Source organism: Dreissena polymorpha, chromosome 15 (assembly GCF_020536995.1).
Source record: "Dreissena polymorpha isolate Duluth1 chromosome 15, UMN_Dpol_1.0, whole genome shotgun sequence".
Lineage (NCBI taxonomy): Eukaryota > Metazoa > Mollusca > Bivalvia > Myida > Dreissenidae > Dreissena > Dreissena polymorpha.
The window spans coordinates 7,312,639-7,425,021 of record NC_068369.1 but is presented as its reverse complement, the minus strand read 5'-3'; the positions used below and the strand labels follow the sequence as shown (position 1 = coordinate 7,425,021).

General features: G+C 36.6%; 3 protein-coding genes across 11 annotated transcripts; 1 reads left to right on the top strand and 2 right to left on the bottom strand.

Annotated features, from left to right (window-relative positions):
* Positions 1-8,589: 8,589 nt before the first annotated feature.
* LOC127859571 (transmembrane protein 245-like) lies at positions 8,590-57,921 on the bottom strand. Of its 6 annotated transcripts, none has more exons than XM_052397068.1 (19): positions 57,395-57,921; positions 52,600-52,729; positions 50,594-50,695; positions 48,112-48,261; positions 46,419-46,709; positions 44,614-44,765; positions 43,003-43,107; positions 39,128-39,204; positions 37,486-37,576; positions 32,371-32,472; positions 30,460-30,537; positions 29,115-29,129; positions 24,289-24,444; positions 20,054-20,176; positions 14,482-14,615; positions 14,023-14,123; positions 12,050-12,224; positions 10,015-10,173; positions 8,590-8,998 (listed from the first exon to the last, which is right to left on the bottom strand). In XM_052397068.1, the coding sequence occupies exons 1-19, from the start codon at positions 57,902-57,904 to the stop codon at positions 8,980-8,982; spliced, it is 2,670 nt and encodes an 889-aa protein (XP_052253028.1). In that variant the 5' UTR covers positions 57,905-57,921; the 3' UTR covers positions 8,590-8,979. The 6 variants fall into 6 exon arrangements, with proteins under 6 accessions (XP_052253028.1, XP_052253030.1, XP_052253029.1 ...); XM_052397070.1 differs by having other exon boundaries at positions 30,460-30,486; XM_052397069.1 differs by lacking the exon at positions 29,115-29,129.
* A 3,496-nt stretch (positions 57,922-61,417) lies between these two features.
* LOC127859573 (acyl-CoA dehydrogenase family member 11-like) lies at positions 61,418-86,678 on the top strand. 4 transcript variants are annotated; one of them, XM_052397077.1, is made up of 16 exons: positions 61,418-61,456; positions 66,955-67,218; positions 67,701-67,933; positions 68,223-68,322; positions 69,899-70,022; positions 70,631-70,773; positions 72,755-72,904; positions 74,650-74,744; positions 76,377-76,476; positions 77,554-77,694; positions 81,019-81,111; positions 82,160-82,318; positions 83,182-83,202; positions 83,317-83,410; positions 85,441-85,507; positions 85,901-86,678. In XM_052397077.1, the coding sequence occupies exons 2-16, from the start codon at positions 66,958-66,960 to the stop codon at positions 86,022-86,024; spliced, it is 1,905 nt and encodes a 634-aa protein (XP_052253037.1). In that variant the 5' UTR covers positions 61,418-61,456; positions 66,955-66,957; the 3' UTR covers positions 86,025-86,678. The 4 variants fall into 4 exon arrangements, with proteins under 4 accessions (XP_052253037.1, XP_052253035.1, XP_052253036.1 ...); XM_052397075.1 differs by having other exon boundaries at positions 61,418-61,499; XM_052397076.1 differs by lacking the exon at positions 83,182-83,202 and adding an exon at positions 83,125-83,145 and having other exon boundaries at positions 61,418-61,499.
* An 11,616-nt stretch (positions 86,679-98,294) lies between these two features.
* Positions 98,295-108,490, bottom strand: LOC127860941 (sodium-dependent phosphate transport protein 2A-like). Its single transcript, XM_052399259.1, has 10 exons — positions 108,284-108,490; positions 107,957-108,194; positions 107,170-107,313; positions 106,701-106,832; positions 105,285-105,476; positions 104,696-104,814; positions 103,793-103,861; positions 103,380-103,497; positions 101,463-101,591; positions 98,295-101,139 (listed from the first exon to the last, which is right to left on the bottom strand). Exons 1-10 carry the CDS (start codon positions 108,362-108,364, stop codon positions 100,244-100,246), a joined length of 2,118 nt encoding a protein of 705 aa, XP_052255219.1. The 5' UTR covers positions 108,365-108,490; the 3' UTR covers positions 98,295-100,243.
* Positions 108,491-112,383: the final 3,893 nt, after the last annotated feature.

Sequence of the window (112,383 nt, the reverse complement as noted above, 5' to 3'; positions counted from 1 at the left end):
GTGTTATAAGAATTTATTTAAAATGACATTTGAAACATTTAAATCGACCTCAAAAAAACTAATTCAACGTGTTTCAAGTAATAGTTATTAAAAAGAAGAAGTGAAAAAGCACTTTAACATTACCTTGGCCATTTACCAATAGTCCACAAATACTAGACCCGCAAATGTAGACAAGTAAGCAAACATATATCATGATCGGCTTAATTTTAAATTGTGCACGATAAAAAAGACACATGAAACTCTGATATTCATCAGAACTAAAAGCAAACGATTCTGAGATCGTTGTGACCACAATGCAAAGTCATGATTTGGTCAATCATAAATGCAATAAATCTTGGAGCACTGTTACAGATTGTTGGTATTGAAATAAAACAACGGGTATTTGCCGGTATGACACTTGACAGTGTTTACTATTTTATTCAAAGATACGACCACTTCATGTAAATAAAGTAATTGACGAGATGTTGACAAAGTAATATCTATAAAGATAAACGAACATTATAAGTTTTATCACTGCCGATAAAATAGTTATTTTATAGATTTATAAATATTTGCAATCTTGCAGGTACTTCAGTTAATGTCATTTTGTAAGACGTGGAAATGTAGCAGTAATTTAATGTTCCGTACCTGGTGTTGCACAAACGTACAGTGAATCTTTTTTTTAATTTAAGACATTTTATTGTATTATTATTATTTCTACTGAGTTTAAATATTAAATATAAGTTTGCAGCTTACTGCAATTACGAACTCGATCAGTAAATTTAAAGCAACGTCACCATAATGACGTCTTTTTCTCACTCTTTCATATCAGTTGTATTGTTACCATCTATAGTTGCGCTGTGGGTTGCCGCTACGAAATATCAAAATGTAGCCATTTTATTATTATTAAAGGAAAACTGTAATACAGATAAGTTTAAGTGTAATATTTATTTAAACAAAACCGCTTCTTGTTACAATATTTTCTACAATTTCAGTAACCATTTCGCAAGGTTTGAAACCAATTAGGAATATTATTAACTAAAAGCTTGTTTGGCAATTGGTAACCCTTACAATGGAACCAACAGCAGTAAACAACACATGATGTCATTTGAAGCAACCGAAATTGTAACCGAAGCATCCGAACTCGTTTCTTGTTTGATTTATTTTTTTATATTTTTTTTAGCAGCCACATAAACAACCAAGCTATGTAATATGGATCTTTTACACCCATTATTGCTGCTTCTTCCTGTATTTGTGCGATGATGATCTGAAATATTTACTTTATGATGCTGTACTCTTAAATCTTTTTCTAAAAAGAAGGGATGTAGTTGATACTTGTTCGTAATTTTATTTCATCGTTCCTCAAAAAGTTTTAAACTCTGTTGTTCTGGTCTCTTTCCCATCATTGAGTAATCAAATGGTAATTAAATTGAATGCGTTGTAATTCCCTTTTAGTATTGTTTAATTTGAGTTGCAACGCCATGAGGTTAAATTTTATTTACAATTACCTGAATATCATGAATATTGCTTATATGTGTTTATGTTGTTTTTATAATGTGTTGTTTTGTACTGTTTAGGCAATTAGTCACTTGCCTTAAATAAAGGACCAACTAATTGTATATAATGAGAATGCAATACTGCTCCAGCAGCTGGAGTTTCACTTCTTTATATTTTATATTATAATGAATAATAAGTATGTCCTTAAATTTCACAATTTTCTTTCGAATTTCAGAATAATCATTTTGATACGATGCTTATTATTTTCAACAGACAAACGAGCTAATTATCGTTGGTAAAGTTTATAATAAACAACGCAATAAGCAAGCGTAGTTGTAACGTGGTCTATTCATATGACGTCATGTTTTAGTTCCTTCTCATCAATACTATATCGTTGTATAAAGTTATACATAAATATGAGCCTCGCTTTGGGAAAACGAACCTTAATGCATGTGCGGATTGTTCCATCCCAGAAAAGCCTTTGAAGTCCGCACAGGCTAATCAGGGACGACACTATCCATCTAAACTAGATTTTCGAACGAATAATTCCATACCAGCGGACATTGCCATCCCTTATTATTCTGTGCAGACTGCACAGGCTAATCCTAAACAATACTTTACGTTTATGCATTAAGCCCACTTTTCCCAGAACGAGGTTGATATATTTTTCTGCAAACTACAGCGTCATACCAGCTTGGTTTCAAACGTCCTCAAAGTATTATTCAGCCTGTGACAGCTTGCATTCAATTAATGTGTACTTAAATAAAATAAATAATGACCACTTGTGATTGCGATAGTCACCTGAAATGTTTGCCCGCCCAATATGCTTATCACCACTCAGTTATTAAACAATAAATCGATCAAGGACGAGAGCAGTTCACACAAGTCCGTGCGGCGAATCTCTTAACCCTTTCCCACTCAGAGGCAAAGTGAAAATGGCTATGTGCAAACAGAATAAAAAGAACAGCCTGCGAGTAACTCGCAGTCTGTTCATGTTTATCCGGTTTGCTGCTCATCAGTAACTAAGGGTTGGATGAAACCTTTAAAACTGAAATCTAGTAAGAAAGGTTTTTTATTAAATGTAACGTTCTTATGGACTACAAATGCTTGACAATAAATATCTAAGTGGTAAAGGATTTATATACGAAGGTCTTGAGCACGATATTGGTGTGTGGGGATTTGGACGGCTGCACAGTGATTCTGTTTCAAATAGTCACCACCTTGAAGACTTAGAATTGAGCCTCACGCGGAAAAAAGGGGGTTAAATGCATGTGCGTAGTGTCGTCCCAGATAAGCCTGTGCAGTTTGCACAGGCTAATCATGGACGACACTTTTCGCCCAAAAATTGATTTTTGCTATGAATAGACTTTCTTTAAACGGAAAATATCATAAAAACGGAAAGAGTTGTCCCCGATTAGCCTGTGCGAACTGTAATATTCCTTCCGCTAACAGGTTTAGAGATGTTAATGAAAGTTTGCTAGGTCAGCTACGTGTGACGGACGGTGAATCACGAGAATCACTTGATCTTGAGCACTTCAGAAATTAAATTGTACCAAAACAATTAATACAATTCCTCGGAGACTTGTATTCATTAAATTGCAAAATTATAATCATAATTAAACGTTGGTAGCAGCATGTGCATTTGTTAGAGCAACCTCCGCGCAAACATTTGACTGGATCCAGCATGGCTGGATCAAATCCATGCCGTCATAGCCGAACCACGTGGTACAATAATTTTCCCGTTATTTTTACTTTTTTAATTTAGGCAATTTATATTTGTATTATGATCATAATAGTATACACTTTTTTTCAAAATATAAAATAAAATGATACTTCTTTTCATTATATAATACTTAAACAAAAAATTAAAATCCTACCAGATTGGCAGGATATTCTTGTGGTGGCAGAGATTGTATGTCAGAGCAATAACGACAACTCTGCGTGGAGATTGTTGTTCGAGGTGTATGGTCGCTGACATTTTATCCAATACAAACTGTGTACCAGAAATATCAAGGAATTGTACGAATATCAACGAGTATTCAGTTTTTCATTTTTATTTCACATACCAGTTAGCCTTAAAAAGTTGACCAAATAAATCACAACTGAAAAATAAATAACAGCAAAAGAGTAAACATAACTTTGGCAATAAACATTACATTTTATCAAAACAAGGGCTGTTTGTAAAACATGCATGCCCCCCTATATGGGCTATAAGTTGTAGTAGCAGCCATTGTGTGAATACGTTTTTTTTGTCACTGTGAACAACGGTGGTGGTGGTGGTTGGTGGTGGTTTGGTGGTGGTGGTGTTGGTGTGGTTGGTGGTGGTTGGTGGTGGTTCGTGGTGGTGGTGGGGGTTGATACAATGCATAACAAAAATGCAGTTAGCCTTACATTTGGTAAAATTTTAATATATTACAAGGGAGGCAAATGCTGTTGCAAAAAGAACATGCATAAACGGTAGTTGTTTCCCTTGTTTGAACCATGCTAAATCCTTAAAATGCCTATTTCCAGTATCTGTGACCTTCACCTGTGACCTTTGACCTAGTGACCTCAAAATCAATAGGGGTCATCTGCGAGTCATGATCAATGTACCTATGAAGTTTCATGATCCTAGGCCCAAGCGTTCTTGAGTTATCATCTGACAACCACCTGGTGGACGAACCGACCGACATACTGACAGACAGACCGACATGAGCAAAGCAATATACCCCCTCTTCTACGAAGGGGGGGCATAATAAGCTGACAGTGTGGATAAACAATTCAAAACAAAGATGACCTGCGTTCTGAGAAAACCGGGCTTAATGCATGTGCGTAAAGTGTAGTCCCAGATTAGCCTGTGCAGTCCGCCTTATTTGGATTTTTGCTAAGAAGAGACTTCATTTAAACAAAAAATGTCATAAAAGTGGAAATTGTCGTCCCTGATTAGTCTGTGCGAACGCACAAGCATCAAGCCCCGTCGCGCTTAGGGAAAACAGGGCTCATGCGTGTACGTTGTCCATTATTAGCCCATACTGGATTTGTTTTGTGACCAGGCTTCCTCTAAACGAAACATTTCATAAAGGTGGACAGTGTCGTCCCTGATTCTGCACAGTTTAATCTGGGATCACACTTGATGCACATGCAGTTAACCTCGTTTTCCCTCAGCGAAACTTCAAATACGAGAGCACTTGCACACAAATACGCGCTAGCTTAAAGAACCTTGCGATAGGCATGTGCAGTTCATGGAAACAGAGAACAAGTCATTTTGTTATTGATCCTTCGTTTAAAGTCTTTCATACATTTGTATTAACATAGACACGTCGATTATTTTCGTTAACAAGTGGATATAAAGAATACGAAAACATACTACGTAATAAATTAACTATATGATACAGCACCATGTTGTATTACAGTACAGTAGTATTGATTATAAGAAGAAATAAACACTGCCAGCTACACCAAAAGATAAAACCCTGTCCTAAACTACATCAAAATTTACTAAATCTGACTGTCGTCAATATCCAACGTCCTCATATACTCATCTACCGCTTCAAACAAGCAAAAAATATGTATTAATGACACAGAACACAATAAAATGACGAACACCAATTAAATAAATACAAAGTAAAAACATGAACATTTCTAATAAAATAGCCCTTTATGTGTAATCATATTTTTCCATGGAGTTATGTATTGTCATTTAATCATAGCTTTTGTTAATTTGTGAATATTAATGTGATTCAAGGTCATATAAAAGGCAAACAGCTGTTTGTACACCTAGATATTAGATGAGTTCCGACTTGAGTCAATTTAGTATTGTTGATCAGATTGTAAAAGCTTTATAATTATCGTCATATGTATTCACATTTTTTTCTGTCTAGAATAGCAAATATATAATGAACAAAAGCGTTGTCAACGAAAACACAGCAGTCCCGTGCCAGGTTAATAATGTTGTCCCAGTAAGAACACAATCTCCATAAGTATATTGACCTTGCTGCAGTACTTTTTAGTTATCATAGAATGCAGCGTTTAGATTGCAATTATTTCCAAACATCATACTGGCGTTATGTACCAATACACTTCACATGCCATACCCTGTTTCCTATGTAATATAACCATTATCAGGGGCGTAGCTAGCATTTGTTGAGCTGTAGGCCCGGGTATGATACATAAAACGGAGGGCTCGGGGGGGTCTCCCCCTGAAAATTATTTAATCATATAACGCCTGTGGTGAAATTTAAAGCATATCTAGACAAATAATTAGATAAGAAAATATAAGACTTTGGCTTGTTTTGCTTTGATATTTTACTGTTTTATCTCAATGTCAGAGTACTAAATTTTACTGTATAATCTCTATACCAGAGAACTAAATTTTAAAACAATATGAAACAGAGAAACATTAAAAAGTGTAACACTCCACTTACTCACAAATCAAACCATGGGAATTCTTTCTAATAATACTGTCTGCATGTCTATATCGGCACCATTACGTGATTGTTCGAGATTAAGGGACCGATCCGACCCGGATTCAGTTAATGGATCTGGATATGGGGACATGTGCTCCATTTTAAATTTGCGCCGTCATAAACACCATTCGGAATGTTTCTTAAATATCCAACGATAATCGATTACAGCTTACTGTAGTGTTGAAAGGGAGACAAGTAGATCTGCATGTAGATCTATGTAAACTTGTAACAGCAAGTCATGTGAAAAGAAGCGAGCTAGAATCTATGCACATAGAAAGAGGTAGAGTTGATAATTGGAAGATTTGTCCTTTGCACGCAACCAGAATCCATTGTCTGAGGATTATGTCAATATATAATGCAGATTTCTAACACCTCAACCCCCTCAGGGTCAACATTTTAATGCGATTTTCGAAGTTGAAGCATTTATATTTTTCATGTTTAAAAATAATTGTAGGCCCGGCCTGCTGTGCCTAATAGCAGCTACGCCCCTGATTATGAATAATTTTATAATACACATGTGTAATATACTTTTTAAGAGTTTTCAATGGCCTAGTTTTCGTTTGATTGACCAATTGCATTTTGTTATTTTGCTAAAATGAGATTGCAATGTCAAATGACGTCACAAAATGTTAACAACATTCGGGATTTATCATAATGTTTCCGTAAATATTTATTTTAATTTGCTCCTTTAAAAGCATGTGATAAAAAAGATCTGACACTCGTTGTCATATCATACCATATTTTATTAAACTCGTCCAGGAAATTCGTTAATAAGCTCCTCAAAGGCTCGCTTACTAACAAAAGTCCTGAACTCGTTTAATAAAATATGGTATGATATGACAACTCGTGCCAGATTCTATATCTATAATAATGGATTTCATCAACACCATGGAGTGCATGTGTACTTCAAATGCATTGGGAAGTGGTAATTATTGAGGTTTCCAAACACAAAATACATAAAACAGCCTCAACAACTGCAATTTTATTTTATTAGAGTGAAGCAAACCCCTTCAATGTTTGCATACTGTTAACCTTATAACTAGACAGTGCATGTTTACAATTGAAAATTCAAATGTTGTATGCTTATTTCATTTTGTGATCACTCAATTTAAGAATATTTCTTAACAACAATTAAATCACCATTTTTTGAGGTAATTATCTTTATATTGTACGCTGTAAAAGACTAAGATTAAAAGCATAAATAATTTTTACAGCAGAATTAAGTATAACTAATTAAAATGCCCTGAACAATAAATAATTGTACATAATATGGGTGTAGAGAAATAACAAGAGCATCGCATAACGGGTGCAAACGCTCGGCTGCGGATGCAGTATAAATGAAAGCTTGTCAGAAATTTTTCTTTTTTTAGGGGTCACAGTGACCTTGACCTTTGACCTAGTGACCCAAAAATGGGTGTGGTGTGTAGAACTCATCAAGGTGCATCTACACATGAAGTTTCAAAGTAGAAGGTGGAAGTACTTTGATTTTAGAGCAAAATGTCAAGGTTTTAGCATTACGCGGACGGCGGACGACACGACGAGCTGGCTATGACAATACCTCGGGTTTTCTCCGAAAACAGCCAAGCTAAAAACACATTACACATGTGAACAAATTTATATAAAACATTCCGTACATCATTTGACATTATTATAATGGGGTCAAACCGTGACAAGCACATCTCTGCAGCATAAAATAATAATTTCGAACATTATATAGTGAATTTAATTAAAGAACCTTCAACAAAGCACACTGTGCTAAATTCATAAAAACATTCCATACAGAATTGTACATAATTTCATATACCAGAAAATTACCACGAGGTCAAACAGTCAAAAGTATATCCCTTGACATAAAATAATTATAAAGAACATAAAATAGTCAATTTAATTCCACTTGTTAACAGAGACAAATATAAGCAATACATGGTCAGTCACCATGTCATCAGTTTATAAAATGAGTCTTGTTCTGAAAAAATGGGGCTTAATGCATGTGCGTAGTGTCATCCCAGATTAGCCTGTAAAGTCCGCACATGCTAATCAGGGACGACACTTTCTGCTTTTATGGTATTTTTAGTTTCAAGGACGTCCCTCCTTACAGAAATTCAAGTTTAGGCGGAAAGTGTCGTCCCTGATTAGCCTGTGCGGACTGCATACGCTAATCTGGGACGACACTCTACGCACATGCATTATGCCCAGTTTTCACAGAACACGACTCAAATGTGTCATACTCTGGGAAAATGAGGCTTAAAGCATGTGAGTAGTGTTGCCTTGCAGTCCACATAACTGGGACAACATGTTCCATAAAGACAGTGACTAGAAGAGACTTCCTTAAACAAAAAAATCAAAAAGTGGAAAGTGTCGTCCCTGATTAGCCCGTGCCGCACAGGCTTACATGGCAGGGGACATAACACACATTCATAAAGCCCCGTTTTTCCAGACATGGCCTAAATCCTTTCTTCCTGAAAATATCTGCAATGAAAAGCTAAGAAAATGTGATTAAATTACCCGACTAATAAGGCATGTGTAACAGTAACAAACAAGAATTTTTTCCACCATTCTAGCATCAGATCCTAAACATTATCAGATCCATTGATTTATTCATTATTTGTCATGATAGATGTTTTAAAGTTTTATATGAACTTTGATTAACCCTTTAAGTTTACTCGCAGTCTAGTTCAGGCTTTATGCTGTTGGAAATGAAGCCTTTAAAACTTGAATTAAGTAAGAAACGGTCTTTTATTAAATGAAACTTTCTAAGGAACTACACAAGCGTCAAAATTCTTATCTAAGTGATAAATGGTAAAACTTTTATTTCAATTAAAAAAAGTCTTAAATGCACATAAATATTGCAATATCTATCAAATCTATTAACTAGGGTTTTATAAGTATCATAAACATAATCAGAGTAATGTCATACAATCATAATAAGCCCCATCTGTGCAAAAAGGTACCATGTGTTATTTAAATTTCATGGCACATGGTGTCTTTTTGCACCAATGGGGGAATATAATCTAATATTGCACATGTGAGCACGGGATAAAAATGTGAGCTGGTGACTTCAGTAGACACTATTTGACCTGAAATAGAAATGAGATGTGCTCTGTGAAAAGGGGGTTTAATGCATGTGCATAAAGTATTGTCCCAGATTAGCCTGTACAGTCTACACTGGCTAATGAGAGACGACACTTTCCACTTCAATCATATTTTTCGTTTTACAGAAACCTCATTTGTAAAAATCAAGTTTAGGTGGTAAGTGGAGGAAAGTCCTTGAATAGCCTGTCAGGACTGCACAGGCTTATCTAGGACGACACTTTACACACATGCATTAAACCCCCTTTTCACAGAACACGACCAAAATAAATAATCCTTCATAGAATAGAATTTTATGCATTTTAAACTTATATAAGTTGCCATGAGCTTTAATTATGTTTATTTCATGAAAAAAAAACACAGAAGAAATGCATTTAATAATATTAAACTTTATTAAAATAATTACATTGGTAATGAATAGAATAATACACAAATGCAAATGCATATTTGTCCAGTGTCAGCATTGCATGTATATGTCTACTGAATGTTATGAGCCTCGTCAGCATTGCATGTATTTGTCTACTGAATGTTATGAGCCTCATTCTGGGAAAACTGGGCTTAATGCACGTGCATAAAGTGTTGTCCCAGATTAGCCTGTGCAGTGCAAACAGGCTTATCAAGGACGACACTTTCCACCTTGGATTTTCGTCAAAAATAAACTTCCTTTGAATGAAAAATTCCATAAAGGCGGAAATTGCAGTCCCTTATTAGCCTGAGCGAACCACATAGCCTTAGCTGGAACAACTTTGTACCCACATGCAGTATGCCCAGTTTTCCCAAAACAAAGGCTCATATATAATTTGAAACTTACAGAAAGCCTGTTTGATAAAACATTCTTGTAAAAGACCAATAGTTTCAAGACTATGCCATATCCTTAGTGTGACTTTGACAAGTACTGGTTCTACCCAGGAAACAGACTCGAGAGCGTTTAATTAAGCCTTCGGCTTTCAATGCAATCAAGCTAAAATACATAGGTTTAAACTAAACTAAGTGTAACCTTCACCTTGCAAACGTCCCAGGAGATTCCGGTCTGATCATGGTTCCGTACACGTTGATCAGCACTATAAGGCAGCAAAGAATGATGGGCCCAAATATGGCCCCTTCCAGTCCCAGCCAGTACATCCCTCCAGCTATAGCAAGGCCCGTCATGTAAGGGTGACCCCTGCAGCAGATAACAGCAACAATTCTGGGAAAACTGGACTCAATGCATGTACGTAAGAAGTTGTCGTAGTCGGCCAAGGCTAATCAGTGCAGAATGCACAGGCTTATCTGAGATGCCACTTTACAAACATTCATAATGCCCTACTTTCCCAGAGAAGACTTTAATTATTTTGAGGCTTCATACAGGTCTTATTTTGCCATCCACAAAATTATCCAATTGCTACAAATTGACACATTTGGGTAAAACAAATCTTTTTAGCTACATAACAAAACAAACGAAAAAACACAAATGAGAAGAAATTTGCCTAAAGGAAGCAAATATTGAAACAAACAAGGAAGTTATTTAAATTGATATCCCCTGCCAATATGCTTCTGGACACAAAAGTTTATATTTGACACTCAAAAAAGCATTTTTTTCAAGATACAAAGGGCCATAACTCCGTTATTAACAGATGGTGTACAATGCCATTTGGCTTGCATCATCCTAGTATCCATATATATACTCATACCAAGTTTCAATGAAATCCGTCAAAGCACTTCCAAGATATGGCTTCGGACACACGGAAAGACAGACAGAGGGACAACGCCAAAACAATATCCCTCCCCCAATGGAAGGGAATAACAAGAGCTGTCTCCATAGGATAACATATGCCCCCAAAAAACGCTTTGATAGAAGTTATGAGCATTTTTCGAAACCTAAATGCAGATTTCAAAACCTAAACGCGGACCCTAAGTTCAAGGTCAAGGTCAAAGGGGTAAAACTTTTTGTGCGTATGAAAAAGCCTTGTCTATATACACATTCATACCAAATATGAAGGTAACATCTGAAGCGACATAGAAGTTATGAGCATTTTTGCAAAACCTAAACGTAGATTTTGAAATCTAAACGCAGACCCTAAATTCAAGGTCAAGGGGTCAAAAAATGTGTGCGTATGGAAAGGCCTTGTCCATATACACATGCAAACCAAATATGAAGGTTATATCTGAAGCGACATAGAAGTAATGAACATTTTTCGAAACCTAAACGCAAAGTGTGACGGAAGGAAAGACAGTGCAATCACTATATGCCCTCCTTCAAGGGCTTAAAAATGTGTCGCAGACACTGATGCCCCCATAGCACACGTCTGGTCACAGACAAACCCACCATTATTCACCCAATTAGGACTTAGTTTCTTTACAATCATACAAAACTTGTGGACATTAAACTGTGAAAGTTTGAGAAGTTAAAGAGGAGGTCGAAACAAAAGCTTTAGGATAACTCCATTCCAGGACTCAATATGCAATGATGACGGAATTCACACCCACAAAATACAAACCCAAACTGAATGTTCAACATAAACAAAATAAATAAGAATTGTTAACATAAAACAAAATACAAGTGTTCAACAACAGTCCTAAAACAAATGTGTAACAAGAAACTACTGGGAAATATGAATGTTCAACAAGAAACTAAACAAATTTTCATCACAAATGTTTGTGTAACTCTTTTGTACTTAACATTTTGGTTTATAATAAATAAAATATTTAAATTCAACAATAAACCAAATATAAATGTTAAACAAAAATCCTGATATGAATGTTAATAAAAAACAAATGGAACATCCCTCAGAGGAAGCCAGGCTCAATGCATGTGCTTAAAGTGTCATCTCGGATAGGCCTAAACAGGCCAATCAGGGACAACACTTTATGCTTATATGGTATTTTTCATTCAATTGGAGATTGTTCTGAGCACAAATCTAGTTTGATTTTCGTCCCTGATTAGTCTATCTGCACTAAAAAAGGGTAAATTTGAGATAACATTTTATACACAAGCATAAAGCCACGTTTTCACAAAGCGAGTCTGAATTTGTGTGTTCATCACTCCAGCAGCTACTTACCCCTTGATCTCGCTGTAAATGGCAGTGTCAACAACGTACGTCGGCAGGAAGTGTATCACCAGGAGACACATGGCCAGTGCAAACCTGTCCTGCACGAGCCAGAGTTCCAACACCGCCGGTATGGCAGCCAGGTACGCACCCACAAACGGCACTGCTCCAAACACAGCAGCCAGCGCTGACAAACAGGCAGAAGTGAAACCATGACATGAGCCAAGATATGGGAATATTGGGCTTAATGCATCTGCATGAATTGTTGTCCCAGATTAGCCTGTGCAGTCCGCATTCTGGCTAATCGGAGACAACATTTAGCACCTAAGCTGGATCTGTGGTGAGAAAGGAACTTCCTTTAAACGAAAACTCTGATGAAAGGGGAAAGTGTTGTTCCTATAAGCCTATGAAGAATGCACAGACTAATCAGGGACGCACTTCACCCACATGCAATAAGCCCTTTTTTCCCCAGAACAAGACTCCTATAGAACAGTGAGGGTACTGAGGATTTTCAGCAATATTTAGGTAAGTTGCATTAAAGTGGAATATTGACTGCTAATGCAATAGAGTATTATCTAAAATTTAGTTACAAGTATTGCTTGACATTAAGGTCTTATTTATATTAACATGCAAACAAGGGACAAAACTGTCACAAAACCAGGTTTTCAATTTGAAAAAAAGTTTGATAAAGGAAGACAATTCAAAATGTGCATTGTTACCCCCCTTGTGCCAAATTCAATCTATTTTTACTCGTGGCGACCTTGATTTCAATTTGAAAAAAAAGGTCTGATAAAGAGAGACAACTCAAAATGTGGATTGTTAATGATTGTTTCAACATCAATCTATTTTTAGTCTTGGCAATCTTGACCTTGGAGATATTGACGTAATTATTTTGCGCGACACACCGTCCAATGATGGTGAACAAATTTGCCAATTGATTTTAAAATCTCACAATGAATGACATAATTATGGTACAGACAAGCTCATTTATGTCCATTTTTGACCTTTGAACTCAAAGTGTGACCTTGACCTTGGAGATATGGACAAATTTCTTTCACGGGACACACCGTCCAATGATGGTGAACAAATGTGCCAAATGATTTTAAAATCTCACAATGAATGACATAGTTATGGCCCGGACAAGCTCATTTATGGCCATTTTTTACCTTTGAACTCAAAGTGTGACCTTGATCTTGAAATATCAACGTAATTCTTTGCGCGACACAAAATCTCACAATGAATGACAAAGTTATGGCCAGGACAAGCTTGTTCCGCCCGCCCGCCAGCCCACCAGACCGCCCGCCCACCGCAGACATTCGCCAATCTAATAACCAGTTTTTTCCTTCAGAAAACCTGGTTAAAAACTGTATTATACAAAAAATATCAAAGTCTGTGGGACATTTTTTGCAAAGAAGTAATACTTGTAGGAAAATTGTAAGATATTAAATGTACATGAACTACTTAGGAAATTTGGTGGTTAAACTATATTGAAATAAACTTTTCGAATGTATAGCATGATTTATCTAAAAACAATCTATAATCAAACATTTATATAACCAATCAATGTTGTACTAATAGTTCAGAACTTCATAAATGCAGGGTTTAATTTAAATTCTCAAATCTTAATGAATGGAAATATGAACTCCTCTGCAAAAATTAGAACCTGTTTTTCAATGAACAGAATTTGAGCTGCGCTCTGTGAAAATGGGGTTTAATGCATGTGTGTTAAGTGTCATCCCCGATAAGCTGCACAGGCTAATTAGGAACGACACTACCCGCCTTAACTGGATTTTCACTATAAAGAGACTTCTTTTAAACTAAAGATTTCATAGAAGCGGAAAGCATCATCAATGATAAGCCTGTGTGTACTGCACAGGCTAATCTGGGATGACACTTACCGCACCTGCATTCAGACCAGTTTTCCCAGAGCCTCATCATGTTACGGTGATGTATCTTGAAAACTGGAATAAACTCATCCCCATTACCTGATGGAATAAAGACGATGTTTACTCCGAACAATGAGTGAGTCAACCAGGTGTACAGACCGTAGAAGGCCCCCATCTTTAGAGATGCCATGAACACACCGCTGAAAAAAAATCCTTTAAAATTTACAGAACATATGGGGCAAACACAAAAATGCTACAGACAGAGGGACTGACAGAGGGACAAAGTGCATTCTTATAATCAATCCCCCCTTTTGGCTGAGGATAAAAAATTGTCAAAAATATAGAACAATTCAGCCAATGCTCCTGATCATAAAAAAAGCTTCCTTCTTAAATACACTCCTTGAATATAAAATAAAGCTTTCCAATGACGAAGATTGATTGTTTGCAAAATAATAAAAAACAGCAATTTTTGGTCCCATTTGACAGTTTTCTTGTATTGATTTTTTTTTTCTTCTCCATTTTGGCATAAAAAATGACAGGATAAAGTTTGGTACTAACCCCACTGCGTCCTGAACCGCCTGACCAAAGGTATTCCCCCCAGTGGTGGGACTCATTGCAGAGAACCAGGCTATAGGCTTGTATTGGTCACCACTGGATGCCAGCAGGTAGAACAAGGTGGTCAGGAATATCACCTGAAATGTAAAACAAGGTGGTCAGGAACATCACCTGAAATGTGGAACAAGGTGTTTAGAATTATCATCTGAAATGTGAAAAAAAACATGATCAGGAATATAACCTGAAATGTGAAACAAGGTGATCAGGAATATCACTTGAAATGTGAAACAAGGTGGTCAGGAATATTACCTGAAATGTGAAACAAGGTGGTCAGGAATATTACCTGAAATGTGAAACAAGGTGGTCAGGAATATCACCTGAAATGTGAAAAAACAAACATGATCAGGAATATAACATGAAATGTGAAACAAGGTGGTCAGGAATATTACCTGAAATGTGAAACAAGGTGGTCAGGAATATCACCTGAAATGTAAAACAAGGTGGTCAGGAATATCACCTGAAATGTGAAAAAGGTGGTGAGAAAAATCACCTGAAATGTGAAACAAGGGGGTCAAGAATATTACCTGAAATGTGGAACAAGGTAGTCAGAGTGATCACCTAAAATGTGAAGCAAAGTGGTCAGGAATATCACATGCGATGTATATTAAACCGGTATTAATTTAAACTTAAATTTTCAACCAGAGATATTCATTAAACAGGTATGAATATCATCTGAAATAAGAACATGTCTATGACGCATGTACAAACCCCACCCCAAATTCAAACTAGAGCTTTGTCACAGACATGACGAATACCCCCACATGCCGCATTGACACATAATAATTTGCATGTCGTATTCACAAAAAACAGCAGACACAATAATCAATTTTTAAAACGCACTAAGTGACCCCTTGACCAAGTTTTTGACCCAGAAAGGCCCATGTTCTAACTTAGCCTTAAGATCATCTTCATAAAACTTCTGACCAAGTTTGGTGAAGATCGGATGTAAACTACTCGAATTAGAGAGCGGACACCATGCTGAATGTTAAAAAACGCACTAAGTGACCCCGTGACCTAGTTTTAGACCCGGAATGGCCCATGTTCAAACTTGTCCTAGAGATCATTTAGATAAAACTTGTGACCAAGTTTGGTGAGGATTGGATGAAAACTACTTGAATTAGAGAGCGGACAACATGGTGAGGTTTAAAACGCACTAAGATACCCCGTGACCTTGTTTTTTACCCGGCATGACCCATATTCAAACTTGACTTAGACATCATCTAGATACAATTCTGACCAAGTTTGGTGAAGATTGGATGAAAACTACTTCAATTAGAGAGCAGACAACATTGTGATGCTTAAAATGCACTAAGTGACCCCGTGACCTTGTTTTTGACCCGGCATGACTCATATCCAAACTTGCCCTAGACATTATCAAGATACAACTTCTGACCAATTTTGGTGAGAATTGGATGAAAACTACTTGAATTAGAGAGCGGACAACATGGCGAGGTTTAAAACACACTAAGTGACCCCGTGACCTAGTTTTTGACCCGGCATGGCCCATGTTGGAACTTGACCTACACATCATCTAGTTACAACTTCTGACCAAGTGTGGTGAAGATCGGATTTATTTAAACTACTTGAAATAGAGAGCGGACACCATGCTCAATGTGTAAAACGTTCTAAGTGACCCTGTGACCTAGTTTTTGATCTGGCATGGCCATTGTTCGAACTTGGCCTTCAGATCATCTAGATAAAATGTCTGACCAAGTTTGGTGAAGATCGGATGAAAACTACTTGAAGAAGAGAGAGGACACCATGCTATATGTTAAAAAACGCTTTAAGTGACCCTGTGACATTGTTTTTGACCCGGCAAGGCTCATGTTCAAACTTGGCCTTAAGATCATCTAGATAAAACTTCTGACCAAGTTTGGCGAAGATCGGATGAAAACTACTTGAATTAGAGAGCGGACAACATGCTGAATGTTTAAAACGAACTAAGTGACCCCGTGACCTAGTTTTTGACCCTGCAAGGCCCATGTTCGAACTTGGCCTAGATATCATGTAGATACAACTTCTGACCAAGTTTGGTGAAGATCATATGAAGACTACGCGAATTAGAGAGCAGACACTTAATACGGACTGACAGACAGACCGACAGACCGACCGACAAAAGTTCACTCCTAGATACCCCCCTAAACTTTGTTTGTGGGGGTATAATGAATTGAGCCGAGTTTTTTGCATTTGAATAAAGTATCGTCCCAGATAAGCCTGTGAAGGCAAAACATGATGTCAAACAGGATCCACTGGGGGCTGACGAGGTCAAATCGTAGTCCGTTTCGCTACGACGTCGGGTATAGGTTTTACTACGAAAACATTGTGTAAATATACTTCTTAATTAGGCGAGTTTCATCTTTTCTGGTGTTTATGGATTAGAGAACGGAACATACAGTAATAGTATGTACTTATTTTCAATAACAAACTAATAACAAATACGCGTAATTGCAACCTTTAAGTTTATTTTAAGCTAAAATCGAAATATTTTGATTTGAAGCAATGCATAAGGTGGTTATTCTGTTAAAATAGCTAATTACGGTTACTTAAATAAAATAAAACTACATGTTTCTTTGATTCAGTGTACATTACACATTTTAAAGTGCAAAACAGGTTGCGAACATATTTTTTAATTATTCAAATGCTTTTTTTCGATGGAAATTACAAGTCACTTTATGTATAGGTTTCGCACAGAGTAGGTATTGGTTGCGCAACGAAGTACAAATATAATGTATAGGATGCTCAACGAAGTTTCTGTATCCATTTCAGGACAAATCACATGCAGTTTGCAGTTACTGCAGACTGCCATTTCCCAGTGCAAAAGATGCCGTGCTTCACTGTGCGCATGAACATCCAAACGAAAAGGTTGAACCCGGTGAAAGCCGGTAGAGTCCCGGCAGAGTCCTGGTATACCGTCACTACGCCGACACTCACCGGGACTATACCGGCATCAGACCCCGGCAGAGCTGCGGCAACGCCCCGGTTTAACCGGGGACAACCGGGACTCCACCGGGAAAATATTCAAATGTTTCATACCGGTTGTTCCCGGTACAGTCCCGGTTGTTCCCGGTGCCAAGCCGGTCATTGCCGGTCCTACCCGGTGACTCCCGGTTCATCCCGGAGGTATTAAACATTTTAATACTTTCCCGGTGGAGCCCTGGTGGAGCCCCGGTTGTCCCCGGTCGTCCACGGTTCATCCCGGTGGAGCACCGGTTCATCCCGGTAGGGCCCCGGTTCAACCCGGTAGATGCCTGATCACGCACTGGGGCTCCGCCGGCATCATAGTGAGACTGGGCCTTAACCGCATTGTAACACGAGGTAAATTTACCGGCTGTCATGTACGCAGTAAACAATAACCTGTGACAGAACCCACTGCCACACCTTTACAACAATATATTGGTTATGCAATTGCGGATTTGTGGAATTGGGGTCCTACTTTCCACACCTTACGGCTGTTACAGGTGTGGATTTTACAGGTAAAATCATGTATACGAACATGAAATTCATCTCAAAATTAGTTGACGATAACCGATTTTCAAGAAAATCGCTTTGATATATACAATGTAAAAATCAAATTCCGTATGAGATAAATAATGATCGAAGTTGGGACATGGGATTTACTTTGACATAAGCAGAGTTTTGAGATAAGCGAGTTGGGGATAACGAGAATCGAATGTTATTTGATAAAGAGTACCGTATGCTGAAAACCTATCGTCGGTCTGTATCAAAATGAACGTATAAGGGATTGTCACGAGGTAAAGATGCGTAATTTTTATTGAGACCGACGACATTAGGTTATCGACTTTCAACTGTCATCTTATATTATATGGATTTTCGAGTGTAATCGTTTCATTTGGCCTAGTCGTGAATTTAATTATATCATAATAATGTGCAATACAATGTCGACTGTGCGCTTCGAATCATGTTGTGCCGTTGTTACTACCTCTTCCTCAAAGGAAACATCCAGCCACTCCATGACTCTGTATTAACTTTTTTTTTTCATTATTTTGCCTTCGAGAGATAACCAATGCGTCTTCTGTGAGAAACGCATACACGCTAAAGCGTTGTCGTAGCAAGGCTTATACGTATACTGTCAGAGACATGATCATGCCTAATAATAATATTTAGCCTTTATTTCTGATAACTGAGTCACCCTACACATTTCTAAACACACCAGTGGCTTAACGATACATAGATCAATATGGAAATTGTAAAATTGTGTTAATTAAACACAGTTGTAAACCTTAATTGCATTTTTAAAAGTGAAACTTGACTTCGCTTTGAAAATCAGCGGTATATTTCATGTTTAACCGCATAAACCAGACACATCTTGGATTATAATTTGATGTAACAAACCTATGAAATGTCATTATGCTTAAATTCAGAGTTTTGTTATTAGAAAAGCATGATTTTACATGTTTAAAACACAATTTTCGACTAATCCGTTCTCGATGTCATATGTTTTTAAACAATGTTGTCGTAGTAAAACATATACCCGACGTCGTAGCGAAACGGACTACGCTTTGACCTCGTCAGCCCCCAGTGGGATCTATAGCATAAGCTGTTGACTTCATACGTTATTGCATACAATAATATATATATCCAACATTTTCATATAATAAAGGAATCGTTGTACAATTTTCAGATGGTGTTTCTTCATCATAGCTGAAACGCTACTATAAGGATTTTTGCTATGGAAATAGATGGTACAAAAAGGTTTTAGTGCACCTTTATAATATCTTATTACATGTCTTATACGTGCCAATTACATTGACCCTTGACCTGGTGACCAATCGATAGGCCTGCTCCTTTTTTCCTGAAGTAACCACAGTAACCATTACACCATATTGCAAAATAATAGGTCACAAAATAATACATACTTGTATAGGTCTACTTTTGTTTTATTCTATCACTTTTGCAAATTTAAGTTATTTAATATTACATGTCAGCTAAGTACACAGTGTTATGTACTCCCCTTTGTGTAGCATGTGGATTAATCTTGCATGTGAAAGGAACACATGATGTGTGCTTGGATTACATTTGATAACAAGAGCACCGCATAACAGGTGCCACGCTCGGCTACGGGTGCAGTTTTGAATAAATGAAAGCTTGTCAGATTTTTTTTTTTTAGAGGTCACAGTGACCTTGACCTTCGACCTAGTGCCCCAAAAATGGGTGGTGCGTATAGAACTCATCAAGGTGCATCTACGTATGAAGTTTCAAAGTTTTAGGTGGAAGCACTTTGATTTTAGTGCCAATTTTAAGGTTTTAGCACGATGCGAACAGCAGACGTCAAACGGCGGACGACACGACGAGCAGGCTATGACAATACCTCGGGTTTTGTCTTCTTATAATGTCCTTTGGTAATTCAGTCTTAAATAATTAAGAATAAGACATCATTATTTGTTTGAATCTTAAATTCGTGAATTGGTCTACCCAAGAAATAAATGGAAATGAATGTCCCATGAATAATAATGGTTTTACATTACATGAGCCACCGAGCCTGGTGAATACTTACAGATGAGAGGATGAAGTTCAGCAGTGCCGTACCGCCCCCAAACACAAGGGAGAGGGTGGAGGTGAACACGGTGATCACAAGGTTCATGTTGCCCTTCAGCACCGCCCACACTGACTCCAGCACCTGGCAGTGGCAAGAAATACAATAGAGCCTCACTCTGGGGAAACAGGGGCTTCAAGCATGTGCATTAAGGCATTCAGTGTCGTCTCACAGTCTTATCAGGGGGCTTCCAGCATGTGCATTAAGGCATTCAGTGTCGTCTCACAGTCTTATCAAGGGACTTCAAGCATGTGCATTAAGGCATTCAGTGTCGTCTCACAGTCTTATCAGGGCAACTCTATTGGCATACGCGGAGAGTGTTTTCCATGATTAGCCTGTGAAAACAGCACAGGCTAATCTGGGGCAATATTACACACAAGCATTAAGTCACCTATTCCAAGAGTGGGGCTCATATATTACTAGGATTGATTTTTACTCTTCATTTAGATCAAAACTCTATATAAAGGATTATTATAAAAAAATATTAGACCAATAATTTAGATTTTGAGGGCTTCATTGAATCTTCTTGCAACCAAAAATTGTGTAAGCTTTCTATGCATTCAAACTAAAATACATAAGTTTAAACCAAACGTTTTCAGTGCAATACATTTATAATATTTATGTCATTGAGCTGAAAACGTTTTTTCTATTTAAAGTTAAATTGACTGAGGCCTAACTAGCATTTTTTCTATTTTTAGTTAAAGTGACATAGGCCAAACTAGCTTTTTTTCTAATTTGAGTAAAAGTTACCTTGGCCCAACTAGCAGTTTTTCTATTTTAAGTAAAAGTTACCTTGGCCCAACTAGCAGTTTTTCTATTTTTAGTAAAAGTTACCTTGGCCCAACAAGCAGTTTTTCTATTTTTAGTAAAAGTTACCTTGGCCCAACTGGCAGTTTTTCTATTTTTAGTAAAAGTTACCTTGGCCCAACTAGCAGTTTTTTATTTTTAGTAAAAACTACCTTGGCCCAACTAGCAATTTTTCTGTTTTTAGTAAAAGTAACCATGGCCCAACTAGCATTTTTTCTATTTTTAGTAAAAGTTTCCTTGGCCCAACTGGCAGTTTTTCTATTTTTAGTAAAAGTTAACTGGGCCCAACTAGCAGTTTTTCTATGTTTAGTAAAAGTTACCTTGGCCCAACTAGCAGTTTTTCTGTTTTTAGTAAAAGTTACCTTGGCCCAACTAGCAGTTTTTCTATTTTTAGTAAAAGTTACCTTGGCCCAACTAGCAGTTTTTCTTTTTTTAGTAAAAGTTACCTTGGCCCAACAAGCAGTTTTTCTATTTTTAGTAAAAGTTACCTTGGCCAAACTAGCAGTTTTTCTAATTTAAGTAAAAGTTACCTTGGCCCAACTAGCAGTTTTTCTATTTTCAGTAAAAGTAACCTTGGCCAACTAGCAGTTTTTCTGTTTTTAGTAAAGTTATCTTGGTCCAACTAGCAGTTTTTCTATTTTAAGTAAAAGTTACCTTGGCCCAACTATCAGTTTTTCTATTTTTAATAAAAGTTACCTTGGCCCAACTAGCAGTTTTTTTGGTTTTTGTAAAAGTTACCTTGGCCCAACTAGCAGTTTTCTATTTTTAGTTAAAGTTACCTTGGCCCAACTAGCAGTTTTTCTAATTTTAGTAAAAGTTACCTTGGCCCAACTAGCAGTTTTTCTATTTTTAGTAAAAGTTACCTTGGCCCAACTAGCAGTTTTTCTATTTTTAGTAAAAGTTACCTTGGCCCAACTGGCAGTTTTTCTATTTTTAGTAAAAGTTACCTTGGCCCAACTAACAGTTTTTCTATTTTTAGTAAAGGTTACCTTGGCCCAACTGGCAGTTTTTCTATTTTTAGTAAAAGTTACCTTGGACCAACTAACAGTTTATCTATTTTTAGTAAAAGTTACCTTGCCCCAACTAGCAGTTTTTCTATGTTAAGTAAAAGTTACCTTGGCCCAACTAGCAGTTTTTCTATTTTTAGTAAAAGTTACCTTGGCCCAACTGGCAGTTTTTCTATTTTTAGTAAAAGTTACCTTGGCCCAACTAGCAGTTTTTTTTATTTTTAGTAAAAGTTACCTTGGCCCAACTAGCAGTTTTTCTGTTTTTAGTAAAAGTTATCTTGGCCCAACTAGCAATTTTTCTATTTTGAGTAAAAGTTACCTTGGCCCAACTAGCAGTTTTTCTATTTTTAGTAAAAGTTACCTTGGCCCAACTAGCAGTTTTTCTATTTTTAGTAAAAGTTACCTTGGCCCAACTAGCAATTTTTCTATTTTAAGTAAAAGTTACCTTGGCCCAACTAGCAGTTTTTCTATTTTTAGTAAAAGTTACCTTGGCCCAACTGGCAGTTTTTCTATTTTAAGTAAAAGTAACCTTGGCCCAACTAGCAGTTTTTTTTATTTTTAGTAAAAGTTACCTTGGCCCAACTAGCAGTTTTTCTGTTTTTAGTAAAAGTTACCTTGGCCCAACTAGCAATTTTTCTATTTTGAGTAAAAATATCCTTGGCCCAACTAGCAGTTTTTCCATTTTTAGTAAATGTTACCTTGGCCCAACTAGCAGTTTTTCAATTTTTAGTAAAAGTTACCTTGGCCCAACTAGCAATTTTTCTGTTTTTAGTAAAAGTTACCTTGGCCAACTAGCAGTTTTTCTATTTTTAGTAAAAGTTACCTTGGCCCAACTAGCAATTTTTCTATTTTAAGTAAAAGTTACCTTGGCCCAACTAGCAGTTTTTCTAATTTTAGTAAAAGTAACCTTGGTCAACTAGCAGTTTTTCTGTTTTTAGTAAAGTTATCTTGGCCCAACTAGCAGTTTTTCTGTTTTTTAGTAAAAGTTACCTTGGCCCAACTAGCAGTTTTTCTATTTTTAATAAAAGTTACCTTGGTCCAACTAGCAGTTTTTCTGTTTTTAGTAAAAGTTACCTTGGCCCACCTAGCAGTTTTTCTATTTTAAGTAAAAGTTACCTTGGCCCAACTGGCAGTTTTTCTATTTTAAGTAAAAGTTACCTTGGCCCAACTAGCAGTTTTTTTATTTTTAGTAAAAGTTACCTTGGCACAACTAGCAGTTTTGCTATTTTTAGTAAAAGTTACCTTGGCCCAACTAGCAGTTTTTCTGTTTTTAGTAAAAGTTACCTTGACCCAACCAGCAGTTTCTCTATTTTTAGTGAAAGTTACCTTGGCTCAACTAGCAGTTTTTCTATTTTTAGTAAAAGTTACCTTGGCCCAACTAGCAGTTTTTCTATTTTTAGTAAAAGTTACCTTGGCCCAACTAGCAGTATTTCTATTTTTAGTAAAAGTTACCTTGGCCCAACTTAAAGGGTTTTTTTTATTGTAAAAGTTACCTTGGCCCAACTGGCAATTTTTCTAATTTAAGTAAAAGTTACCTTGGCCTAACTAGCAGTTTTTCTATTTTTAGTAAAAGTTACCTTGGCCCAATAAGCAGTTTTTCTATTTTTAGTAAAACTTACCTTGGCCCAACTAGCAGTTTTTCTGTTTTTAGTAAAAGTTACCTTGGCCCAACTAGCAGTTTCTCTATTTTTAGTGAAAGTTACCTTGGCTCAACTAGCAGTTTTTCTTTTTTTAGTAAAAGTTACCTTGGCCCAACTAGCAGTTTTTCTATTTTTAGTAAAAGTTACCTTGGCCCAACTAGCAGTTTTTCTATTTTTAGTAAAAGTTACCTTGGCCCAACTAGCAGTTTTTCTATTTTTAGTAAAAGTTACCTTGGCCCAACTGGCAGTTTTTCTATTTTTAGTAAAAGTTACCTTGGCCCAACTGGCAGTTTTTCTGTTTTTAGTAAAAGTTACCTTGGCCCAACTATCAGTTTTTCTATTTTTAGTAAAAGTTACCTTGGTATAACTAGCAGTTTTTCTATTTTTAGTTAAAGTGACATTGACCTGACCAGCCTTTTTTTCAATTTTATGTTAAAGTGACATTGGAACAACAAGTGTTTTCTACTATGTTTAATTAAAGTGATCTTGACCCAACTAGAGTTTTCTTCTATATTTAGTTTGAGTGACCATGACCCAACTAGCTCCAAGTACTATCCAAAGCGTGCTTTCAATATTCAAAACTGCCAGTTTGACACTGCCTGCCATGCTGCCTTCCCGAATGCCCTCCCGCAAACCATAACCCAATTTATATACAGAATTGTTTAACAAGAAACTTAAGCTGAATCAGGCAAAACATATTTCAATATTATTTTTTTTGACATTTCATGTAAAGGCTACTCACAGATATAAAAGTTCCAATGTTTTCCTTAACGAATGTGATTATATCTCCAAAGTTGAAACCGTCCCCATGGGTAATAACATCCCAAATTGACGACAGGTTAGTTATATCAAATGAAAACTCTGGGCCTTTCCTTGCCAAGCTTGTACTGGTAGAGTTCTGAAAATAAAATAAAACCTGCAGTTAATTAAATTTCAAGTAGTGTTTATTAATTATTGGAACCTTTTCAAAACGCCTACAACTGTTTACATACAAGTTAACAAAATTAAGTTGCTTGGTGATTTGTAAAATGCATATGTCAAACATATCTTTACAAAATAAAACAAACCTTGACCTTTTTGGCCTGCAAACTAACAAATTTATGGGAAAATAATTATTAATAAATAATTTAATCTTACATGAACAACAGAAATTGTATTGTAATGTGCTCTTACAAATGCTTTGATTGTAACTTAACACAAACAAGAGATGTGTTTGTCAGAAACACAATGCCCCCTACTGTGCTGCTTTGAAGTCATATATTTGACCTTTGACCTTGAAGAATGACCTTGATCATGACCTTTCACCACTCTAAACAGTGATTTTTTTTGCCGGAAATTACAGCCGATATTCGGCTGCTTCCCAATTGCAAAAAATGACGTTTTTCCCAAAAATTTGATTAAAATTTCCCAAAATAAGACAAAATTTTCCCAATAAAGCCAATAAGATTACAATGTAATTTAGCAATAATTTCGAACGAGTGTCGATCGAGTTGCCGAGTCGTCGCCGAACAACAACTGACTTACGTATTTTTCGCGAATTTAGCCGAATACGATTTTACGTTGCTATCCACATCTCTCTGTATATTGCGGAGGATACCGACGATAGTCCATGTATCCCGATTGTAAACGCCTGTTTTTACACACGCCCAAGATGGCGGCAAGCAGACGAGAAATTTGCGATGCGCGGCGAAAATGATAAATAAAATTCAAATTAACAACGGATATCATATGGTTATTACGGAATAATTTAATGCGTGTGTCAATTAACGCAAAATATAACGTTTGAGATAAAAACAACAAATATTTATTACAAATCTTCATAGTGAATGTGCATCACGGAAATCAGTGTTGGGAAATTGGAGTTAGTCTACCGTTACTCACAAAGTTAATGCATTTAAGATGAGTATCCTTTGAAAATGGAAAGAGACAAACATGATATGCAGGGTTCCCGCTGTCGATCGCCATTGGCGCCAATTGCGACAAAATAAAAAATCTGGCGACAAAATTTCGTAAATGGCGATTTTCAAAAAATCGGCATTTTTCTGCGTTCATATTTTCTTAAAATGACAAAAGACGCTGTGTTTAACAGCCGCTTTACGGCAGTCGTAATACTATAGATTTCCATGGTGTAAGCGATACAGCTGTAATCAATGGAGCGTGGTGCTGACTGCCGACTACCGCAAAGTGGAATGTTACGGTGATAATTGCGATTATCTGGGGTATTGTTGCAAGTTATCTTAATTGGTCGGCAGTTTTATTGCTTCAGAGATAAGGCAATATTGAAATATACCGACTTTGCGCTTAAATGTGAAGTGTTTGTCACAGTGTTCGAAGCAGATTCAAGACCGTTAAATTGACAACAATGACAATCAAAAAGGTAAGTATCGATTGTTTTTAGAAAAATCGGTGTAATTATAGAAAATAGTAAAACATTTTACATCTATTGGTTCTATTTAAACGGTGACATATTGCTGTTTCACTCGTTAAAATGGCAAGTTCATAGTGTAAAACGACTTTTAGAAAGTGAACATTAGATGCTGCTTATTTTGAGACTCATTCAAAATGCAAACGTTCCCACCGCTATTGTTCACCAGCTAACAAACAAAAACCAAACAAAGACAGTTGTTTATCAGAATTTCATTTCCTTCAATATGATTTCCAACACACAATCTATGCTGTGTGAACTCTTTATATCCTCAACACTTATCAATTCATTCACTACCGGATGTACCTTAAAAAAATATGCTAAACATAGTTTAGCACATGGAAATCAATTTGACATTTGATATACACAAATGCTTATTTTATTTGACTGTTGTGTTAAGGGCTCTATGTAGTAGATCATATGCTAGCACACATTTATATTATTTATATACTTCACATTCATTGATTATTATTAGTATTATATTAATATTATATTTCCCTTTTTGTATTTTCAGAATACCACAAAGCTTCTGAAGCACCAAAACTGTGGCAACATATTCAGGCTTCTAAGAAGGTGTCAATCAACAAGAGTTACAACTGATTGAATGTGCCTTTATTTAATTAACAATGTTAAATGTGTTGTTATTATTAATACTACTGTTATTAAATCAATTCCTTTAACATACTGTAAATGCTCAGTTTTTGTTTGTATTATAATAACATGATCTTCATTGCCCAAATGTAGCCCCAGTGTGGCGACAACTTTTTTAATTTGGCGAAAGTAAGTGGCGACAACTTTTGAAAGCCCAGAGGGAACCCTGGATATGATTTATATGTTAGTGGATCTGTGTAAAATCAGATTCATATGCATATTCTGCTTTATTATGTTTGTCACGCTTTACAGTTTACTGAAATAGCATTGAAGTGCAAGATGTTGAAAGGTAAAGAAATGAAATTAATTATTTTAACTCCATATTATACATCATTAACATAGCAAGACCAGTAAAGCGTTTTTTTATAAATATGTGTTAATGTTTTCACCATATGATATTTAATTTAAAAGAATACTGAATTAAATTCTTACTGTTAAAGAGGTTATGATTAAATGGTATATTTAAGAATCTATATAGATTATTGCAAGTTCAATATGAATGTGGAAGGATATTAACTTAACATTGTCTTCATTGTAAGAACACATTAAATTAGTACTTTATAATATAAAAATGCTGTCAAACATACTTAAATAATTTTAATTCTGTTCTTATAATCATATTTATAATGTTTCCCAATTTCATGGTTTATCGCGCTATTTTTCCCAATTTCATGGTTTATCGCGCTAATTTTCCCAATCCAAAAGGCACAGGCTGTAAGAAAAAAAAGGAAAAAAAATCACTGACTAAATGTGCAGCTCCATGAAATACACATGCATGCCAAATATCAAGTTGCTATCTTCAATATTGCAAAAGTTATGGGCAATGTTAAAGTTTTCGGACAGACAGACAGACAGACTGACTGACGGGATTGACTGACGGACAGTTCAACTGCTATATGCCACCCTACCGGGTGCATAAAAATGTGAAATTCACATCATAATCTGATATCCGTTAATTTACTGCATAAAATGTAGTTTATACATTATGACAGAAATCTGCAAGGAAACGTTATTCCTTTTCCCCACCTTCTTCATTGTGCCATCGCCATTTTCCTTAACCAGAATGTGTTAAGTAAGCAGGTAATATTTCTATTTATTTCCCCATACAGACATTTAATGAAATCTTATACGGGTAAATCATAATTATTCATTGGAATATATGGGCAGAGCTCTGTGTCCGCACAGGCTAATTAGTGAGGACACTGTCTGCCTAAACTGGATTTTCTCTAAGAAGAGACTTCCTTTAAACAGAAATTACCATAAAAGGGGAAAGCGTCGTCCCTGATTAGTCTGTACAGACTGCACAGGCTAATCTGAGACGACACTGCGCACATGCATTAAACCCCCTTTTCACAGAGCACGTTCCATATATTTTGCGTTGATTTCGTGGGTTGACAGATCCACACATTTAACACAAACACAACTAAAAATGCTACTTTCAATATCCGAAATCAACCAATATACATGTCCACTGAAAAGTCATTTTTTGAAAATCCCACAATTTCATGCAGACAAATATAAACGATTTTAAAGGTTTACTAGTGTGCTGGGAAAACCAAGCCTAATACATCTGTGAAACATGTCATAGCTACGTACATTGTTGACACAGATTAAAATGTTGTCACTGCGTAAAGGCCGTCACAGCATTAAGTGTAACCATTTTTTTTACATATTGAAAATATACAAATAAAATATATTATTAAATAAACAAATGCTGAAATATAAAGCGTAAGCAGGATATAAGTGTCCACTGAAGAGCATTCAAAATGATAATCAGGGAAATGAATACACGTGTACTCGCAAGGGGCATTCAAAAAAGCTATGTATACCAGAATACAGGGGTTGTTATCCTATATACATGTACAAATAAATAATAATTAATGTGTGTCAAGAGCTGAGGAAAGATAAATGAAACCTTTAAATTATTTGTTTAAGCCATGTACGGTGTCATTTAATTTTCCTTAACAGATAGACCATGCAAAAATGTTTTGTATGCCATATGCACTCTCTCTGTTTTGTCAGAAGCTACTCGGTCCGCTATAAAGAAATTCAAGGTTGTGTGGTCTTAACCCTTTCCCACTCAGAAGCAAAGTGGAAACGGCTATGTACAAACAGCATAAGACCAGAACAGCCTGCAAGTTACTCGCAGTCTGTTCAGGTTTTATGCTGTTTACTTCTCATCAGTATCTAAGGTTAAGAGATGAAGCCTTAACAACTTGAATCTAGTAAGAAAGGCCTTAAATTAAATGTAACTTTCTATGAGACTACAAATGCGTTAAAATATGTTTCTTAGTGGTAAAGGGTTAATCAAGGTTATTTTGCCTTAATAGTGGACACTTCCGCTTCTGAGCATACTTCACAATAGCGAAGGCTGGTCTGGAGATATGCTAGCTGCATGTATAATAAGACACATTTTTGCATTTGCGGGTCTACAGATATTTGAACCCATCCCAAGCCAATACAAAAGGCAAGAATAGATACTTAAACTATACCTCTACTGGATTAGACTGCAATTGAAATTATGAAGGCAATCAGGTTAAATAAATCTCAAAGATTACAGGTCAAGTTATACTAGAATGGCAAATATGATATTAATAATCACATACATTTATGGGTAAAACAAATGAAGGTCTTTGAAAATAAAGAAAACAAATGATGACAGGCTGCATGTTTTATTAATGAACATATTTATTTATTTTTTACAAAACTCCATATACTGTGCTAACAGCATACACATGTTGATGTTTTTTTACTTAATAAAGTCATTCCAAGCTTTAAGTGTAACAGCTGAAAATATAGTCCCTAAAATATTTTTCTAAGGACAATGCGACTACATGTACACAAATTTATCTGACAATTGATTGTAAGAGTATTCACAGAGATAATTAATTCCATATACATATAGTTAAAAGTGACTCTCCAAGATAATGCACATGCTTTATCCAGATTGTATGTAGTTGATTAAAATCCACTCTCATATAATTTTGTATATTTGTTTATCTTGACTTATCAAAAAACAGAGCAATGTCTAAAAATTTCACATAACATGACACCCATAGGCATGCTTCAAGGGTCTCCAGACCTGTTTCTCATTTCCCGTTGTCACATTTAACCATTTTCCCAGTTGCCAGACCTTACAATACATACAGACCTATACCAACATACTCAAACACCCATTGTCATAAATACTTGTTTACCCAATTCCAATTGTAATCAGTATCCAATTTAATTGTCCTGTGAACATGTTTTTTTATCAAATCTACACTGTGATTTCAGAGTCACATGTTAGCGTATGAACTGATATGAGCCCAGCTCTGAATACTGGGCTAAATGCATTAACCCTTTGCATGCTGGGAAATTTGTCGTCTGCTAAAATGTCGCCTGCTGAATTTCTAAAATTAGCATTTTCTTCCATTTTTTTTCAAAGAATACTATCAGAAAAGCAAACAGTTTGGATCCTGATGAGACGCCACGTTCTGTGGCGTCTCATCTGGATCCAAACTGTTTGCAAAGGCCTTCAAAATTCGGTTCCCACACTGAAAGAGTTAACGCACAGTATTGTCCCAGATTAGCCTTTTCAGTCTGCAAAGGCTTATCAGGGAAAACACTTTCAACTTTTCTATAATTTTCCATTCAAAGATAGCCTATTATAAACAAAAATCCAGTCTAAGCAGAAAATGACGTCATGGATTTGCCTGTGCAGACTGCACAGACTTATCTGGTATGACAATTTAGGCAAATGCATTAAGCCTAGTTTTACAAGAACAGGGCTGTGATGTGTATGAAACACTCTTTAGAGGATGATGAATACTGACAGCACAGCAAAAAATACTCTACCAGAATTTCGGATCCGTTTGAATGCAGCTTTAAACAAGAATAGAACACCACACATTGGTCCGATCCATTTGAATACAGCTTTGAACAAGAATAGAACACACATGCATATCTAAATTGTATATAACAGAAAATGAAGTAACAATAAACAACTGAGGCTCACTCTGTGAAAATGGGGTTAAATGCATGTGCGTAAAGATAAGCCTCTGCAATCTGCACAAGCTAATCAGGGACGACACTTTCAGCTCAAACAGGATTTTTGCTAAAAAGAGACTTTCTTTAATTGACACGTATCATCAAGCGATAAGTTTCTTTTCTGATTAGCCTGTGCTGATTTTACCCACATGCATTACACCCCCATTTCACAGTGGCTCAAATATAGTCATGCCACAAGTGCACTCATCTTGTGCAGTCCACAAATATAATGAGTTACTCAGATGCATCTAGAAATATTAAAAACTATCAAATGAGCGGCACTCTGGGAAAACTGGGCTTAATGCATGTGCGTAAAGTGTCTTCCCAGATTGGCCTGTGCAGTTCACAAAGGCTAATCAGGGACTATACTCTCAGCCTAAGCTGGATTTTCCTTAAGCAGAGACATTAATTTAAACAAAAAATAAAATAAAAGCAGAAAGGGTCGTCCCAGAATTACCTGTGCTGAGTTTTAATGCACATGTTTTAAGCACTGTTTTCCTAGAGCAAGTCTCATATCTTTACAGTACAGGACTTAAATCAGGCATAAAATTATAAACAAGAATATCAGTGAAACTGATGCATGCTCCCCGATGATGCGCTTTGTCAATCTATGTGTTAATAACCACCTAAATAAAATCTATTATTAGCCTCGGTGACCTTAACCTTGCCCTCAAACCTCATCAAAAGGTAGAGGGGCATGCAAGGTACCTACATGCCAAATATGTAAGAGAACAGTAAAATATTGAAGGCGCTATGAGAAACTGTAACAAAATTGTGACGGAAAAATCTAATATTAGCCTCAGTGACCTTGACCTTGACCCCAGTGACCTCAAACCTCATCAAAAGGTAGAGGTCCATGAAAGGTACCTACATGCCAAATATATAAGAAATCGGAAAAATATTGAAGGTGCTATGAGAAACTGTAACAAAATTGTGACGGAAAAATCTATTATTAGCCTTGGTGACCTTGACCCCAGTGACCTCAAACCTCATCAAAAGGTAGAGGTCCATGCAAGGTACCTACATGCCAAATATGTAAGAGATCGATAAACCATTGAAGGAGCAATGAGAAACTGTAACAAAAGTGTGACGGAAGGAAGTAAATAAGTAAGTAAGTTCGGAAGTAAGGAACTTCAAACTGGCAACTATATGCTCCCCGAAAATTTTCGGGAGCAAATATTTGGTGACCAATTTTTGTGACTGATAAACATACAAGTGTTAAGCCCTTTTTTCGCAGGGACCAGCATAAATCAATCTTAAGATGCTAAGTGACCATGCCCTATGATAGGCATGGAGAATACGAGGTTACTGCCAAATAGATATATCAGGTGAAGTTTAGTAAAAGAGAAAGACAAGGCTTGCCGAGCAAGATATATTACACAGGGAAAGGGCAGTCAAAATGAAAAAGCAAAAATGAAAAAATAATCGCTTAAACACATGTTAAAGATGACTTTATTAACACTAGCACTTAATATTTGTCAATATGTTTTTTGTTGCTTTTTGTGTCTAAAATATATAACATCTTTGTAACATCATATAACATCCATTTTTTTTAGTCTGATTATATTTTACCAAAAATAGTTTATTCCAAGTAACTTTACCTATCTACAAATAGTAACTGATATAAACTTGGTTGACATGATATGAAAAAGTATATAAGGCGCCATTATTTTAGGCAGATATTAATGTATTGGTATGATTAAATAAAATACCACTCACCCTGGCCAGCCAGCTCTCGTACAGTCTGTCCCACATGTCAAGTACCTGACTCTCTATCTGAGAGTTACTGTCCGTGGAAGGACCGTTCACAAGGTCTCGAACCTGAAAATATACATGAAGATTTGCATGCTGTCCGACATCTTGGATGTCCTCAGAGCCAATTCCATAAAACTTTTATTTGGGGAATTATTGATTGAAGTAGTAGAAAATTATAATGGTAACTGTGATTGACTTAACAATTATTGAAAATTCAGAAAGTAAGATTCTTCCGCAGCATGTGGTTGGAAACAATGGATTGCATCTGTGGTATACTTTAAAATAATTCATATTTGTTGGCATGAAAATTCATGGTTTTCAAACAATGACACAAAAATCTGTACATTTCTATTTTTGAAAAAAAATAAGAGGAACTTGCCAGGGTTGTTTTCCAATGTGTTATATTCAATCAACACAAGAAATGAATCAAAATTAAATGAACTTGTTAACAGATTTTGGCATGATTTTAAATTTGTATTAAAAGCATTCAATTGAAAAATGTAAACATCAGAGCAATGTAGTTATGGCCGTACAGATATATGTACCTTGTGAGCAATTTAGTTACAGCCATAAAGATATGCATACCTTGTGAGCAATGTAGTTACCACCGTACATATATATGTAGCTTGTGAGCAATGTAGTTACTGCCGTACATATATATGTAGCTTGTGAGCAATGTAGTTACCGCCGTACAGATGTATGTACCTTGAGATTGATTTAATTACAGCCATACATATATACAGTCAAAACTGACCTAACGGCCACCTGAATTTACCGGTCACCTGCAGACAACGGTCAGTCTGGAATCCCCCCGACATAAAACACTCGTTATTACACTTGAATTTAACGGCCACCTGTCCATAACGGCAAACGGCCACTATATTCCACTCCAAAATTCATGTTTGACCTGAAATCAACGGTCACGCGTCAGTCGTCTCGAGTCGCGAAAATTAAAAGCACAGGACATCATTTGTCCGTCTATTTTGCGGTTAAAGCGTCGGAAAGCGGTAATTGTCTTTGATATCATTAAAGCGGCCAGCTGCGAGTTAACAAATCATAAGGTGTTGAGACGGTTGGTTTTCCGGAGATAATTGTGGGGGTATCTTCAAAAGAAAATATGTCAGAGTTTGTGACACGTTTAAAGTAATTATCTCTAATTAAATGACCGCTTATTAGTCCATTGTACTTACAACATTGAGTATCGATTTAAAAACAACATTTTTGGATCATTCTTTAAAAGAGTCCCGCTTTTTAGACTTGTACGGACGTGACGTCAATGGCACGTGATAAGCTTTATTTACTGAATGAACGAGATGCATGAATAAACAATTATACCAGCGTTGATAGTCATTTCTTTAGTTTAACAAAATGAAATTAAATCAATCTATAAGATATTATTCTGTATTATTAAATGTACACACGTATGTTATTTCTGTTATTATGCTTAGTTAACGGCAATGAGCCTTTGTTTTACACTGTATTCAAACGACTGGGTGGGGTAACCCGTAGCAATACTTCCAACTGACCAACCATCTTATAATTGTGATCCGAATTCAACAGTCACCTGTGGACAAAGGTCACTTTGGTCATTTCCCTTGAATGACCGCTGAATTCAGGTTTGACTGTATGTAGCTTGTGAGCAATGTAGTTACCGTCGTACAGATATATGTACCTTGAGATTGATTTAATTACAGCCGTACAGATATATGTAGCTTGTGAGCAATGTAGTTACCGCCGTACAGATATATGTACCTTGAGATTGATGTAATTACAGCCGTACATATATATGTATTTTGTGAGCAATGTAGTTACCGCTGTACAGATATATGTACCTTGAGAGCGATTTAATTACAGCCGTACAGATATATGTACGTGGTGAGCAATGTAGTTATGGCAGTACAGATATATGTATCTTGTGAGCAATGTAGTTATGGCCATACAGATATATGTATGTGGTGAGCAATGTAGTTACAGCCGTACATATATGAATACCTAGTGAGCAATGTAGTTACAGCGGTACAGATATACTGTGAAACCATTATTAATCGTCAGGCATTAATTTTCATAAATTTCGTCAGTCGACCGATCGGCGAATTTAAGATCCTAACAAACAATCATGCTATATGTTTGAACAAAAACAAACACTAAGTTGAACAATATTTAAAAACTTTACCGTAAACATTAGGCATTAAATTCCAACATCCATGCACACATTCACTGCTGTTTTGTAATCAAGCTTAATCCGGTTTTGACACAAAGGGATGTTGATTACACAAGGTACTTAACTGACATGTTACACTTCTTTAAAACGCGTGTGCAGTACAGCTGTATCGAATGGGTTGACTTCGTTTACGTAGAATGGTAATGAATTAGCGCTTATTGTTTATAACTTTATTACCCATTAGGTGCATTGTGTTTTTCAGGGGTGTTGCATATTAGCCATCACGCAGCGAATGCCGATGAAAGACAATAAACCAAATGAAAAGATGACGATGTGTGATCAACATGCGTATTTATCACAAATTAATAAAGAATATTTTAATTGCTGTTTGTTGTTTGATTGTTTGCGTTTAACCACACTTATTACTATTTTATATGTATCAATTTATTTATTTTTAAATTATTGACATTATTGATTTATATACCGGTAGTTTACTTTTTAAGAACAAACACACACATAGAGTTTATAATTTTAATGTTGATATCAGAATAAAAAAGCATTTTATTTGAAAAAAAAGACCAATTGGCTTCGTTGTTACAAACACTCGTTAACGGTTATTCGATCCCACTTGTCCGCTAATCATAACAATGAACGTGTGAATGGCATACATTAAGAGGGTCCATTACTGTCCCTTGATAACAAAAGACTAGTTAATTGGCATGTGACAAACAGGCCCCACCTCCTGCAGTGATTCTCAAGTGTGTTCCCGCATTCGTACCACAATTTTTCGCAACTGCGATTGATTGCGAATATGTATTACACACAAATCGGATATTAACTGACGCATTTTTTTTAAATTCAAAATCAGAAATCGGCGAATTTAAGTGCTGACAAAATCGTCATTTTTATAAAAATGATGAAATTTTGTGCTGTCGAAAATAAATGGTTTCACAATATGTACCTTGTGAGCAATGTAGTTATGGCCGTACAGATATATGTACCTTGTGAGCAATGTAGTTATGGCCGTACAGATATATGTACCTTGTGAGCAATGTAGTTATGGCCATACAGATATATGTACCTTGTGAGCAATGTAGTTAGGGCCGTACAGATATATGTACCTTGTGAGCAATGTAGTTATGGCCGTACAGATATATGTACCTTGTGAGCAATGTAGTTATGGCCGTACAGATATATGTACCTTGTGAGCAATGTAGTTATGGCCGTACAGATATATGTACCTTGTGAGCAATGTAGTTATGGCCGTACAGATATATGTACCTTGTGAGCAATGTAGTTACTGCCGTACAGATATATGTACCTTGTGAGCAATGTAGTTACTGCCGTACAGATATATGTACCTTGTGAGCAATGTAGTTATGGCCGTACAGATATATGTACCTTGTGAGCAATGTAGTTATGGCCGTACAGATATATGTACCTTGTGAGCAATGTAGTTATGGCCGTACAGATATATGTACCTTGTGAGCAATGTAGTTACGGCCGTACAGATAGATGTACCTTGTGAGCAATGTAGTTATGGCCGTACAGATACATGTACCTTGTGAGCAATGTAGTTATGGCCGTACAGATATATGTACCTTGTGAGCAATGTAGTTATGGCCGTACAGATATATGTACCTTGTGAGCAATGTAGTTATGGCCGTACAGATATATGTACCTTGTGAGCAATGTAGTTACAGCCGTACAGATATATGTACCTTGTGAGCAATGTAGTTACAGCCGTACAGATATATGTACCTTGTGAGCAATGTAGTTATGGCCGTACAGATATATGTACCTTGTGAGCAATGTAGTTACGGCCGTACAGATATATGTACCTTGTGAGCAATGTAGTTATGGCCGTACAGATATATGTACCTTGTGAGCAATGTAGTTATGGCCGTACAGATATATGTACCTTGTGAGCAATGTAGTTATGGCCGTACATATATATGTACCTTGTGAGCAATGTTGTCATGGCTGTACAGATATATGTACCTTGTGAGCAATGTAGTTACGGCCATAAAGATATATGTACCTTGTGAGCAATGTAGTTATGGCCATACAGATATATGTACCTTGTGAGCAATGTATTTACAGGAGTACAGATATATGTACCTTGTGAGCAATATAGTTACAGGAGTACAGATATATGTACCTTGTGAGCAATGTAGTTACGACCATACAGATATATGTACCTTGTGAGCAATTTAGTTACAGGACTACAGATATATGTACCTTGTGAGCAATATAGTTACAGGAGTACAGATATATGTACCTTGTGAGCAATGAAATTACGGCCATATAGATATATGTACCTTGTGAGCAATGAAGTTACGGCCATACAGATATATGTACCTTGTGAGCAATGTAGTTACGGCCTTAAAGATATATGTACCTTGTGAGTAATGTAGTTATGGCCTTACAGATGTATGTACCTTGTGAGCAATCGTTACAGGAGTACATATATATGTACCTTGTGAGCAATGAGTTACAGCAATAGAAATATACATACCTTATGAGCAATGTAGTTAGGGCCGTACAGATATATGTACCTGGTGAGCAATGTAGTTACGGCCGTACAGATATATGTACCTTGTGAGCAATGTAGTTACGGCCATACAGATATATGTACCTTGTGAGCAATGTAGTTAGGGCCGTACAGATATATGTACCTTGTGAGCAATGTAGTTAGGGCCGTTCAGATATATGTACCTTGTGAGCAATGCAGTTACGGCCGTACAGATACATGTACCTTGTGAGCAATGTAGTTAGAGCCGTACAGATATATGTACCTTGTGAGCAATACAGTTACGGCCGTACAGATATATTTACCTTGTGAGCAATGTAGTTATTGCCGTACAGATATGCATACCTTGTGAGCAATGTAGTTACGGCTGTACAGATTCGCATACCTTGTGAGCAATGTAGTTACGGCCGTAGAGGTATGCATTTCCCACCATGGAGTCCAGGGCTTTCTGGAGGTCCTCATTCTTTGGCAGCCAACTTGAAACACAAAGGAAGAAATCTATGAGCCTCCCTTTTGGAACAAGAAACCGTCGGAGACGGGTGATGCTCCCAAAAGTGTTTTTTTTGTCACAATATTGCACTACATATTCAGATAAAAGGAAACGTCTTGAGCAGCGCTTGACACTTACTTTTTTTACCTACTGACCCAAAGGACCACCAGCTTTCAGAAATTACTGGTCCTCCAAGATTTCAAGTGGTCCGACAATTTCTCTGTTATTTTACCTAAATTTCAACTTACTTTCTGGACTATCCACAATGTATTGTGCATTTATTAAAAGAAAACTATACTATCTACTAAACTATCTCAATATCCCTTTCATATTTTTGCTGTACTTCAAGATTCTCTTCATTAGTTTTAGGTTTTTTAGGCGTAGGTTCAACCATCCCCGGAATGAAATTCCACATCGTGAAAACTTGTAATCTTCAAAATATGCACGTTTACTCTCCCGCAATATCAAAACATTATTCAGCGCCCTCCAGTATAAATTCTTACGGTAAACAAACTATATTTTAATGGTATTAAGATCGATAAAATGCTGATTATTGCTGCTTTTTCAAAATAATAAATACCATTTTGTTTATTTCTCAATTTGAACGATTAGAATTTTATGTTAATTTGTGTATCAATCACAGCGAAATCGGGAGACATTTGCGGGAGACATTTGCGAAACGCAAATCGATTTTTGATGCGACAACAGGTATTTGTCATCCGGGCATCTAGAAAAATTGAAATTTCCAATATGTTGCTATTTTTATCCCGGTCTCAAGTCGGCCCATAAAATAATGATGAAATTATCGGTTTATTATGAACATATAAAGTTGTTTTATTGATGAAAACCGCTTTCCACCAGTATTTCACAATAAGCTGGCCAGGATTTTTAACTGGTCCGACGGATCAACCAAATTTCTAGTTTCACTGGTCCTCCCTTATTTTTTACTGACCCCAGGTCAACAGACCACCGTTAGTATCGAGCCCTGGTCTTGAGGGCACAGTAATTGGGGGGAAAATAATTTGTTTATAGAAAATTAATTTCAAAGGGCCATTACTCTGTGAAAAATCATCCGACCAGAACCCGCTGATAATATGCACATCCCCTCTTCGTAGTGAAGCTTCCCATAAAGTTTCATTGAATTCGGGTCATTAGTTCCTGAGAAATAGCCCGGACAAAAAGTGCACGGACGGACACACAAACGGACAGACAAAGTGGCGACTATATGCTCCCCCCAAAATAAATTTTGGGGTAGCATAAAAAGGGTCTTAATGCATGTGCATAAGAGTCGTCCCAGATTAGCCTGTGCAATCTGCACAGTCTTATCAGGGACAACACTTTCTGCCTTTATATTTTTCGTTTCAAGAAAGTCTCTTCTTAACAAAAATCTAGTTAAGGCAGAAAGTGTCGTCCCAGATTAGCTTGTGCAGACTGACCAGGCTAATCTGGGACGACATTTGACGCACATGCATTAAAACCCCTTTTCCCAGAACGCAACTCATATATATGTGATGTATAACTCTTACATAACCCTTACTTTGCCATTTCAGGATGCAGGGTGTTGTTGAGCAGATTACTGGTGGTCTTCACGAGGTACATGCTCTCCTGCTGTACCTGCAGAAAACACATACTTCATCAGTGACTTTCTTTGGTTCAAATTTGGCCTCATGGGGGAAAGTTGAAAACGTCTGAAAAACGGATTTTTTTATGGGGGTCCAAGGGGCCGCTGGTGGGAGCAGGGCAAAGCCTTGGTGCGACGCCATGGGTGTCTTTCGGAGCTCCAGAAATTTAGCAAATTAGATACCATTTTAAGAAAGGTAAAAGTACTTCTCATGCAACTTTGAAAGACCATCTTCTTATTTTCTCCATTATATTTATAAGCATGTATTGCTTTAAAAAAATGGCATTAAAAAAATATATTAACGATAATTATGGACCAAATCAACAGAGTTGCATCCACACATGTTAATCCATTTTGTCATAACACCACAGTTTAAACAAGAGGGCCTGAAAGCCCAAAGTCGCTCACCTGAGATAAAAAGATATTAATGGGACAAATCTTCTGACCAATTTTCATGAAGATCGGAAAATAAATGTGGCCTCTAGAGTGTTAACAAGGTTTTACTATAGCCATATAAGGAAAAATGCCCCGCCCCCTGGCAGCCATGTTTTTCAACCAACCGTCATCATTTTTGAACTCGTCCAAGATATTATGGGAAGAATCTTCTGACCAAGTTTCATGAAGTTCGGACAGTAAATTTGGCCTCTAGAGTGTTAACAAGATTTTACTATAGCCATACAAGGAAAATTGCCCCGCCCCTTGGAAGCCATGTTTTTCAAGTAAACATAATTATTTTCAAACAAATCCAAGATATCATTGAGACCAATCTTCTGACCAAATTTCATGAGACTGGACAATAAATGTGGCCTCTAGAGTGTTAACAAGGTTTTACTATAGCCATAAAAGGGAAAATGCCCTGCCCCCTGGTGGCCATGTTTTTAAAGCAACCAAATCCATTTTCGAACTTATCCAAGATATCATTGGTAAAAATCTTCTGACCAAGTTTCATGATGATTGGAAAATAAATGTGACCTCTAGAGTGTTAACAAGGTTTTACTATAGCCATATAAGGAAAAATGCCCCGCCCCCGTGGTGGCCATGTTTTTCAACCTACCGGCATCATTTTTTAACTAGTCTGAGTTTTAATTGGGATAAATCTTCTGAACGAGTTTCATGAAGATTGGACAATAAATGTGGCCTCTAGAGTGTTAGCAAGATTTTACTATAGCCATATATTGCCATATAAGGAAAAATGCCCTGCCCCTTGGCAGCCATGTTTTTAATCAAACGTAACCATTTTCGAGCTCATTCAAAATATCAATAAGACAAATCTTCGGACCAAATTTCATAAAGATTGGACAATAAATGTGGCCTCTAGAGTGTTAACAAGGTTTTACTATAGCCATATAAGGAAAAATGCCCCACCTCTGGCGGCCATGTTTTTCAACCAACCGGCATCATTTTCGAACTCGTCCAAGATATTATTGGGATGATTCTTCTGACCAAGTTTCATGAAGATTGGACAATAAATGTGGCCTCTAGAGTGTTAACAAGATTTTACTATAGCCATATATAGCCATACAAGAAAAAAATGCCCCGCCCCTTGGCTGCCATGTTTTTTCGAGCAAAGGTTACCATTTTCGAACTCATCCAAGATATCATTGGGACAAATCTGCTTAGCAAGTTTCATGAAGATCGGAAAATAAGCGTGGCCTCTACAGTGTTAACATCGTTTTACTATAGCCATATAAGGAAAAATGTCCCGCCCACTGGCGGCCATGTTTTTCAACCAACCAGCATCATTTTCAAACTCGTCCAAGATATTATTGGGATGAATCTTCTGACCAAGTTTCATGAAGATCAGAAATAAATGTGGCCTCTAGAGTGTTAACAAGATTTGACTATAGCCATATATGGAAAAATGCTCCGCTCCTTGGTAGCCATGTTTTTCAAGCAAATGTTTCCATTTTCGAACTCATCCAAGATATCATTGAGATCAATCATCTGACAAAATTTCATAAAGATTGGACAATAAATGTGCCCTCTAGAGAGTTAACAAGGCAAATGTTGACGCCGTACAACGGACCACGGACGACGGACAAAAGGCGATCACAAAAGCTCAACATGAGCACGTTGTGCTCAGGTGAGCTAAAAATAGTTCAGTAGACATGCTAAGCGTGTTTTTATAACGCCTAACACTAAATCCAGTTTTGTCAGGTTGTTCTCTATAATCAGTACAATAACTGTTTAAATAATAATTAAACTAAAAACTGTAACGATAAAGATGCAGCGTGTTTTATTTAAAATTAATTTAGAGGAAATGTCAATTTAAATTATTCGCCATATAATTTTGTTGAAAAAACAACAAAGCTTTTAACCAAATTAAACAGATGTCAATGTTCTCTGCGCTACGTTTTTATCCAAAATTCAATACACACATACTTTCCATGCATACAGCGTGACATTGTATATTGTCACATAAATTTTGCGCACTTTTTGTTGGGACAAAGAGACAACAAAAGAGGCATTACTATTTATAGTTTTATGGTAATTCAAATTCTGGCATTCAGGGGAGACTTCACGCAGTCCAACAGCTGTAAACTTTACAAACCGCAGATCTGGTTTATAAGAATACATTTCGGGCGTTTTTTATTGAGTTACTTAAAAGTGCACCTGCTATCTAAAGGCTGCCTACCCCCTACCCCTCCCCCTAAAATTTTCTCAAAGGATTTACGCGATTTGAAAAAATGGCTTCAGCAAGGATCCAAAAACTGGAATTCTGGTTGAAACAGGAAAACTTTCACCCATGAGGCTATATTCCAAATCTCAAAAAGTTTTGAAAGCCTAAAATTCCAAATTGAAGGCTTAACAAAATATATAAAAATTCAAGATCAACTTTAACATTTAGTTTATTTTCCAATCCAGCCTTATAAGTTTACCTAAGTGAACATAACATTTTTTTAATCTCCATTTTAAAGTATTTGTATCAACAAACAAGAGATGTGTTTGTCAGATACACAATGCCCCCTTCTGCGCCGCTTTGAAGCCATATATTTGAACTTTGGCCTTGAAGGATGACCTTGACATTTCACCACTCAAAATGTGCAGCTCCATGAGATACACATGCATGCCAAATATCAAGTTGCTATCTGAAGCGACATAGAAGTTATGAGCATTTTTTGAAACCTAAATGCGTAACCTAAACGCAAAGTGTGACGGAATGACAGACGGACAGACAGACGGACGGACAGTCCGATCACTATATACCCTCCTTTCAGGGCATACAAAACACCACCAATACACCAATTTCAGTCAAAATTACAAATTTTTCCCCAAATCAAAACAGCCCCAACCCATATTCCCGTGTTCAACCAGTTAGGCAGTACAATTTGCATGGATTGTTCTTGAGGTGTGCACAGGCTTATCAGAGACAACACTTTCAGATTTAACACAATGCACAGGCTAATCTGAGACAACACTTTATGCACATGCATTAAGCCCTGTTTTCCAAGAGCAAGGTTTATTTATCTAGTTGTTTTGACCTAAAAATGAATTGGAAACTTGTGTGTGTCATTAGATTTTTTATGAGGCAGGGATATGTCACACACAACCTTTGTCCATGTTAACCCTTTCAGGCAAAGAAGGAAAGAGAAAATGGCTATATGCAACCAGCATAAAACCAGAACAGCTTGCAAGTAACTCGCAGACTTTTTGCTGATTGCTGCTGATCAGTATCTTAAGGTTAGAATTGAAGTCTTTAAAAACTTGAATCTATTTAGAAAGTTCTTAAATTAGATTTCATATTCAAAGGGACTACAAAGGGGTCAAAATTAGTAAATGGTTAATTATACCTGCACAGCAAAGATGACGCCAAACAGCAAACTGCAGATGAGGAGAAGCAGAATGAACACGATACTGGTTATCTTGTCCAGGGACGACTCCAGCAGCAGGATAATCTGAAATCAGGGGAGACCACTATTGTACAATCTAAAATTAGGGAAGACAAGTCTTGTACAAATATTCTGAAATCAGGGGAGACCACTCATGTACAATCTGAAATTTGGGGAGACTACTCTTGTACATATAATCAGAAATCAGGGGAGACCACCCTTGTACAGATAATCATAAATCAGGCGGGAAAATCTTGTAGAGATAATCTGAAATCAGAGGAGACCACTCCTGTACAGATAATCTGAAATCAGGGGAGACCACTCTTGCACAGATAATCTGAAATCAGGGGAGACCAATATTGATCAGATTATCAGAAATCAGGGGAGACAACTCTTCAGTCCTTACCTGAGCACTTTGTGAAGACAGGGGCATACCAAAAGTTGGCAATTATATCGATATTTTCTAAACTAGAGGGGTTCTAGAATTTAATTTCTACATCACTCAAGAGCTAAAATAAGCACATCAAAATAACAAATTCAGTCACAATGTACCCCTTTTTGGAAATTCAGGCACAGGGATATCCTAGATTTGAAAATTCAGGCATAAGGGTGGCACTGTGCTTAATGGCTCAAAAAATGCCCCTGTATTAACTGCTAACACTACCTGATACTCATGAACTAGGTCAATATACATGCCCCACTTTTGTATTACATGCCTTATTGGGGAATTCCTTTTGTGCCTATGTTTGAATAGTAAAATGATACCATATAACATTGCTTAGTAGGAGAATCTGTCACTGTGTTTTATTGGTTTCAAATAATAACACAAAAATGGAATGAGCGAAATATTGACAGAATGCCTTAACTGTCAATTAAACGAATGAGTATGGCCGCTAATTTATCTTAACTTGCAGCTTATAACAGAGATTTGAGTCGTTTGAAAACGGCTCTTTAACTAGTGCTAAAATTTGGCATGTTTATGAAATAGAACACGATCTTTACTTGTGTTGTAGCACTTTGACCACAAGCATTAAGCCCCGTTTTCCTAGAGCAGGGCTCATATACATTCATACAAGTCAATTTGCGCGAAGAATTTTAGAGCTCGATATTGTTAAATGTCAGGTAATTTCAATTGAACAAGAACAGTTACCAGCTCAAATCTTTTATACATAAGGAATTAAACCAACAACTGCTGTGAGCAGAGCTCATTCTGGTTGTACCTAACTGAGCCTCACTTTGGGAATGGGGCTTAATGCATGTGCATACAGTGTTCAGGGCCAAAACACCAACTTTGGGGAAAGGGCCACAGCCTTTTTTCCAGGAAAAAAAGACACAATTTTCTGACTTTGGGGAATGAAAAATACTGAAGTAGATTGGAAATTTAGAGAAAAAAGAGATAAAAGCAGAAAGTGTTATCCCTTATTAGCCTGTGCAGTCGGAACAGGCTAATCATGAATGACCATGAATACAAATGCAAATGCATTAAAGGCCTATCTTGGACCACAGATGCATTAAGCCTAGTTTTCCCAAACCATGACTTCAAAGGAAACCAGGCAGTCTGTCTGTTTCTACCTTTTGGTCTCCCTTGAGGACCAGTCTGGCCACGCCCCTCAGCCACTTGGGCATGATGACATCCTTGCGATCTTGGAGCCAGTCCACCAGCCTGCAACGCATGTGCTGTACCCGCACACCTAGTGGACCCTCCGGACTCCCCAACTTGATACCTGCAAGTAGAAATAGACTGGTTATAATAAAACCATTTGAGGCTTGTTATTGCAAAACTGGACTTAATGCATGTGCGTAAAGTGTTGAACCAGATTAGAATTTTCAGTCTCCGAATTAAGGCTTTCCACATAAACTGGGTGTTCACTACAGTATGGAGATATCCTTTAAATAAAAAAACAACACAAAACCAGGAAATGTCATCTTGGTTTAGCCTGTGCAGTCTGCACAGCCGAATCTGGGATAAAACTTTACACACATTCATTAAGCCCCAGTTTCCAACATCGAGGCAATTTTTGGTTCAGAATTTAACAAGATGTGTTTGTGAAACACAATGTCCCCCTATATGATGTTTGACCTTGTAGGATGACCTTGACCTTGACCCTTCACCACTGGAAATGTGCAGCTCCTTGAGATACACACGCATTTCAAATATAAAATTGCTAGCTTCAATATTGCAGAAGTGACATTACATGCGCAATTTTGACCCATATATTTGACCTTGAAGGATGACCTTGACCTTGACCTTTCACCACTCAAAATGTGCAGCTCCAGGGCAAAAACAATATGTCCCCCACTACTATAGTGGGGGACATAAAAAGTTGAAAGTTGGGCATGCCTTAGGCCACTTCTATTTGAAAAGTCTGTGATAATTTACTGCAAATTACCAAATATGCATACCAGTTGAGAGTATTTTACAGGATTCAGACAGATTTAACACCATAATGCATTGAAATTGCATCATGTCATAGATATTTTCATAAAAACTACATTTTGTTCACAAAATATGTATGAAAAATACATATACTTGGTTCTGAGATTGTTACTTTGCATTCCTGTTGGTTTGAAAACCATCAAAAATGACTCACAGGCTGTTAAAGCTTAACCTTTTCCCACTTAGAAGCAAAGTGAAAATGGCTATGTGCAAACAGCATAAAACCAGAACAGCCTGCAAGTGACTCGCAGCCTGTTCAGGTTTTATACTGTTTGCTGCTCATCAGTATCTAAGGTTTGGAGATGTAACCTTAAAAACTTGAATCTAGTAAGAAAGGTCTTAAATTAAATATAACTTTCTAAGGGACTACAAATGGGTCAAAATATGTATTCAAGTGGTAAAGGTTTAACTGATAAAATGGGGGACTACTAGATTTGAACAGCGCTAATCTGGGATGACGCTAGTATATGCACATGCATTTAGCCCGGTTTTCCCGGCACTTGCCTTTCCCGGCACATGTGAATTGGGTTGATGGTAATGTGGTAAAAGGTTAAATAAAATTAGCCTTACTCTGGGAAAACCATGTATGCATGTGCATAAAGTGTAATCTTAAATTAGCCTGTGTAGTCCCTACAGGATAATCACGGACACAGACAACACTTTTGGCTTTATAGGAGGTGTTTTTTAATGTAAGTCCACTATGTGCCGAAAGCGTCGTCCTTGATTCGCCTGTACACTGCACAGGCTTAACTGGAGAACACTTGAAGCACATGCATTAAAGGGACTGTCAACCACAAAAGACGAAAAAAGAGAAGATCTAAAATACCGTATCTTTTTACAATTATTAGTTTATATTGATTAAAATATCACGTTTGTGGTCCCTTTTAGCCCAGATTTCCCACAACGAGGCTCCAATCGAGAAGTCAGTGAGGATACATACTAAGTTTCTTTATCATCCACAAGCCCACGGGTACTGGCAGTAAGATGCTGATGAGCCAAATATGCATCCACAGTCGAGTCAGGACTAACGCCCATAGCAACCCAATGAAGCATTGGTCACTAAGGGACCTCGCAGATTTCTTGGATTCCGTGGGTGACACGAGGTTACTGTGTTTTGGCTTTGGTCTTCGTATGACATCTACTGGTCGAAAGTCTAATGAGCTCGGTTTTGTTACATCTTGTTTAAACTTGTCTGTACCAGGCTGAATTTTGGCAAGGGGTGTATTCGCTCCTAAAAATTAGGGACTTACATATACCAACATTTAACTGCCAAAGCAAGATTTTTCAAACAATAGATAAAAAATGTGGAGTAAAATAAATCACCTTCATACATGTATACCCAGATTTAAATATCTTGAGCAAGATTTAATATCTACAAACCGTAACAAAATGTTTATTACTAAGTTACTTTCATGATAAACGTTCAAACGATGGATAAATTTAATAGCACATACAGACTGCTCTACATTTAGTGACAAATAATTAAAATTTTACCACGCTTTAATAAAATAATTCATTCCGAGTTATTGAATAGTTAACATAACATTTGGGACTGACACTATCACCAGAGACATGTATTTGTTTAATAAACTCAATCCTGGCTGATGCACCTGTTTGCACCATCAACAGTTATAGTTTTATTAGGAAAAAAAATTACATATGGCAGGCAGCCATGCGGCTGGTGTCCTCATAACAAAAATTTGTAGTAATTATCACTTTTATTTGTTTACTTGCCGTTATTGCAATTTGCAACTAAATTTACGAAACATTCTGTTACTTTTTATTTCTTTGTGGACAATTGGGAATTTTGTACTTTTTTCTTGACTGGGTGAGTTCAGTTTGCCAGTACATTATAGAGAAAAAAAATTCATGCTTTTGACTATTTTTAACATTATTGTCTTGTAAAGCAAATGACTTTCACTTGTGTTTATTTGATTATACCGCAGAAGATATATTAAAATTGGCTTCGTGAAAAAAAAACATTCAATAGCCAAAATCAGAAAAATTTTGCTAAAAGTAGATACATTTGGCTTATGGGTTACACAATTTTTAGCAAAGGACATCTATGACAAGGGACAAAATTGTCTCAAAACCAGGTTTTCATTGTGAAAAAAAAATATGATAAAGGGAGAAAACTCAAACTGAACTTTTGAAATGAACAAACAAAATTAACCCCCTTTGTAAGTTTGTTTTTTAAAAAAATCTATTTTTAGTCGTGGCGACCTTGACATTGGAGATATTGACGTGATTCTTTCATGCGACACACCGTCCCATGATGGTGAACAAATGTGCCAAATGATTTTAAAATCTCACAATGAATGACATAGTTATGGCTAGGACAAGCTCATTTATGGCCATTTTTGACCTTTGAACTCAAAGTGTGACCTTGACCTTGGAGATATCGACGTAATTATTTCGCGCGACACACCGTCCAACGATGGTGAACAAATGTGCCAAATGATTTTAAAATCTGACAATGAACGACATAGTTATGGCCCGGACAAGCTTGTTCCGCCCGCCCGCCAGCCCGCCAGCCAGCCAGCCAGCCCGCCCGCATTCGCCAATCTAATAACCAGTTTTTTCCTTCGGAAAACCTGGTTAAAAACCTGGTTAAAAATTCTTTAGTAATTTACCAGTATTCTCTCCTGGGGGTGTTTTCCTGTCTGAAGTCACTGATTCCGTTTCCCCCTCCATCCCCTCCCTGACATGTGGTTGTGGTTGAGAATGGGTCTCTCCCAGCAGCACCTTCAACGCTGACCCAAACACAGACTTCCTGTGGGATTCTGCAACGATTACGCAATTATGACTTTCATGCATGTGCATAAAGTGTTGTCCCAGATTAGCCTTTTCAGACTGAACAGGCTAATTAGGGATAACCGTTTCCGCCAGCACTTGATTTCAGAGCAGATTCAAACATAGCTTTTCTGTTTGATTCTGTAAAGATTACACAATAATTACTTCCATGACACATATGGAACTTTTAACAGATTTTGGCATGTATTAAGTTTGTCGTTAAATGCTTTAAATTGATAAATGCTTACACTGGAACTAAATAGCTTCAGTAAAAACAAGAAACCATCGGAGACGGGTGATGCTCCCCAAAGGTTTTTTTTGTCACAATATTGCACTATATATTCAGATAAAAGGAAACGTCTTGAGGGGCATAACTTTGGACTAAATAATACGATGGATGGTTTAGCAACTTAAAAATTTCAAAGGGCCATAACTCTCTAAATAAATCATCTAACCAGAACCCACAAATAACATGTGCATCTCCTCAAGGTAGTTAAGCTTCCCATAAAGCTTCATTGAATTCCAGTCAGTAGTTGGGGAGAAATAGCCGGGACAAGAATTGCACTATATGTACAGTTTATAGAAAATTTCAAAGGGCCATAACTCTGTGAAAAATCATCTGACCATAACCCGCTGATAATATGCACATCTCCTGTTGGTAGTGAAGCTTCCCATAAAGTTTCATTGAATTCCTGTAATAAGTTGCTGAGAAATAGCTCGGACAAGAATTGCACTATATGTACAATGGAAAATTTCAAAGGGCCATAACTCGTGAAAAATCATCCGACGAGAACCGGCTGATAATATGCACATCTCCTCTTGGTTGTGAAGCTTCCCATTAAGTTTCATTGAATTCCAGTCATTAGTTGCTGAAAAATAGCCCGGACAAGAAATGCACTTTATGTACAGTTAATGGAAAATTTCAAAGGGCCATAACTCTGTGAAAAATCATCAGACCAGAACTGGCTGATAATATGCACATCTCCTTTTGGTAGTGAAGCTTCCCATAAAGTTTCATTGAATTCCGGTCATTACCGGTAGTTGCTGAGAAATAGCCTGGACAAGAATTGCACTATATGTACAGTTAATGGAAAATTTCAAAGGGCCATTACTCTGTGAAAAATCATCCGACCAGAACTGGCTGATAATATGCACATCTCCTTTTGGTAGTGATGCTTCCCATTAAGTTTTATTGAATTCCAGTCATTAGTTGCTGAGAAATAGCCTGGACAACAATTGCACTATATGTACAGTTAATGGAAAATTTCAAAGGGCCATAACTCTGTGAAAAATCATCCAGCCAGAACTGGCAGATAATATGCACATCTCCTTTTGGTAGTGAAGCTTCCCATAAAGTTTCATTGAATTCCGGTCATTAGTTGCTGAGAAATAGCCCGGACAAGAATTGCACTATACGTACAGTTAATGGAAAATTTCAAAGGGCCATAACTCTGTGAAAAATCATCCGACCAGAACCGGCTGATAATATGCACATCTCCTCTTGGTAGTGAAGCTTCCCATAAAGTTTCATTGAATTCCGGTCATTAGTTGCTGAGATATAGCCCGGACAAGAATTGCACTATATGTACAGTTAATGGAAAATTTCAAAGGGCCATAAGTCTGTGAAAAATCATCCGACCAGAACCCACTGATAATACGCACATCTCCTCTTGGTAGTTAAGCTTCCCATAAAGTTTCATTGAATTCCGGTCATTAGTTGCTGAGTAATAGCCCGGACAAAATTGTGCACGGACGGACACACACACGGACAGACGAAGCGGCGACTATATGCTCCTTTTTGGGGGAGCATTAAAAAAGAATAAAATTAAAGGAAACAACAAAGCAATCCTAAACTGGACTCGAACCACTTACCCTTGTAGTAAACGTCTAGCACTTTAACCACTCTTCCATACATGCTCATAGAGTAAGAGTTGTATTTTACATAAAGTCACAAAATTTAACGATAACAACGGAACTCTCAAAATTGTTTATCGTTTCGCGATTGTAACCCATTAAAATTTTCAGGTTTTTAGATCGTCAAATGATGCATATAATGGATATTTTAGAGCATAGTAAATGTTCAGAATTACTGTTTCCTCGCAAATATCATAACTTAAACAGAGAATAATAGGTTAGTGTTGATTATAGATCAGGTTTATCATGTGAGGCTTAGAAAACAAAAAAGCACCAGCCTTGGATCTAGTAAGAAACGCCTTTAATTAAATTTAACTTTCTAATGGACTACAAATTTGTGAAAATACGTATTAAAGTGGTAAAGGGTTATACATGGCAGTTACACGCTGAACATGGTACTGAACTCACCCGGTGCCTGCTCCTGCTGCTTACGGGCCTCATTTGTCTCGGCCACCAGACCAACCACAATACCCACCCCCATCAACAGGAACAGCGGCACCCGCAATATGCCTGGCATAAAGATAACATAGGCATCAAATTATAACAGAGAATTTTTTTATTTTATGTATTAAGGAAAGGAAACAATAACACTGAATTATTATTTTTTTCAAATGATTGTTTTTATAGTCCCTCATAATAAGGAAAATAGCAATTAATCTTTAACAAGGGCTGTTTGTAAAACATGCATGCCCCCCATATGGGCTCTCTGTTCTAGTGACAGCCTTTGTGTGAATATGTTTTTTGTCACTGTGACCTTGACCTTTGACCTAGTGACCTGAAAATCAATAGGGGTAATCTGCCAGTCATGATCAATGTACCTATGAAGTTTCATGATCCTAGCCATAAGGGTTCTTGAGTTATCATCCGGAAACCATTTTACTATTTCGGATCACCGTGACCGTGACCTAGTGACCTGAAAATCAATAGGGGTCATCTGCAAGTCATGATCAATCTACCTATCAAGTTTCATGATCCTAGGAATAAGCATTCTTCAGTTATCATCCGGAAACCATTTTACTATTTCGGGTCACCGTGAACTTGACCTTTGACCTTTGACCTCAAAATCGATAGGAGTCATCTGCGAGTCATGATCAATGTACCTATGAAGTTTCATCATCCTAGGCATAAGCGTTCTTGAGTTATCATCCGGAAACCATTTTACTATTTCGGGTCACCAAGACCTTGACCTTTGACCTAGTGACCTCAAAATCAATAGGGGTCATCTGCGAGTCATGATCAATGTACCTATGAAGTTTCATGATCTTAGCCATTAGCGTTCTTGAGTCATCATCCGGAAACCATTATACTATTTCAGGTCACCGTGACCTTGACCTTTGATATAGTGACCTGAAAATCAATAGGGGTCAACTGCGAGTCATGATCAATCTACCAATCAAGTTTCATGATCCTAGGCATAAGCGTTCTTGAGTTATCATCCAGAAACCATTTTACTATTTCGGGTCACCGTGACATTGACCTTTGACCTAGTGACCTGAAAATCAATAGGGGTCATCTGCGAGTCATGATCAATGTACCTATGAAGTTTCATGATCCTAGGCCTAAGCATTCTTGAGTTATCATCCGGAAACCATTTTACTATTTCGGGTCACTGTGACCTTGACCTTTGACCTAGTGACCTGAAAATCAATAGGGGTCAACTGCGAGTCATGATCAATCTATCTATCAAGTTTCATGATCCTAGGCATAAGCGTTCTTGAGTTATCATCCGGAAACCATTTTACTATTTCGGGTCACCGTGACCTTGACCTTTGACCTAGTGAGCTGAAAATCAATAGGGGTCAACTGCGAGTCATGATCAATCTATCTATCAAGTTTCATGATCCTAGACCTAAGCGTTCTTGAGTTATCATCCGAAAACCATTTAACTATTTCGGGTCACCGTGACCTTGACCTTTGACCTAGTGACCTCAAAATCAATAGGGGTCATCTGCGAGTCATGATCAATGTACCTATGAAGTTTCATGATCCTAGCCCCTAGCGTTCTTGAGTTATCATCCGGAAACCACCTGGTGGACGGACCGACCGACAGACCGACCGACAGACCGACCGACCGACATGTGTAAAGCAATATACCCCCTCTTCTTCGAAGGGGGGGCATAATAATTAAAAATAATGGTTTTACAGTATTAAATTAGCCACCCTTTGTGAAATCCAGGCTTAGTGCATGTGCATTTAGTGTCGTCCCTGATAAGCCTGTGCAGTCCACACTGCAAGACACCGTCAAGACTTGATTGTTATTTAGAAGAAACTTCCTTTAAACGAAAAATTACATTATAGTAGAAAGTGTTGTCCCTTATTAACCAGTGCCAAATGCACAGGCTAGTCTAAGACAACACTGTACACAAATGCATTAGGCCCTGTTTTCCAAGAGCAAGACTCCAACGTTATCATACCGGCTGTGGCAGCTACATGCAAGATGATGATGATCCAGACAGGGATAGACATGTACTGCAAAGTGACCTTGGTTTCAGAACTCCAGAAAAAAACTATCGCCACCAAGTATGCAGCAAATAGCGTCCATATCTGCAAGGCAAGAACAAAATAAAAAGTCCACTTTAAGTGTCAAAGCAAGAAATGTTTTTTATGGGAAATTCGCTAAGACAAATATCTGAGTGATTGCAATCATTTAGTCACGGCTGCATTTTATAAAAATATGTTTTTTCAAGTTGAAGAAAAAAAAGTAAATACAGTAATGTGTATTAATAAAACATGTGTTTGTTTATGATTAACATATTGATTTGTGCAGAGTACTCAAACATAGCATAAGAATGATGACACATTATAAACACAATAATTTGCATATCCAACACAGAAATGGTCATCATGTTTTTTACTTTTGAAAATTTATATTTTCAAAGTTTCTGCAAAGAAAAGTTAAAACATAACGTCACTTTAAATTTTGCTTAACAATTTTGATTTATTTTCCTCTGACTTGCTATTATTTTGCAATCATTTTTGTTTGCAAGATAAAGTTTCATTACAAAATTTTTAGCAAATGGCATATAGAGCATTTTTAGACATGTGTTTTACTTTCATTCAAAAACAAGGCAGACCCTTTGAATGTTAACAAGCAAATTCCTTGAATTGATATCCCCCGCAAAATAAATTTTGCTTATGGATGGGTGCAAATCTCTTGATATAAAGGTATAATGATAAAAAAAATAATGAAGTGCAATGTAATTTTTTATATCAATTGCAGTTCTCCTTATTGATATGTTTACATCCTTGCAGTTTCATATTCAAATCTTGTAGCATATCTGAGAAATAGCCCTGAAAAGTTACACAATACAAAAACAACAAAGGACAGTAACTCTTATTAACGACAGTGTAGAGTTATGGTTATTGTGCATGGCACTTCTCCTCAGTAAAAGCAATACACCCATGAAGTTTCATGTTGAAGTCTTGTATGGTATCTGAGATATAGCCCTTAAAAAGTTACATCATACACAAAAAGGGCAATAACTCTTACATAAGAAAGTGTAGTGTTATTGTTCATTTGCATGGCACTTCTCCTTATTGATATCTATACATGCATGACGTTTCATGTTGATATCTTATATAGTTTCTGAGATAAAACCATGCAAAGTTTTGTGAAAGACAAACAGACAGACTGACAGAATAACAGACTGACGGACGGATGGATGTACAGACGGACAAAGCCAAATCTATATCCCTCCGCCTTTGGTGGGGGACAGCAAACAGACATTTTTGCGTTGATTTATTTCGGAACATTTATACACTGTCCATAGTCATGACACATTATTTCCTAAATAATGGACAGAGAGTTGTAATATACCTAAACAAATACAGATCTTTATGTAAGGAGGATTCAGCAATCTGCGTGTATTTAAGTATAAATAAATTATTTGTAGATTGTCCTACATGTTCATGACCTTACAAAACAATGACTCATGTCAAAAACAATTTTCATTATGAAACATGTTGAAATAATTGTATAGTTCATACATTAAAGAACTGCCATGCTAAGCCTTAACCTAAGTTTTATATGTTCTTTAAAAACGACAATTAAGTTACATACACTCTGCATTGTATCCAATATCATTAACAAAATATGGCCACAACTGTTTGGTGGCCAGCTGGAATTTAGTTGCAATAATTCAACTCTCAGCTTTATAACCCAAAGGGTTGCTGAGATTGGCAATACGCCGTCTTTTGTCCAAAGATGCAAAATTTGATCACCACTGAAAATGCTAAGGAACACTGATACTGCAAAAACTTATCAACGTTTACCTGTCTAAAGCACAAACGCATGCAAATGGTACCATTAAAGCAAGAAATAATTGCTTTTTATTTACTTTGCTATTCTTTGTACGCTCTATCCACCATATTGGGAAACTGTTATAAGGTTGCCGACAAAAGTGTAATTATCGATATGGTTGCACTACACCAATCTTTTGGACATCGTGATATTTGATGTAACCTAAGGCTAGTATTCCATCCGTATCCTAATCCGTATCCGCATCCGTATCCGCAAAATCATAATACTGACGCTATATTCCATTTATCCGCATACGTAGAACGTATCTTTATTTTTGCATATGGATGAAACTAAAAATTATATTGCTGATGATGATGATGACAAGTTTAATAATAATGACATTTTGGTAATATTGTTATTATTACTAGTATATTATTATTTTTATTATAATTATTATTAATAAAATAGTTGTTATAATTAGAATTATAACACAAACATGTATTATCATTTTAAGCAGTAGTATAGTTATTATTTTGCTAATTGATTTATTTTTTTTTAAATCAGTTTTTATTAATTTAATTACTTTAATCATTTGTTGTATTTTTTGCAAAGAGTAAAATATATGTGTTTTTTGATGATACTTGTCATTATACTATACTACTTACATTTTCAATACAATTATTGATCTCATTTTTATTATTTATATTTATAATTTTATTATTATTATTGTCGGTAATTATAATTATTATTATCTATGTTTTAAAAATAAGTTTATGATTAATTTTCTCATTATAGGAATATTTATATTTTCATTATCATTATAACTGTTACAGTGAATTTTACATGCACATGTTCTTCTGGCGCTAAATAGCGCCACTGCCGTTATAACGTCATGACATCATTTCCTGTTTATTTGTTTTTTGACGTCACTATATTATTGTTTGTGTTGAGAAATAAAAAGAAAATGTAGTTAATTTGTTAAAACAAACTTTGAAAAAGCCTATTCAGGCGAAATATATCAGAAAAGAGTGGAACTTGTTCTGTGTAAATGTATATTTATCCCTACTTGATACAAAACTGAGTAAAAATTATAATTGAGATAATTATTATGAAGTACAAGCGTGAATTTAAGTAGATATAAGGTACAAATCGTTCCGTCTATAAAAGAATACAAATGGTAAAGGTTTACAGTCAAAACGGCCCCAAGTCAAAACAGCCCCTAGTCAAAATGACCAAAAACTTGGTCAAAACGGCCCCAAATTTGGTCAAAACGGCCCCACTTTGGTCAAAACGGCCCCAAAGACAGTTTTTAAGTTGGTCAAAACGTCCCCACATTTGGTCAAAATTGAAAATCAGAAGAAAAAATATATATGAAATGTACTTCTGTTATTTTCTTAGTTAAGTCTGCAATTACAACTTTAAAGGATTTAGTTTATCTGAATCTTTTCCCAAGATTTTAAGATTTCAGCAGAATAGTGACATGTCATTTATTTTCTGAACAGGTGTTTCCCATGCCGAATACAAACGAGCATGTAAGGGAGAGCCGTTGCACTTCATATGCAGAGACTGTTTCACACCTGTACACCAGTCGACAGCATTACACGTAGGTTATCATTTTAATTAATTAAACTGGTTGAAATCATGTTCTTCCAATTATTATTATTATGTGGGGATTATGTGAAATTTCAAACGCTGTAGTAATTTAGTTTGCATCCGAGAAGTGATAAAATGAATGATACGCTTATTTCCCGCAATTGTTTTTTTATATATAAGATAGCTCGTTAGTGCACAGCGACGTCGATGCAGAGATGACAGATGTTTCAGATGTTTACTCTTCAGTGAACAGCGACGTCTACGCAGAGATGACAGATGTTCAATCATCAGTGAACAGCGACATAGATGTATGTTATCATTTTCATTTATTCATTTTTTTTCATTCATATAGCAATGATAAACTGAATGAAATTTAAAGACATATGTTATAATTTTAATTGATTCAATATTTAGCACTTGTAATGAAATATACTACCGACTACACTATTATTTAATTACTAATATATCAATATGTTTTATGTTTTAAGGAGGTTCCGGACACTTCTGTTCGCTTATCATTGCCCTTTGTGCAACCGTTGATCCCCCAGTATGGAGGGACCATGTTGAGGACATGGCAGTAACCTTAACGCTGATACCCGGTGGCTCACAGAAGGGGAAAGACCTCCTCAGAATTCTTATATCTTTGTAACTAACTCTTTCAAGTATGGTTTAACGAAATGTATCATGGTTTTTATTTTGTTATTTCAGATACAGGGCCGGGACGCTGTCCACGAGTGGCCTCTTGAAGAGGTGCAGTGCGTTCTACAGACCAGTGGTAACCAAGAGACCAGAGGAAGTTGAAATGAATGAGTGATGAACTTATTAATGACTGAAATCAATCAAGATACTGATTTAGATGGGCGTTTGTTTTACAGTGTTGCTAGTGTGAAACACTGAAACATTTTCGTTATTTCTTGTCAATTACTATGTTCGACAACTATTAGAATGTAATTGATAAAAATAGAACATTTTTTCACAGAAATCATACTTATATATCTCTTTTTGTTCTTCCTTGTCATTTATAATGTTTGACAACTATTAGAAACTATTTGATAATTATTATGTTTTACTATAAAAAAATACTCATATTCTTACTCATAAATTATCTTTCTTGTCGATTGTTATGTTAGAATGTACTTGATACAAATAGAATTAACTCATTTTTTCAAAGAAATCTTACTTATATATCTCATTTTTCATTCTTTCTTGACAATTGTTTTAACTATTTAATTCTTATTATGTTTAACAAAACTGCGATCGTGTTTATGAAGGGGTGCATATGCACTCCCAGAGCCGCCATAGGAAAAATTATCAAAGGCTCTGGGAGTATAAACGGGGACCCTGGCAGCGCGGCTCAAATCAAAGTCAATACTGACCCAGAAGCTGCCAAAATACTCCAGCAGATCATACAGGAACACCAGCATTCCCTTCACAACATAGAACATGCCCCACAGTGGCCCAAAATGCCACAGCAGGTAAACAGCGGGTACCGAAATGCAAATGCACAGCATCAATTTCAGTCGAGAGAACATTGCATTGCACACCAGATCTATAGCACTGTCCGCATATTTTAATGGGGTAAGAATCACACCCACAACAAATGGAGTTTCTGCTTTGTGCAAGTTTGTCAACCAGTTTCTCAAGGATTTTGTCAATGTGTTTTTAAAAGGATACAGAAAAGCACCACATAAAACAGCCCACAATAAGGGCTTTAAAAAGGCTTCCAGAATAAAGTACACTGCAATTGCGGCTGCACAAGCAAATAAAACGAAAAGGTTTGCCGCCGTGTTATAAAATGCTTGTTTTATAGCTTTTTCGTGCTCCTTTGGTAACTTATTCAGTATTGTCAGTGGAGATCTAGTTTCAATATTTGGTATCGACGCCATTTTGTGTTTATTCAGGAATTCCCTGATCTAAAAATAGAAACACCGGTACTTTCTATTTTTACAATTGGAAACTTCCCATACAATGAGCGGAAAGAAATTGAATGAACAGAAAGACAAAATAATCATGTGATAGTCGAGATGGCGACGTCCATGCCGAGGTCAACCTCGGCACGTACTAAAAGGCGGATAAAAGAGCGGGTGATATAGGGTATATAGTAAAGAGCGGATAATATAGACAAAGAAGGATTATCGGAAAGAGCGGATGATATAAACAAAGAAGGAAACAGCGGATGATATGTTAAACAAAGACGGCAATATACCATAGTACACTGAATGGTGTGACTGGCTAACAAGAATTAGTATTTAAAATATGTTTGACTATGATTCAATGAAAAAGGATGATAAGATTATTAATTTTTTGTAAAACCAAGTTTTATTGCACATCCAATTTTAATAGAAGACATTACTTTATTGATAATAAACACATCAGTAATGTTAGATTTATAAAATGAATTACTTTTATATCCACAAAAGCATCATTATATATATATTTCTGGAAAAAGTAAACAACAACTGTTGAGACTCCCTATTGTTATCATTAATGCGCACCCTTAGTGTCCTTACTGAAGCTATTTAGCGCATTATCGATTATCGATTGCTCCTAGTACACAAGAAATTGGCATGTTATTTTAAACTAATTGTTGATAAGCTGATAATAATCTTGAGAACAAGTCACCCAGATCATTAAAGCGTAGCATATTAACGGTTTTACCAATATATGAATGAGATAACGTAAATATTAAACTTAACAAATTTCAAAGGAAATATTTTCTAATGACATCTTCACTAATTGCACATGCAAGTAAAAGTACATACATGCTTTATGTATTATGTGCAGCAAATATGAATATGTAAACTTCATGAAATAAAAAAAGTATTATATATTTGTCGTTGTTTTAATTTTTGTTTGTTTCCGTTCTAATTAAGTAAAAAAACTGAAATTCACAATATGTCGATGTAATCGCAATTCATATGCTCACATATAAATGAATTAATTAATTCGATGTTTTTCTCACATTTCCACCAAAATGCATGGCTTATTGATAATTTTGTTTGATCAACCAAGTCTTTCAACTTACTAGTTAATAAGTAAGGAACAATTAATTTGTTTAGAAGCAACTGTAGATAAATGCTAATTTTACAAGCAATTGTGCCAGAAATCGGTATGTTCATTTTATAGTAATAGTTTTGTGCACATTATCCGCAGCTTCATTCCTTATTTGCATCAGATCATAATTATTTATTTAAAGTGCATTTCTATAGTGATAGTTTTGTACACATTATCCGCAGCTTACTTCTTTATTTGCATCAGATCATTTTTATTTATTTAATGGTCCTTATTTCTATATATTATCCGCAGTTTCCTTCTTTGTACATATCATCCGCAGTTTCGTTCTTTGTATATATTATCCGCAAATCCCTTCTTTGTATATATCATCCGCAGATTTATTAATTATTCATATTGTCCGCAGTTTCCTTCTTTGTATATTTCATCCGCTGTTTCCTTCTTTGTTCATATCATCCGCTCTTTCCGATAATCCTTCTTTGTCTATATTATCCGCTCTTTACAGATTTTTTTGGCGGCCGATCGCAAAATTTTGCGCAATGTATGACTCATTTTTTATTATATGTATTTATATTATGTACCATATATTTAATTACACTTGCTTCAAAATTTAATTTATTGTTTATATAATTGACGATTTCGGCCTATTTTTTTTCAAAATTTGGCTCTTACAAGAGGTGGCCTCCATGTGGCAAGAGCTGGGCAACATATTTATTTTGTTGGCAAACTACCTCATGTATATTTAGAGATAAATTGAATAGTATTTTGCTTTTTGTTTAAACTTAAGTCAATATCTAACGAAGTTATTATTTACTAAATACATATATATTTAGTAGCCTAAAATACTATTGTGCTTTATATTTTAACTTAAATAACTTCATATTTACTTTCAAATATTCCAGTACCAAAACATAACGCGAGAACAATTACAAACCAATCGTTCAATAACAATCCATATCGTCTCCTATTTCCTTCTTTGTTCATATCATCCGCTCTTTCCGATAATCCTTCTTTGTCTATATTATCCGCTTTTTACTATATACGCTATATCATCCGCTCTTTTATCCGCCTTTTAGCACGACCCGGAATCACCCGTCAACCTCCGCGCAGAGATTTGACTGGAACCAGCATGCTGGATACTTGCCTTCATAAACAACCACGTGATGCTAGTCCGTTGATTTTTTTACTTTTGTTAATTTATGTAATTATTTTTTTTTATTAACCTCAACTTATATACACTATTTTAAAAAATAATAGAAAATTATAATACTTTTCATAGTACAATACTTAAACAAAAAAACAAAAATCCTACCAAATTTGGTAGGATTTTCTTGTGATGGCAGAGATTGTATAAGGGAGCAAGGAACGACAACTCTGCGCGGAGATTGTGCCGGTACAGGTATTTTCGTCGTTTTATACCCTTTATGAGTTGAACTACCTTTTAATGCCGCTCACGTTCACATATCAGGAAAAAAAATACGGGCGTTTATTTCGTATTGATATTCCATCTAAACCTGTCAATAATACCCGCAAAGGGAGTTAGACAGTATAGATAGATAGATAAACATCGACTTTACACGCTTGTCGCTGCGAATTTTTTAGCGGGTGACCTTATTACAGATCAACTTCGAAAATTCGCAGCGAGTTAAGTCGAGATATAAAGCGAATTTGAATACGAAATAAACGCTTATCACTTTTTTGCTGATATGGCTGCAAAGTGAGCAACATTTACAAATTATGAAAAGTAATAATGGATATAAAACGGCGAAAATTACCTGTCTCGGCATGGACGTCGCCATCTTGACTATCACGTGATAACCCCCTCTGAAAGATCACGATCGGGAATAGTAGTTCTCCTTATCATCACTATCATCAAATTCTTCCTCTCATTATCATTATGTTAATCATCACCGTTTCCTACATCACCACCACCAACCGCCACCCTCATTACCATCATCATCAGAATCGCCCTCAACATCATCATTATCATCAGTAATTATCATTTTATTTTTCCTAATTATAATCTACATTATCTTCGCAATAACCATCACACTCACCATCATCCACGTCACCATCTTCACATATATCAAGATCATTATCATAAATATAATCTAAGTATTCTTCTCTATCATGGTATTCAATTTATTTATATTCCCTTCCTCATCCACATCCTCCTCCTTATCAACAACACTGACAAGAAAAATCATTATCGGTATAATCATCAATCATAGCCATCATTTTCATTTGAACTTTTTCTAATATTTGTGATTAATTATCCTCTGCATCCTGCATAATCACTGCCATACTCATCTTTTTCATCATATATTCGGTGGAAAGTAACCTCTGGCAGATGAATTAACGAAATTGCTTCCCTTTGTTTTAAAAACGTCATTGTAAACGGTAAATAGAACGATCTGCGGGTGTTGGTAAACATTATACAATTATACATTGCCAGTAATTTAACACTCTGTAAGTTAAACAATAAACAGAAAGGGTGTTAATTTTATGATGAGACAGCGTGTATAGCAAACCCTCTTGATATTTTTCGGCTTTGCATGCTTCAAATAATTTAATAAAATGGTAGTTCTGGCTACCATAACTTTAAATGTCGCTTTTTATGATTTTTGACTGGCGCGACTTTATAGGTATGTCAATACTATATAAACTGTACGCTGAAGTTTCTTTAGCTAATAAAATGGGTGTCAAAAACATTCATTGTTTGTTGTTTAGATTCAAAGAGGTCATTATGTGTAATTATATGAAAGGTTATTTACCTTAAATTATCAATTAATTAAAATGATTTAAAGATTCTTGAAATTCACGGCCGAAAAAATATCAAGAGGGACCGCTATATATGCTGTCTCATCATAAAATTAACACCCTTTCTGCAGTCTTCCCGCAATACCATCGGTCCTCGGATTTTTCCGATAATAATTTGGAAAATCCGGAAATTATTCTTAGATTGCAGGACCTCGTTTCCGGTTATAAAATTATGGCAAAATTTGGAATTCAATAAGCTATTTTTTAAAAAGTTTCAAGGCTAAAGTAACAATTTACCGAATTATTAATAAATACTCCAATGATGTAAAATGCTTTTTTATTGGTTGCATTTTTTTATATTGAAAGTATCAGATTTTTGCCACGTCAAAGCGGAAAATACACTCTACATCATCACTTTATAAGTTTGCTCGCGTTTTTTTGGATTATTTCTTAAGTTAGCAGGGCACAAAACAAAGGTCATTGTGAAATTATCGTGAAATGTCAACATCACCACATGAGTTACAATAAAGTAATGTAACATTAATTAAAAAAATTAACACAAAAAAAAGTATTTAATTGAGTTTTTAACTTGTTCACAATGTAATAAATAAAGTGAAGCTCTCAGGTGTACATTGTTTGGTTAAGAAGAATTAAGTTTAATTATTTGTCAGTGTCATTTATGAATACTGATATTAAATTGTTTCTTTCTATAATGATATTAAAATATTGTTAACAAGTATCATTTTTGTCTTTAATGATCATTTTTATTTTTTGGGCGGGCAATGATTTGTCTGGGCCAGCAAAGGCTGCATGATTATAGGACCTCCTGGCTGGCAACACATTTTTATTTTAGGAAGGACTGCTTTCTGTGTTATAAACATGAGCTGAAATCGTAAATTTATTAAGCTTCAATAATAATTAGCTTTATTGATATGTTTTGTGAACAAAATATTTCAATATATTCCATAAAAAATAGAATAATCATGGCAAAGGAAATTTAATGGCCAGTATCTTAACAAAAGCATAATCTCCAAGACAGTAGAATCAGTTCGGTGCGTTAGGACCGCAAGCTATTTTTAAAGGGGCCTTTTCACAGATTTTGGCATTTTTTAACTTATTCATTAAATGCTTTATATTGATAAATGTGAACATTGGATCGTAAAAGCTCCAGTAAAAAATCAAGAATAAAATTAAAAAAAGGAAAAGAACATTGCCCGGAGCAGATTTCGAACCAGTGACCCCTGGAGTCCTGCCAGAGTCCTGAAGTAAAAACGCTTTAGCCTACTGAGCTATTTCGCCGAGTACACATATTTGACGTATTTTATACCTTATATAAGCAATCTTCGTAGTTTCACAAAATTTAACGACAAAAACAGAACTCTCCAAATTATTCAATCGTTTCGCGTTGCAACGCTTTATAATTTTTAGGTTTTAAAATCGTCAAAAGATGCATATAATGGCTATATTAGACCATGGTAAATGTTCAGTATTACTGTTTCCTCACAAATATCATAAATAAAACAAAAATTTGCGAATCTGAAACAACTTTTTTCAATTTTGTCAATTTACCAAAGCGTGAAAAGATCCCTTTAAAACTGAACTCCAAATATAAATGCTACAAATCGGTATAAAGTACGAACATTTCAACCGACGTTGAACCATAAATCTAGATTCTAAAACTCCATAACGGTATGATATTTGCAAAAGTAAAAGTTATAACTTGCCGGCTGCCCATATCAGAAGAAAAACATAATATATATTTATAATTTTATATATCTGAAAACTACGTAACAAAGGCTTTCTAATGATAAATCATTTGTCAAAATCGGCCGAGAAATGAAAGTTTTAAAGAAAGACGTGAGTGGGTACATCAAAATGTATAACCTCGGTGCTTCGATATACGCTTATTATAAAAGATCGATAGTTACCGGTCACGTGACTCAGTTTCAACTAGATATTTGCCGATACGGTCCCGTTTCTTATGTTATCTAGACTGACTAAAGTCCTTGCTCCTACTCAAAAAAAGCACATTGAGGTAGGTTTTGTTCAAAGAGAATTTTTTTTTGTATCTCAATAAATCCCAGCATGTGCGTAATTTGCCTTTCCAGATTAGCATGTGAAGTCCACACAGGCTAATCAGGGACAGCACTTTCCGCCTTAACTTTATATTTGCTAAGGATAGAATTTCTATGAATAATTTTTTTAAGCACAAAGTGTCCTACCTTACTAGCCTATGCGGACTGCACAGGCTAATCTGGGTTGACAGTTTACTCACATGCATTAAACCCCCTTTTTAAAGAGCGCTGCCCAAATATACCAAAATGTGACTGACATGCGTAGGATACAGGAAATAAACACAAACACTGAGGTTGATATTCCTGAATGTCTTTTATAATTTATACCAAAAGAAAAACACTAATTTTTATAAATAGGCACTGCTTTCAAATGGACCTAACATTGATCTAATGAGATGTAACAAAAATAAAATAAGAGAGCAGGGCCCGATATTAAGTAATTTATCCATGTACTTTTTTTAAATGTAACATTATGTACTTTTAAGTTTTCAGTGTTTTAAAACATATTTATATAGCAATATTTTCAAGTTTTTATTTTAAAAATAATTTATAAACATAGCACTTGAACTAGAAGATACGACTCCTTATGTTATTCTTAAGTCTTTCAATATAATTAATACAAACCAATGATGTAACATGACTAACCTTGTAAAAGTAGTCATAATTACATAACAATTGGTAAAGGATCATTAACAACTTTGTTATCCACTGTGTGTATTGTGTTTTTCAGGGTTTTGACTAATTGGCAATTCGTTGTTTCAAACACTAGTTAAGGGTTATTCAGTCCCACTAATCCGCAAATCATAACAATGAACTTGTCAATAAGGGCCCATTACTATAACCTGATAACAAAAGACTATTTAATTTGCATATGACAAACAGGACTCCCAAGTGTCTTCCCTTTTCTCCCCAACGATTTGTCGAAACCACGAAAATTGGATATTGACTGACGCATTTTTTTTCAAAATCAGAAATTGGTGATTTTAGTGCTACTAAATAGTCTTTTTTTTTTAAATGACGAAATTTCATGCTGATGAAAATAAACGATTCACAGTATTTTTTTATTTTTTGTGCGACAATATTCCATGTTAATTTCCCGCCATGGTATCTTAACATTTTGTAGCGAACACGAGACTTCGGGCAGCATCAGGAGAACAACCAATGGAAGCCAATCTTGCTCGTAAATGTTCGGACATCATGGCCGGAAATTCACATAAAATATATTGTCCCACAAAAAAAACAAGTATTTTTATCTCATTAAATCAATGTTGCAAGACCACATCTAGCGTCAAAATTTTGGCTATTACTATAAGGCCCATTGATTTTTTATGTGTTAACTTTTTTTTCCAAATATTGTACGAAATATTCATTGATTTTGAGTGTTTAAGGGGCTTTTAAACTGTCGTTCTTGTAAGTTTATTAGAGAAAAAAGAAGACATGATTTACTTTTTTTTCTTGGTCTGTTGGTCTATCAGATTCTTTTTTTACTTGTCCATACATATATTTTTGTTTATACCTTAAAATTAGACTACCGGATATTGAGTCCTGTAAGATTAAGGCTTTTTGCAGGTTTTCAGAAATTCTTACCCTTACTGGTATGATCCGAGTAAATTTCTGTCAGACCCGGTCGCTTATCTTTCTTCTTGTCTGCATATAAGTTTAATATACAAATATTTTAAAGGCCCTATAAAGGTTACGATCCGTAATTATTTACTGATTTTTATATATTTTTTTCATATTTTATTTATAAAGGTTATCAAAAAACAATATATATATGCTATTGAACATTACCATATACAAATGCGCAATACAACTTGTTTTGAGCTCAAAATACAGTGTCCTCCAAGTCAATTGTGTTTACAAACAATCAGTTTATTTACATCGCTGTTTACTCCGGAAAGTGAAAGTGACTCAGGTCACCAAAAATATATCGTTGATTTTCAACGTTTTCGGGTATCACTCACAAAGTAGGTCTCTTCTAAATGGTTAAAACGTTTGTAGTGATCTAATAAGTTACTTTCTGCTGGTAAAAAGTTGTTTAAAATATAATTAAAATTGCATTTTCTTTCGGCTATTTTTAGCAAACGTCACCGCTTTGAGGCTACACATCACGTTAGTTGCAAAGTTGTAAACATTTCTTTGAATTATGAAACGAGTATATCTTCCATAATTCTTGACAACGTTGCACCTAAGCTGTGTTATAAGCATTTTTAATGCAAGAGTAACTGAAATTCTGTAAAAATTAGACCAGTTTATATGCATAATAATTGGATTTGTCACCTTTATAGGGCCTTTAAGCTGTCAATGATTCAAAAGATCGATAGCACATACATGAAATACATGCTATTTTCACACCTGCATTACACCAAACAATAGATAATAACACTAAAACTGTCATATTCCCCAGTAATGGTTAGTCCCTTATCGATTGAAATTGAGCCCCTATGCAATCAGCACATCGGATGCCACCATATTTGAATGTCAAGAAAATGCTCTAGACTGAAATAAAGGTTATAGAAAAAAAACAGAAGCCAACAACCACCCGCTTTATATTGGATTCAGCGTTATAACGGAGCGCGTTATATTGTAGTTACAGTGTACTTTACATGAAGATATTAGACAATTATTAAATGTGTATACAATTGGAATAAAATATAATGCAAGGCTAAAAAAATAATTAATATTAACATATGCAAAAATTAATTACACATTTGGATGTCACATTTTTGTCAAACTGTTTATAATTTGACAAATTGTCTGATACATAAATTTACAATAAAGTGTTTTTACTATTTGCATTAATGTTCCATTGTAAGGAGGACAAATAAAATTTGTCTATTATTTATTGTGTTTATTCTGTAACAGCCTTTTAATAACTCACAGGCTGTTCAGGTTTTATGCTGTTTGCTTGTCATCAATATCTTAGGGTTGGAAACAATGTCTTTAAAACTTGAATCTATAAAAACAGGTCTATAATTTAATTAGCTTTTCTATTGGACTGCAACTGGGTCAAAATGCGCATCTGAGTGGGAAAGGTCAACAACGTATCATAATTGAGTTCCAAATCTTCTATTCTCTGAATATTTTAGGCAATGAATACAATAAGGCTGCAGAGTGTAGCAGCAGAAAGATTTCTCTCTCCCTGCATTCAGCGATGTTCATCCGTGCAAAATCGGTCAACTAGCGGAAAACCTCAAAAAGTCAGTGAAACATGGGAGCTAATGGCTGAACAGAACTTCCCATTTGCCAGAGCAAGACTGGGAACATTTTTTCAGGATGCCCCTAAACTTGGAAACCAGTACATCGAAGACTCATTACTCAGGTCATACTTGAAACGACATGTCCCAAAACAGGTACATGTTAAAAACAGTTCATGTGCTTGCTAATGCACCTGAATTGTAAGTGAAATTAAATGTGAATAAAATACATAGTTAAAAATAAAATATTGTGGTTTCTGTTGAAATGTTTATAATTCAGAGTATGGTGTCGTCCCAGATAAGCCTGTGCAGTTGGCACAGAATAATCTGCGACAACAGTTTCTGCCCACACTGGATTTTTGTTTAAAAGAGACCTCCTTTAATGGAAAATTCCAAAAAAAACAAAAGAGTCATCTCTTGTTGGCCTGTGGGGACTGAACAGGCTAATCTGGGATGTTACTTTACACACATCCATTTTTTCCCAGAAACCGACTCAATTATAAGTTATTCATAATTGTTTTTTTGTTTGTACAAAGTTTTTTTTCCATGCAGGTTCTAGGAGAAACTGTATATAAAAGTTTTTATTTTTTAATATCATATATGTGTTATTGTTTTTTTCCTCACAATTTTACATGCAGGTTCTAGCAGAAATTGAGCCAGACTTGACAAGGTTTGGTGAGAGGGTTGCCACGGAGATGCACACCTTGGGTCTGCAGTGTGAGCAGCAGCAGCCATACCTGGTCAAGTACTCGGCTTGGGGGGAGAGGGTTGACAGGCTGATCACCGGGCCCGCCTGGCGTGAGATGCACAAGATAGCAGCACAAGAGGGACTTATTGCTATAGCCTACGAACGAAAACATGCAGAGTGGAGGTACCAGTGATCCTTGAAGATTTCTACCAGTTTGTAGTATTGTGCGTAGGCTGACACTGACAGTCTGAATTGGTAGTTGACTATTACTATGAGTTAATGTGCCAATATTAGAGAAGTCAACAGTAGGTTAATTCTCACATATGAAGACTAAAATATTATGATATAAAAAAATTACATTTCCAACTGAAAATCAAGTGTAGTTTTCATATTTGGTACTTTTTATTTTTTAATTTACAACCATTTGGGTCAGTGGTAATAATATGACAGCGTTGTTTTGTCTTGTTCCCAGTCGGCTGTATGGCCTAGTGAAGAACTACCTCAACTGTCCATCGTCTGGTTTATACTCGTGTCCACTTGCCATGACAGACGGAGCGGCAAAGATTGTGGAGGTGACATAGTTATTGAAATTATTATCCCCCACCATAGGCGGAGGGATATTGTTTTGGCGTTGTCCGTCCGTCTGTCTTTCCGTCCTTCCGTCCGTCCGTCACTTTTGTGTCCAGAGCCATATCTTGGAATTGCTTTGGCGGATTCATTGAAACTTGGTATGAGTATATATATGTATAAGAGGATGATGCATGCCAAATGCCATTGTACACCATCTGTTAATAATGGAGTTATGGTCCTTTGTATCTTGAAAAAATGCTTTTTTGTGTTCGGATCCATATCTTGGAAGAGCTTTGGCGGATTTCATTGAAACTTTGTATAAGTATATATATGGATCAGAGGATGATGCACACCAAATGGCACTGTACACCATCGGATAATAACAGAGTTGTGGCCCTTGGTATCTTGAAAAAATTCTTTTTGTGTGTGTCCAGAGCCATATCTTAGAAGTACTTTGACAGATTTCATTGAAACTTGGTATGAATATATATATGGATCAGAGGATGATGCACGCCAAATGGCACTGTACACCATTGGATAATAACAGAGTTGTAGCCCTTTGTATTGTGAAAAAATGCTTTTTGTGTGTGTCCGGAGCCATATCTTGGAAGTGCTGTGACAGATTTCATTGAAACTTGGTATGAATTTATATACAAACAATGTATATATGGATAAGAGGATGATGCACGTTGGCGTTGTCCATCCGTCCAGAAAACTTTGTGTCCAGAACTTCTGAAGTATATTGGTGGGGGATATCAATTCAATTTGCTTGTTGTTAAGTATTTTTTGTGTGACAGCATGTTGTTCTGGTAATGAATTTAAAAAGTCATTTTACAAATATTAGTGTGGGATTAAAAACTGTCAGATTCTGATGATCAAACAACAACTCAGTATTAAGTTTTTTACCGGTAAAAGCTTAACCCAATGTGGTCATCTTGAACCAAGTCTTACACTTTGGCTTTTCATTATTTCAGATTTGAGAAAACACAATGTCCTAGAATTCTCACATTTACATGAACGTGCTCAAGCTCATGTTTATTTCCAATATTATAGCAACTAAATGAACTCTATTTACAAAATTGATGTAAAAATCCAGTTTTTGAAATTTCTGATGTTGCTTTTTATTTCAGTGGAAAATATGTATATTAAATTTCAAATTTAAAAATCTTTTGTGTGTCAACATATTTTGAATGATGATTGCTAACTAATTGTATAAATATATTTGTACTTTGAATAAATCATTTTGTCCATTGTTTGTTAAAATAATTCAACACAGAATTTATTGAAATGATAAGCTTATCAACATACTAGATTTGAGCATAGCTGTGGAAACAGAGTTTAATGTATGTGCAAAAAGCGTCATCCCAGATGTGCACAGGCTAATCAGGGACAACATTGTCTGACTAGACTAGATTTTTGCTAAGCAGAGACTTCCATTTAACAAAAAATACGGAACATGTCATACCAGATTAACCTGTGGGCACTGCACAAGCTTATCTTAGATGACACTTTACACACATGCTTAAAGCCTAGTTTTCCGAAAGCGAGGCTTATTACAGCAAGTTTTTTTGTTGACAGCGTCTGTCTAGTGAGGCCCCATGGTTGAAAGAACGGGCCTTCCCCCATCTGCTGTCCCGAGACCCGGACAAGTTCTGGACATCTGGGCAGTGGATGACCGAGAAACGTGGCGGGTCAGACGTAGGTACGGGATAATAGCTCTTTGTGTAGACTCCATTAACCCTATATCACTCAGATAAGCAGTTTGATGAGTTTGTAGTCCTTTAGAAAATCAAAGTTTATTTAAGATCTTTATTACAAGATTCAAGTTTTAAAGGCTTCATTTCCAACCCTAAGAGGCTGATAAGCAGTGATCAGCATAAAACGTGAACAGAGCTACTGGCAGGCTGTTCTGGTTTTACACTGGTTGCATATAGCAATTTTCACTTTTCTTCTGAGTATTCCTGTCATAAGTTTATTGTAGAAATTTTAATACAATGTAAGGTACAACTGCCTGATGTTCTCAAAATAACACAAATAAATGACCCAAAAGCATCAGTATGAGAGAAAGCCTAAAAAACACCCTCGTTGCAATAATTTAGTGTCAGTAATTAGAAGGTGTTTAGTGACAAATTACGCTTCAATTTTGCCTCGTTCTAAGAAAATGAGGCTAAATGCATGTGGGTAAAGTGTTGTCTTAGACAAGCAGTTGCAGTCTCACAGGTTAATCTGCGATGACTCTTTTCGCACTTGCATTAAGCACCATTTTCCCAGAGCCTGGGTCATTATATCAATTTAATTCCTGTTTGCCAGCGGGTGGTACAGAGACAGTAGCGGTAGAGCAGGCAGACGGTACGTACAGGCTGTATGGGTACAAGTGGTTCTCCTCTGCCACAGATGCCGATATCACGTTCACACTTGCCAGAACTGTAGACAAGCATGGACACACTGTACCAGTAAGTAGCCCCATAAGACAGACGTGCACTGTAATGAAAATGAGCTGCACTCTGTGAAAAGGGGGTTTAATGCATGTGCGTAAAGTGTCTTCCCAGATTAGCCTGAGCAGTCCCCAATCAGGGACGACACTTTCCGCCTAAACTGGATTTTGGCTAAGAAGAGACTTTCTTTAAACAGAAAATATCATAAAAGTGGAAAGTATAGTCCCTTATTAGCCTGTGCGGACTGCATAGGCTAATTTGGGACGACACTTCACACATATGCATTGAACCCATTTTCACAGAGCACAGCCCAAATGCTTGTGCTACATTTTGTTCTTATCAAATTAATCATACCTGTATAGTGATTTATTTTTGTTTTTATAGAAATCTGTATATACTGCAAAATCATTTATATTTGTTGGCATGAATGAAATTTTGTAAAAAATAAAATAAATAAAAACTTAAATTAAAAATTAAACAAAAAATATGACAATTTCTTGGAAACTTAAATGTCAAGTGTCAGCTTAAAACACAGTGTCATTTACTGCCAATTGTCAAATAGATTGTACATTAAACGCAGAAACTGTATTTAGATAATATTTGTTAATAATGTCCTTTCGTGTCTACAGTAATAAGGTAAAAATTAAAGTTGGGAATAATAGTTTGTCAGCATCTTAAATTTGTGGAATATTCTACCCATGAAATTAACAAAAATTAATGTGCCACAAATAATAAGACTTAACAGTATATAAGGAGTTTGCAAAACTATATGGTTTTTAGAATCGATTTCAATCTGAATCCTGAAATTAATATTGTTAAGTTTTAGAATTTATCACTTTGCAACATACAAACTTACATAGGTTATAAATATAAAAATATATACACCTTAACGCAAGAAACTGAAAATAACTCTCCTTTTAATATGCCCGTTTTTTAAAAAGGGAAGTATTATAGTTTCACCCTTGTCGGGCGCCGGAGGCGTCCCAGCAGAGTCCGCTCTCTAATTCAAATAGATTTCATCCGATCTTCACCAAACTTGGTCAGAAGTTGTGTCTAGACAATATCTAGGTCAAGTTCGAATATGGTTCATGCCGGGTCAAAAACTAGGTCACGGGTTCACTTAGTGCATTTCAAAGATTAAGCATGGTGTCCGCTCTCTAATTGAAGTAGTTTTCACCCGTTCTTCACCAAATTTTGTCAGAAGTTGTGTCTAGATGATATGTAGGTCAAGTTCAAAGATGGGTCATGCTGTGTCAAAAACTAGGTCACGAGGTCACTTAGTGCATTTCAAGCATTTAGCATGGTGTCCGCTCTCTAATTGAAGCAGTTTTCATCTGATCTTCACCTTATTTGGTCAGAAGTTGTGTCTAGATGATATGTAGGTCAAGTTCCAATATGGGTCATGCCGGGTCAAAAACCTTGTCACGAGGTCACATAGTGCATTTCAAGCATTTAGCATGGTGTCCGCTCTCTAATTGAAGTAGTTTTCATCTGATCTGCACCAAATTTAGTCAGATGTTACATCTTAATGATATCTAGGTCAAGTTCAAATATGGGTCATGCCGGGTAAATAACTAGGTCTGGAGGTCACTTAGTGCATTTCAAGCATTGAGCTTGGTGTCTAGAACGGGCGTATCTTGTGACAATTCGGCACTCTTGTTATTTTAATTAGTTAAAATGTTTGTGTAAGGGTATTGTATATTACATGTAAAATTATGTACATGAACCTCATTCTGGGAAAACTGGGCTTAATGCTTGTGCATATAGTGTTATCCCAGATTAACCTATGCAGTATGCACAGGCTTAGCAGGGAAGACACTTTTCTGCTTTTATGGAATTTTAATGTTGAAAGGAAGTCTCATCTTCAGTTAAAGCAGAAAGTGTCATCCCTGATTAGCCTGTTGAGACTGCACAGGCTAATCTGGGATGACACTTAATGCAAATTCATTAAGTTACGTTGTCCCAGAACAAGGATCACATAGCCCTAGCTTGTTGACAGGGTACAAAGGGCCTGTCGCTGTTCTATCTGGAAGTGAAGACAGACTCTGGTTCCCTGAACAACATAGAAGTGATACGGCTGAAAGACAAGCTGGGCACCAGACAACTTCCCACAGCAGAACTGCTGCTAGATGGCGCTGTGGCCCACAAGGTGCGGATAGCTTTTAGTTGATCCTTTGACGGGAAATATAGATATGAGCCTTGCTCTTTCGAAAAAGGGGCTTAATGCATGGGTGTATAAAATGTAGTCCTAGATTAGCCTGTGCACTTTCCATTTAGACTAGATTTATTGCTAAAAAGAGACTTTCTTTGGGACAACATTTAATTTATTTATTATGCCCCCTTTCTTAGGAGCAAGGCTATAAGATATGTGAAATAATTTAATCACTCACTGTACTGGAAAAGGTTTTATTCCCATATTTAAGACAAGCCCATACAGATTTGCCACTGTCCGTCAGTCTGTTAGTCTCGTGTTTGTGTCATGCGTATTGTGTAACTCAAATGTGTATCCGGTGGAGTGATGAAACTTTTTAGAATATTCATCAGTATGTGCATCTGGGTATTTTAGGTAATATGTTTGACATTTGGCAGACAAATAACCATCACAAATCTATAAACCCCCTTTGCACAGAGCACGGCCCATATGTAAAACTGTAGGACTTACGTAGATTCAGTAAAACTGTTAACATTAGTGTTCTATTTATGCTATACTAATTCCCCAATTAAAAAAAGCAATGGCAAAACATTAAACACTCAAGCAAAGTTTGTGACGTGTAGGAATCTTGCTGGGAAAAATTGTTCTATAGCCAAATTTACTTTGTTATGTCTGAATGCTTATTTTTTTATATTTGATTATTTGATGGAAGATTCTGAAGAAAAACATGTAGCCAAATGGAAATTTATTGAGCAAATTTTGTTGTAGCCATTGGCTAATTTGGCGAATGGCAGAGCAAGCCCTGTATGTGTATGCTGTACTGCAGGTGTCTGATGAGGGACGTGGTGTGCCTGCCATCAGTGACATGTTGACATAATGTGTATGCTGTACTGCAGGTGTCTGAAGAGGGACGTGGTGTGCCTGCCATCAGTGACATGTTGACATAATGTGTATGCTGTACTGCAGGTGTCTGACGAGGGACGTGGTGTGCCTGCCATCAGTGACATGTTGACATAATGTGTATGCTGTACTGCAGGTGTCTGACGAGGGACGTGGTGTGCCTGCCATCAGTGACATGTTGACATAATGTGTATGCTGTACTGTAGGTGTCTGACGAGGGACGTGGTGTGCCTGCCATCAGTGACATGTTGACATAATGTGTATGCTGTAATGTAGGTGTCTGACGAGGGACGTGGGGTTCCTGCCATCAGTGACATGTTGACATAATGTGTATGCTGTACTGCAGGTGTCTGACGAGGGATGTGGTGTGCCAGCCATCAGTGACATGTTGACATAATTTGTATGCTGTACTGCAGGTGTCTGACGAGGGACGTGGTGTGCCAGCCATCAGTGACATGGTGACATAATGTGTATGCTGTGCTGTAGGTGTCTGACGAGGGATGTGGTGTGCCTGCCATCAGTGACATGTTGACATAATGTGTATGCTGTGCTGCAGGTGTCTGACGAGGGACGTGGTGTACCAGCCATCAGTGACATGTTGACATAATGTGTATGCTGTACTGCAGGTGTCTGACGAAGGACGTGGTGTGCCTGCCATCAATGACATAGCAAGCCCTGTATGTTTATGCTGTACTGCAGGTGTCTGACGAGGGATGTGGTTTGCCTGCCATCAGTGACATAGCAAGCCCTGTATGTTTATGCTGTACTGCAGGTGTCTGACGAGGGACGTGGTGTGCCTGCCATCAGTGACATGTTGACATAATGTGTATGCTGTACTGCAGGTGTCTGACGAGGGACGTGGTGTGCCTGCCATCAGTGACATGTTGAAGCTCACCCGGATGCACAACTCAATTGCTGCAGCATCGTCAATGAGAAGGTACTTTTCTTATTTAACCCTTTACCACTTAGATATGTATTTTGACGAATTTGTAGTCCCTTAGAAAGTAAAATTTAATTGAAAACCTTTCTTACTAGATACAAGTTTTAAAGGCTTCATTTCCAACCCTTAGATACTGATGAGCAGCAAACAGCATAAAACCTTAAGAGAGTGGGAGTTACTTGCAGGCTGCTCTGGTTTTATGCTGTTTGCTATGGTGTACGAACTGGTCCAAAACTATCCTAAACTGTATCAGATGGTTTATAAACCGTCCCAGACGGTTTGTAAACCGTCCCGGACGGATTGTAAACCGTCCTGGACGGTTTCCTCAATTGTATCGGACGGTTTACATACATTTGAACCCCTGGTGCGTCTGTAAACCGTACCAGGGGATTAAATTTGTGGATAACAAACCGTTCGATACAATTTTAATATAAACATTCCAATAACAAGAACCATCTATGTAAATGTCTGTAATTATAGCAATAATTATTTGCAATTATTTTTTTAACGTTACATTATCGATTCATTTGATGTTCTAATCCGCAATTATCTTCAAATGGTTATTGACCAGAAACAATTATTCAGCAAGTAAGGAGAAACAATAATTCCAATTGTCGGTACTAATCTGACATAATTAAGGATTACAACACTTTGTTGATGTACCATTTAAAAGAACATGTAATTTCAAACCAATTAAAAGGGCAAATAATGAGTAAAGAAGAAAAATCATTAATTGCTTTCTTGTCATTGCTAGAATTTCAAAACAAATAAACAAAAAAGAATGATGAAATTTAATTTCTGTTCAGTCCATTATATATTAATCACAAAATTAAAAAATCAATTATTAGGAAAAAAACACAGTATTTCTTTAACTAATTCAGACAATTTTAAATCTCCGGCTTTGCTTGCAGTATTTTTGTCAATTGCTTACCTGAAAAAGTATTATTCAGTCTATTAAACCTGCTTGGTTTAAAAGTTGCTTCCTTCTATGTATAAAAAAATGCACTGTAAAAGATCAAATTCGTTGCCTATGTCAGAAATACTTTGTTGCAAATACATTTATTTCGAGTACTTAAAATATTCATTTTTAACACTGACATGTTTGGCAGCGATGATTGATTGAAGATTTTGAAAGTCATGTTTTGTCCGAGAAAAAAAGCGTTGCTCCATATGACAACGGTATTACATTATGCTTGTAAAACTTCCAAAGTAAAGCATTATTCTAAGGAGTGTTCTGATTGGTTGATTTAAATACTATACCCTACTTCAGCAATAATACCGTATCCGACATTTTGTAAACCGTCCGAGACGTTTTAGGAAAGTTTTGGACCCTTTGTGCACATAAACTGTCCGATACGGTTAAAACTGTATCCGACAGTTTCTTATCCGTAACATACAGTTTATGAACTGTCCGATACTGTATTATTTCTAGAGTAGGGTATAGTATTTAAATTAACCAATCAGAATACTCCTTAGTATTTAAATCTCTAAACACCATTAAAGCAGAAAATGTCATCCCTGATTAGCCTCCCCAGTCTGCACAGGCTAATATTTGCTGTCACTGCACATGCATTAAGGCCTGTTTTCCCAGAACGTGGCTCATATATATATATATATGTTACATTTTAGGATGGTGAGCCTGTCTAGAGACTATGCAACACGAAGGACTGCATTTGGTCAGGTGTTAAGAAGATACCCACTGCATGTTCAGACTCTGGCCAGAATGGAGGTATGTACTGGGTCTGTGATACAGTAAGTGGCCAGAATGGAGGTATGTACTGGGTCTGTGATACAGTAAGTGGCCAGAATGGAGGTATGTACTGGGTCTGTGATACAGTTGGAGGTATGTACTGGGTCTGTGATACAGTTGGAGGTATGTACTGGGTCTGTGATACAGTTGGAGGTATGTACTGGGTCTGTGATACAGTTGGAGGTATGTACTGGGTCTGTGATACAGTTGGAGGTATGTACTGGGTCTGTGATACAGTAAGTGGCCAGAATGGAGGTATGTACTGGGTCTGTGATACAGTAAGTGGCCAGAATGGAGGTATGTACTGGGTCTGTGATACAGTAAGTGGCCAGAATGGAGGTATATACTGGGTCTGTGATACAGTAAGTGGCCAGAATGGAGGTATGTACTGGGTCTGTGATACAGTAAGTGCATCATATACATCTGGCCAGAATGGAGGTATGTACTGGGTCTGTGATACAGTAAGTGCATCATTAACTTTCAATACATTAAATGTTTTCAACATGAACGTCATTATTGGAAATTCTGCTTAATGCATGTGCGTTAAGTATTGTCCTAGATTAGCCTGTGCAGTTGGCATAGGCTTATACAGAAAGCATTGTCTACCTATATTGGATTTGTGCTTAGAAGCGACTTCCTTAAAACAAAAAACTCCATGAAAGCAGAAAGTGTCGTCCCTGATTAGCATGCGCAGTCTGCACAGGCTTATCTTGGACCATACTTGAGGCACATCCATTAATCCCATTTTGCTCATATATATAAAGCAATCAATGCATTACAATTCAACTTGTGTTCTTTGGTCAAAGCAGCTGTGAAACAAGAATTTATTTATTTTTTATTTTTTAAACAGTTATACACAATCAACAAGTTAAATATCCGCTACAAATGTGGACATACTGAGGCCACAGTGCGATTTGAACCCTTTATCTCACTTGTCCCCAAAGGGACACCATATCCACTACCCCATGGCAGTTTTTATGAAAGTAGAGGTCTACACTAAACCCACTACGCCATTGCCACCTTATAATTTTTTAATTTTTAAGATTAATATTGTAGGTTGAGGCGCGAGGTGCACTGATCCTGTGCCTGGAGAACATGCGCCTGCTGGGCCGGGAGGACTGTGGGGTGGCCAGCGAGGGCGACCTCAGTCTGCTGAGACTGCTTGTACCACTGTCCAAACTGTACAGCGGCAAGCAGGTACTCCTATCGGAGACCAATTTAGTCATGTTCTGGGAAAATGGGCTAAATGCATGTGTGTAAAGTGTCGTCCCAGATTAGCTTTTGCTGTTCACACAATCTTATGTGGGTCAACACTCTCCGCGTAAACTGGATTTTGCTTAGAAGGGGCTTTATTTTAAAAGAAAACAACATAAAAGCGGAAAGCGTTGTTGCTGATAAGCATGTTTGTACTGCTTAGACCAATCTTTGATGACAATTTACACATAATGCATCAAGCCAAGTTTTCCAATAGCAAGGTTCTTATGGTATAGAATAGCTTTGAAACAGAATTAGACAATAAAATGAATGTTAAGTCCTTTCCTCATGCCATTAGGCAGGATTTAGTGTCTGAATACTGTTATGACCAGTATGAGTCTCATTTATAAGACGCGCAAAGAATTTAGAGATACTTTTTATATGGGCTAAATTCTTTGGAACGTCTCATCGGTGAAGGACCTTTTTTGTAGTGAACACCAAAAAGTTTAAATTTTCATCAATTTGCGTAAAATTGCAAAATAACATTACCAACTCATTCAGTTTTAATTCAGAAGTCCATTTTAATCGCAAATATCATTGATTTGAAGTTAGAAAGGCATAAGTTCTTCAGTTAAACTTCTGCTTAAATCGCAAAACAATCACTGACCTGTAGCCATGTCATGAAACTGATTTAAATATGAATTAATCAAAAGAAGGCATTACAGTGTAACGGTTACGCCTAATTTTATTTAACATGAGCTTTTAACACCAACTTTTACCTAACTAGATAAAGTACGGTAATCTTTGTCGATTTAATAAGCATATGTTCAAAACAGATATGGTGCAGTTTCTATTCACTCTTCTAAGTTTCAGCAAGTTTTTATGCATGTCTTTTTTGCACCTCTGTCTGTGTTGTTTTATGTACTTACATTCTACGTTACATAGGACGGTTTACTGTACGATCTGTATCATTATTATATATGTACAGTATAAAAATAAAAGATGTAATTTATTTAAGAACTTTTTCATTGTCACTTTAGAAAAAAAACAATGCTAAATTAATCCAGAAAAGTATAACATCGGTTTACTATGTAACGCTCTGCACCACAACAAACGAACGCAAACTGTATTTTACGCTGTTTATTCTTCAACATTTAAACCAGATGCTTTACATCGAGGTAGTGTTATCGATTTATATCTACACAGCGAGCAAATGGAGAGATATTGAAAAATTGAATAGTGGTTGAATTTAAATTGCTCAGGCGTGCAAAAGTGTCATTACATAATTTTTGCGGAACATTATCGAGAAATGAATTATCTACACAGGTATGAAAATATTATTGCAATCCGTTGATATTAAGTGTCTTATATCGGGGCTTGAATGTTATGCACAAAATCCTTGCACGACAATATAGACAAAGAAGGAAAACAGTCCACCATATTTTAAAAGACCAGCCTGGTTGGACGCTCCAAATATTACCAATATAAAAAGTAGCTTAATATTTGAGAGCGTCAACAAGTTGGACTAGACCAGTATATGGCCAGTAATTAAGATTTAAAAGTTTAATGTGCAAGTGTAAAAAAAAGAAATTTACGTTTATAATAAGATTGTTGTATCAATTGTAAATAATGTTGTTGTCCCAAAGTGTGAACGGCCACATGAACATTGACATATGAAAATTGGACAGAATGAACAAGAGAACATTTGACAGAATGGACAAGTGAACGTTTGACAGAATGAAAAAGTTAACATTTGACAGAATGGACAAGTGAACATTTGACAGAATGCACAAGTGAACATTCAACAGAATAGACAAGGAACATTTGACAGAAAGGACACAGGAACATTGGACAGAACTCACTAGTGAACATTGGACAGAATGGACAAGATAACATTTGATAGAATGGAAAAGTAAACATTTGATAAAATGGACAAGTGAACATTTGACAGAATGGACAAGTAAACAGTTGACAGAATGGAAAAGTAAACATTTGACAGAATGGACAAGTGAACATTTGACAGAAAAGACAAGTGCACATTTGGAAGAATACACAAGTAACATTTGATGGATTGACAAGTAAACATTTGACAGAATGGACAAGTGCACATTTGATAGAATGGACAAGTGAACATTTGATGAAATGGACAAGTGAACATTTGACAAATAGACAAGTGAACATTTGACAGAACAGACAAGTGAACAGCGTGGACAAGTGGACATTTGACAGAATGGACATGTGCACATTTGACAGAATGGACAAGTGAACATTTGACAGAAAGGACAAGTGAACATTTGACAAAAGGTTCATTTGAGAGAATTATTGACAAGTTAACAGAATTGACAAGTGAACATTTAATAGAATGGACAAGTGAACATTTGACAGAATGGACAAATGATGATTTAACAGAATGAACAAGTGAACATTTGACAGCATGGACCAGTGAACATTTGAAATCATGGGCAAATGAACAATGGACAGAGTTTGCAATATATCTGATTTATGATGAGATTCAAACAGCTTTTCAAACCGAGACAAATAAGGCCAACATGATATTTTACCTCTGCTGCCAAGTGTATGCACTTTACAGTTAAGACATTTTCATTCAAACTGTTCCAATCTGTGTCATGCTCACACCAAGTTTTAGTCAGTCTTAGAAGAATATAATAAATTTAATGCAACGTGGTACTTTTTTGCATTAATTGGGTGATATGTTTGTGGGGTGAGCCATTTCTACATTTCTTAAGCAATTACATGTATATGTATAACTTCAAATATTGCATCACCTTGAATTGTTGAAGTGCTAGACACATTCTCCATCCCATTTGATTCACACATTTTAGAGTTATTTGTCATTTAACATAGCTACAAAATTAGATATTAATCATGTTTATGACAAATCTTGTAGTTATATTACATATAACCATGGTTAACACTGGGCATTATGCATGCGCATCAAGTGTCATCCAAAATTAGCCTGTGCAGTTTGCTTAGGCTAAACAGGGAAGGCCCGTTCCCCATTTATATATGAATACAATATAAGTATATGTGTCGTGTTCTGAGAAAACTGGGCATAATTCATGTGCATAAAGTGTCGTCCCAGATTAGCCTGTGCAGTCCGCACAGGCTAATCAGGGACGACACTCCGCTTTAATGGTATTTTTCGTTTAAAGGAAGTCCCTTTTTACTGAAAATCTAGTTTAAGCGGAGAGTGTCATCCCTGATTAGCCTGTGCGGACTGCATAGGCTAATCTGGGACAACACTACGCACATGCATTAAGCCCAGTTTTCTCAGAACGCAACACATATATAAGTCTTATCTTTCAGGCCCTCCAGGTCGCTACAGAGGGACTGGAGAGTTTTGGAGGTCAAGGTTACATTGAGGACACAGGCATTCCTGGCATCCTTAGAGACGCACAGGTATCACAACATTGTAACTGGTCTCGCTATACTTCCGAAGTTGACAAAGTAACACCGTGCATAGTAAACTGATATAACTTATATTTCAAAATTGTTTTACTGGAATTTACTGTTGTACTTAGGCCACAATTAAAATATTGTTGGTTTGCCCTTTACCGACCCTAAATTTTACAGGTGGGTAGGTAGGTAGGAAAATTATTTTATTTTATTTGAGAAATTATATTTTTAATACACTAATAGTCTATGAATATTTAAAACACTTTTATTAAAGCACTGTTGCAGTGTACAAAGCCCTTTGTAGCTTAACATTATCTTGTTTGCTGTTTCTTGCATATATTAATATCAAATGCATGCTTGTGTGTTATTACATCAAATATAAATCAAAACTAATAGTGCCAGAATTATATAAGTTCACATGCTCAACTCCAAAGTTATTTCTATTCAAACTAAAAAAAGGGTTTGTTAATTCTTTGCAAAGACTGTTCTAAAGTGGTGAACCCAGCCTTAATGTATGATTTGTAAATCTGGCAAATGCTTACTAGAATGTATTTTGTGATACTGCTTCTGTAGTTTCACTACAGTAAGATGTCACTTGGTTCAGCACTGAGTTATTAACACATTTTCTGTTTCTCTACACACAATTTTTTAATGCAAGTGTGTTAGATGTCTTCGGAGATTACTCTGTGTCATCCAAACAGGCTAATTAGGGATTACACTTCCCCTTTAATGGAATTTTCGCGATTAAAGAAAAACAATTGTATCGTCTATACAATAATCTTGAATCTAGGTGAAAAATGTCGTCCCTGATTAACCTAGGGCGGTGTGCTCTGTGTTGTCCATGCATATGCAAAAAGTGGGCCCAGATAAGCCTCTGCTGTCCACATAGGCTAATCAGGGACTACACTTTCCCCCTATACTAGATTGTTGTTAAGTAGAGACTTTCTTTAAATGAACCCTTTGCATAAAGGTGGAAAGTGTCATCCCTGATTAGCCTGTGAAGATTGCACAGGCTTATCTTGGACTACACTATGCTCATGCTGTGTGTCAGGTGCTGTCTATATGGGAAGGTACCACTAACATCCTATCACTGGACGTACTGAGGGCCATAGCCAAGTCCCAGGGCGGGGTGCTCAGTGCATTCCTTGCGGAGATAGAGGTCAGGATGGGGGCTGTGAGGTCACCGGAGCTGGCTGAGGCTACAGACAAGGTCAGTTACATAACCATATGAGCCCCCTCTGAGAAATGAGGATTATTACATGTGCGTTAGTCTTTTATAACAGCAATACTTATTTATACATATATCGAAGACCACTGGATTTGCCTTTTGTGACTAGCATCATAAATCAATGCGAAATAGGCTTAGGTAGGTAACTATAATATCTTCAACTATATGATAACTGAGGAACAATTTAATACACACTAAACACCCTTTTTGGTCTTGTTCAAACACTATGATATGTTAGTTGTGCATGTACCTATAATGAAGAAACCATAAACACAGTGACCTAAGAAACATTAATTCTTGCAAGTTTACTAAATTAAGACCTCCAAAAGGGTCCTGTTTTAGCTGCTTGTTTTTGGCATATCAAATAACAGCATTGTCAGACACAATGACTGGTTATAGAACCTTTTTATACATCTGTCTCTGATATTGAAAATATGCTTGCAACTATGTTGATTGAATAGCATGCCCTACAGGCTCACGACCAGTAGCGATGTTAATTAATGCTCATGCCATGTCTGTTATTTTATTGTAACATGACAGAAATGAAGATATTGTGTGCGTGTGTGACACGTGTGGAATATTTATTCAAAGCTTTCAGGTAAGTGTCCAAAAAACAATTTAAAAAAACATTTGTCAAGAATGTATATTTATATTATATATATTAATGTATTGAAAAATACTAAATATTTATATTATATAATTATACATTTATATATATCAAATATTACATTCAAAGCTATGATTTAATGGTCATAGGGTACAAAGGGTACTACCCTGTTTGTTTCCAGGTATTGAAGTCTGCTCGTCAGGTGACCCAGTTTGTACAGTAAACTGTTTGTTTCCAGGTATTGAAGTCTGCTCGTCAGGTGACCCAGTTTGTACAGTAAACTGTTTGTTTCCAGGTATTGAAGGCCGCTCATCAGGTGACCCAGTTTGTACAGTAAACTGTTTGTTTCCAGGTATTGAAGGCCGCTCATCAGGTGACCCAGTTTGTACAGGAGACCTCCAAGAAATCTGCAACACTGGAGTTGGCAGCCAGGGACCTCGCATTCAGTCTCACACGCACTTACATGGGTACTTGTTTAGCTCGCCAACTTCAAATTGATAAGCCTTGAAAAGTCTCCTATTTTCAAACACACTTATTTTGTGCAGGTGTTAAAAATGATTTCAATATTACAATAATTGAGTTGTGAGCATCAATTTGGAATAATGTGTTTTGCATAAAGTGTTGTTTCAGATTAGCCTGTTCACTCTGCACATGCTAATGAGAAACAACACTTTCCGCGCCTAATGTTTTTAGCTCACCTGAACACAATGTGCTCATAGTGAGCTTTTGTGTTTGCCTTTTTTTATGTCCCCCACCCACTATAGTGGAGGACATATTGTTTTTGCCCTGTCTGTTGGTCTGTACCTTGGTCTGTTGTTCTGTTTGCTCCAACTTTAACATTTGCAATAACTTTTTTAATTTTCAAGATAGCAACTTGATATTTGGCATGCATGTGTATCTCATGGAGCTGCACATTTTGAGTGGTGAAAGGTCAAGGTCAATGTCATTCTTTTAAGGTCAGAGGTCAAATATATGTGGCCATAATCACTCATTTTATGAATACTTTTGCAATTTTGAAGATAGCAACTTGATATTTGGCATGCATGTGTATCTCATGGAGCCGCACATTTTGAGTGGTGAAAGGTCAAGGTCATCCTTCAAGGTCAGAGGTCAAATATATGTGGCCAAAATCGCTCATTTTATGAATACTTTGGCAATATTGAAGATACCAACTTGATATTTGGCATGCATGTGTATCTCATGGAGCCGCACATTTTGAGTGGTGAAAGGTCAAGGTCATCCTTCAAGGTCAGAGGTCAAGTATATGTGGCCAAAATCGCTCATTTTATGAATACTTTGGCAATATTGAAGATACCAACTTGATATTTGGCATGCATGTGTATCTCATGGAGCCGCACATTTTGAGTGGTGAAAGGTCAAGGTCATCCTTCAAGGCCAAAGGTCAAACAAAAACAAAAACAATCAAAGCGGCGCAGAAGGGGACATAGTGTTTCTGACAAACACATTTTTCAATATTGAAGATAGCAACTTGATATTTGGCATGCATGTGTATCGCATGAAGCTGCACATTTTGAGTGGTGGAAATACAAGGTCAAGGTCATCCTTCAAGGTAAAAAAAAAAATGTGTTTCAAAGCGGCGTTCTCATGAAGTTGCACATTTTGAGTGGTGGAAATTCAAGGTCAAGGTCATCCTTCAAGGTCAAGGTCATCCTTCAAGGTCAAAGGTAAAAAAATAAATAAAAAATTCAAAGCTGCGTTCTCATGAAGCTGCACATTTTGAGTGGTGGAAGTTCAAGGTCAAGGTCATCCTTTAAGGTCAAGGTCATCCTTCAAGGTCATCCTTCAAGGTCACAGGTCAAAAAAAATAATATCTAGTTTAGGCCGACAGTGACATCCTTGATTAGCTTTTGCTGGCTGCACAGGCTTATCTTGTATGACACTTTATGCAGATGCATTAAACCTTATTTTTGCAGAGCAAGGTTCATATTGTTTGTCAATGCAGTCAGCCATTGGAAAAGTGTGGACGCTTTTGGTTTTGTGGCAATGTTTTGTAAAAACATTGGTCTCTTTAAACATTGTTTGACAGATTGACACTGCAAAAATAATTGGTCTCTTTAAACATTGTTTGACAGATTGACACTGCAAAAATAGTGCTGCAGCCAGATATGTCATTGGTTTAATGTTAATCCAATATAGACGTAAAAACCATATTGTTATCTATAATATTAAGATTGAATTTTGTTTTCTTAATCATCTTGCAGCCAGAGGCAAATATATGAGCCCCATTCAGGGAAAATGGGGCTTATTGAATTTTCGTAGTGTAGTCCCATATTAACATGAGAAGTCTGCACAAGCTAATCTTGGGCGAAACTCAACTCACATGTATTAAACCCCATATTCCCAGAGCTAGTTTCAAAAAGAGATGTTGGCTATTTCTAATGATATCAGTTAAAGGAAATTTAAAACCATATCCATACTTTATTTGTTTTGGACATAACCAGTTTTGTGTTAAAATCATGTTATGTTTACATTTCAGGATGCTTACTAATTGATCATGCAGCCAGTGAAGTGGCCACACAGCAAGACATCTACACAGCACAAAGGTCTGTATTTGAGCTGTGCTCCGGGAAAACAGGGCTTAATGCATGTGTGCGTGCGTGTCCCAGTCTGCAAAGACTGATCATAGACAACACTTTCCGTTTTGTTTTGATTTTGTTTAAAGGATTTTTTTCTAAGCAAAAATCTACTTAAGGCGGAAATTGTTATCTGTGTGGACTGCACAGGCTAATATTTGGCCATACTTTACACACGGGCATCAAGTGCTGTTTTCACTGAACCAGGCTCATATTATGCTATTATAAATAAACTTCATAAAAACATTATCATAATGTGTTATATAATGTGTTATATAATGTGCATGACTGATTGCTATTTTTGTTTGATGGTTGTCCTGGAATAGTAGGTACTTCTCAAGCCTCCAATCATGTTGTTTCCAGGTGGTGCGAAAAGGATCTTTCCTTGGTGGTAACCAATAGCAACCGTGGTCACTATAGCAACGCTTCGATCTCCAGAGACCTTGACCTTGTGTATGATGGCTACATGGACAAGAGTCGATTGTGAACTGGAAACGTACCATATGGCTGTATCAGTTAATATTTAATATATAACCTTGTTCTGAAAAAAACTGGGCCAATGTATGTGCATTAAGTGTCATCACAGAATAGCCTGTGCAGGTCGCATAGTTACATGTATATGTGTGCGTGAACATGTAGATTTTGACTTGTACATTAAATACAGGAGTGTGACATTCTACCCCTATTATGGCGCTCTTTTTGAACTCAATTTAAAAGACAGTCTGTGATATTTATATGACTATGGTACTATGCATATTGGAAACTAAGTACTTGGTCACATGTTGCAAAGAAACGTTGAAGTTATGTCTTAATTGATAAGGTAATTATTTTGTTACAAGTGTATGTTATTAATGTTACGGGTATATGATAAGTGTTACAATAAGAAGTTTTATAAACACTAAAGTTTTATAACCACATGTGATGCATGTTTTCATTATTTAAATGAGATTTTGCTCTAAATATTTGTAGGGCCTATCAAAGTCATGTCAGTTAGGTAAGCACTATTAATGGTTAAGTCATGTATACTTTTATGTAGTGTTATTACAATATGCTTTCTTAGAGCCTCCAAACAGTGTTTGCGTTCATATTTTTAACAAACTACAGTATTCCCATGTGTTAAATAAAGTGTTACTATTTTCTAGCGGTTGTCTCAAACGTATTATTTGACTGGATCTTAACGTTTGACAACATCGTCGCTGTCGTTCTCAAACCTCGTAGCTCCAAATTTAAAAAAAAAATGTTTCGTCTTTTCCGAATGTGCGTGTTTTGTGCTATATCTCGTAGCTCTACGCCAATCAGAGCCCTTGAAAAATGCACGTGACGAAATGTTGTTGCTTGATTGTTGTTTTTTTTCCGGCGAAAAGTCGTAGCGACGTCATTTCACATATAGGTACATCATTTCGTTTGGACAAATTTGACAAAAACGTTTTTAGCTCATCTATTTTTTTAACAAAAATTATGAGCTATTATCATCACCTTGGCGTCGGCGTCCGGTTAAGTTTTGCGTTTAGGTCCACTTTTCTCATAAAGTATCAATGCTATTGCAATCAAACTTGGTACACTTACTTACTATCATGAGGGGACTGGGCAGGCAAAGTTAGATAACTCTGGCATGCATTTTGACAGAATTATGTGCCCTTTTTTTACTTAGAAAATTGAAAATTTTGGTTAAGTTTTGTGTTTAGGTCCATTTTATTCCTTTACTATCAAAGCTATTGCTTTCATACTTGCAACACTTACAAACTATCATAAGGGGACTTTGCAGGCAAAGTTATGTAACTCTGACTGGCATTTTGACAGAATTATGTGCCCTTTTTATACTTAGAAAATTGAAAATTTGGTAAAGTTTTGTGTAAAGCTTTACTTTATTCCTAAAGTATTAAAGCTATTGCTTTCATACTTGCAACACTTACTAACTATCATATGGGGACTGTGCAGGCAAAGTTATGTAACTCTGACTGGCATTTTGACGGAATTATGGGCCCTTTATACTTAGAAAATTGAAAAATTGGTTAAGTTTTGTGTTTTGGTCCATTTTACCCCTAAAGTATCATAAATATTGCTTTCATACTTGGAACACTGGCAAACTATCATAAGGGGACAGTAAAGGACAAGTTGCATAATACTGGTTGTCATTTTTTTACGGAAGTATGGCCTTTTTTTGACTTAGTAACTTTGAATATATGGTTAAATTTTGTGTTTAGATCCACTTTACTTCTAAAGTATCAAGGCTATTGCTTTTAAACTTCAAATACTTTCATGCTATCATGAGGGTACTGTATCTGGCAAGTTGAATTTACCTTGACCTTTGAATGACCTTGACTCTCAAGATCAAATTATTAAATTTTGCTAAAATTTCCATAACTTCTTTATTTATGATTAGATTTGATTGATACTTTGACAAAACAACTCTTACCTGATATACCACAATAGACTCTACCCAAACCATCCCCCACGCCCCCCCACCCCGAATCCCCCCCCCCCCCATTTTTTTTTTTTTAAGATCTTCTAATAAATGTCCACCACACCCTTACACTATACCCCCCCCAATTATTTTTTTTAAACATGGTTTAAAAAACACAAATATTTATTTTTATTATTTAATTTTTGAAATACCGTCCAACCATCCCACTCGAGAGTCCCCTCCCCCCCAAATTTTTTTTTTGCATTTTTGAAATTTAATGTAATAAATGACCACACCCCACACTATACACCCCTCTCCTCTCCACCCCTCCCTTCTTTGTGATTGAAATTTAGATAGGTCCCTTCACCTTAAAAAAGAAAAATAGATGAGCGGTCTGCACCCGTAAGGCGGTGCTCTTGTTATATTTGCAGCTACCAGGTTTCCTATCAGGACGAATTGTCGTACCTCATACAAATGACAAAACTGTGGTGACAAAATATCGTAGCTACCATTTCTGAACATCAGTATGACTTATGCGTCTACAGCTTATACCGTATTTTGCAGCTTCATTTGTTTGGTATTTTTACAGAATTTCAATTTCTAACACATCGTTATAAAATATGAGACGGTTTTTTTGTCTCCTGAAAACTTGGCATTTTGTAGCTACGAGGTTTGAGAATGACAGCGACGACATGTTGTAGACTTTGTTAGTTGGCTTTCTTACATGCATTTGAGCCTTGCTGAGGGACAACTGGACTAAATGCATGTGCGTTAAGTGTTGTCCCAGATTAGCCTCTGCAATATGCACACGCTTATCTGGAACAACACTTTCCGCCTAGACTGGCTTTTTGTTTACAAGAGACTACTTTTAAAGAAAAAAAACATTAAGCAAAAAGTGTTGTCCCTGATAAGCCTGTGCGGACTCCACAGGTTAATCTGGGATGACACTTAACGCACCTGCAATAAAGCCCATTTTCCCATAATGATGCTCATTTTGCAGTTGCCTCCCTTTTACTGCAAAAATTGGGTAGAATTTTTAATAACCTAATCCATATTTCACGTGAAGTCCAAATTGAGATTCACTGTCATTCATAACACCATTTAGTATTTATAACAAGCTGTTAATAGCAGTGTACTGGATGCGACCCCTTCATTATGTTTCTTGGATCAAAAAGCGATTTTTATTATTATTACCTATTAGGCAGACATATGTTTGTGTGTTTTTTAATGTCATTAAAGATATTTACTTACAAAACTACTTACAAAACTATATTTTGAATTGTCTGAATCAGTGATATTATTTTAATCACAAGAAAAAACATGAACGGGGTTTGAACCCTGGATTGTCGGAAGAAAATAACAGCTCGATACCTCAGGGCTATTGAGGCTTTTGAAGATGAAATTCTATTTTAAAGGCTGACTATATATGTTAGTAATTCATGTATTTTGCTAATCATTGCTAAAAAGCGTTACAAACACTTATTATTTTACCGATTTCAATAGATGAATATCTATAATGAACAGATATTGTTAACATTTTTCTATATCAGGACTGTCATTTCGCTTGTTTTAATCATAGACGTATATACAATTATCTACGTCTCTGTTTTAATGTTATGCATACAATTTCAGATTCTATGACATTTTGCTGGAAAATGTTTCCAAAGTGTAAAAAAAGTTCATTTTACTTCTCTCTACCTTAAATGATTCAATTATTTTAAATTTCATATTTCATTCAATCATAGTAAATGACATTCTTTTGACTGAAAGATATTTTGTTTTAAAGAAACACATCAGGTTATGTTTATATTCGAAAATGCTTGGTGTGCATAGAACATACACTTTACTGAACGCTTGATACGAGCGAAGTGTGCTCACTCTATATTTCACTGAGGCATTTCACACTATATGAACGGAACATACACTCGTAGTTTTGACCAAATCGAGTGCGTGAGGTGTCCTCCCAGATAATCCTGTGCAGTCCGAACAGGCTAATCCGTTGTTACACGGATTTAAGAAAAAAATATTTAAACCGTATATTTTATATTAACCCATCAGTATATAAATTCCAAAAGTTGTTAATTTCCTGTGATAAATCAGTTATTTACAATGTATGTAAATATATCAAAGAAGCTCTTGTTTTTAGAAAAACGATTTTAAATAATACTGTTCAATACATTTCATTACCGCCTTGATAGTTAATTGGTATTTGTACTCGTAAATGTTTATTTTATGTTATTTAATATTGTGTTGTTATACCTAGTTACCTGACAGAAAAAAATTATATACTATAGTATGAAGAAGATGTACTTGTGTATAAGTCGGAATAAACTGTCTGTCTGCCTGTCTGTCTGGCTAATCAGTGACTAAACTTTCCGCTTTTACAGTCTTTCGTTTAAAGCGTCTTCCAGGCGAAAATCCAGTGTACACGGGAAATCTTGTCCCTGATTAGCCTGCAAGGACTGCACGTTCTAATCTGGGACGACACTTTTCGTACTTGCATGAAACCCAGTTTTACCAGAACGCGGCTGAAGTATATTGTGACATATATCACTACTGTTTTGTGAATGTTGGTCGGCGAGATGTCCACTTGAAACGATTTCGGTAAACTTTGAATGTTTACATATACGAGCCTCGTTCTGGGAAAACCGGCCTGTGCATAAAGTGTCCTCCCAGGTAAGCATCTGCATTCCTCACGGGTTAATCGGGGACGACACTTTCCGCTCTAATATTTTTTTTGCGGACTGCACAGGCTAATCTGGGACGACACTTAACGCAAATGCAAAAAGCCCTGTTTTCTTAGATCGAGGCTCATATTATATCCGCCCTCCCCAGAAACCAAGGAGATGTTTTCATACTGGAGTCCCCACGGACGTCCGTCCATGCATCTGTCTGTAGATCAATGTTCCGATACGACTGTAGCGAGATTTTCCTAATTGTTCTATTAGAATAAATGTTAGGACTGTATACAATTTAATCACTACATTGGGTTCATTAATAACACAACACTTTATTAATTTTTGAGATTGTATTTTATTTCAACACAAGTTTAATTATATTCCAAAATAAGCTGTTTTTATTTGTACACTTAATATTTAGTTATTTTAATATTGCTAATCCTAATTCAACTATAATTCCACAGTAAAATGTTTCCGATGTTACTTCTTTAAAGCCTAAATTCTAACTACAATTGTGTCCACAATCACAAAGCAGACACACACTTATCAACATTCACAACATAAAACAGCCCGAAAAAGTCAACTCTCTCACAACAGAGCACATTTAATCTAAAACAAACAAACTCTCTCTCTCTCGAACAATATCAGATATCAGCTCCAGCATCCACACCCAAGGTATAATTAATCGAAGTTCGCGACAACGACGACCTTTAACTTCGTATCTGCCGCGCGGCCACAGATCTCGTATATTAATGCAATAAGAAAACATCCCTCTGTATTACATGAATCCGAACATTTTTATGTTAGTGGGATTTTATTATCTACACCATCCCGCGATCGCGCATATTCAATAATAAAGAATTTTGGCTTATTTATTAGTTCGAAGTAGTCATAAACCTTTGCAGTTAAATAAACACATGGATACATATATATAATGGTCTAATGTGATATGATAACTTGTCGGTTTTTATACGAATATACACAGAATTGAATTCGCACATATACGTGGTACACAATCGAGTCTGTATTCAGGATACAATAAACAATCATTCGCACCGGAAGTACCATACCAACGCTCCATGGTTTTCAAATATTTGAGTGGTTTCGTCTTTCATGAATTCACCGGACTACTTTCATCATGAAAAGCGTGCGTCAATAAACTACATGTATTTGTACACGAATGGTTACCGGGTTTAAATACTCAGTATCATATCTTAGCGAGACAGCTGATTCTTCGTTACAAAGAGTCAAGTATGCAGTGAATGTTGCGGACGTATTTCAATGCAGTTAAATCCATAAACGCAAAATTAAGAGGTATACAAGGAAGCTGTAAGCGGACGTTTAAATATCGAAGTTCCTTTCAGTTTTGTTAAACCAGCATCAATTACAAAATACATTAGTGTTTGTAATCTTTCGCCAAAGGCGGAGGGCAAGAGAATTGGCGTTGTCCGTCCGTCCGTCGTCTGTCACAACATTTATTGTTGGCGGGGGATTTCAATTCAACGAATATGCTTGTTTGAATTGGATCTGTCGCCGCTTTCTACAGTATTTCAGTCGTCGTGTCATGTCGTTCAGTTTAACAATCCAAACTTTTCTGGAATACCAGGTACCAAGACTAGTTCACATATCAGCCGTACTTTGTGAAAAGTGGGTTTAATGCATGCGTGTAAAGTGTCGTCCCAGTTAAGCCTGTGCAGTCCGCACAGGCTAATCAGGGACGACACTTTCCGCATAAACTGGACTTTGGCCGAAAAGAGACTTTCTTTAAAAAAAAATAAAAACGGAAAGTGTCATCCCTGATAAGCATGTGCGGACTACACAGGCTGATCTGGGACGACAATTAACGCACATGCATTAAACCCCCTGTTCACAGAGCATGGCACATATCTATGCCATTAATTGACAACTGCCCTTCTTGAATCAGATTTACGGGAGAATATGGCCGTCGAAAGTATTGCATTTCCAATAGCCTTACAAATATATTTATCTAATAAATAACTGTACATTATATTGACAGTACTTCCATAATATCTACATAATTTGCTCCAATATATTCTATTTCGAAATACGAAAAACACATGTATATTTCCAGACATTGGTCTGTTATAAAGGTTGATATTCTATCGGCAATGATCCATATATACGAATCAACAACCAGAATATTCCAATTGGCTTTGTCAACATTTTGTTTATCTGAATTCGACACACATACGGTGACTATAGTGCATGATAATAGTGCATGCTTAAATTTAGATTTTAACTCCTGTTTACATTGCGGATGTAACTAGTAATGGGTGCCGGGTCAACACTGGGGACTAAGCTTGCGCAATATGCACGTGACGCGCGACATGTGACTTGTTTGTGGGGAATTATACGTATTCTTACCAAGTTGGTCGGAAATAGTAGCCCAGGGTGCAGGATCAACGGGGTTTTCAGGGGTTTATTCACGGGCTGGACAGAATGTAATCACACCGTTAAGAACTTTATTTTAGCAAATATCTCACGGTATTGAAACACATGTTCAAAAATATTTATTCCAAAGGACAGAAGAGAGCTTTAGCATAAGCTTCAAGCTTTTTCCTCAATTCTGTCAATTTACACTTTGCAGTCCTTTTATTATTCGTCGAAAGTTGCTTTTATGTTTGTATTGTATTATATTGCTTACATGCTGTATTTGAATGGCAAAAAAAATATTGTTTAAACCAAAGGACATTTTTTCTTGCAGTTTGTGTCGATATCATAATATTAAAGATTTTGTAATACATTTGAAATCGGTGCCAAAATTTCAAGTTGCGTGCTACATAACCGTGTAGATGAATCCTGTACACATTGAATTTTTGGCCAAGAACACAGGCTTATTAAATAAAGTATTTATGATGTATTTCACATTACATAAGCAGCATAACAAACTTTCCTTAATGCACTAGTTGTAATTCTTTACAAATATTTTTTTAAGTTATTTGAAACAAGAAATATCTTTAAAAAAGATATACGGCGTTGATTGTGGTCGATGTTTATGACGATCAAAAGTTATCCCTATGAGATAAAAAGTAGCGGATGCCCTTTTTCTGCGCAGTTCTTAGCTACATCATAAGCAAATCAATTACGGGGTGTTGCGCCAGATTTCGTGGCTTATTTTGCTTTATGTGATATTATTACTCAGATATCTATATTTACAGAACAGAAAAACACAAGAAACATGAAAATAAACGAGTGCATATAGGTCAGCCGGCAATACTCGAATCTTATTTAATTGCATAATTATAGTATAGTGAATTATTGTGCTCAAGCTTAATAAACTGGTCTAAATGGATAAATATTTCTAATTAATTTTATCAAAATTGGTCTTTATCATGCAAATGTTGAAACCATATTAAAAATCGATGATTGACATACCACAATAATATCGCCGAATATCTTTATTTAGTATCTTTCTGATCAAAACAGACTTCAAGTGCACAAAGTTTACGAGACGGCGTTTATATAAAGATTTCTGTAACTGACCGCAAACTGACCTTGATACCTTGCGGATTGGAATGCAATGCATTACAGTCACTACGTTATTGTCAGTAAGACCGGTGTAACACCATGATCGCAACCCCTTCTGCGAACTCCGGTGATGAACTGTATATAAACTCTGACTTTCACAAATGGCCGCGAATTGACCCGAAACCTCGCGAGTTGAAATGCAATGCAAGTAAGTACTAAATATGACAACATAGCCTTTAGTATAAACGCTTTTGTGATGGTAATTCTCTGAAAATAAAAGGTGAACGCACAAACTGTATTTATGTCGAAAATTGATTGTAAAACTGTTCTATATATTGAGCCTTTTCATTAGAGATAAAATTGTTTCATGCAGTAAAACAGTGTTACAAAGACGCGGATATGTTTCCAATGTTCTGGTGTTATACTCAAATCAGCCAATGGAATAAATGAAGTGTATTCATTCGTACCTAGCCGCGGAAAATTTTATTTGAGTATTATTGGACACTTACAAAGGTCAAGTCAAGGTGAAAAGCTGGCGTAATACAGCTTACGCCGAAAAAGCACCACTTACCGGTGTATTAACATCCATTAAAGTTCACTTGTGAACCTCACAAAGTGTAGTGATCCTGCAACCTGGTAATGTAAACAATACATAAACCAATCTCCATCCAGAGTTGTGGTTCCATGCTCTCACATACAATCTTTTCCACATGAAAATCCTACCAGATTTGGTAGGATTTTATTTTTATGTCCCCCACCACTATAGTTTTTGCCCAGTCTGTTGGTTTGTGTGTTTGTTTGTTTTCCCCAACTTTAACATTTGCAATAACTTTTGCAATATTGAAGATAGCAACTTAATATTTGGCATGCATGTGTATCTCATGGAGCTGCACATTTTGAGTGGTGAAAGGGCAAGGTTATCCTTCAAGGTCAAAGGTCAAATATATAGCTTCAAAGCGGCGCAAAAGGGGACATAGTGTTTCTGACAAACACATATCTGGTTTATTTTTTGTTTAAGTATTATATTACGAAAAGCATGATACTTTTCTTTTATATTTTGAAAAAAGTATATAAGTTAAGGTTCATAATACAAAATAAATTACCTCAATTAAATAGGTAAAATATTATAACGGGAAGATTATTGTGCCACGTGGCTCGGCTATAATCACGTGGTTGGTTATGAAGGCAGGGATTTGATATGCTGGTTCCATTCAAATCTCTGCGCAGAGGTTGCACACAAAAATGTTTGTTACATAGCATCGGTGTTGTAGTAAATGATTGAAATACACATGTAACTTCCTTGTCGGTTACAGCTAGACAATCCTCGCTGGGTACTGTCATCGACTGCGACTGTAATAACTTGGCAAAAATGCATTTACATGCTAAGGAAACGTGTATGAAGAACATTGAGTGGTACTTGACTGTCGACCCTGATGATACAAAACAGCAAATAATCCTAAATAAGAACGTAAACACGTGCGGGTTTGTACGCAGGGTAAATAACATTTAACAATGTTTACGTGAGGAAAAAACATCAGCATTTGTGTGTGTGTATATATATATATATATATATATATATATATATATATATATATATATATATATATATATATATATATATATTTATTTATTTATTTATTTATTTATTTATTTATTTATTTATATATATATATATATATATATATATTTATTTATTTATTATGCTCCCCCAAAAGCATATAGTCGCCGCTTCGTCTGTCCGTGCGTCCGTCCGTCCGAGCACAATTTTTGTCCGGGCTATTTCTCAGCAAGTAATGACGGAATTCAATTAAAATTTATGGGAAGCTTCACTACCAAAAGGAGATGTGTATATTATGGGTGTTAGGGGTCGGGTTAGGGTTAGGGTTGGGTTTAGGCTAACCCAAACCCTAACCCGACCCCTAACACTAACCCAAACCATAACCCTAACCCTCTTACCCCCCCTTGCGCAATACCATACCATGCCTCGCCCGTTGTAGTTTTCCGCCTCCCGTATATTATCAGCCGGTTCTGGTCGGATGATTTTTCACAGAGTTATGGCCCTTTGAAATTTTCCATTAACTGTACATATAGTGCAATTCTTGTCCGGGCTATTTCTCAGGAACAAATGACCGGAATTCAATAAAACTTTATGGAAAGCATCACTACCAAGAGGACATGTGCACATTATCAGCGGGTTCTACTCAGATGATTTTTCACAGAGTTATGGCCCTTTGAAATTTTCCATTGTACATATAGTGCAATTCTTGTCCGAGCTATTTCTCAGCAACTTATTACGGGAATTCAATAAAACTTTATGGGAAGCGTCACTACCAAAAGGAGATGTGTATATTATCAGCCGGTTCTGGTCGTATGATTTTTCACAGAGTTATGGCCCTTTGAAATTTTCCATTAACTGTTCATATAGTGCAATTCTTGTCCGGGCTATTTCTCAACAAGAATGACTGGAATTCAATGAAACTTTATGGTAAGCTTCACTACCAACAGGAGATGTGCATATTATCAGCCGGTTCTCGCCGGATGATTTTTTCACCGAGTTATGGCCCTTTGAAAATTTCTATAAACTGTACATATAGAGCAATTCTTGTTCGGGCTATTTCTCCCTATGACTGGAATTCAATGAAGCTTTATGGGAAGCTTAACTACCTTGAGGAGATGCGCATGTTATTTGTGGGTTTTGGTTAGATGATTTATTTCGAGAGTTATGGCCCTTTGAAATTTTTCAGTTGCTAAACCACCCATCGTATTATTTTATCCAAAGATATCCCCTCAATACGTTTCCTTTTATCTGAAAATATGGTGCAATATTGTGACAAACAAAACTTTGGAGAGCATAACCCGTCTCCGACGGTTTCTTGTTTATTTATTTATTTATAACGCGATTTGATGGAGATGGGCCTGCGAGTAAACACGCTATTGTCGTGAGCCCCGTCTAAGCTAGGGACGCTCTTTAGATCTCTCCCAAAGAAACCAGGTACTGGTTCTAGGTCCATGAAACGAAGCGTTTCAAATTAGTGGGAAGTACTTTCAATGCCATCGAGCTAAAGTAAATAGGTTTAAACTGAACTAAAACTAAACTAGGAATGCACTCGAGGCACCCCATGGCGAGCCAACATTTGATTTACATTTTCCATCGAACACGCGCTAAAATGTTCAATGTAAAACTGTATAAATGTGCTTTTAACCAGTTTTGCGGTTTATACCTGACACTTTGTGAGTAATCTTAAACAAAATATCTCAAATCAAATGTATATTATTAAAATAACTACCCGCATAGTCGAGTAGTTTTCTTTGTTAGTCACCAAAAGTCTATTAATATAACAACTACGTAATCGGAATGTATAGCTAGCAGCAAATCAAAAGATGATATTATTGATATAATGCCAAGGTCGTTGCGGGCAATCCCAAATATTTGGTACTACTTTCTGGCATGTCGAAATATGCTTTGGTTTCTCAATTACCACTAGTGTATATCGATGTATTAGTACATGTACATTGTCATACGTGTTTTGGGTTTATTGTCTTAAATAAAACTGTACTCCGGTCTTAAAGGGACCTTGTCACGGTTTGGTGAACTGACAAAGTTATTACACTTGCGAGGAAATAGTAATACCGAACATTTACTATGCTCGAAAATGTCCAAGATATGCATCTTTGACGAATAAAAAATCTGAAATATCTACAGCGTTTCAAACGCGAAACAATTGAATAATTTGGAGAGCTCAGTTGTTATCGTTATATTTTGATATATTTCGGGGAATTCTAAAATACACCCCATTCTATATTAGTACAGATCGCCGAGTGGTTTATGTGCTAGACATATACTCCAAGGGTAAGTGGTTCGAGCCCAGTTGAGTATTACTTTTTCTTTCTTTAATTGTATTCTTGTTTTTATTGGTGCAATTTAGCCCCAATGTGTGTACATGTATTATCAATTTAAAGCATGAAGTGAAACATACAATACATGTTAAAATATGTGAAAAGGTCCCTTCAACAGAGTAAACGAGCGTAATTTTGTTATTTCAGACACTCGCCATCATTAAGTGACACTTTGTTTATAGGCAAATAATTATTAGGCGATTTAAATGAGTATGACTTAATTTGAAATAACACAAACTCTAGGTAAGGCACTTTGCTAAAATGCAATGATATATAAAGCAAGTCAATACAAGTTTCGTGTATTTATTTTTCAAACACGTTATGTGTTTTACTTTTTAAACATACGCAACACAAAAAATCGTAAATGACATTTATTAATGCCACCACAATTGAGAAGTGGTAATGCTGTTCACAATGGAATAAATAAATAAATAAATAACAATTTACCCACAGCTGCAGTCTTTCAATTCAAAATATTTATACCATAGTACATAATATTTCATGATCTTTCAGTGAAAATAATAGAAGTAATGAAACTGGGATGTTCGAATTACTCAGTTCAATTTAAACTTGAACCACACTGTTATGAAAATACTAATGAACTGTCTATACACTGGATAATTCTATTGTTATTGCACAACCGGACATCGAATGGACGTATTAAAGTCTGAGGGGTTTTGGTAAATGTTATATATTTTAAGCGTATTTACTGTTGTTGATGATTAGTGGGGCATTCAGTTATTCTACACAGTAGAATAACTCAAGCTGGAAGTTCAAACATGATCAGATGACGCACAGTCACGCTATTAAATAGTTAAAAAAACAGTACGTATGCATGCGTACAAGTACTTACACAAACATACGTATACTGGTTTCATAAATGCATTATGTACAAATTAAAAAATCTACCTAATGACACCATAAATATATCTCAGAATCAAATGAGTATTACTTCAGTAGTTAGAAATAAAATTTCCAAATAAATTTGAGATTATTTTATCATTATTATGTCTGGCTAGTATATAAATTATAATAGAGATTAAAAAAATAGAATGTCTTTATTATGTCTGGCTAGTATAAAAATTATGCCAGATTTGAAAAAAGAATGCAGTATAAAAACAAAATTTCACAACCAAAAAGGCTACAGGAGATTCGAGTTGTCAAATAAATAGTATTCGCTATACAATTTATTTCAGATCATTTTTAATTACCCCGATTCAACAGGGAGGCGGAAAACTACAACGGGCGAGGCATGGTCAGGGGTGATAACCCCAAAAAAGGGTTAGGGTAAGGGTTAGGATTAGGGGTCGGGTTAGGGTTAGGGTTGGGTTTAGGCTAACCCAAACCCTAACCCGACCCCTAACACTAACCCAAACCCTAACCCTCTAACCCCCCCTTGCGCAATACCATACCATGCCTCGCCCGTTGTAGTTTTCCGCCACCCGATTCAACATTCTGACACGAAACACACATATATTCGATGTTTACGTATACATGACCGTTCACAACAAGCGACGTCTTTGAGACAAGGTTAGCAACTGTAAAACATACTGGGCACATGTGAGTCAATCAATTAACACAATTTAGAACACATTGTAAATTTAACGTAACATACAACCAGCCCGTAGAGGCGCTTGATGTCACGACGATGGCTTATAAACCATGTAATAAATAAATGCATTAATGTTCATAATCAAAATAATACCGTAAAAATATGTACATATATGAACGAAATCGTTGTATTTACATAATGCATAATGAAGAATGATAAAAACAAAACAAAAACAATGACCAGAGATGGCGACAACTTTCTAGTTGTATTCCGAAAGTCAAAAGAGCAAACGCAAGAAAAAAACATAATATCGCAAAATTGGTGCAAAAAGGTACCATGAGCCGTTTAATTTTAATTAAACATGTTACCTTTTTGCACCAATTTGGGGGGTTTAGCATTACAATTGTTATCTAGCTAATAATTACTTTTTTTATTTATTTATGCCTTTTATTTATTTTTTTAGTAATTTTCAAAATAAATTCTTGATTAAAACATGGTGTTATGAATTAAGCTTCTCACAACAGACCTGACTGGCGGAGTATGTCTTTGTTCTTTCCCTCACCCCACGGCCAGATCGGTCAAGAGAGATATGGTGTCGATGATGATATGAATTGTTTCGTTATATACATATATACATCACAAGTATTGTTTTATGCATAAAACATCATTTACGCAACAAGCTTGTGCTATACACTCGATCGTGCGAACGACGACTGCTCTGTGGACGACCGGGAAAGGAGCAGTCTTGAAGACGCCACCGAAGGCGCCGGTGAGACCTTTAGAGGAATACTCTTGTCTTTGACAATGTTTTTTGCGATGGTGGCCGCGATGGTGTGTTTCTGGACGACCTGACCGAGTGTCGTCGGCTGCGGCTTCCGGGCGCAAGATTTGGTGCAACACGGACACGAGCGTTTAAATAGTCCGAGAACGCTGCTGATGACTTTGTCTATGGGTTCTAGCGACCGGAGGCACTTAGGCAGGAAGTCCCACGTTTGGAGTGCTTTCGGTAAGCATGATTTGCATTTGGATTGCAGGATGTTTAAGATGACGACGAAAAGAACGCATGGAATGACTACTGAAGCTACACATACAGATGGAATGAAGCCAGCAACGGAAATGGCGAAGATTGCGGCGGGAATCAGGAGGAACACCATTAAAATGTAGGCCATGGCGAACCAGCGGTACTTTGAGGTGACGCTACCGAGGAACTTAGCGCATCGGATGGGAAGTCTCCGCAATGCAGGTACGGGGTAGAACAGGACGATTCCGCTGAGGTTGAAAAACAGATGGCAGAACGCAATCTGCAGAGCGATGGGCAGTTTGTCACCGGAAGCGGCCATGGCGGCCAGGATTCCTGTCCCCGTCGTGCCAATGTTCGAGCCCAGGGTGAGTGGATACATACGTTCCACTTTGATCATGCCGATCCCGACCAGGGGCGTCAGGGCGGAAGTGAACACCGAGCTGCTCTGGACCAGCAGCGTCATGACGGCGCCGACCAACATGGCGACGTATCCGGTCAGCCAAGAGAAGCATCCGGGGAAGTCGGCGTTCAGGGTCTTTTTGATCACCTTTGCAATGGACCCTGGAAAAAACAAACCATATTTAATTATAAGCTCTGGGAAAACCGGGCATGTGCGTAAAGTTTCGTCCAATATTCTTTTAAATTGAAATATTAACGAATAACTTTAATATTGAGTCAAAATTTTCATTAATGGCCTCTATATACATCATTCCACATGAAGAACGTTTTGTTAGGAAATAACGATCAGTTGTTAGTTGTATATTATAAATGATACACGTATTTCATTGGTTCAAAGTCTTATTCTTTATTCCCAAGTCTAAGAATGGGTTGGTGAATATGGGCCCGGTCCTCGATATGGAGAATGTAGTAATGCTACGGCGTACCTTTCAAGATGGAGTTCAGGAGTTTCACCATGAGCACCAGGCACGTGCAGAGCAGCGCGAGAGAGAACACGAGCAGGATCACACCGGACACGCTGTCGGATAGCTCCAGTTGACTGAATAGGCTCGCACCTGCAACAATACAAAGTAACGGGTTAGTATGTGGCTTGCTATCTCAGGAAATGCGCTATGGGAAAACGGGGTATAATGTATGTGCGTAAAATGTAGTCCTATATTAGCACGAAACCTTCCGCCTAGTCCGGGTTTATTAAGAAGGGAGACTTTATTTCGATGAAAAAATCCGTAAAGCAGAAAGTGCCGCCCCTGATTGTCACGTGCGCACATGCATTAAGCCCAGTTATTCCAGAACGCGACTCATTTACTTCTAGATACTTATTATACGGACATACGTGTCCGTTTCAGCAATATTTACGATATATGAGCGTGTTTCAACTGTATCCGACATAATCATAAAGCAGATTAAATAAGGTGTCACTCTATGAATTATCGTTTTAATATTGACCTTGCGTGCATTGCAAGTTCTGATGGTTCACGCTAGCTCATTGACATGAATGCGCGTTATACTGTAAAGATTTGCTCACATTTCGGTCTAATTTCATGACACAAAAACTGCAAGTCCAGTATCTAGGTTGACATTTTATGGCGTGTTCGGTTCAACGTAAACATACCACGTTGAATGTTTTTGGGGGTCTCGCTCTTAACATGTATGGCCTATTTACGTTATAGGCATATCATATGGCATATTAATGTGCTCTAACAAAAATTACATCAGACATCTTGATATATATGTGACACTTTTCCCATTGAGAAAACAGGAGCACGACATCTGGTATTTCGAAACAAAATGTGATTTGGATTTTTTAAAATAGAATATTCATGATCTTATTCTTAAATTCGCATCGTTTTAAATAAGGCCTTACTTCAAACCATAATTTGAAACGTTATATCGTTACGTTATTAAGTGACAAATCGCGGTGTACAAGTGCAGATTCATTAGTATACATACGTAAATCTTCCGTTTGAAATTTTCAGTGAACGATTTTCGTCGGTCCATTGCACCGACCTATTTGTACGCCAAGTACATGCATGTTGATTTAATCTGTCGCATGATATGGCGTGACTTACGCTAAACAATCCGCCCTGAAGGCTATAGCAAATAGTTCCATTCAAAAAATGATTAATTAATCGATCACTTATTTTTACCGCGCTTACGTTATGTATTTGTCCTTGGTAAAGTTCGATGTTAATTGAAGTGCCCGTTATCCATAATCAATGAAACCGATCCACCAACCACCTACGTTATCTTAATTTGTAACCATTTCCCGAGGAATCATATTAAGGACTTCATAACTTGTCAGTTTGAAATCGGACACTTAATTTCGAAAGTTTACTCATTTACAATTAAATGCCCAATGCACTATATAAGAGTAGACAGTTTTACCAATCCCAATAAATGGTGTGTTTCAATTAGTGTTATATCGTATGTTATTAAGAAAGAGGTCCGCTAATCGACATAAATTTTCATGAACACATTTTGCGCAGGCGCACTCTGTATCGATTATTATTACGTCAACAGCCAGACGAAAACAACTTATTTTGCTAGGCTGCCTTAGGAATTACTGAAAATAGCTTCATGTCAATCTTAATTCAGACACCGGACTATTTCTGGTCAACTATCAAGTAATGTTATTTATTTTTATTTTTTTTAAACCTATTTATTTAAGCTCGATTGCGTAACAAGCCTAAGCTTATATGAAACGCTCTCGAGTCCGTTTCCTTGGTGTCTATGGGGGAGATCTAAAGAACGCTCAGTGGGGATCGAACCCGTGACCTCCCGATCGCTAGGCGGACACCATATCCACTACGCCACGGCGATCTTGGTCATGTTATTGGACTTACATTTTCCGATCGGGACTTCATCCAGGGCCGTGGCGTTGGCCTCGGTATAGTTGCTTTCCGTCCCATTAATAGAAGCATTTCTTAGTACAACTTCGGCATCTTCGAATACGCAATATTTCTGGAATGAAAACTTAAATGTATCATCACGGTGTATTGATAAGTGATCGTATTTCACGTTCTCGTACAATAAATACATTTATGATGAAATCGTTGTAAATTATTCTTCGGAAAGTTTTAAAATACGTGCAGTTTTATAATTATTTTTGCTTTAATATTGTAAGCAAGAAGTTGCAAAAATCTCAGGTTCCTATTGAGAACATTTGCTACCTGTGCATTCATGAAATTTTTTTGTTAACACATCACAATTTTACTGCATCATGCCAACTATAAAAATCTTTGGGTGCGGATTTTACCTGAATAAGACTTTTGTTCATGAACTCTGAGTGACCCTCTGCAATCTTGCTAATGACCTTCTTGTCAACCTAAAAATAAACACGATTATTGGATAAAATTCATTACTATGGTGCATTCGTAAACATATATTACTGGACCGTAAAATTCGTGTGCAAAGCACAGCGGCAACACACCTTAGGTGGTCATATCATTGTCCGAGTGGCGACATACTTATACAATTAAGTCCGATTCAATTTAACATGACCGGGAACACGAAACCTTCACTCATGTGTTCACATGTGTATATTAGCAAACTGCCTCAATGTCATTTGAAGTTCTTAACTATTCATCCATCCGTGATACCCTTTAGTTCTTTTATTTCGTCATGCTACACTCTTAAAATTCCCAATCATTCAAAATAATGTAACTGTATACTAGATGTTAATGTTCAGGATGCAGCGAATGACTTTCAAAATTTAACCTTCGTATGCAATACCAGAAGACTGAAGTGATTTCGCCAGACGACAGTTTCAGCGTGTATGAAGGCAACAATAAAATACCCATGTACGATATTTAATTAAATAAAGAAGACGCGCTAGACTACATAATATAAGTCAGACACGTTCATTAAGACTTTGGTGTCATGCGCTAAAACTGGGCTTAATGCATTTTCGCTTTTCCACATAGTCTGGATTCTCTTTAAGAGATGGCTTCTTTTAAACGACGAAAATCCTTTGACAGACAGGTCTACCCCGATAAATCTGTGCGGACTGCACATGCTTATAGGGGAAGACACTACGCAAATGCATTTAACCCAGTTTTCCCAGAACGAGGCCCAAGTCGAACAAAACAGAGTGTCACCAAGGCTGGAGATGGTTGTTTAAGAAGGGGCTGGAAGGCTTTATCAAATGGGGTTAGGTTACCTGCACTATTAGGTTGGTGAAGGGTTCCGTTAGCGCCTTAAGGAGCTCCTGGTTCCCGCCTGTGTAACTCTTCATATGGATAGCGTCCACAATAGCCTTCGTAAGCATATACAGGTAACCTGCCGGCGGAAAACGGAAGTTGAATATAGGAATCGCACTATTATAAATATCATTTTTCTCCGCTTGACCGGGATCAATTTACGTCCAAATGAAATATTTCAGGATTGTATTGGTGTGATTACAATACAGTACTCTTACATCCTTTTAAACGCAAAACAATTATATCATTATATAAAATACAATACTTAGAACTATTATTCCAAAACTTTGTCATACGTGTATCACACAATCATAAAGATTTAGAAAATGGATCCAATGCCAAAACGAAACAGTCAGGACAGGAGCAACACTGTCCGCTAAAAACATAATTTAAGATTTCGTGTTATAATAAGCGGAAATGATAGTTCCTGACCCGACTGAGCGTAGACACAGGCTGATCTACGCTGGCGGCATATGACAGAATACCCATTTTCGCATGGCGCGGCTCAAATAATGCCACAATAATGGTGTAAATTGTTGTTGGACTCACCAGTCGCCCACTCCAACGGAAGCAGTACGAGGACGGTCAACCAGTTGAACATGTCGTGGACGGTGGCGCCGGCGAACGCCCGCCGGAACTCCTTCCGGTCTCCGGACTGCGCCATGGAGACGAATGTGTTGGTGACGCTCGTGCCGATGTTGGCTCCCATGATGATTGGAATGGCGGGACGGACCTCCAGAACTGGGAAATCATAAGAGTAGACTGTTAGATTACTTTAATCTACAATTTTAAAATATGAATATACAATTTTTAAAGCATTTTATTTGAGCCTCGCTCCGGGAAAACGGGTCTTGCATGAGCGTATAGTGTCATCGCAGATTATCATGTGCAGTTCGCAAAGTCTAATCAGGGACGATTCTGTCCGATTATTTTTCGTTTAAAGGAAGTCTCTCCTTAGCAAAAGCCAGGTTATACGGTAAGTGTCGTATCTGATTAGCCTGTGCAGACTGAAAAGGCTATCTGGGACGACAACTAACGCACATACAATAAGCCCAGTTATCCAAGAACGAGGCTCTTGTTATTTTGTATTGCTGCTTTTCCACACATAATCAATACAATACAAATTCTTATGATCAGTTGGATAATAAAAACTGCACGTAACAGTATGTATAAATGTATAGTTCGTTTGTAAATAGAGAATATCTATTAAATACGGTCAATCGGTTCAGGGACCTGTTTGCATAGGTCCCTGATTGGTTCGAAACCTATGTTCCCCTAGTGTATTTCAGATGTCTACAATAAATTACTTTAAGAACACTATACACAGAACAAAATATACGGTGCATTTTACATTTCCGAGTGCACCGGATATGGCGCATTGCATTTTTCTGAATATACACCGGAATTGCGTAAAACGCCCATATGGAAACTGTTAATGTTAACCAGATAGGAACCGATGACGTTAATAGCAACATATTTCACATATCCGATAGTTGTGCATTTCCAATATGTTTATATCGGGAAATTCTTGCGCTAAGTAACTGTGAGCTAATATAATAATCGATATTGTCTGAAATTCTCAGGAAACAAGTGTTTTCCTTGTCACGCCAACAACAGCTTGCGTGGATCATTCATTAACCATTTATTAGATTCTATATAATGTTCTATAAGTGAAATCTCGTAAACGGAATTCTGAAATACATTTCAATCGCATTTTAAAACCCAAAAGCATGATTTGTTGCATTTGCACTGTAATATATCTTAAATCAATGTTTCAGATTTCCATAACGCAGAAATCGATATCCATGCATCTGAATACGATTTCTTTACTTTAAAAAAAACTAACGCGAGCAAACGCAAACAACGATGCCGACTGCGCTGAGCACTGTGTTTATCACTTTAGATCGACGCAAGTGTTCAAACGCCGACAGCGTGACTTAGATCATACGCTTGCGCGCTACTCACTTCCGGATCCGACCATGGTGACGACGATGGAGGTGGAGGTGCTCGAACTCTGGACCAGCACAGTGGCCAGTATGCCTACCATGAGGCCCGCCACGGGGTTCTGCAGCAGGCTGCTCTGGGTGAACACGCCACCTGGCGGGCAAAATATAAGACTTAATAAAAATACGCCAGATTTCATGTGCAACGGATTACAATGAATAAATATAACGAACGTTTTTATAACATCTCAAAATGGCAAACATATAAGATTTAATACACTAGATATACCTCTTATTATTCAAAAAAATCGTTATGCACATTGTCGCTTAATGAACTTAATAATCACAAGATAGCATACATGTGAAATCGAAGCATTCCGGGTTGGAAACAAGATTTCAGCAATTCTTGAAATCGATATTCAGTAATGTCATTTATTAGAAAATGAAGCAAACTTCCATTAAATGTAATATATAATTCCACAAATACACACCTGCAGTTTTCCCTCCCAGAATTCTAAAGGCGGAGCTCAAGAAATCAAGAGAGCAGATGAACAGGTACAGTAGCAGTAGCAGGCACACTGCCTTTCCCACCCACTGAACCAGCACGCGATTGACACGTGCGCATGTGCCCAGCTCTGAAAGGAGACAACGGTACAGATATGTCAATGGGATCGCAGATAACTTGCAAATGTCTATACAAGTTATATTATCAAAGAATTCTGTACGATCAAAATAATAAAAAATAATCATAAATAAAAAAGCGATTACTTTTAGTTTTATAATCTTCATTACATCATGAAAACTATATTTGTTTGATGAACACAAAAGTGTATTAGTGATCGAACACTTTTACAATCTTATTTCCACGTGTCGCTTCGTCGGATTAAAGGAAATTAAAAGGTTACTAAGTACATACAACATTTGTATCATAAGTTAACAATATAATCTCCGATTTAAAGCAATTGGATAAAGTTAAGAACGGAAGAAAGGACGATCGATCAAAGGATTATAGAACAAAGCATTATCCTTTTGATTCGCATTTAGTTTAGAAATTGAAAAAGTAAAATTGTATAGGATCTCCTTTGTTTTGTGACATTTTTGTCCCCCCCTCGTCCCTTCTCCAAATATTTTAGGCCATCTGTTACATGTGAGGTTGTTTTTTTTTTGTATCGAATTCCCCGAGACACAGTCCGCAAAAGTATCCGGCCGCAAATGATACATTGGTAGCGAGCGCTCGGCCGGTGCGACAGTGAGTATCATGAAGGCATCTGTACCCACCAGACCAGCTGGGACCGCTCTCGTCGGAGGCGGCAGAAACGCCGTCATCTGCGTCGTCGTCATCCCAGTTATCAAAGTCGGCTAACTCGTCCCGGGGGAGACACTGCGCCCCTTGGGGACCCTGAAGAGGATCGTTTTCCTGGTACTCGGGAGGGGCCTCTACGTCCGTTGCGCCACCGATGTAGAAATGGGCGCTGTTTTTGAATTCACCCGACGGCTCGCATATTTTGGCGGGCACCTGCCGAGTGGTAAATGTGTAATTTCCCCGAAAACTAACCACTATTTAAGCAACTAATGAATGAGAAATCGATGATTAATATTACTTACCTCTTTAACTGGTCCATATTCCTCAATATTCACTTTACTTTCCTCTTTGTCGGCGCATTTGTGATACTGTGGCTGAACCATTTTGTTCGATTATCGTATTCGGTTTGAATGAATCAACGTGGTCGTTACAACTAATATAGTATTTAAGGTCAAATCGAGGTCACAATGTATTACTACGCCGACATCGACAATCCCTACTTTCTAGCGTTAATAATTTTACGAACTCAAAACTGAAATGTTTCTTTAAATAAGATAATTTTGTTTTCAGCAATAAACGATTTGCTTTCATTTAAAAATAGTGTTTATTTATATGCGCCAAAAGAAACTACTTTCTGTATTACCACGAGTGAAGAAAATAATGAGGTCATTGATGGTTCCCGTTGTTTATCGATACATTCTTTACTGCGAAACATATTAATTCACTTGACTAATAGCATAATACAAAATAACAATAACAAGCGGTTTAATAAGTGATACAAAAAGTATTTTATTCATAATTATAGGTGATAAGTTACAAACCGAAGCGGAAGTTATAACCTTTGGTGTGGTACCAGTATGATCTATTTTTAACCACAAAGAAGAGAGCCGTAATGCCTTTTCGCACATGATAATTGTGAGCTTTTTTCACTCATGATATTGTGACCGACATTAAAAAACTTAACTCTATTTGTGTATGAGGGATCGTTAGGGTATTTCAAATCACTTGGTTAATGACAGCCACGAACAATTACCTTTATGACAATGTCTGGATCGAACAGATAACAAAAAATATATTTTAAAGAAGATAAACGGTGTTGATTTTGTTTTGTGCTGGTGAAAGATAATCAGATACATCAATGAAATCACAGATCGCATCATCTTTTTGATCTCCTCAGTTTTAAGCTGCATCATGCACACATCAATTACGGGATGTTGCGACAGTTTTGGGTCTAATGTATTATTATCTCCATACTTTTGATCATATATCTAAAGATAAAACACTAAGATACGCGGAGAAGATGAAATAACACAACATAAAAGTTCACCGGCCGATTGCGAATCATATATGTACAATTTTTTCAATTATATATACGCGCGTTTTTCGAACAGACATGTTTAGATGTTTGCCGTACACAGCTATTTGACTCGGTGATAAATAGTATTGATCCCGATCGTTCTAATGTTAGTTGAATAGTGCTTATTAGACCAATAAGTATCTATCATGTTTTGTTATGGATCTACTTTTAACATACCATGTGTGCATGATAATAATTGATGCGCATAATGTTTAAGGATATTTCTGTTCTTAAGATGAGTCAAGTTCCTCCAAGGTAAACGCGCTAGCGTTGAAATAACAATACGAGACAGGCTGACCGCGACCTGACCTTCACACCTTGCGAGATGGCAGTCAATGCATTTCAAGTTAGGCCACGATCGGCTTGACTTGGAACTACGGCTTGAATTAAACTTAATACTTTAACATGAGTGAAAATAAATTTGAAAAAATGAACCAAAACGTACCTGGATAGGGAACAGCAGTACTTATGCGATATAAACTATACTGGCTTAAAGTTTGCAAAAGTGTAATTGCCAACAAAAATGTCCTGGCCGCCTGTAGCGCTTCGTTTAAACCTCATGTATGTCACAAATTGTACGCTACATACTGTACGAAGTGTTTAAATATAGTGTCCGGATTCTAGTACCGTTTTCTACAGCGCTGTGCATTTGGATCGCTGTCAGAAAGAATGACGCAATATTGATAACTGAGATTAAGTATAAGCCAGTATTGGTTCACATATAACCCGCGTCATGCGAAAATTGGGTCTTCTTCCAACAGCGTAGCTCCAAACCAGCGATTGCAATCGCGAAGTTTGGGCAGGAGTAGCTCCTGATCATAATGCGCAGATGTACATGCTGGTCTGGAGCTGCGCTGGCATAAGATATATTTTCGTATTACAATAATCTCATCGGCAGAGGCTGGCACAGCTGCAAACTTTATACAAGTCTAGTTCTTAAGATTATATTAAGTGTGTATATTTTAAGTACCTGACTACAGATCTGTAATTATATTTCAATATTAAACGGAAATAGCAATAGTATCTTTCTACATGCCAATATTGCCTAATATATTATATGAATTATATTAACCTATAGATGTGTACCATTGCGTGCATCGCTGTTGGACTCAACTTAACTGGTCAAGGCCGGAAAATTAATGTCTTTACTTTTCTAACTCGTTTGTTTGCAGTTAATAAATGATTCAGACGATACGGTCTTAATTTATTATTCAGATGATACGCCAAAGCGTCTAGCTAGTTTCGTTATTTAAATTACGTCACATGAGATACGTCATAAATTGCGTAATCAATTCAAAGAAAATATAAGTAAGGAAAGCTGGTTCTTCATAAATTTTAATGAAGGACCTAAATAGTATGATTGTATGACTCAAAACCTCATAACAAAAATCAACCAAACACGGTGGGTGTATCTAAATCTGATTTAACTTTCGAGTTATTTTCTAGCTAACAAATATATATAAACTAAATAATTCGGCTTCGCATTCCGCTCCTTTATAGACTACACAGCTTCCTACCATCCATGTGAGCCTCATTCTGGGAAAACGGGGTTTAATACGTTTACTTAGAATATCGTTTTAAATTAGCATGTGCAGTCCGCACAGGCTAATCAGGAACGCCACTTTCCGCATATGCACTGGGCATTGTTTTCCTCGAGCGCGGCTTAATTATATTGTGATGCATGTAACCGCGTGCGCGATATTTCCCCTTTGCAGTCTTCACTCATGATCAGGGTTTACAAAGAAAGGAAGGAAATGAAGCGTTTATTGATTGACATGGCGCGCATGGCCGCCTGCATGTAAAGCCTGCGTTAAATGTCAACAGAAAGATCATCAATATACATGTACATGGAATAAATGTCTATTTAATACTTTCCGGGCTTAGACGCGTATATGACGTTCAATGCCGCCTTCATGTAAAGCCTAAGGAAACTGACATGAGACAGACATTAATATGAATGCACAAGGAATACATATCTAGAGGATACAGTCCGGTTTAACACTCGTATAAAGCCGGTACCTCATTAGTTGGGACCCCTGCTCGACTACATTCTCGACGTGAATTAGTAGGTACCAAGCTCAGATAAGACTTGCGTTAATAAATAACTTAAGTACATACTAAATGGGAAATACAAACGAATTGAAACATATTTAGTCGTAAAGCTTAAAATAGCTATTACTTATAGGTAGATACATACCAATTTGTTGACATCTACTTACGAATTAAGTTGGGACCTATATTATCTGAGTTTCAAACCTGTCCATACGCCATACATTACATGTCTTGCCTTCTATAACATTAGTAGCAGACGAAATAAATACACCGGTATAATCCATTGTAGTTGAATGATTGTTATTTTACTCATAAATAGTGAGTGTTCGATTTTGAAAAAAAAATATTGTCAGGGGAAACAACTACATTCAGAATCCGTGCTAAGAATATTCGGATTGTCCACCTTGGACAATTTTCACGTTTACTTGTTCGATGGAAATGTGCCTCGTGTGGGAAAACGGGGCTTAAAACAGGTGCGTAAATTGTCCAGATTAGCCTGTGGAGTCAACATAAGTTTATCAGGGACGATAGATACCGCCTTCAATGGGTTTTCGCGAATAAGAGACTTCCTTTAAACGAAAAATACCATATAAGTTTAAAGTCTCGTGCCTAATTAACCTGTGCGGAGTGCACAGGCTAATCTGGGGCGGCACTAAACGCACATGCATTTCACCCGGTTTTCACAGACACTCGTTAACTCATGTGTCAGGATGTTAAAGTTTTTCATATATAGATCGTGATTCTAAGCATACTTGCCTAATGTTATAACTACAAATTCTAGCATGAGATTTAGTAATTTCTTTTATGAGATTGAAATAATTGCAGTATCGTGCCGTGAAATCTACAATACTACACAGGGAATATAACAACTTTTATCAAAGAAAAGAATCACAAAATAAAAATTTGCGTGTTAATTGGTCATGCATGTGTCTGGATGGTAACGTTTGGTAACGTTTGCCTAAACTAGTTCGTGATTTTAAGCTCATGTGTCTA

Coding starts and splice junctions, on each gene's coding strand:
- LOC127859571 (XM_052397068.1), bottom strand. CDS start 57,904: ATGGCGTCGATACCAAATATTGAAACTAGATCTCCACTGACAATACTG. Junction 52,730..57,394: donor AGTATTTTGGCAGCTTCTGG/GTCAGTATTGAC, acceptor CTTGCCTTGCAG/ATATGGACGCTATTTGCTGC. Junction 12,225..14,022: donor CATCGTCTTTATTCCATCAG/GTAATGGGGATG, acceptor CCTGTTTGTCAG/CGCTGGCTGCTGTGTTTGGA.
- LOC127860941 (XM_052399259.1), bottom strand. CDS start 108,364: ATGGTTCAGCCACAGTATCACAAATGCGCCGACAAAGAGGAAAGTAAA. Junction 105,477..106,700: donor CACCATGGTCGGATCCGGAA/GTGAGTAGCGCG, acceptor ATGATTTCCCAG/TTCTGGAGGTCCGTCCCGCC. Junction 101,140..101,462: donor CCTGAACTCCATCTTGAAAG/GTACGCCGTAGC, acceptor TGTTTTTTCCAG/GGTCCATTGCAAAGGTGATC.
- LOC127859573 (XM_052397077.1), top strand. CDS start 66,958: ATGAATACAATAAGGCTGCAGAGTGTAGCAGCAGAAAGATTTCTCTCT. Junction 67,934..68,222: donor CGAAAACATGCAGAGTGGAG/GTACCAGTGATC, acceptor TCTTGTTCCCAG/TCGGCTGTATGGCCTAGTGA. Junction 77,695..81,018: donor AACTGTACAGCGGCAAGCAG/GTACTCCTATCG, acceptor CTTATCTTTCAG/GCCCTCCAGGTCGCTACAGA.